At 44.1% G+C, this 142,808-nt stretch overlaps 2 protein-coding genes across 10 annotated transcripts; one reads left to right on the top strand and one right to left on the bottom strand.

Moving 5' to 3' along the window:
- Positions 1-2,681: 2,681 nt before the first annotated feature.
- Positions 2,682-22,202, bottom strand: FAM174B (family with sequence similarity 174 member B). The gene is made up of 3 exons (XM_086757609.1): positions 21,869-22,202; positions 13,349-13,480; positions 2,682-6,606 (listed from the first exon to the last, which is right to left on the bottom strand). Exons 1-3 carry the CDS (start codon positions 22,159-22,161, stop codon positions 6,603-6,605), a joined length of 429 nt encoding a protein of 142 aa, XP_086613735.1. The 5' UTR covers positions 22,162-22,202; the 3' UTR covers positions 2,682-6,602.
- Positions 22,203-59,424: 37,222 nt separating this feature from the next.
- CHD2 (chromodomain helicase DNA binding protein 2) lies at positions 59,425-141,935 on the top strand. Of its 9 annotated transcripts, none has more exons than XM_086757254.1 (43): positions 59,425-59,521; positions 62,988-63,068; positions 71,784-71,855; positions 72,581-72,670; positions 76,882-76,942; positions 85,968-86,101; positions 100,121-100,328; positions 103,081-103,167; positions 109,530-109,591; positions 111,306-111,428; positions 111,764-111,913; positions 112,808-112,941; positions 113,584-113,809; positions 114,534-114,634; positions 115,301-115,345; positions 115,506-115,681; positions 116,335-116,459; positions 117,076-117,292; positions 117,929-118,018; positions 118,937-119,127; positions 119,748-119,936; positions 120,415-120,577; positions 121,246-121,398; positions 121,913-121,984; positions 123,146-123,295; positions 123,914-124,062; positions 124,581-124,677; positions 125,406-125,498; positions 125,979-126,152; positions 126,997-127,172; positions 128,634-128,675; positions 129,648-129,787; positions 130,519-130,657; positions 130,797-130,947; positions 132,269-132,391; positions 132,695-132,823; positions 133,563-133,703; positions 134,877-135,011; positions 136,356-136,534; positions 136,961-137,060; positions 137,581-137,797; positions 138,154-138,403; positions 138,510-141,935. In XM_086757254.1, exons 6-43 carry the CDS (start codon positions 86,040-86,042, stop codon positions 138,841-138,843), a joined length of 5,493 nt encoding a protein of 1,830 aa, XP_086613380.1. In that variant the 5' UTR covers positions 59,425-59,521; positions 62,988-63,068; positions 71,784-71,855; positions 72,581-72,670; positions 76,882-76,942; positions 85,968-86,039; the 3' UTR covers positions 138,844-141,935. The 9 variants fall into 9 exon arrangements, with proteins under 9 accessions (XP_086613380.1, XP_086613381.1, XP_086613382.1 ...); XM_086757256.1 differs by lacking the exons at positions 59,425-59,521; positions 62,988-63,068 and adding exons at positions 68,740-69,126; positions 95,628-95,793; XM_086757255.1 differs by lacking the exons at positions 59,425-59,521; positions 62,988-63,068 and adding an exon at positions 68,666-68,695.
- The last annotated feature ends 873 nt before the right edge of the window (positions 141,936-142,808 follow it).

Here is a 142,808-nt window from a genome sequence, read left to right as displayed (position 1 = left end):
GAAGCAGATACTCAAGCCCCTCAGGACTCACCTTTCCTTGCCTCATCCACCTGCAGCCTACGCAGGTTTTCCCCTTGGAGCTGGGCTCCCCAGTGCTGCTGGTCCCACAATGTGGATGGAAGGGAGTGAACAAGATGGTTTATGAGAAACCAGCAGGAGGGAGCAAAAAGCCTAGAAACCAGCTTTATGCCCTAATAAGCCATCAAGAACTGCATCTGGATTTTTAAGATCCTTTGCTGCTTAGCTTTAGAAGTGATGGCCACCTCTTCCATATTGCTTTCTTGAACTGAAGACTGGGGGGGGGGGGGGTTATGAGATAGAAGTGCTATTTTGAATTATTTTCAGCTCATTTAATGTGCCACGAGCAAGCAGTCACTAAAGAAGCAAGCCAACCGGGAGGTTAGCTGGCTGAGCTCAGAGGAGTAGATGTCTGTTAGAAACCAGAGCTAGAAGGGTTTCTGGTCTCTTAGAAATAGGCAATTGCCAGCTGATAGCGAAATGAACTATCTTCAATTATGTTTTTGCGCAGCCTAGTTACAGACTACTCGGTCTTAAGCAATTAGAGCTATTCCTGATTCATACTCTTAATAGAGCTCATTGTCAGGTGTCATTCAAATCATCTCAGCGTTAAGATAACCTCTCTCTGATAGCACTTGCCAAACATCGCTGACAATTTTGAAGCTATCAGTATCAAGGCATCCAAAGATCGCCAAGAGACACAAGGCAGGCACTCACTCTCTTTTCCAGGGTTATAACTGTGTATTTGATAGATGAGTTCACCTCACACTTGCGCACGGACTTGCTAATAAGAGCAGCAGCTTGTACGAAGGTGTCAACAGCCACGTACGGGAGACTGGGTAAGACTTGTTATACTCTGGCCCATGCAGAACTCTTCTAGATATTGCAGAAATAACCCTTTAATAGGATCCATTAAACAAAAAATATCTGAATAAAAGCCTGAGAAAATCTTTGCTGTGCAAGAACTTAGTTGTAGCTTCAGGCTTCCCCCATGTCAAAATTCAGAAAGGGCTAAACCGAGCTGAGCCTCACCCCTTCTGCCCAGAGCCCCAGCTGCAACCATCTTCACCAAACTCCAGCTTTTCAGCTCTCATTTAGCAAAGAACTTACACCAGATTTTCAGTCATTTGCTCATCTTTGACTTGAGATCTCATCAGGTACACCCAGAGATCACAGGCGCTACATGGCATCTCTGCTTCTGAAGCCCACGCTAAGGGGAGCCTGTCCTACTCGCAGCTCAGCGCTCGCCTTGATGGGTCTTGAACTCCCTACACAAACCAGCTTTGCTGCACAACAGCTGGCTCATGGCTGAGGCCTGATAGCGTTTTGATGCTAGTATTTTGAATTAGGTTGAGCTTTACTTTGCCGACAGGACATAATTTAAAAGGCACCAGCTGGACAGTAACTGCCTTCTGCCTGCAGCACTGAGTTACTCTTAGACTTGTCACGGTTTAGCCCAGCTCAGCTTGTAAAATACCACACAGCCACACACTCACTCCCACCTCACTGCCTGCTCCAATGGGATGGGGAGGAGAATCAGGAAAGAAAATAAGGCAAAACTCCTGGGTTGAGATAAAAACAGCTTAAGAGAGCAACAGAGGAAAAGAAAACAGAAATGGAAGACAAAAACAGTAACAGAAAATACTTAAGCATGTAACTTACAGTACAACAGCTCTCAGAGGCTCCTGATGCCCAGCTCCCTCCTGAGCAGCAAAACCTGTCCCTCAGCCCCATCCCCACTTTATATACTGAGCCTGACATCACATGGGATGGAACAGCCCTTGGGCCAATTTGGGGAAACTATCCCAGTGCTGGCTAATTGGTAACCTATCCCAGCTGTGTCCCCCAGCCACAGCTGCCACCAGCTCCAGCTCCTCTCCCAGCTCAGGTGAAAATGAATTCCATCCTAGCTGGAACCTGGACAGACCACTACTGTAGAGGAGACATCAAGGCAGAAGCAATCACATGGTAGGTGGGAGATGAGAGAGGCAGAGCTGATTCACACATAGGGTACTGGATCAGTCTGTCCTGTAGCTAGTCTGGGGTCTAGGCATGTCTGCAGTTCATGTAAAAATAGCGCAAGAGGAAAACAGTCTCCAAAGTACTGCTAAGATGTGCACAACAAACAAGCAAGCCTTGAATTGCCCTGATCCTTATCTCTAGCACTTCAGCATCTCACCATGCCCTGAAAACCACGAGGCAAAATTGCTTCAGAGACAGGGAACTTGGTCAAGCAAGACTGAAGTGGAAGGAAGTTTGCTTAATGGCTGTGGCACGCCAGGGAGAGGACATGGCTTGCTTCACTCAACTGGGCTTGGAGACTGGGACAACCCATCTGCAGTTTGTGAGCTCCAAGGTACCAAACATGGTTGTTGTTGAAGGTACTGAGATAGCTTCCCTATAGCAGAGTGGTTTCCCTTCCAAATCCAGGCGTAAGCCTAGCTTCTCAGTGGGGACTTCGTATGATGAAGCACATTCCTCTTCCACGCTGCTAAAACCATTTTTTTGCTCCAGTTCAAGATCACAGGACAAAGGGATTTGCACTGCGGGGACTCGCAGCCCTCTAACGAGGGATCATGCGAGGCTCTCAAATTCACCAAACTTCAATGAGCAACAGCCCCTTTCCCATTTGCTCGTGAAACACAACACACAACACAAAGCAGGATTTTGAGAATGTGTTTAATAATGGCAGTTTCTACTGAAACATGAGAAGTCCATTCAAACTACTCTTACCAATTTTTCTTAAAAAGAAGCTTTGGTCACAATGATAAAATCTCTTAAACATTTTTAAACAAAGTTCAAGCAATTGCACAAAACAAAATGCATGGTCCTGGTAACTCCTCACACAAAAACTGCAGCAGCAGAAACTCAGATCTAACAGAAGAAAAAACCCTTAATGAAAACTATAGCCTGCCACCCTGCAGAGATTATACCGCGTACAGTGAACTAGAGGGAACAGTTACGAACAAAACGTTAAAATGCATTAGTGCTTGTGTGTTCAAGTTCCATTAGCGCTCGTAGACTTCTACAAGTCAGTTTGGGCTTAGGACAGCACAAGTTGGTGTGCTAAACAGGCATCTGCAGTCATCTCCACATCTTCCAGAGGAGCAAAACAAAAGGAAAAATAAAAAAAAAAAAGAAAACCACAAAGCTATCTGTGTACTTCTGATTTAATTCTGCAGGCAAGCATGGCACACCAACTTCTGGCTTCTCAAATATAATCTCTGGTGACAGGACTGTGGTTGGAGTAAAGAAGCTGCAATTCTGTGCAGGGTTTTTCCTCCACAGCACAATATGCACAAATAGGAAAGCCTCTACTTCGCTTGCTGTCTTTGACTTGCTACTAGCTGGTAGATTTTGTAAGCAGTGAGCTAGAGCCAGACATCTGTAATAACATTTCTCTTTTCATTTTCTGTAACAAAAAAAAAATATGCCTTTAAAAATGCTCTTGAACAAAGCAAGTTTGACTATGCAACACAAAATAGCAGCAGATACTAAGACACGCTACAGTCACAATCAGGTTAAATCTGCAGTGTAAGATAGACAGAACATTAAAGTAAAACATTCATGTAGTGGTTAATGGCTATTTCTTCTCCAAAGAACTCCTAGAACTACCTGAACCAAACAGTCCAAATTATTAAAACTATGTTTTAAACTAATTCCTACCATTAAAAAAATATTCATATATATACTATTAGATGAGTCACGTCAAGTGCTCTTAAAATCTTAACGAAATATAGCTATAGAATATTTAACCAGACACTTTAAATCACATACAGCAACTTTTGTAGAGGTAAACATTGCCTCACATTTGCAACAGCAATTGAGTGTCAAACAAAGCATTCAGATTATTTTCACGACCATGAGCAACTAGTGAGGTTGGCCTTTTATTTCCACCAAGCAGCTGCTGCTTTCCTGTAAGCGCTTTTTAGCTTATGGCACAGGGTTTGTGACCTCTCCGAGGAGCCAGAGCATCCCTGCAGCAGCTGGGCATCTCCATCTTCAACATCTTAAATACTTGGTCCCCGTCTACCACTGACATTTGGCCGTGTTACAGAAATGGTGTGCTCTTTTGGCCACAAGCAAAGAAAGTGGATGGCCTTTGCCAGTCTAACTCAGCAAGTGAGCTGAAGTGGTGGAAAAACTCCTGATCTCAAGAACTGACTCACCCTTGGAAAGAAGTGTCCTTTATGCACTTTACCTCTCATCTCTCTCTCCTACATAACTTGGTCTCTCCTTTCTTTTGTGCAAAGAGAAGGCTTCATTCCCTCTCCACCACTCTTCCAGAGTGCCTGATGCTCAGCTTAATGAGTTCTGCAGAAGAGTGGACATGAACATGTTGCCATGGCGTCTGCTCAGGGCAGCCACCTCACTCCATCTCCTCCTCCACAAATGCAAACAAAAGCTTTTAACCTCTCTCTCTCTCTCTCTCTCTTCTCACCACTGCCACTTCTCTGACTTCAAAAGGACTCGATCTGCCTAAGAAGTTCAATTCCTGTTCTTCAAAGTACTTTAGTCCTGAAGAAACACAGTATTTCCTTCAGAATCATCCAGCCTAAGTCTGAAACCTGTTTTACTGAGGTGGGGAAAGAGCTCCAGATCTTATCTCAACCCGCAGCATAGCTCAACCTACTGGTCCCTGCGACTCTTACCAGCCAGAACGCAACTTGCTCAGCCTCATCCGCACCTTGCAGCTGACGCACTGCATATTGCTTAGTAACGGTAATACGGAATGACTCAAACTCATTCCATGAATGAAAATAACATAGCATTTTTATATTGCCTTGATGACTGATATTAACGCAACAGTCTGCTGTGGGATTTTTCCATCCAGGCTGAGTGGGCTGTTTGCAAAGCCTTTGCTGAGTCACAGCTAGGGAAAGCAAGCTGTGTTACGGGAGCTTCTTTTATGAAAGCACAATGCTGGTGGAAAGGAAAAAAAAAAATAATTCCCCTTCACCTCCTTTTACTGACTGCAGGGCCCAAGAGAACTGCATAGGACTGTTGTAGGTCATGGTATCATGACAAAGCAGTTCAGTGTTCTCAGCAAGCCTCAAATCCCAATTGGCCTTCAAAAAAAACCCCCCAAACTGGCAGCTTGCTGCAAGGATGGTACTTTGCCAGATATCTGCAGTCTCCTTGAGGGGTTGTAACTGCAGGAGGCTAGCAGAGGGTCAAGCAAGCAGTGGGACAATCCTAAAACAATTGGAAAATGTGCATTCCCCTAGAAAAGCAAGGCTCCAGCCAGCTTAAAAGCTCAAAATAAAAGGTGTTAAGGAGTGCAGGAAACAGAGAACAAACACGTCAAAGAGAAGTCTGAACTGCATCTGTGGTTACTTTAAAGGAAAACCACAAAGTAAAGAAACTAAACCAGTTAGGTTTGCCCTTTCTAACCATGGCCTGGAAAGCGGACATGCTTGCGGTCTCCTAAACCCAATCCATCCAGATAGAGCAATGTAATTCTCATAGTGTCATCCCACAGCTCTGACCTCTGCAGCGCAAAGCACAGCAAGGAGTGATGGTTAAAAATACATCCTTGAGTTAAATGAGATTTGTCAAGCAGGTGGTAGAGAAAAACTTCCAGTTTGATACAGATTACGATCACTTACATGAAGCTTCCATGAAAAATAAGAGGCGCTCTTCCTGCAATCTAATCATTCCACATGCCGACTTATTTTGCTTAGAAAGAAGGTAATATAGATGAATTGTAGACAAGTCACAGTCAGCACAGGACAGTACAAAACACTGTTTTTACTCCCTGCGAAAGGACAGAAAACTAAAAAAATATATCTTCTTTAACCCAAGATTGTTGTAGTTAAGGGCATGCCTGATTTTTCCTATTTCCCTGTGGTCTCATGTATTAAAGTTGGTCTGATCAGAGCTCCTTGGGACAATGAGAACGTCATCATGAAAGCTTAGTGCAATTGTTGTTTTTAAAAAAAAAAAAAAAATATCAGTAGCAAGTCAAGAAAATTTTCTACATGAGTCAACCTCTCACCACCGCCCCCCACCACCAAAATCCTAAACATACAGTGTGGCATTTCAGCATGGCTTATATTTTTACCACCGAAATTCATAAGTCACTTCTGTAAGGCTCAGAAAATACACTTAGGTTTTTTTTAAACACATGATCTGTTTTAACAATGACCAAAGTTTAACAGTGACTGAAGTATTGAATTAGGATTTTAGAAAATAAGTCCTTAGGGCAGTACGGTTCAATCTTCCTTTTCTTGTTCCTTCTGTAAAACTTATTTAGACCATAGTGAGCTGCAAGTCGGTACACAGGGCTGCTTCTTTTCATGCTTTAGTGACCCTGCAGCCCTCCTAAAGCAAGAGAGAGCAGAGTTTGCAAAGAGGAATTCTGGTCATTCCAACAGAGCAGTTTGGAAACCAGGGAACCAAATGGTGACGATTTGGTCAGAAAATCCATAGCCTGCCGTACGAACAGCACCTCGAGGAGGTGAGGCTTGGTTTGGTCGTAACGCTGCAGAGATGAACGGCTCCCCTTTCACAGTTATGGCTTCAGCAGGTCCCTCGACAGCAGAATGACATCTTGCAGGGCACCAGTGCTCCACAGAGCTGCTTTACCTGGAAAGCAGGAAGAATTAGTATAACTGTAGATTTACAATTAAGTAGCTCACAGGTAGAGATGAGAACCCATGTGAAAAAAAAAAACCCAAAAAGTGTCAAAGGAAAAGGCAGCATTGTTCACTGTGATTGCGATCAGTTGCCTCCAGCAGTTGATTTCCATGGTGACACTGGACACTGACGCGATGTTAACACCATGCCAGGAGAAGCTAGACTAAGCAAAGAAAAAAACAGAGTTATATCAGACAAACCCCAGCTGCTGAAATATCCTGTGAACACTAGAGATGGGGTTGTGCACAGAGTGGCTGCTATTTCACCGTACATGAAACAGCATCTTGGACCTCACAGCTTTTTTTGCCACACCAGTGCAGCCCCTTACTAACCAACACACATGGACTGGCCTCCTTGCTATGGATTCTCCTCCTGACACCCTACTGCTGTAACTGCTTCAGGGTTCAAAAGAAAAGAAAAAAAAAAAAAAAAAAAGTCTTAATAGGAACTTGTTATACTCCATGAAGGAGGTGAGAGCCCTCCCGGAGGACTGCAGCACCAGCCTGTAATTGACTGAACGAGCCAGCAGAATGTGGTGTGCTCTGTAACAACTGTTACAGCCGCATGAGGAAAGAACCTGGCCTTCAGAAACAAACAAAAATTGCTTCCTGACCATCTCTTTCCTCCCCTGCTGTGGACTCATGGGAAATCCTTAACAGCAGCTCCAAAGCTTGGGCAATTTGTTGTATTTATAGTAAGGAGCTGACTGTGTTAGCGATTTGCACCCCCTTCAGATGAGGATAAATGATACTCTCCATTTATACACAACTTGTCACCGCTGCCTGCTGGAAAAAAAAAAAATAAATAAATGAAGCTGCTGCAAACCCCAGTGCAATTCACCTAGCACCATCCAGAATGGCCTATGGCTTTCACTGGCAAAAAAATCCATTAGAGCTGCTCCCATGAGACTCAACACCTTGCTCTAACAAGCAGACAATATCGTGGTCTGTTCAGAGCTGCACACACAGTCAGGATCTGGAAAGGACATATTCAAAGAGAAGACACCAATAGCGTAACTCTCATATTTTACAGAGGCTCCCAAAAGACTCAAGCACATCAAAGGCTGAGCCCTTCAACTGTGATGAAGATGTTTCCATGCAGTTCAATGCTATCGGCGCCTGAAAAAGGGATGAATCCAGAATCCAGTCTTTACATGTGGTGCATCTTTCTTCTAAAACATCCTGCAAGCTCTCAAAAGCCCTTTAGTCCCATGGTGGTTGAATAAATTTTACTGTCTCCTTCCCTCTGCCTGCCACAACTCCTTACACATAAATCTTTCTGCTTTCAAGAGCACTTTAGAAGATGCATTCCTAAAATGCTTCTGCGTTTTGCTAGTACTGCCACTGTTAGAAGGAAAAATGACAATCCGTGTGGAAAACAAACTGAGGAATTTCACTTAGATGACAGGAAGGATGTAGGCTTCAATCCACCCCAAGAAAAACTTTCTTTCGGTACTTATTTAGGAGCGTGACATCAGGGCTGGGACAATTCCAGCTCTGGCATTTAAATTCCAAGTTCTTCCTTGACTCTGGACCGTCACGTGGCACGTAGCAACCCAGACTCAAAATGCTCTGTGGGGATGGTTGTGAAATTCACGCAGCTGGGCTCAGCAAGCGTAGCAAGAGCAGAACGCGCTGCCTCCAACAGCTGCAAAGTCAGCCGGGACAGGAGACGCTGCTGCTAGCCCAGATTACTGAAGTGCTTTCAGAGCTTTTCATGTGCAAGGCACCACAGAATTTATTCAGTACTTGTTTTCAGTTTTCTGTTGAAGCTGACAAAAAATCCCCCAATGAGCTACGCTACAGTTAATAAGCTTAATAAGCTAACAATTTTATTTACCTTTTCAGAAACTAGTTCTTTTTGCAGCTGTTTTAATCTCTTTTTTCTTATTACACAAAACATGCAGAGTGCTCTGTGATGAGGGACGGATGCTAACACCAGTTTGTCAGGGACATCTGCCTGTAACCTACTTTGCTTCGCTCCTCTCTTCTTGAGTACCACACAGTGCCAACCGCCTGATGAATCAATGGCCTAGCACCACCAAGCAGAAGATCATGAAACCCATGCAACTTTCCTTTGCCATCTTTACAGAAAGAGCAAAAAGGAGAGGGAAATCTTAAAATCAAGACCTATTGGTGAAATGAGGAAGAGCACACTTGGAGGATGGGATTTAGCTTTCCACTAACTCATTTTCCAAAATGTGCAGGAAGTGTAATCCCATCATAAAACATGAAAAAATATCTGACATCTGGAAAATGACGACCAATAAAGTTCATATGGTCCAAAAAATCAATTGGACAGGGATACTTTTTGGCCTTCAGCAACACAGATTGAACTGGCAATCAAGAAGCAAACACCCTTTCCGTGTTCAGTTTGCTTTCTCTAGAATAATTTCAGAACAATTCCTGAACTTCTGCTTCAAATGCCTCTTTCAATACCAGAGCAAATACATACAGAAAATCATCCTCCCTATTAAAAAAAAAATTTCCATTAAGCTTTTCAAGGAGGTGTTAACGTCTAAGTGATTTGGCATCTTTGCTCTGTGACAATCTTTGATTTACACTTTCAGCCTCTTGTCACACAGAAATTGTGCCTGCAGGATTAGAGGCCATTGACAGCACTGCTTCCCTGCTACTGAAATGAGATCGCAAAGAGGGTATCTAATCTGGCGCGCACACGCTTCTGCATTTGTCAGAGGCAGGCAGTGGGTGGCTTTCGCATCCACAGAAAGGACTGTGTTTGGCTAAGATTTTGAAGTGGTCTCATTAGTCTGCTTTACAGGAGGAAGGTGGTTATTTCTCATTGCTCTGCTGCCCAAGGGAAGTGGGGGGTGGGATTTACCAGGAGCCCAAAACCTTAAAGCGTCCTGAAAAAAAAAAACCTATTAAAAAAAAGTAACAACCTTCATCCAACAGCCCAATTTATACTGTCTGCTGTTCTTTGATGCCTCATGTGAGACTGGAAACAAATACACACAAGGACAAAGCATTAAAGGAAAGAAAATTAACTGCATAAGAACAATTGGAGAGGTGTATGTCGCTTCTCCCCTGTTGCTGCTAGACATCAACTGCCTTTTAATTAGAGTGCTGTTTGCATTACATGGGGGAGACAGCACAGAATCTCAATTACTCCTCCAAACACAGACACAAGTGCCAGTACAATCTTTCAACGATGGGAGGGGACCTCAAACAAACCAGCCTCATCATCCTCAGTGAAGGCTTATATGCTACAAACCCGAAACAGGACTCTATTTGTGACCTGCGTCTCAGTCAGAGTAGGTTAATATGGGGCTAGGCCAGCTCTTCAGATTTTTCCCTACTGCCAAGTTGGTGGTAACCCTACAGATATGAAAGCATAGGATTGTCTTATAGTACATATAAGTAACACTTGAATTGAATAATGCTTGCTGTCCATAACAGCCAACATGTCCCTGATGCGTTGCTCTTTGGAAAATTGGTTTCATTTCCACTTAATTCCCGTGTTTTCTCAGACGCCTGTATTTTAAAAATATTTTTGGTGCCTTTCTATTGGAAAGTACTGAGCAAACGCCATTGCAGATTGTGGCTTTATGGAGAATGGACCATTTTCCCCATAGTTTCACAGCCTTTAAATCAAAAATGAACAGGACAAAAGATTCCAGCTAATTTCATGTGATAGTCAGGAACCATGGAGACTTTGAAACAGGTTTAAACGGCTATGGAAAGTTGGTTTCTGATGTGGATATGACAGCACGTATGTTACAACACTGAACAACGGGCAGCCCAGCCCTAGGTATATCTTTCAGTACCAGCATGTCACAAAGAAATAAAGAATTAAGGAAATTAGAATAATGACTTGTCAGCCATGGCGCTGCACCAGTGGATCATGCTGATCATGCTGCAGCATGGGGCTGCATGAGGTTTAGCCTCTCTGAAAGCAATCTCAGTGACGGTACCGTCACCCAAGCAGCACCTGGTCAAAATCCCCTCTCCAAGACCTGGTAGCACAGATGGGCCAGAAGTCTGTCGTGCCACAAGCCAAGCGAGCGCCACTACTAGGAGGCTGCTTGAATAAACCCGAACAGCTGTCACAACTGATACTGACTGCTGGCAAGGATGTACCTTCGTTTGAATTTTAAAATAAATAGATAAAAGAGAGAGTGTGGAATATTCTAGCCCATGGGTACCTGTCAGGAGACACCTGACACTCCTCTGTCCCTGTCACAACTGCTTCCAGGTTGCTGCAACTCACAGCGTGATGCTTTAGTTGGCTAACAAGCTGAAACAGTATCACCCTATTCCTTATTCATCAGTCCCAGTGACACCTCTGCAAGCTCACCTGATGCATCTGCACGATTTCTAATTATTTTTTTTTTTAGATAACAGAGAAGGGAAATAGTTTTCTTTACTTAGCAATTAACAAAGGCTCTTTTAAAACTGTAGGCACTTGCAGAATATCCAAAACAAACCTTTCTCTCCAGTTATGTAGCTACCATTAACCACAGAGAGGGATAAAGTTACCTTTCCTTACCCTGTCTACCTGGAATCTGCACCCAGCTGGAAAAAACAAAGGAAGCCTTAGATGGCACAAGGCAACTATTTCCTGAATGCTAATTTTGGGGGTTGGGGGATGGATGCTGGGGAAGGAACCCCAACAGAAGACCTGGTAAACAGTAGTTCACTGACTTACTGTGGGCATGTCCAAGATGCCCTTCCTGTAGCTCTAGCCCTCTCTTTCCGTCTGAACACAAACACCTATGAAGAAACTTCCAACCGGTTTAATGGGGATGTCGATGGTCACATTTTGCAAATGTGAATTGCTGAGAAGTGTCTTTAATGGTGACAGGCGATCGGAACTGCTCGGGGATGTAGTCTCCAGGCCGCACCAAGGAACCAGAAAGCCTGATACCTTTTACAGCAAAGGTATCCTCAAAGAAGCTTTCCCAAAATCAGTACTGCTAAGGGGTTGTCTGTAAGATTATCTCCCAATCTAAACTGAGGTAGCTCCATTCAAGTTAGGCAAACGTATGTCTGAAACAGCAAGGACTTCAGAAAATGTGGAATTTAATAGCTATTGCACTGTGGCAGAAAGGAGGAATTCCCATAGCTGAAAAGAGGACTGGTTGGCTAAGAACCAAAAACCCCTACAGCCTCTGAATAGAACATCACACAAAGTGAAGAGCTGTTTGTACTGCTAAGGAACCCACAAAGACTGAGTAACTTCTGTGAAAGCATCAGCCTGTGCTCCAGGGAAGCAATGTCAGATAACATGACCACAGCTCTCATGAGTCAGACTGTTTCCAGCAAATTCTTTTCTTTGTTCATCTAGTATTTTACTATTAGACATCTTATCCTGAAGCACTGCCATGATTGAGAATCTTCTGTTCTCACTCTTTGGAAAATGCCTCTGATCCCACTACCAAAAGTTCACGGAGAAAGTACTCAGTTAAGAGGAAGAGGGGCAGGAGACATGGGTTGTTAAAGCAGGCCATGGCGAGACAGATCTCCGCACTCTGGCTTTAACAAAGCTCGGTCCCAAAGTAAAAACTGCACAAGCTGAAATTATTAGAGCAAACACAGAGCTGCTACACAGAACGGCAACAATCAGGCAAGGACTGACAGGAATCTTCCAATTCAAGAACAAATTATTTACGTATGAAGGCACAACTCACACTCTGCCTTGTTTCATGGCTTCCCACCATTGCCTGACTTTTCTAGAGAAATAACGCAGCTATTTCGAAAACGACCAGCAGAGCATGTGGTGGTGTGTGTTTCAGATGGTGGCACACATGTGCTTAGAGCAAATGTGATGTTCCTCCTTTGCAAAGTTAGGAGATGGGCAACATAAGTAAAGTCTGTAAAATCTCCATTTAGGAGTTGTCAAGATCTGTGTTTTTATAATTAGGAGAGCTTATTTCAGCAAAAGTGAGACAGATTTTAGAGCTGGCCTTATTTGGATGAGAATGCAACTCAAATGCTGTGGATGGCTTGATGCAAATAAAAATAAGAGATGCAGATACCCTGATGCCATAAATCAACGTGCAGCATCTTTATGTGCTGAGTGGTTGCTATAAATTCTCAAGCCCAGAATAGGCACCAAAAGTTTTGGGTTGTCACATCGCTTCTATCTCAAAAAGACAAACACATTTAAGGAAAGTTTGTTGCTAAGGGATAACCGCTAATAACATCAGTGAGGGACCAGAGTTCTCTCCGCCACAGAACAACCTGAGAGCACCCTGGTAGAAACTCAGAGGTTGGTGGAGATTTGACACCATCTCCCTCCCAGGCTCACAGCAATGGCAGTGCCTAGGAAAGCAGCCCTTGACCCACAGCCCTCCATCCGGCGCATGCGTAGGCACTGAGAGCGCACAGGAACAACTGCCAACAGCTGCCCGAGAGGGGAAGTTCAGTCTGTTAAAGCTCGTTAACGATTTGGCGCACATGTGTCCCATTGTGCTGCTCTGCAGAGGAAAGAGGGGGGCAGGCAGCCTGGGGGTAGCAACGCGGTTATTACAAGAGCAGGAGAGTGCAGAGCAATGTGTTCTGAGAACAGGCAGAGGGGCTGTAAAGGAGAGTGATAACGGTTGGGCAAAGTGAAAGGGAGACTGTCACTGCCTCACCTCTGCCAAGCTGGCCCAGAAGAGAAAAAAAGAACTGTCTTCACTAATAAGAGCTCAGAGAGCAAGCCTAACCAGGCAGGTTCGCAGCAGTACCTGTATTTCACATCAAACACCGTTGAGTCTTCATCCTCATCGTCTTCTTCATTCAGAGGAGCCATTTCTACCCGCTCGGCTGGAGTGGTGATTATGTCGTACTTCCTGGTCTTCTTAATCCTCTTGCCAGACCTGAAACACAGAGGTGGGGAGGGAAGCATTGTCTTTACACAGTATTCCTTGGAGACGCTGAAGCTGTTCCCACCAACTGAACCACCACCCTATTTGATTCAGCCCTCCCCAGACGTGAAGGCTGCAGAGCCAGCCTGCATCCCCTCTTGCAGCTTTTCCAAGGCCAGCGTTTGTGCCCATAAGTGTAGAGTACAGTTTCTCTGCAACTGCAATCCAGATCAACGTCAGTCTTTCAGCCGCTGACAAACTAGAGATTCCTTGGCATCCAAGGCAGGCATACGAGTGCAGCAGCCCACTGCGTCCTCCTGCTGCCACGCTCAGTAAGTGAGACGTGGGCTTAATCAGCAGCAGCAGCCAATGGTTTAGTGAACATGTTTAGATGAGAAAGCCCAGGTTAAGCCATGCTGGGACAAGGGAATGTTCTAGGCAGGATTATAAGGAGCAAAGGGGTGGTGATGTTTGGGTACAAACAGCCAGCTCTCTTTTCTTGCTATTAGGCCAAGCTCAGGACTTCTAGAGCAACAACCTTGAGCCGTGTCAGAGAAGTTTCATGCTCTATGATGTGTAAGCGCTATGAAAAATTATCAACTATCATTTGAAGCTAACTGTACCTACCACCTCTCCTCCTATAGACACCAGCCTTGCTTTCCTTTCGAGGTGGAGATGCTCAAGCACCTGCGTGTCCCACGGTTTTTAGAGGCCTATTTTCTAACACTTACTTTTACTTTCAATTAACAAACACTTGGTGCACAGCTTTTTGACTAATTATCTACCTGTAGCCTGAATTGTGCAGGTCTTTTTTACTTCACCTACTCCTTTCATGCATATTAGGAGTGTCACACTGCTCACGCACAAATCCAGTTTTGTGATATACATTAAAGAAGGCGCTGATGTGTACGGCTAGCCTTCAGGGAGAAAAGTGGATGGTTTTGGTTAACAAACTGCAGAATTTTCCCCTTCAGCTTTTATAAAACAAAACTGGCAACTGCCAAGCACGAGAAGGAGCTTATGTAGGCACAAGCAAGCAGCCTCTTAATTTTTGGTAATTGCAACTACTGCTCTGAACAGACAGCAGGTCACGAGTACACTTTCACCATCAAGGAGCCTTGCCCTGGCACGTCATGCAAGGTGTGCCAGATTCAACACTGCCGTTTTTGCATCAAGAACGGATGCCTTTTAAAGAGTTACACAAGCACAAAAAGTTAAAGAGCACGAACTGAGGTGTGAGCATTAGAGAGACTGCAACTCAAGCCCTGTGTTTACATCTCCACTGCAATGGCCCTGTCCAGGCTTACAGTAAAGGAAATTTAAACAGGCGAACAGCTGACGTGGAAGTCTCAGCGCCTCTGCCTACCATTGCGTTTGGGCAGCAGTCCAAGGCTGAACAAACAGGTCCCAGCCCTTGGGATGGAGCAGTTTGCATTTCTTCCCTGTTCTGAAGGCACCAGAAGCGAGAAGAAAGACATCTCCTGTCGTCAAATCTTTGTAGCAATCTGTGCCGCCGTGTCACGTAGAGCACAGGGTGGTTTGTTCTAATACTGCTGTTGTTGAAACAAGCAATTTTATATCCAATACAGTAGAACTCTTAACCCAAACACTTGAAAATCCTTTCGAAAACACTTCTCTATATTATTCTGCTTCTCAGCCAAGACCTAGCAGCAAAGTGATGCTGGGAGGTCTCATCTTACAAGACATGCGCTGCTTTTACAAGAAACATTTCCTCCCGCTGTGAAGCCTAAACATAGACCAAAACTAACCTGTGTCTACCTGTCAGAACAAAGCAAGCACAGCCTTACCATTTCGCCTTACACGTACAGTCTGCAGGTGGTTTCCATAGGTTCACCCATTTAAGACCCTACCTGCGTATCAGGTCCACTTCACCGAGAGACCTCCTCCCTCATTCCCTCCATTAGAAAACATAACTTATTTTACTGAGTTCATCTTACAACAGTTAATATTGGAGTGTTTGAGGCAATTATTGCAGAATAAGTATTTTTAGAAATTGAAAACTAGAACCCTTTAGCCTCCAGCCATAATTAGTCTATTTGGGCTACACTTTAAAGAGGACCTGGAGCAGAACTCGCTGCAGCGTCATCTATTAATCCTTCACAACCCTCACTTAACCACAGTGCTCATTTAGAAAAGGGAGGAAGCTCATTTCGCTGCTGGCTTTTGGCGAAACCACTACAGTCAGCTGTTTGCCACTGGCAGGGCGAAAGGGTCTTTCCTTGCCTCTTCTTCCTCAATTAATTCTACACCAGATTACCTAGCTAATTTTTCATTAATCTGCACTTTTCAGTGGTCTGTTTTCTCATACCTGCTCATTTGAACAACTCCCCTAGGCTTCATAAATACTAGAAGACTTAGCCGAGCTAACTTTAAAGGAAAGCCCTGGGAGTGTCTCTACATGCATGCAAAATAAATCAGGAAACGGTTGCACATTAAAACTACCGAACCTCAGTAGGATTCCTGTAATCATCAGTGACGACAAGGCAGAAGGAAAAGCACTTTATCCAGCCCGGTGGGACCAGGCAGCATCTTTTGTTTGCAGACAGACAGCAGAGTCAGCGGAGCAGCACAGGGCAGGAACTACAGAACACAAATGTTTCATGAACTTTGGAGACCTCCTGGATAGGATCAGGACACATCAGCCCCCACTGGCAAAGAGAGGATCTCCTTTCCAGCCACGTTTGCTTTATGTGGGTTTTTTTAAAGCAAACAAGAAAGAAGTGTGCTGCAAGTTGTGGTCAGAGTATGCCCATCACATAATGACAAGCTGAAATGCTCTCCAAGTGCTTTAGCCAGAGTAGAAGCGGAACTTGTTATTTCAGGGCAGAATACTGTCTTCCACTTAAAAAAAAAAAAAAAAGAAAATCACTTTGCTTCTCCTGTCTGACTTCAGCCACCTCCTGTAATTAGAAGGGGATGCTACAGGTCTTGCACTGAATAATCACGAGGAGGGGGGAAAAAAAAAAAAAAGTGAAGTGCAGCCAGGGATATTAACCTTTCACATTAGACCCAGTGCTGCTCCCACTAAAACCAACTCGCTGGCGTTAACAGAAGGCAGACATAGTGAGTGCAGTGCTTAACTGAGAAAAGACAAAGAATATTCGGCCTGATGTAAGGGCCTGTTTCCAGTTCCTCCTGAGCTGTTCAGCCACAGTGGTGCTCACACACCGGTACTGCCCTTGGGCTCGAATGCCTCTGCCACCACGCACCACACCAGGGTCTGGTCCATCAGAAATCAGATGCACTCCCTTCCTTGCGTCCCGCGGCACGCGGAGGGACAACATACAGAGATGGGCTGGAGCAGAACGCTGACTTTGTGTCTCTGTATTTTGACCGGGGGCTATTTTGATCAAGCACCAGTCACATGCGGCACTTCATCTTCCTTTCTGGGGCATCATGTGGCAGAGTAAATGCCCAACTTAACTCACTAGTTCATTATATTATTTACGCCTCTAATCTATTTTAGCCAACAGCCCTGATATTTAAAGATAATGCTTTTCTTGACCCAGAGAGAGGTCTCTGCATTTCTAAGCTAGCATTAACACTTCCTGCCAAGAGATGCAGAGGCAGGGGACCATCCCCTGGAAAAAAAGAAAAAACAAAAAATCCCCTATCCCTTCTTAGCAGAGTGCTTATTGGAAGTCTAATTAAGCCAGCTATAATCTTCCTCTTAGAACTGCAGCAATGTTATACAGGGAATGGAATTGGGACCAGTTTATTTATTGTTAACAGGCCCCCTTAACAGATTAAAAAAAAAAATGGAAATATAAACCTGGAGAAACTCCAGGCTTATTATCAGCTGATGAATTAGATCAGCGATACTTCATTACTGTTGATCTGTCTGGGTATCTCTGCTCTCTGGATGGTGCTGCATACAACAAAGTTAAACCACAAGCTAAGTCCTCACATGTTTTCTGGATATACATTGCTGTAGCAAACTGAAGGTGCCGTGTTTTCTAAAAATCAAGTCTTTAAGATGGAATACACATGGCAACAAAAAGCAGAAGTGTCCCTGTGTTGAACTGCACTGCTAATAGGAGGGATGGATCAGAAACTGCTACTGGGAAAAACTTCAGGAACACCTAAATGGCATATTGTTGTGGTCCAGCAAAGCAGTGACGCCTGTAAGCAATTAAAATACAGCCACTCTTAACTGGTGGTCAGCACCAGTGCCAGCATGCACTTCCAAACATCACAGCACAATCAGACCAATATTATCTGAGATGTGCTCGAGAAGCATCCTTGTTTTACAGGGGAGAGCTACAGAAACTTTTATGATCTACTCAAACTCTTCAAGGCAGTGAATCCTACAACAAGGAACAGCATTCATCCCCTGCTGCAACTGTTCACAGCAGAGCTGTAAAGATCCCAAGACAGTATTAGCAATCCCCTCTCCCTTCCTTCTGCCAATTTGCTGTCACGCTCACATCAAAACCACCCAGTCGTCCCAAAGACAGGACCTCTGAGACCCAGGACAAGTGTCCCATTTGTCACTCTCTGTGGCCCTCACTAAACTGCACGCAGTTTAAATGAAGCTTTCGTGGGTCACAAATAGATATTTTCAGGGGTTGGTTGTTTTATTGTTTTTTTTTCCCTTCTCCATTTGAGGTCATTTTAATGGTGAGGTTTTTTTTTTCCTGTTCCTGGCAGAGGTCTTGTCTTTGCTGAAGCACTCTAACTGCTTATAATACAATTAATTTTAAATCAGTCAAACTCTCTGGGGTTAAGCCTTGGACGGCCCGGAGCAGTTGTCTAGCTCATAGAACAATGGGTCTTGTATCTTATGATCATATGCTTGAACCTTTCTCCTCAATCTCAGTAATTTATACCAGTTCTGCAATTACTGGAAAACTAAGATTAAAGTAGCATTTCAGGAAGAAATCAAAACTGAACAACATGCAATGTAACAAAGCAATGAGCTACAAAATAAGAAGGTAGTTTCTCTCTAAAAATCTAGATAAAAAGCAGCCTTTTCCAGCCTGGCTTCTGTTTATTCAAGAACAGGTCAAGACATGTAGCAAACACTTAATGCACACAGTTTCCTGCAACTAAAGCTTTGAGTTGCTTTCAGCTGAGCCATCTGAGCAGAAGTAACTTATCCAGTTTCCCTAGAAAGCATATGGTCTACCAGCACAGATAGCCACATCTGAAAAATTACATTTCCTGGGAGCTGATCCCAAGAATTGTATTGCAATTAAACGAACTGAGCTGCGCCACGAGACAGAAATAGGGCAGAATACGGAGGCAGAAAGGCAAAAATAAAAAGCACAGGCAAAAGAGTGAATTTAGCCGCATGAACTGTTCATAAGCTGTTGCAAAACAGTGTTTCTTGGTAATGCAAACTATCCAACTATGCGATTGAGAATAACATTAAATTCGGTTTGTTGTGGAAATGGTTTTGTTTTGGGAGCATGCAGTACCCAAGGGTACAGGGAAAAAAGCAAGCTCAGAACTGAGCTTGCCAAAAAAAAACCCCAACCTACAGCAAATTGAGCCTTGCCACATGCAGACAAGTAGCAGAGTCTTGGCTGGCCTTCCTGATCTCTAGTAGCCACAGAGAGAAAGGAAATTCAGACTACTTTGGGTGATATCACATTCTGAATCACAGCACCATCAGATGGATTCAGAGCACAACATTCCTAAGAGGAATGAAGAGGAATCTCTTGAGTGTTGTCTTAAAAATAAAGCTGGAAAGCTGGAGAAGTATATCTACCCCTTCTTAAACAAAAAAAAACCAAAAAAAGAAAATAATGTATACTTAAAAATACATAGAAATTAGATGTTAAAAAAAAAAAGTGTAAAAAAATAAATCCAATGCCTGTGACAAGTATCTGGCTACTTACTAGTTCATTTCATCTCTGCAACCCATATCTAAAAGGATAATTTACTTCCAGCAACTGAGAACAATTTTGCAGTGAAGGTTTAATCAAAGATTGGATTTCAGCAAAATCTCTTTAATAGGAATCCATGACACTTCAGGAAAAAATAGCAATGCTTTTGACTAAGTATGAACAAAGCTCCTATTCTGGCAGAGAAAAGCTTTACATTTATTGAGGGTAAATCCCTTATCTCTTCTGCAACAGAATCTCCGATCTGTGTAGTACAAGCGTGACACTGTACAAACATACCTGTTGGTATTTTTGTCTCATTTGCAACCGGCATAATTGTTTACAAACACGTGCTCTGACAGATAAAGAAAGAAACGCACTCGGAAGTCGAAAGCTTCACTTTCCATTTTCCTTGCAGGTTTTATGACAGATACAGGAGAGATCTCAGAGGGATTTTTTTTTTTAACCTGTCTTTAATACTGCATTATCTTAAACCAGTTGGATAATGACAACTTTGGCATTGGAGAATTAATCCATCATTCCCAAGGTGACTTTAACCTGAACCTGTTTTTCCTGATTATGGTATAGGGAAAGGTCTTTAAGGGCTATCAGTTTGCTTTCTTTGGCTAGAAATGTTCAGCCTTATGCCAGGTCTCCTTGACACGAAGCTTTGCTTTATACCCAGAAGAAACTGAGGCAGAGGAAATAAACTCTCCAAGATCACAGAGAACTAGGAATAGAAACAAATTTTAATTCTGCACTTAGTTATAGACTTCCTAATCCTAGCTTATATACCTAGTACCAGTTTTGCTGTGTTTGTCCATGACAACTTTATACAGCTGCAAAGTGGTTATATTGATTAAAAAAAAAATTATCATCAATATTTTTCTGGGTTCTCCCAAACCACCTCACTTGAATGAGCACATTTATTTGCATTGTCTTTTGCCAGCTGCTGCAACACGTAAGAAGAATTTAGTTAAATGTCAATTTCTTTAGAAAATATCAGTTCTTAGCATTTTGGTCTTTAAGACCACACTTTATAATACTATTGTTGTGAACACTGCCCTTCCTACATGGATTTAATTCAGAAGCAGAAGAAGCAGAGCATTCAGCTGCAGACATCATGTAAATACAAAGGAGCTGCTTGAAGACAGAACAAGGAAGAATTTGCCAACTCCACTTGTTCAACTACTCCAGTCACTCGAGATGCGGCACACACCCCCTCCCTGCCGCTCTACTCTGCGGGCTCTTTCCTGATGCCCCTACCTAGAAGTCAGATGACTGCTAACTACTGAAAGTTTGCAATCTTCCTGGCAAAGCTGGGCACAAACAAGCAACATTTTTCTATTTGTAGGCTTCGTGAGACCAGGACAGCCTCCAGTGCACTATGGGGACCCTCACCACTACCCTGAGATAAATAAATAACAGTGCCAAAATGGGTTTTAATATTTGCTTTTCCTCTGCTCTGGCAACAAACTGAGAGGAAGAATGGCTTTCTAAAGGGACTAAGTTTAATTTGCTCATGTCCCTTGCAGTGGGAGACGATACGTGAGTTTCAAGGGCTGCCTGCGCCAGCACCAACCCACTTCAGCAGTGTAAAGGGCAGTGAATGAACTGGCCCAGGCCGGTTACGCCACGCTAAACAGATGAGATACAAGCACCAAGCAGACACAAACCTCTGCCCAGCTTCCTGCTGCCCAGCACTTCTCCCGGCTCTGCGAGCAACCTTTTCTTCCCTTCTGTGCTGGGAGCAGGAGCTTGCACCCATCAGCAACCGATGTGACTGAAACATCAGGGAGCTGCGTCATACAGCACTGAGCATGGTTCCAATCAAAGCAGGGCTCTGATCTAAAACAACATCTACTTTTGGTTACACTGGAGCTCCTCAAGCCTATCTGCTTAAGCTTAATTACAAGCTAAAAAAAAAAAACCGTCTTCTATACTTAGCATGAGTTACTACAGCAATGGCAGCCGCGTTACCTCCTGGGTGCACACACCGCACGTGGCGGAGGCTGGTCAGGACCTCTCGACATCAAGCAAGGCCACACAGTTGGGCTTTGAGTATCTCCACAGATGGAGACCCCACAGCCTCCTCGGGCCACCCACTCCAGCAACCCGCCACCCTCACAGCACAAAAACCCACGTACTTTTGTACTTTTCCGTATTTCGCTTTGTGCCCGCTCCCGTCCCAGCCCAGCGCCATGGCCCCACACGCCACACTGGGACCTGTGTACCCCACATCTAAAACCAGCCACTTGAAACCCAACTATTTTTCCACAAAAGCAGAGAAAGATGCAGATTTGTGAAGCCGGCGGTGCCCCTGCAACTCCAAGGGAGTTTCATGAGGCCGTGCTTAAAGCCAGGCTTTAAAAATATCATTAACAGGTGAGGCGCCTGGGCCGCCCGCCTCTCCGGGGAGGCGCCGACAGGGCCCACCCGAGCCCCGGCCTCCCTCCTCCTCCTCGGCCGGCGGCAAGGGGAGCCCCGAGGCCTTGGTCCCTCAGCCGGCACCTGCCGGGGTAGGGCACGGGGTGGCCCGGCCGGGCCCTACCTGAAGACGCGGAGCAGGAGGCAGCCGATGAGGGCGGCCGTGAGGGCGCAGGCCCCGATGACAGCGGCCTTCAGCGCGGAGAGGTCGCGGAGCAGGGCGGGCACGGGGCTGAGCTGGGCCCCGCTGTGGTTGCCGGCCGCGCCGGCCGGTTCGGCGGGCAGGCGGCTGCCGTTCACCGCCGCTACCGGCCCCGCCGCCGGTTCCTGGCTGCCGCGGGCTCCGGGCGCGGCCAGCAGCAGCAGCGGCAGCAGCAGGCAGCCCCAGAGCAGCAGCAGCGGGGCGGCGGAGCGCATCCTGACCGGCTCCGGCCGCCGCCGCGCCGAGCCCCGGAAGGCAGCGCCGGCCTGCCCGGCCCGGCCCGGCCCGCCTCCCCGAGAGGCGCCGCCTCCCGCGGCCGGGGCCCCGCTGCCAGAGCCGGGGCTGAGCGGGCAGGGGGGAGGCCGGTACGGCGGCCTCGGGCGCCTCCGCCCCGCGGTTCCTCCCGCCGGGCCCAGCGCGGTGCTCGGCGCTCCGCCGCCCCCGCTGCCTGCGCCGTTTGCCGGCCGGTGGCGGCTGCTCGGAGTTACAACACGGGGCATCTACCCAGATGCAGGAACGAAGCGATCGGGGAGTTCAGACTGCGATCAGATGTGGTACAGAGCTCCCTGGGCGCCTGGTTCAGCACGGCGTAGCTGCTAATCTCAAGAATTCCGAGATCAGATTTACAATTTTTTTTTTGCTTTTCCACTGGCCTCCTGGGCTTTGCTTCCAGGTTGATTTATTTCACATCTTTAAAATCATAAAAAAAAGATCCGTAGAAATCATGGCCGCAGTTCTGCAAACCACCCCAGGCCTGCTGAGCATGGAACCAGTGCCATCGACTAAGCCAGACAGGGAGAATAAATAGGATTGTGAGGGAGCCTGTGCCTTGATACTGCTAAGATACAATTTCATTTTGCTCTCCATGTTTCGTCTTAGCATGAGCTTCACCGCTGCAAAATAACTGTGTCTGGGGAGAAGGGCGTGTTGCCACCAAAATGAAGTGAAACAGAGAAGGAGGGAAAGAAGAGTGAGCCGATTTCCTCTGTATTAAACTCTTTACTACAGGGTTGGCATGGCAGGGTATAATCTATCGGAACGTGTGACTGAACTGTGAAAAGGATTACAGAGATGTATTCCTGCCTGCAATGTCCCGTAGGAAAGGTGGCAGTGAAATAACGCGGGGTTCATCGACTTTCCCTGCCAATTGGGATGCTCTATCAAATGCCACCCACTCGGTAATAAAAGCAGCCTGTGTGTTTTGCAGGAAGTTCATTGGGATGAGGAAATTTTGACGTGGATGATGTGCAGAGGGCTCCCTAGACAGTCTGAATTGGTCATTGTTCCAGCTTTATTTCATGGCTTCCTTTTGTGTAGTTTCCAACATGGGGCCTCAGTTTACTTCTGTTCAGAAAAAAAAGAAAAAAATCCAGCTGGGCAGGAGGTCAAATTGGTGATGCAGACTCTTTCCCAAACATTGATGTGAGTGCTGCTCACATGATTTATTATTTGTAAACACTGACCCTGATGTTGGCCCTGCCTGTTCTGAGATGTTTGCCAGCTGCTGCTCAGCCTCTATCAGATTTCACTTGGTCATACCCTGCCATTCCTCTTGCCGTGCAGTGCTTCTCCGTAGGGCGAAGCAAGAGGTGTAGGGGCTTCCAAAGTGAGAAGCACCTCTGGCTGGTCACAGAGCTTAGGGTCCAAATCCACATCTACTAGTCACCTTTACTTGTCCATGTGAAATCAGAGCTCCACACTGCGCACATACCTAGTCAAAGACACTCTTCACCCTCAAAAACTAACATTCACAATCATTATGTGGGAATCCTGAGTGTGAATCCACTTGGGATTCTACCTTAAGTGCTCAGCCATTAGACAGGAGTGATAAGCAAACACTGGATGATGTCCCATGCTGATCCTTGTGTCCGGTGTTTGGTGTTCCTTGGACAAGGAGAGATGAACGGCAAAGAATCCCAATAAGCTTACTCAGAGTCAAATACTGCCGGCATTGCCGTGGCGTGATGCGGGATGGGTGGGCAGCACAAAAACCTTCTTGAGCCTGAAAAATGGACGTTGCTGGACCTACAATTTTCCTGTGATCATCTTTGATCTTATCTCCGCATTGCGGCTGTGGTGCTGGGCTGTGGGGCACTGTGGGCTTTGTAAGCCAAGTCATTTTGTTCCACATTCATTTTTTTTTTTAATAGAGCCAGAATTATTCCTGAAATAAATATTCTGCAAATTTGCAACAAGATTTGCTGTATTGTATAAGCGTATCAGTGTAATTTCCTCTGAAATGCACAGCCTGAAACATCTGTTACTTGACTAGCATAAACCGGGCAGTGCTGGATCTGGCACATTTGTTTGACTTTTATTGCTACTTTGGCTTTTTTTGATGTTCCTGTGGCAGATATTTCAATCTACTAAGATTTAGGCTGAAAGCCAGCAGAGGGAATTAATATTTATTGTCACTACAGAGTTCTTCTATTTGACAAGGTGCAATTGTACCAGTATGTGTGGTGTCAAACATATTCCAAACAGTCTAGAAATGATAAAGCTCAGGATCCTGCTGGCTTGTTTCTGATCCCTCTAAGAAGCAGGCTCATGCAGTTGGGATTTTTGGTGCTCAGGTGGGACGCTGCACAGCAGGAGGAAAAAAAGGAAGGCGTTATCCACATGCAAAGTGCAGTTAATTCCATTTGTGCCCTTGCTCTGTCCCCTGCCTTCTAAGGATCTTGTTTATGCCCTCCTCTGCCCTTGGTAATCTGGGTCTGATCACAATTGGGTTTAATGAGCCAGTCTGCAATGGTGGTTAATGATTTGGATGCTTTTTATTGCATTCCTCACATTCAGTTAGTTTCTGATCAGCAATGTCTGGAGACACATGAGGGTAGAGGCTGGATTGTGTTTTGAAATGGAACTTGCAGAGCGGACAGGTCCCATAATTCATACCTCTGTGTACCCCTTGCGTGAACACTGTGTGTCTTTTCCACTGGAAGACGTCAGAGAAATGCAGACGTGACTGAACACAGAGCATTTTAGGAGGCTGGTCCTGAGACGATACGTCAGCGGTGCTTGGAGCCACATCTGAAGCTCTCTGAAAGAAAGAGATATCTTCATCTTGGCTTAGGTGACCCTTCCATCAACCTCTGCATTGCTTTGAGGAGTTGAGCATGTGCCTGGAGGTATCTGTGACCTTCTGTGAGGAGATGGAGCAGAGCTGCTGGCTGGCACTCTGCAGCATTAGTCCTGTGGCTCACCAAGAGAATGTCCCCTTCACATGGACAACGTGAGGTGGGTGTGCAGCACCCAGCAGTTCTGCTGCTCCTTTTGGCAAAGGATTGCCTCCTGTGGCTGCCCTTAAACGTTGTACTTGGAGCCTGGAGGACCTGGATTTATTCCATGATGTCTCCAGTCTGCGGTGCAGTGGGACATTATGTTCCACCACGTTGTGCGGGATGCTGAGGAGCTGCTCAATTACAATTTAATTTGGTTTTGTTCTTTAATTAGGTCAGACTGGGCTTTGTTCCCATCTGTTCAGTAGACGTCTCAAGTGACTGATTCTTAAGAAAATAATATCGAAGCTCTGATCCATTTTTCTCTCAGCTATACAAGGTATTTAGTGTAGTCTCTTCCCCTTCATATGTTAAAAAGGCTGAACCAGTGGAAAATGGCTGAACTTGCTTGAGAATGAGGCATTAAGCCCCAGGAGGTAGTGTATCTCCTGAGGACTTCCCAGCATCTCAGCTAACTTTAGACAATATAAACTGATCCAGCTGTCTTTGCTGTCTTAACTTCCTTTGGAGCCAGAAGAGGGAAAGTTTTTCCTAAGAGTGGAAATATTAAACCAGCGTCAAGAAATGCTATACTGGAAAGGAATCCTAAAACTGTAATGGAGGGGAGAAAGGACCCTCAACTCAACAAAGGTCATGGAGTAAGATCTTCCAGGTTTTTAACCTTGCAATGAACTGCAGCCATTTAAAGACTCAGCTTTCAGAATAACACCGTACTTGCTGTTCATATTAACATTCAAAGAAGTAAATAGGCTGTTGAAGAACAGGAAGCTTGGAAGCTTTTTTGCAGTCCCACCCCCCTAAAAATGCCATTATAGAGGGAAGCAAGATATCCAAAATCTCTGTCAAGTAGCAATATCCAAGGGAAATATTTGCAGATTGTTGCTATATAAATAATCTATAAATATTGCTCCTGAATTTTAAATTAACTTTGCTCCATCTCCTCAAGATATTGAGGACTTTTTGAGTAAATGTATTTGAAGTGAAGAGTCATTAACACAATGGTTTTGGAGAAAGTAATTTGTTTCACAGGGCTTCAGGGTTTTTTTGGTTTGGATTTTTCTTGTGGGTTTATTTTTTTCCCTCATGAATGCTTTACCAATATTTCACATGTCATTTGCCTAATTTGGGAATCATTCCTGGTTCCTGGTCTGGAATGTGAGATTTCGCAACTCTGTTCTTCAACGACATCATGTGGTTTGTTCTGAACAGAGCAGTAATAAATAAGAGCACGGGGAGTTTACGCGCCCTCCTGTAATAAACATTTTATCTGAATAGTCATCTTTTGGGGATCTGAACTAATTTGTGGGGTTTAGATTTTACCTAGTAAGTCACATTTTCCATGTATGTAGGACAAAGAGTCCCACTTGGATAACAAGGAAACTACATCTTGGTTTCATCTCCCCGTAAGCAGTGGTTGATGTGAAAGCCTGCACTCCCAAGAGCTCTGGTAGAAGAACAGAACTTTGAGAAGTCAAGAGGAAATTCACAGTCAGTGAAAAATGCAGAAAGTATTTGGTTTCCTTTCTGATGAGACCTTGCTTTTCCTTCTCCATACAAACATGAACCTCGAGGAGAAGGCTTTGCTGATTGCAGGGGTGGGAGCTGATGTAGTTTTTCTCCCTGCTGAGCTGTTCCTCCAGTTTACACCTGTTCGGTATCATTATCAGTTTGAGCTCACTGGCAATTGCACTTTCTGTAGTAGAGTCTGGTGCTGGCTACATAGAAGGAGCAGGAGTGTTTCTATATGCAATTGCTTCTGGGAATGGCAGATTTCTGTATTTATGGATGCCTGTTACAAAAGCATCCCCATTTGTGGGGAAGGCTCTTCATGCATTGCTTAGCAATGCGTGTGAAGCTCTGGCTGCCCTTTCCTTCGTGCACTCTGATGGCCTCCAGGCAGCACCCAGAGGTATTTTTAGCACTCAGAATAGGGGAGAATTTGCAAGAAATTGTGCAGAGAAGAAATAAGCAAAGGGGTTGAAGCTGGCTCAGTCATTGGATTTAGACAAGGTGGATTTGCGGGAATGAATATGTGTTTCTGTCAGAGAAATGTAATGTATACAAAATGAGGCAAACTACCTTCCCAAGGATTTTCTGCAGAAGTAATACACATTCTGGACAAGGACCAGGCTTCCAATAAGGAAGGAAATAAAGTGTAACATGTAAGGGATCAGCGCTACCGGAGCATAAGCATACCTCTGACGCCTGGAAACTAAACACCCAGGCTACTGGCAGAGATGCAGATTCAAGGAGTGACCAGGTCTGGATCAGAGAGTCTTTGGGCTTGGATGTCAGACCAGAGAGTACATGGTAGTTGCAAGGATGAATCATTCCTTCAGCGGCTATCGATGGATAACCTCCACCAGCAGTGCAGTAAAACTGCAATGCCTCGTCTGTCACAAGCGGTCTGAGGGCTGCTGGGAAGCCCTATGTCCAATTAAAGACCAGTCATCTAGAGCAAGCCGTAGCTTCAGATACACTTGGACAAGTCTGACTCCTTTGCACATTCCTAGTTAGCACATTATATTAGCCTGTTATTCCTATAACCCTGTAAAGCATTTATGGCTTTTTACAGTCACTTAAAAGCCAGTGTTATTGCTGTGAAAGGCTTGCAATTTAAGTCAGTGATAAGCAGAAGATTTAGACAAAGGTTGGTGCAATCATTAAGCTGGGGTGCAGAGATTATCTCTGGAGCAGGTTCTACAATATCACTGATATACACGATGTCGCAGTGTGGCAGTTAATCTGAAAAAAAAAAACAGGGAAAGGAAGGACAGCAGTAAACCACAAATCTTTGTTTAGTTTGGATAACAATAATCAAGGAACACAAAAGCCGATTATGACTTTGCCTCCCACTGCTTCGCTGCCTACTCATGCAGTACGTGCTGCCTGGCCCGCTGAAGTGCAACCTGAAGGAAGCTGACAAATAATTCAAGTATTTTATTTTTTTAAAGACAATTTGCAGATTGTGTCCGTAGACTGTTTTTCTAATTTTTGGTGCATAAAATATAGTCATCAGGTCGGTAGCTGCTAATCTTGCAGCCTCAGATGGCTTTGAAGGTTATTGATGATGTTAAAGTGACTGCCAAGAAGCAGGACTCCATCCAGAATTACAAGTGACCTGGACGTGAAAAAAAACAGAATTGGATTTTAACCCCTCCTTAAACTATCCTGTGGTCCAGCTGACCTATCATTGCCCTCAGACATTGCATTTATTTTGTCATCGCATGAGAGATAAGTAAGATCAATTCAAAGGGGAAATACATGTGCTGTAATAGTATTTCTCATCCATCAGTACCTGCTCACCTATGTCTTAAAAGTCCTACACAGGCATAAGAAGCAGAGAATCCACTTGAGCCCTTGTAGGATGCTGCACTAGCACATCATGGTCATTGCCACTATGAAAGCAACTCTGGGATGTCTGCACACCATTTGTCATGCAGATGTCCTTTTGGAACGTGTAGCTGGTCTCCAGAAAGCCTGAAGCTCGCAGAGTTGCTGTGTGACTTCCCTGTCCATCCCATGGTGGAACATCTCACCTTGGTGGGTGCCTTTGGGAGGTTATGCACTCTCCCTATGCCGCACCGCAGCTGTGGGTTGGGGTGACCCTGCGGATCCTGGGTGCTCTTTTGTAAAGCATGTACCATGTCAAAGTGCTATGGAAGAGCTGGTTATTGAGAGAAAGACACCTTCCCAAACATCTGCCTGCAGTTCGCAGGAATCCTGACACTCGATGGAGCAGGGATGAGGTAAACTGCCTCCCGGCTCTCCTGAAACATTCCCCTTTAAGCAGCAGCAGACTTTAATTCTGGTTTAACGGAGCAGTGCCTGTAACTGTCATCCCAGCACTGGCCTTTCCCCTGGAATGACAGTGATCTTGAGTTGCCTCAACTAACTCTCCAGGTGGAACAGCTCCCCTGCAAGCTGTGAGACTAAACCCTCCTGGCATCTTGTTACAGGAATCGGCGGATAGAGGATTATAGACACACAAGTGGCACCCGCTCTCTGGGGAAGGCAGGGAAACATCTGTTAACATCTGCAGCCAGGCTTCCAAATCCCCAGTATGAACCAGACCTAAGACTTTTTCGTGGCAGGATGGATACCAGGAGGAGGACATCCCGAAAGGTGTACTGGCAGGGGAAAATCCATGAGCTCTTGCGATGGTCTGTGGCTTTTAAAAAGGGCCAAAGGCTGTGGCTCATTATTTTTGTTTGGTTGGTTTTGCTGTGATTTACAGAGAAGGATTTTTCTGTTTTTACTTTAGAAACATGAAGCTTTATCTTTGTTTGGCTGGAGGGTCTCTAAGGATGAGTGGAGAAATAGTAGGATTATGACCTTACTAGCTCAACAGATAAAAGATAAGCAATCAGGAAAGGAAGGATTATTTCTTAAATTGCTAGAAACTCACTGTTGCTTGTTATAATCTATTTAATTCAAATATCAGAAAGACACCTGGGATAAGAATCTAGATGTTCAGAAAATTCAGGTATCTCAACACTTTAAAAAAACCTCACAGCTACTTTCCACTCTGTTTAAAAAGTAAAGCAGAAAGGGAAAATGTCTTGATAGTTCTAAATAACAAAGATTTTTTTCAACTAAATTTTTAAGGCTTCTTTATACACAAAGAGTAGGTGTAAAATATATTTGTTTCCTTTAAGTCAACTATATAAATCTTACTTCCCACTACACAAATTGTCACTTATGCCAGCCTTTGTGAGCTGCAGTTTCTACCCGTCTCTTATTTTTGCTGCCTGAAACACCATTTAAAATATTTTCAGCATCACCCCAAATACGGCTGATGATTTTTGAAACAAGCGCTTCAAATAAGTTTGGCTCTGAAGAATTTGCCTGGCACTAAACATCTGCTGTCAGTGCTGTTATCAGCACAGTGCCACAAACCCTTCCTCACCTGTGGGATGCTAATGGGTTTATTGCAGTTGAGATGAAAGATGTCTAGTCCATAAGCCTATCCTGTTTCTCCCCATTTTCTTTCCCCGATCCAAACACTTGTGAAAGAATGTAATGTTTTTGAAGGCAGGAGTCTAATAACGCTGTTTGGAGCCAAACATAACATACAGTCCTCCCCAGGGAGGCTAATACACCGTGGTCCTGGCTATGAGGATTTGCTAATCTAGCCTCTGCTCCTGCCCCCTGCCAATTTTGCTGTGCCTCTAAATCCTGAGCACCAAGACCCCTACAAGCACTTTCTCCTGAGCCAGACGTACTTACTGTCTTCAGTGTACCATTAACTTAATCTCAAATGAAGCCCCTTGAAATTTCAGTCCTAAACTTTGAGCACAGCTCTACCGAGTGAGTCTTTCCTGCTAGGGTGAACCTTGTTAAAGTGTTAACCCTCCAGGGAACAGCATACCCATTCTCTGGAAGAAGGGCTGATAGAAAAATCAACTAATTTGAATTCAGCTTGGAAAAATTTCCACTTTATGTCTTGCTTCCTGCCAGCAGAATGCAAAGCCTTTTTATCAGACTAAACCTTCTCCAAATCCCTGGGCAGTGGGTAATAATGTCTACTTCTATAGAGTACTTCAAAGCACTTCTTCAAAGCCTTCACTACCTGCACAACACCATAATGACCTTTATTTTACAGAGAGATAGAGCCACGCTCGGGAGCAGCGTAGGCCAATGGAGGAAGGTGCAATGGCACAGTATGGGCTTTGGTTGAGCGACGTGAGCAGTAAACTGGAAAGTGCTTCTAGGTCGCAGAAAAATGAAATCATAGAGACAGTTGCTCCATAGGCTAGTGGAGCTAATGGCTAATGCCAGGCAGGGTGGGGTGGACCTACAGGCAAAGGTCATTCCTCTGCTCCCACTTAATACAAATCCTTTAGCATTAGGTGCTCTGGGGTCACCTAAAGCCATCTGGTGTTGGGTTCTCTTGTCCCAGTTCCCTGGCTGCACTGTTCTGTCCTACCATTCCTCCAGAACACCCTTCCCTGGCTGCTGGCATAGGCTCTTGAAGGGAGGGATGCCACAGCATGGCAAGGAAACCTGCACAGAAGAGCTGCTCTAAACTGGCAAAATTTGCCCAGTTTCCCTGGGGCTTACAGACCAATGATCCATTTGCAGGTGACAGTGTCCCTAGAGGTCCTCCGCCTGCTCCTGGTCCCCTCCTCCTCCAGCCAAGAGGTGCTGGGCGATGGGTTAAGGGAACTGCAGGCTACCTGCATGCCACAGCAGGTTCTGAGTCCTACACCTTGTTCGGGATGTCTAGAATCCCTCCTTACATAGAGGTTGTAAGTTCAAATCCAGCCCCAAAGACCTAAACCAAAGTAGACATTTTCAGTTACGAATTTTCATCCGGCAGCAGAGGAGCGAGTGTAGATTTCAGAGAAATAAGAGAGAGTTAGTTACGCTTCCCTGAATAATCCACTCTTGTCAACAGAGGTTGCTAATAGAGGCTCTGCCTGGGCATTTGGATGGAAATTAATGCATTGAGGAGACAAAGCCTTGTGCAGTGTGCAGACATGACACCAGCTCAGTGAACGGAAATGATACATCGAGTTTTATTATAGAAGATTCTTGGTAGATATGTTTATTAAATGGCTTGCCTGCCAAAAGTGCTAAAGGATTCTTTGTTTTCCTTCTAGCTTGCTGTATCACGTATCTCTAGGGCTTCAGATGCAGCATCTCCCCATACACTGCACTTTTTAGGCTTTTCCCCTCCATGGCATGATCTTAATGAGCATCGGCTTTAAAGCCTACAGGCATCAGCAGATACGAGACTTCCGATCTGCCTGGCTCTGAGATTTGTGGCACTGAGATATTTTCACTCTGAGTTTCTAATCTGTCCAGATTCCTTTGCATTATCTTTCTGGTTTCCCTAGTGTTTGTGATCCCTTTCAATTTCATGTCACTTTTATGAATGCCTGTCATCCTTTCGTTCAGTCCTTCTTTAGAGTCATCAATAAAAATGTCAAAAAAGACCAAAGAGCTGATTTCTGTGATGCTCTAATAAACATAATTCTGTAACACAGTAACTCCCTGTTTAGTATTCCTCTTTGTTTGCAGCCGCTCAGCTGTGATCTGGTCCATGGACTATTGCATTCAGATCATCCAAAGAGCGAAATTTTATTATATGATATCAAATGCTTTACCAAATCCAAACATGCTCACAGATTTTTAAGATCAGAAAGAAGCATGAGAGCATCAAATCTGCTTCTTTCTGTCCTCGGCTGAGCACGCTAACGGGTATCACTAAAGCATCTCTTCCAGAATGTCTGGAGTTGAAGAACCCATGAGATGGGAAATCAAATACCCTGCCTCATTAATCACACATATTGCTTTTTTGTTTTAAAAAACTTATTGTTAAATTTAATCAGACTTTACCTTCTAGACATTGGTTTTGTGTCTTTTTTTTCTCTAGATTAAAGATTCTCTAGTAGCCAGCTATGCTTATTGATGTTTCATGCAGTGATATTTTGGGGTTTTTTTTTCTTTTTCTTGGTAACACTGCTCTTGATTCTGCAAACTCTTTGTGTTGTACGTACCTGTGTGAAGTCAGTTAGTCCCTGTGATGAGGAGGATCTGTTTTCACGGGGCAATTTGTAGACTTGGAACTAGAGTTTCTAATTCTACCCATAAACAGCTATCTGCCAGCTCTGGCAAGGCTGCCTTTCCTGCACATCTTGCTATCACTTCTGGGTTCCCTGATGTACTTTAATTTTCATCTCATCATACATAACTCATTTTCAATCATTTAAAAGCTTAGGTAAGGTTCAAGACTATCTTTAAACAACAGTCCTCATTCCCTTCTCACTCAGATGCAGGCAAATGCAGAGCAACTGCTTTGAAGTCAGCGACGGAAAACAGGTGTAAATGTCAGGAGAGACAGCCACAATCTCTTTTGATATCTCTGGAGCAGGTCATGCAGAAATAGCATCCCAAACAATATCTATGACCAGCTGTTCATCCTGTGCCTCTAGTCGTTCTCCACATACCTCAGATCCCATCTCCCAGCTGACAAGAAAACCAACTAATCCAAAAATGGAATTGCCTAATTTTCTTCCCCATTATCTGAGGCTCATAATAGAAATGTGAAACGACCTGCTGTATTTCAGCAGCGGAACCGAAGATGCTAGTTGACTCTCAGGTCTCAATTCTCACTACATCATATTTCCATTTGCAAAGGTCAGGGTCAAGCCTGATGTGGGTTTTTGTTCAGAAAAAGCTCCCTACAGATTAAATGAGATTCTTTCAGAGTTAAAGAGGGAAGGGGGAAAACAGGAAAGAAGGAGCCACAGGTTTTATTTGATAGAAAAAGTCTAATTCTGAAGTGCTATAATAGAGGGTAGTGCTGCTGACTTACACCAGTTGAAGACTGGGAGCACCCTGTGCCTGTGCTTACCCCATAAATTGTGGCCAGGATGATCTAGGCTTCATTTTGTCCTTTTATTACAGCCAACAAGGGCTGTGTCCTGCCTTTCTCCGTGGGAAGGATAGTGACTCACCTGCCATGATGTGGATTCGGGGATTCCCCAGAGCCATCAGTGGAGGAAGGACAGGCAGCTCTCTCCTCACAGTCGTACCTGTGATGAATAATGATCCCACAGGCTTGGGGATTAGAATAGTAATTGAGAGGAGGGAGAGATATTTAAATATTTTCTTTACTTGCTCAACATCTGAGTCCAAATATATGGGTGTCTAGGTCTGGGCTTCAGCTTGAGTGCTGTAAATAAGGACCCGTGAGCTATCTTAAGCTTGTAAATCTTCCTGTCATCCTGAGAAATCAACTGATGTCATCAGTCGGACCCACCAGAACACACTTCATTATGCTCATTACTCAGGGTCAAACGCAAACTCCAGCGCAGCTCACAGAGCTTGGACTGTGCAGAGCAAACAGAAAGCAGGGCGAGCACAGCACCCGTAAGGACCCCGTGGAGCTGGTGTCACCACCAAGGCCATTCAGCAGAGCTGAGATGCTTTCTCTCCTGGGCTGTAGCGTTAGAGGAATGTGGCCGGCAGCCGGCTGCAATGTGTGTGCAGTTCCCTGGCATCAAGGTTGCCAAGGAAGCAAAGTCGCTGGATCTCTTCCACGACCATCTGCGTTGTCTCATAAGGCATCAAACACGTCAAGGAGGTTTCTCCCCTGGGCCATCATCTAGACACTTGCTGGTGTGTTTGACTTGCATGGTGGTAAAATGTCACAAAGTTAAATGAATTATTCCAAAAGCAGAGAAGGTGAAAAAGCTCCAAAAGCAGCAGGAAATCATTTTGCTCTTGGTTTGGGGCTTCACAGTGTCAGAAAGGACTGCATTTTATATATGAGCACCAGAGCTAGACCTCTACATCCTTATTCGAGTGTCAGCCCCAGGTGATGAATTCAGGCTACATCGTGTGTGCCAGCAAGCCTGCAACAGCTTTTCCTAACGTGGTGCTCTTGGACCAACTTCCCCGGTTGCGTGCCTTCCTGTGCACAGCACCGCTTCACAGGGTTGCAGGTGATGGAGGACCTGCCCGCAGGTCAGCGACGCCAGCAGTAAAAACATCCTTTCTCCCCTGGACATCCTTTTGCAGCAGGGGCTGTAGCAGGACTGTGGAAGTGCAGGTTTCTCCCGGGACAGTGAAACCAGAGGGATGAAAGAGAGCAGCTTCTGTGAAGTGAGGAAGAGAGGGAGTGAGTCAGGCAGGAGCACTGATCCGTGCCCCGCACTAGGAAGCTTCTGTACAGCACATCAGGGGCTTTTTGGAGAGAGAGGCCAAGCCCTGGCTGGCAAGTTACATCCAGACAGTTGCAGTGATGAATGGGATGTGATTCGTGTAGCAAACGTGCTCCTGTGATGGAAATAGCTTTGCTGGAGAATTGATGATGCTCAGCATAGGTCAGTTCATCTCTCCTGGTTCCCTGCCCCTGTGTCCTAGATCTTGCAGGACACAGAGACCGCAGCTCAGCCTCCACCAGCCCCAAGCATCGCTCAGGCTGTAGGAACAACTGAAGGCATCTGCTGGGGGTTGGCTCTATTGGAAGGATGGGTGGTTGTCAGATCCATTTGTGGGCAGCTGAGGGTTGTTCGGGAGCTTGGGCAGCGCGGTGGAAAACAGCTTTGCAGCCCCCACTGAGAAGCTGCCCATGGCTGCAGGGAGGCTGCCGTGACTTTACACTGCTGGCCTAGATAAGCCGGTTGCGAGGGAGCAAAGGGGTCTGGCAGAGGGTGTTTCTTGGTTCAGACTGCAAATAACAGTGGAAGATGCAATAGGGTAAATCTTTGGTGGGAAACAGCAGGAGGAATGAAAGCTGGAGACTTCTGTTCTACCATGTGAAAAGGTGTTTGAGACTCCAGCGATAAAATAGTCCCTGTAAGCTCCTATTTCATTCTACATCAGGGTGCAGTCAAGAAACAATATGAGAACAGTGATAGGACCTGGGGACAGGACTCCAGTTCTCAATGAATAAGAGGTTAAATCCAGGCAATTTCGTATTTTTCTTTTCCCAAGTTCAGGACCGTCTTGCAGAACCTTTGGGGATAACAGAAGGAAATTTTCCTCCTCGTTGGAAGCAATATTGCCGTGCGACGCAGGCAGGCTGGGAAGAACTGCGGGGCTGCGTGTGATGGAAGAACAATGCCAGCCTGCCTTGGAGGTTGGTGTTGCTCCAGTTTTCTCTCCTGCTATATTTCAAGAGGTTTTTAGTAACTCTTGGGTCCTCTTAAAACAGATTGTCTGATTCTTGGCAGTATATTTTGAGCGCCCAATTTGTTTCATGGCACAGAAGCGTTTGTGGACCATGATGTTTCTATGTCAACACGTGCTTGAGGAGGTAATTTTTTCAGCAGAAGTGGCAGGTGTTAGAATCCAGATCAGAGCTTTCTCCACATCATTATTTTTAGTAAAGGACTTTTTTAATAAGACATGTTGGTATGTTTTCTCTATGTGGGATTAAAAGCACTTTAGGCTCATGCACAGAATTTTGCTTTATAAATCTGTGGGAGTGCAGACTTTCTCCACTCTTGTCCACTCTTGTTATATTGCCTTTGTGAAATGGGAATAATAAACCTTGTCTGCCTCCTGAAGGGGCAGAGAATTAACTCTTCCAAGTTTGTAAGACCATATAAATGCCTTGCTATTATTAAAGTTACTACTACTCGAGGCTTTTAAACAGCTGCCACATTTCACTTCAGAAGAGGTTGCCTTGAACTGGTAGGTGAAGCGCACACCGTATATCAGGGTGCTATGCTGAAAAAAAGCTTTGGGATCTGCTAGGTTGAAAGGCATTATATAAATATGAGTTATTTGTAAAAATGGGTTTTGTAACCCTATCATTCTGCTCTGGTGTACCTCTTAATCTAAGGGTTTCAGTATCCTTTATAAACATTTAACAAGACCTATATTAAACCTCAAGTCTCTTCAGTGCACATATTTTACATTTATACTGAGTCAGTGCAGTGGGGACAGATCCACTTCTTTGCCCAGCTCCCACAGCAGGTCAGCAATGGACCTGAGTGGCCTGCTTTGATAATTAGTAATTCATAATGACCCACCGCACAGAAAATGGCAAGAGAAATACAGCAGCTTTAGGAAGAGGTGACGTACCAATGCTGCCATGATTTTGAGAGATTTGCCACCTCTTCCTGTCCTTGCAGCTTTTCTAGGAATAGCTGAAGACCAGTGGGCTCATTGAACAAATGTAGGCTCCTGCTACAAGGGCACAAGGGCCAGGCTCTGAGCCTGCTGTCCATGTTGGATCTGCATACACCTGTTCCCATACCTTTCCCAAATATCAAGACAAGAATGAAAAATGAAAATCTGTAAGTGTCCCAATTAATGGAGTTATGGAGACAGAATGGGGAAACTGAGGCAATGAGCTGATATTTCTGTATTCAGAGTGCCAGACTCTTTTGATTGCTAGAAGATGTAGGAGTTAGGCCCAGATAAGCATTTCTTGAAGGAAGATGCTGAGGACTTCACTGCTCCTAGTGCCTACATTTCTACACTGGGAACCTTTTGAATCTTCTTTGAATCTTTGCCAGTGGAGCAAAAACATTTTTTCTAAACCCTTGATTTAGTATTTCTGCTGCTTGGGGAAAGGTAAGACAAGAGTCATATTCTGATCTGCGATACTTCACCAGTGCAGAATAACGCTGCTGAAAAACAGCTTTCAGACCTCCCAGCCTTGCCTTTATCTTTGTAATATTTTAATACAAGCAAGAATTAGGTTTCCCCTGTGCTTGTCCTTGGCCATACCAGATGGTAAATTTGTCCAGTCTTAACTCCGTTATCTCAACTGCTACGTGCAGGCCAGGAATGAGTATGTGCAAAGGAGACTCTTGTCGTGGGGAACGGACTCTAAACCTTCTTTCTGGGAAAGTGCGAAGCCGGCAGTCAGGAGAGCAGGGGGCTGCCTGCGCAAGGCGGGCTGCCGGTGGGGTTGCAGGCCCTCTCCTCTTCTCTGTCCTGAGTGGGAACATGCTACTGGCTGTGTTTGGATCCCTCATCCATGGCCTGAAGGGACGTTCTCCATGGCCAAGGGGAGGGTTCAGCTAACGGGTCAGTTTAAGCATGGGCAGCTTTTTATTTTGCCTGTGAAATCTCCGCTGGCCGCTAAGTTACACACCAGGCAGCTACAGACTGGCTCACTCCTGAACTGCAGCCGTAGCCACCGGTTCTTACATGATGCTGAGGTCGGGGACAGTGTTTTCACACTGAGTGGCTCTTCATCCTCCAGCTGCTTCCCAGGAGCCCGAGACATTCACTCCTCTCACCTTCTGTTGTGCCTACTAAAACTTTCCCCACTGCGCCGGCTCATGGTTGCTACACACTGCATCCACTGCCTGGAAAGGAGAAACTGCTTGAGGCAGGGAAAAGCGTGAGCTGGCTTGGGCTCCTGGAGTGATCCACCCACCCCTCGCAAGCCCAGACAGCTTCAGGGCATGAACGGTCTAGTGAGCCTCTTCCCTGTCTGGGAGAACTGCTGTGGCTTTCGGATTTATTATCTGAGTAGCAGAAAGCTGCACCAGCACATCCTTTATCCTGCTGCAAGCAGCAGTGGGCACATTGGCAGGGGGGTGCAGGGGTATGTGTGGACACGCGCGCTCTCCCCCGTGGGTCAGGACCAGGACGTGGGTATCCACAGCCCTGTGTGCTTCCACGCTGTCTGGGTCATGTCTTTGCCCAGTATCTGTTGATTACAGGCACACTGAACACAGCCCCTTAAATGCATCTGTTGCTTTATGTCTTCAAAGTACTCAACAAGCAGTAGCTAATTAATCTTTCTAGTGTGGCCTGTAGAATAGGTAAATATTATTCTTACTCTGGAGCCAGGGAATTGAAAACAAGAAGATACAGTGGCTCCACCAAGCTATCACAGAAAATTGTGTTCAGGCCAGTAGTAAAGACTCTTGATAGCAGCCATTACGTGTGCTGCCACGGGCATATGTATTCCTGCATCCTTTTCCAGAGGAATTAATGGTACAGATCTCATTTGTCACCACAGTCATATGCCAAGATGCAGCACAAATTCTGATTTCTACCCCAGTAACCCACGTGGGCTTCATCAAGTACGGAGCTGCCAGAAGGGACAAAACGGAGTGTGGCCCCGTTCTCAGCATCGCTGTGTATTAGATGCTCAGCTCTCTATGCTCAGCTGCATTTACAGGTGCCATGTGAGTTAGAAAATGAAATACTGTGAGGCAGCTTCTTCTTTTGCAGCCACTTCATTTACAGCTGCTGAATAAATTGGATTTTGAAGATGCATCTGAATTTAGGGTGTTTCTTTCTACCAAACCACCGCAATTCCCAGACAGGTGAACTGCAGAGGCGTGAGGGTACCCTGGATGTGAAAAATAAAGCAGCTTCCTATTGCTGTTCTCAGTTTGTGCTAAAATTTCCATATAAAAAATATGTAGCTGCCAACACTGTGGGGGAAGATTATTTGCCTTACTTTTGCATGCTCGCCTTTGGAATAACTTAAGTCTTAATAAGAAAAAAAATACAGCCTAAGAGCTTGACACCATTTTGCCCAGTTTCATGATCAAAAGTGCTTTTGTTCTTTCAGCTGCTCCTGTTGTTTTACACAGAGAAGACTTCCATAAACAGCAGAGGGAGGCTGCCCAGGCAGCGGCAGAGAAGAGGATTAAACTCCAGGAGTGAGGCACAGACGGTACCTGGAGGTGAAGCATTTTTGTACGGAACATTTCATTAGCTCCCCCAAAGCTGTCGAGGTGATGCCTGTTCATTAGCCACATACATCCCAACCCAATTGCCCATGTAGCTCTGCAAGGGATCCCATGGCTTTATCCCAACGGTGCCGCATACAAAGCAGGAAAGCTCTGGATTTGGAGCTAGCCCCCTCAGTAGGAGATATAATGAGGGAGTCTGGCCCATCAGTATTTCACTGCATCTTTGTTCCATGAGGGAACGGGCTGTGGGATGCTTCTCTGTAGCTCATGTTCTTCTCAAACTTATCTCCTTGACGACTCTTTAGTTTAAACAAAGATTATTTTGAAACGGGAGCTGTCGAAAAAAACCCAGCAGCTCCAGGAAGTTTTCTTGTTAAAATACGTTGGCTCGGCAGCACCATCTTCTGTTCTGCCCTTTGAACAGCCCGAGATGTCACACGAAAAACGAGTGCGTGTGCTTTGGTTAGCTCGGGGCAAAAGAACAGTTTGAATAAGATTGAGTTAATGTTTTCCATGCTGGGAGTTGAAGCCATAAAACAGATACAGCACAAGAGACTGGAAGTGTCGGTTCAACTCCAGAGACTGAGGAGGAGGCAGCGGGGACTGGTAAAACCCAGCCCATAGCTGCACCTTGCAACCATGGGCAAACCACTCCAAGCCAAGCGGTTTGTCAGGTGAGGTGCCTTCCCTTCGGTGGCTGTGCTCCTGCTTAGAGGATTTGTCAAGGGCCGTGACCCCGTCATAACTGTGGTGGCTTCAGGGTGGCTTCAATCCACCTTGCACGCTTGCTGAGCCCCGCTTCTCCCGGATTTTTGCTGTTGGGTTTGCTGGGCTTTGATGTGAAGACGTTCCTGCTTGCCCAGAAAAGTTGCTTTGTGGTTGCTCTCTGGTGCTGCGGCATAAATGGCAGCTCCCACTCAGCAGAGCCCAGGGAGATCTGGGGACACGAGAGCAGGCGGGGAGGGGGCTGAGGGAGGAAGGACTCGGAGGGGCCGAGGCAGGCTAGGGAGTTCTCAGACAAAGGCGAAAAATCAGGAATTACAGAATGAGCTGCTCCTTGTCCCACTGCTCCACGGCACATTGGGATTCAGTCAGAGATCTGTGGCATGAAGATTAAATTAGGAGGGCAGCTACAGTAATTTCTCGTGTCTTCTGGCTGGCTGCTGTCTCCTCTCAATGTCCCTCATCCATCCTCTGGGCTGGGAGCTCACCTCCTTTACCTCCAAGCACAGCTCTGCTTCTTCACCCGCCATATAGACAACGTCCCCTGTGTTTCACTATAGTGTGTGTGAGAGACAGAGAAAAAACATCCATATTTACCTTTTACTTCAGAGTATTGTTGCAAGCTCTAAGTAATTAATATCTGAGCAACTCAGATCCTTGTGTGGCAGTCATCACACAAGAGAAAAGTGTTCTTATGAAAAATACAACAAAGCCCTTAAATATAAAACACAGCAGCTTTCTTGTTGGAGACACTCTGTGGTGGGGTTCTGCAACACAGCGCTCAGTCTCGCTTTAATACACAGGCCAGGGTAATGTAAGAAATACTTGGAGAGCAGCCACAGCTTCCACAGCAGCTGCTGCTCCATTTTTGTCAGGATTAAGTTCATTTCAATTATAGAAAGGCTTGTGATCACCTGCTAGGAGGTTTTCAGCAGTTCAGGAGGCCGAGGGTGTGTGTACAGCTATATTTAGCTACCAAATGCATAGCAGACTCCAGCACCATCCCATTTGCAGAGCGCTCTGCAGACATCCCCCAATTAAGTGTTTAAGTATAGATTTCTCCTTCCTTTATGGCCTCATATGAGCGGATTTTTTTAAAGATCCACATAAATCCTGGTTTAATTCAGAGACAATTTAAAGGAACTGAGGAGCCTGAATAACGTGGACATCATGCTGTGCATCCCTTTGTTACTGCTGCATTGCTCAGGCTATGCCAGAAGAGGGCTGAACATTGTATCCTTTGGTGATGCTTCAGCCCTTCGCTTCATACAATGAAATCACAAAATGCTCTGTCCCACTGTGAAGGCACAGATGCCAAGACAAACGTCAAAAATGGAGAATTTTATTTTGCACAGATGATGGACAATGCAGGCAGCAAAAAGGCTGAGAAACTCATGTGGAAATCTGGAGGCCTCCATGCAAACTCAGACAGAGAAGAGGACTGGGGGCTGGGACAGAAAATGATTGTCCAAGAAGTCGTCTATGGTAGGAGGATGCGCAGTTTCACATGGCCCTTCTGCCAGCCACTGGCCCCAAAGGTTTCTTCCATGATGTAGCTGGGCCCAAGCAGCCCAGTTGGCTGCAGTGGAAAAGGGAAGAGGCTTACGGGGATTGCTCAGGGTTTTGAGTGAGTGTTTTGCGCAGTACTGTGCCGTTTCCCTCCCCGCTCCAACCCAGGTATGACGGCAAACACAGACCTGTGGGGCTCCTGGAGTTTAATCGTTAAGACTTTGCCCTTCTGTGCCCTCATCTGTGGGAGCTTTGTAGAATTAGCAGCAGATGCTCCCACAGAAAATACCAGTATCCCTGTTTGACTGCAGGGGAAGGCAGGCACGAAGAGGGGCAGGCATTCACCTCCTGCTTTGCCTCCTGCTCCCCATCGGGTGCCCAAAAGGGATGTCACATCGCAGGGCTGGCCAGCAAGGTCACCACTGATGCTCCTCCTTCCTCCCATGCCTGTCTTGTCATCATCAGAGCCCGCAATCGCTGTGAAGGTGGCAAAAAAGAGACAGAAAACAAAGGAGTCGGAGAACTCTGACAGCTCCGGCAGAAGGGAAACCTTTCAGGGAGACAAAAGCAAGGGGCTGGCAGTTGCATACCTTGGTGAGAAGGTCTGGCAGCTCTTCTCCTGATAGCGATGCTGGCAGGCAAGTCACAGCTATCATTTGACCTGGGAAACGATGTGGTTTGATTGTCCTTTTAAAAATAAATTAGGAAATGGCTAATGCCAGTTTTTAAGAAGTGTCAGAACAACAGAAGCTTCCTAGTACTTTCCAGTGTGCTGCCAGAAGGTTGTTCTCCAAGGAATTAATTTTGTCTAATTAAATATCTCTACAGAGCTCTCCAAGTATCAAACCAAAACATCAACACGCAGCACTTTGCAGACTAATCGGAACCACACTGGAGATTGGCATCGCATGCTGAAGTGTTAACAGATGGAGCGGATGGTCACGATGGAGAAGTGGGAAGACAAACGTCCCTTTCCACCTCTACCCCAAATGACGTGCTTCATCCCCCATCTCAGCTTACCCATCTGTTAAATGTATGGAAAATACTTCCTATAGCATGGATTTACCCAGAGGGCAAGCTAGCTGTGGTCACGGAGCGGTGCGGAAGAGGCTTTGAGGGAGCTGAGAGCTTTGGTTTTTTTGGATGTGGTTCAGATGGGTGAGGGCAGAAGCCCTGGTGGGATTCAGAGGATTAAATCTCACTCTGCACAAGAGCAACACGACTGTCATTGCTTGCAAACCCTGAGCATTCAGGCCTGCTGGAGGCTGACTCCCAAATCTCTCTGTTGCAGAGATGACCAGAGGGTTGAGCTGCATCTTGGATGTAGAGGGCTGCCGCCAAGTCCTGTCCTGGAGCATCTTCTTCTTGGATTGCCAATTCTTACAAAAAATCAAGCATTTTTGCTTTCAGCCTGATTCAATTACTGCCATTGGCTCCTTTTAAATTCCCTAGAAAGTGTAAACCTTGTGTTACAGCCAGCTCTCCTGCTGCCTCGCAGTTATTGTTCTCAACTCCTCCTCTTTATCGAAGAACAGCGTGTTTATATCCACGGCTCTGTTGCGGCAAGCTGGAGAAACTTTTGACACTTGGAAAATAGAGATTTAAAGATATTTCTTACCTCAGCACTTTCCATTTTATAAATCCAGGACTATTCATTACAAATCAGGTTAAATGAAAAGAAGTGGGAAATAGCAAAGTCCTCAAAGAAGTGTAAATAGTATATAATAGTTGAAATTGCCGGTGCAGCTTGGTGCGTTGTATAATACAGCCATTCAGTGCAGGCTCAATTATTGCTCAAAGTAGTCTGAAAAGCCCACTGGCTTGCTACCTATTATGAGCATTTACCCTATTTATAGGATACATTTCTACACAGCGCAAACTCTGGATGAGATGTGACGTGGTGGCCGCCTGATGCTCCTGGAAAGTCCTCCCAGAGTCAGCCGCTGCAGGTCACAATGCAAACCTGGTGCCTTAGCACAGCACGGGATCATCTGCCTGCCAGAGAGGAGCACCTCACCTTCGTAAAAATGTCAGATTACTGATCTCTTGCAGCAGACAATAGAATTATCTGGATGGAAGGGAGGTTGGCTTTTTTAGCGGAGTGACAGACACAGATGAATCGTTTGCATGCTGGATGGTTTCCATTGACAGAGATAATCCTGCTGCAGCGGGGAAAAATATTTAAAAGTGACCTTTTGCTTTGTAAAGCCTCTGCAAACAATAAAGGAGATGAACATAAATTATCAGTGCTATGTTTCTATATCCATCTAAAATTTTCTATTTATAGCCTCTCACGTTGCCGTTGGCCTGATCCACAGAAATGCTTGATAATAGCGAGTCTCCCGAGGGTGGACAGGGGCTAAAGACGATTTTCAACAGGAGGGGGAGCTGTCTCTGCACCAACTGCTGGGGAACCACTGCATGCTCCAGGCAGGAGAAACTCCGGGGAAAAGCCGTGCTCACCATTTTGTTCCTTACACGCTTTCTCTGTGTTTGCAAGAATTTCACAGGCTATTTAACTGCAGTGATTTGGTTTTACATATACAGTAATGCTCCATAAATCTACAGTAAAACAAGCTATGCAACTGGTTAGGTTTTTGGAGAAATAGGGAAGGGAAGGGAAGGGAAGGGAAGGGAAGGGAAGGGAAGGGAAGGGAAGGGAAGGGAAGGGAAGGGAAGGGAAGGGAAGGGAAGGGAAGGGAAGGGAAGGGAAGGGAAGGGAAGGGAAGGGAAGGGAAGGGAAGGGAAGGGAAGGGAAGGGAAGGGAAGGGAAGGGAAGGGAAGGGAAGGGAAGGGAAGGGAAGGGAAGGGAAGGGAAGGGAAGGGAAGGGAAGGGAAGGGAAGGGAAGGGAAGGGAAGGGAAGGGAAGGGAAGGGAAGGGAAGGGAAGGGAAGGGAAGGGAAGGGAAGGGAAGGGAAGGGAAGGGAAGGGAAGGGAAGGGAAGGGAAGGGAAGGGAAGGGAAGGGAAGGGAAGGGAAGGGAAGGGTGATATCTTTGACTCAGTTTTGTGCACTTACAAATACACAAAATCCTTGTTCTCTGAACAGGAGGACTCAAACCACGGGAGGCTGTTTCCTTGTTCAGAACACCTGGCCCAGATCTTGTTGCTTTTTTCAGCAACACACACCATTTCTTGTTCAGGCTGTTCTGGAACCCCCTTATTTCTCACTTTCCGTAATGTTACTTCTTACTTTTTAGTTTCACTCTCTTGCATGTCCTTTAACCGTCTGGAACCACAGCTACAACATATGGACACAGGTTTCAGCCTGGTTCAGCCTCACCAGCGCTGCTACATTGAGCTCAAGTCTGCATGCTCCAGAGAAGCAAAATCCTTTTTTTTTTTTTTTTTTTTTACCCCCTCTGGGAGCGTCTCCATCATTTCCAGGTTGGTTTTTCCCCGTTCCACCACCCCGGGCCGCGAGGTGGCAGCAGCTGCTGCGGCTGCCGCGCTGCCGTCCGGTTCCTCCGCCCGGCAGAGAGATGCTGCTTTTTCCCTACTTCCCCTCAAAATCCCCCGCGGGCGTCCCAGCCGGCTGGGAATGGGCATGGGGAGGTGATTTGGGATCTGGGGATGCCCAAACAGATCTGTGGGAGTTTAGTTGTGTGATCCCGCACATTTTGCGCTTCATTTCCTCCCATCTATTTGAATATCAGATACAGTTTAACTCTCCTGGCTGTTCACACGCCCAGCAAGTGTGGCAGGTTAGCAGCCCCTTCATTTGACTTCCTAATTACTGCCTTTTTTTCCCCCCCTTTGCAATAGGAATGTCTTAACTCACAAGTGAGAATTACTTTCCAATTTACTGCTATGGACAAAGCAGTGCGTGGCGAAGATGCCTTTCCTGTTTGCACGCTGTGTTGGTTTTGGCTGGATTTCAGCTCTGACCTCTCCTTGTATACATGTAGGTAGACATTAGATGTTTGTGCACTGTTGTGGTTGGTGCCAGACAGAAAGCATCACCAGGCAAGCAGATATTCTTTTTTTTCTCTTTTGCAAGGGCTTTATCTATGGCACAGAGCAGGAAGGATTAAAATCTGCTGGTATCAATTTGATTAAGAACACAGAACATTTTTTATTATTTCTTTTTTGTTGTTGTTGTTTCTTCTCTGTTGGGATATTCACAAGCATTAGAAAATTATGCAACCAAGGTGACTGTTTAACTCACAATTGCAACAACTCATAATTGCAACAGCTTTTGGAGTCAGCTTATGCCTGACTGCTTAAATAGTTTTAGTCACAGATAGAATATTTCTGTGTTTAAAGAAGAAAGCCTGTGGTACATACTCTTAAAGCCATGACTTATGCTTCAATCTTACAATCAGGTGGGAAAACCCATAGGGTTTGTTTTGTTTCTTAGCCTAGCAGAGCCATATTCACTTCTCAGCTTCGGTCACAAAATTCCTGGCAGAGTAATGGCATTTCAGGACTGATTGAATCTCTGTTTCTTAGTTACTTCCATGAGGCACACAGGGGACCTCCGCATTTCACAGTGACAACAGGACTGAGATGCGGACCTGCTTGTGCGAATCTCCCTCAGCCAGCAGCAGATAAGGGTTTTGGGGCTAGAGCAGGCCCAGACCCACCTAGAAGAAGGAAATGGGGCCAGTGTACCACCTATTAACCAGTTCCTGGCAAACCCCTCTCGAAGAGGGGTCCACCAGTTTCCAAAGACATGTGCACAAGACCTGCATTTCTGCACCCAGGTGAGGTGTGGCGAGGAGTCACCACACATCTTCTCATCATAGGCCAGGCTCCAAAAGTGTGTTGGGCAGCACCCAGTGACTGCCTTTCACTTTAACAGTAGCTTTAAGAGCAGCCGGAACAGCAGGGATGAAAATTGATGCAACTCTCCAGCAGGTCAGTGGTCTCATTAGGTACATATTTAACAGGAATAAATTCCAGCACGGAGCCAAACCACAGCTTTAGAGGTGAAGTCAGAGTTTCTGCAAAACCCAGTGTCCTCTGAGCACTGCTTTAATCTCTCGCCTACCTTTGGTATTTACATTCATTTCTTCATTAAAGGTTTTTTTGATTACCCAGGGTAATGTGCCATTCTTCCCAGTGGAGCTCAGATTTTAGCCAGATGCAGGTCGCGGCAGTGCTTTTCCAAACGACCTGCTGCACTGCCCTTGATGACACAGGGAAAACTGCAGTTCCTGGGCGGAAGAGGAGAAGCCCTGGTGCCACCACTGCTGGTATTTAGTGGCACAGCCGTGCTAACAGCAGGACACAGGGACAAAGCTGGGATGCTGATGTTTGATGTCCCTGCTGAGGGACCTCCCCATCTTCTAATGGCCTTGTGATGGAGGGCATCAGCCAAAATACTAGTTACCCTTTACAAATGCTCGGGGCGGGGCGGGGGGGTGCTAGACTGGCATTATGTGTGTCCTGCAAAGGAATATGCATCCTCTAGCATATTCCTCCAGATTTACACCATAAAGCAGACAACTGGGACATGATGAGCAGGAAGTAAAGCCTCATTTCCTGCAAATTTGTATCCTATATTACTGCAAAAAAATCCCAGCTCCCTCCCCATGTCTCCCATCACACCCACACCAAGCAGACAGTATGTGCTGTGATGCCATGCAGACTAATTAGCAGGCTAAAACGCACATGCAGCCTGGCCGGGCAGCTGCCGCCGGGCGGGATGGCAGATGGCCGCGCTCACAGCCTTCCTACCCCGAGCTGGAGTGTTTGGAGGTCAAGAGGGGGAAGGGGTTTCCAGGAGACCCATAGAAACTTCTCTTTGGTTCATCTATGCGTCTTTCAAGTGTCGTTGGATTCGGCAACAGAGCTCAAAGTGTTGTAGAAGCTCTGCTGGATCGCACAGCACAATGCTGCCATAGGAAAATGGAATAGCAGGGCTGGGCTGGCTACTATCTCACCTGACTCCACAAAATCTCTACCTTCTGCATCTCCTAAACATCCTCTGGAGTCCTAGATGTCCTCACATCAGAACAAGCTCCTGTTGGCTGGAGCCTGTAGCAGTTTCCAAACTTCACGTTTCCTGGGGTAACACAGAAATACATGCTGGAGTTAGAAAAAGCATCAATATTGAAACCAGAAGTTGGGTAACTTCTTTGTGAGAGAGTTGGTAGGATCCCTCCTATAGTTCCTCTTCCTATAGTTCCTCTATGCCTACCTGCCCCCCTAGATGATCATTTACTCCAGCTTTAAGGCAATGCAGAGTAAGCTATCGGCTCTTTCTCCTCCCCTGCAGATTTTGCACTGCACTCAGTGTGTGCTGGCTTAGGAGAGAGGAACTGGCTGAGTCAAGAGCTGTAACACTATAAGGCTGTTTTGGGGTCAACACGCACCAACCCAAGTCCTTGGTGTTGCTGGCAGGAGGCATCTCGCACTCCTCTGTACCAGTCCCCTATTCTCACCCCGTCTGTGTGCTGGCCCATGTACTCGGGGAACTGACCCAGCTGAAAAGCAGAGAAAAAAGGAAAAAGATGGAGTTTGAGTCTGAATTAATTCATCGGTCTGGCTGACAGCATGACCACTCGATAGCAAGCCTCTCAAGAGAAGGAGTTGCTTTCTCTTTGAGTAGCAGCTGATATAGAAGCCAGTTACTAAAAAAACAGCCTGAAGCTGTAGCTAGACGAACGTCTTCCGGTGCCAAGTGCGGTCCTGCTTTCCTCCAGCCCAGCCGCTGTTTCCCAACACCGCAGTGCCTCTGCCTCACGCTGACGGGTGGTTTCAGGCAGATCTGAGCTGGCTGGAAGCTCCTGGTTAGTTGTCAGCTAAATTAGTTCCTTGACCCAGCACCCTGGGTGGCTGCATGTGGCTGAGGGCAGTGAGGACATTCGTCTCTCCCGTTCAACACTACCGTGAATTTGTGCCCAATTAAGATGCCTATTAACTGTGGCCTTCATTAGTAGGATTGACAATGGCAACTTTTAATCATGCGTTTGGCTTGCGGAAGAGGTGGAGGAGGGTAGGGATCACTTCTCCATTTACCACAGATATGTTTAAAACAAAACAAAAAAAAAAACACTAAAAAAAATTCCCTGTGAGTAATATCAGTGTGATAGAGCTAGATTTTAGAATTCAGCATTTAGGCGTGGGAGGGATAAAATGTATTTTAAATCCCCACTTTTTCTTCCTAGCCAGATGAATTTTAGCAAAGCTCAGGTTAAGGTGGTGACTGTTTTCCCTGTTGGTTGTTGAATGCTTCTGCCAGAACCAGATTTTTATGTCCCATTTATAATGGGGCTGGAGCAGGGAAAAGGTGCTGTAATGGAAGCGCTGACGCCATTTCATGGCACGGCAATCCTCTAACGATGCCCGTGGAGCTGGAGGAGCTGACTTGGCAGCTTATATCGGGCTAAGCCTGACAGAAAGGTTCTTTGAAAATAACTTACTGCTCTAAAAATAAACACAGAAAGGCTAAAGTTCTTTGCACTGAATGGGCAGCAAAATTGCCCTCAGCTTTATCAGTCCCAGGACGTTGTCCGAGGCTTCCCCAGCCAGCTCTGCCACAGGATGGGGTTAATTGCTTGAGGTGTGGTGGGAATCCTTGGGTGTAATTTATTAACATTCTTTGTCTGATACAGGAGGTACCTGAAGAGGAAAAACTAGCTAAGCTGGAATAGCCCTGGCCTTGCTGAGGGTGGAGGCAAAGCAGTGCACAAGGCTGAAGGTGTTTTATCTATGTCACATCCTTCTGTCCCTGTGGAACTGCAAGAGAAGAGCCGCTGGCCACCAAGTGTCCTCCCAGCCCCACACCCCTGGGCTTCCTCACCCATTTTTCATGACCACCATCCCTTTCGCTTGTATGGAGTAGAAACCTGTTCTCAGAGAAGAGGAACAAAGGCTGGGAGCTTTAAGCCACTATGCCGTGGTCTTCAGGGAGTTTCTGATGGTGTCCTTGGAGGAGCCACCTTTCTCTTTTCTCCCGTTGATATGCACGTTGTGCCACAAACCACAGGGCGAACAGTCAGCAGAGCAAACCGACTGCAGGTGTAGGAAGCAACCGCTCTGCTCGGTGCAGGGCACGCAGAAAGCTGGTACTGCAGGAAAGAAGTTGCTACTTAAGACCATGTGAAAGCGCTTCAACTGGAGACACCACCATTTATCTTGATTTTTCAAGAAACCAAGTCTAAGGCTGAGTTTTGAGCACAGCTGAACTCAAGGTTTGTGGCGGGGAGAACTGTGCACAAATCAGGAAGTTCTGAGGCTTGCTGGAGCAGAAACGCTCATTCAAACCGCAAAATCTAAAGGGAAATTTAAGGGAGCCTGGGGCTTTTAAAAATAAATTGTTCTTTTCACATAATGAGAGCTTCTCATAGCAATGCACCAGTATTTCAGAATGAATTCAAAATGTGTATTTCAAGTGGACTTCTACACAGCTCGGAAAAGTCTAAGGGTTACTTGAAAAGCAGGGTATGAACAGGTGTTTTAAATTCAAAACACATTAAGGTGAAAAACCCCAACACAGCCATGCTCAGCGAGGCCCCGGCACAGCACGGCACATCTCCTGCTGCAACACACTGCCTCACTTCAGAAAATGTATTTCTTTAGCGGCAGCCAGTGGCTGTGTTCACCCATTCCCTGTGACAACAGTGTCCACTGTGCGGAAACCTAGCTCTCATTAGTAAAGCTAGAAAGCTAACAAAGCTGAGACGCCTTTGCATTCACTCCCCTGAGCATGTTTACTAAGCTCAAACTCTTTTGCTTTCTTTGTCTCAGATCACAGCCTTGGAAACGCAGCAGAAAATTCCAGCAGTTCCCTCCAGCCGAACAGAGGCTGCCACGTGGGCAGGTCCCCACACAGCCACCGGTCCTCTCCACCACTGGACGTCTTCGTGTCACTCCAAACACAGACCCGGATTAGCTTTCACCCAGAATGCACGTTCGCAGTTCTTCCAGGCGGTCTCTGCAGGAAGCCTTGTGTGCTGTTGAAGGGTTTAATTTCATTTGTCTGTACAGCTTGTAAAAGGCTTCTTGGAAACCAGATCTTTGCATTTTACTTGAGTTCGCTTATCTGCCAAAAGCTGTTTCAAGTTACTCTTTCCAAGCCACGTTAAACGAATCCTTAGGTAAGAAGGAGGTAGCAACAGCAAGTACTGTATACCTTTGCTGAGAAGTCACTGCTTCTAATTACGTTCCCTCCTTATAAGCTTTAATATCGAGGACTTCAAAATTAGGTCAACCTCTATTAAATGTAATGACTTTCCCTGCAGAGCTTGCAATGAAAGCAGCTTCACAACAAAGGTTTCTATTTAAGGGGGGGAGTTTCTGTTACAAAGAAGTCCCCTAACTCGGTGCAAGGGCTTCATTTTCATTTGCTGGCTACAATAAAATGAAAAGATTTGAGTTGAGACTTTAACCAGTGCTTATCTGAGAAAGCCAGATAGGAAAAGATGAATTAAATCATGAAGATGGGGAAGAGCAAAAGCCATCTTGCTGCAGGAGCTGACCTAGAACCAGTGTGGCAAGCAACACCTTAAATTGCAGGCAGCTCCAGAGAGGGCAGAAAGCACAGCTGCACCTTGAACCAAACCAGGGCCATCACGAGCCACAGCTGCACCCTTGAACCAAACCAGGGTCATCACGAGCCACAGCTGCACCCTTGAACCAAACCAGGGCCATCACGAGCCACAGCTGCACCCTTGAACCGAACCAGGGCCATCACGAGCCACAGCTGCACCCTTGAACCAAACCAGGGCCATCACGAGCCACAGCTGCACGCCTGAGCAAAAAGAGGTTATAGCAAGGGGAGCAGGTTTGCCTCTTTCTTTTTGCTGTGAGCTGGATGCTGTTGGTTCCTTGCAGGTGCCCCAAGGAATAGGCAGTGTGGTTGGCTCCTTGAGGAGACAAAATGAAACTTGTGATGGATACAGGAGCTAATTTTGCAGCCTGCAAAGAGCGCTGTTTGTGCAGCAGTGCTGTGACCCTCTGGCTGGGCAGCTCTTATGGCCGCGTGCTGGCCAGGGAGGTGTTGCCTGGTCCAACCAGTAAGTCTGCAAATCTCTGATTTTCACATGGTAAGAGTGCAGTAGCTTGAATGTTTGGTGCTACTGTAGCTATTTTTGTGGCTCTTTAGTTTGTTTTTTTAAACTAGGCAGGCACAATGCTGTCTGAAGAAATAAGTTCTCTTTTACACTAGAAACTGGAGGTAAACATGGCCATAACTTTTAAAAATTGCTGTTTCCCCAATAATAGTCTAACTGCTGGCAAAGTAAGCTTGCTCTTTCTTTAAAGGCGTTTTTTCCTTCCTGCAGCTTTACAGGCAGAAGTTTGCCAGGCAGTTGTTAAAACGTAGCGCCTGCCAAGCACAAGAGGATTATTTTGGCATCAGGTCTCAGCTAATATTAACTGTGCTGCGTTCAGGTCGCCATGTTTGAGGCTGTGGCGAAAGCAGTTTTAGAAAGGCAGCTGCCGGCTTGTTCAACTCCTGCTTCTGGCTGCTCAGCTCTTCCCCCCCCCCCCACCCCTACTGCTCAGCTCTCTGCTTTATTTATTTATTTATTTATTTTTATCACTGCAGTCAGTTGAAATCTCATGCAAATGCTATCCGCCTTTATTAATGCCCCAGCGTGCTAGTGACGCACTGCAGCCCTTCTTGCAGGAAACAAAAAAAAATTACCCTGGGGCACGCTGAGAAGCGGGATGCGGACCAACCTTCTCCGCCAATGGAGATTCTCGCCCTTTAAGAAAAAGCCTGCAGTAATTTTCCATTACCCTGCACGGTCTTGTCTACGTGGCAAGAATTGTTTGTGGAGACTGGAGCATCACGGGTGAGGCGCAAGCCCCGATCCGGCTGCCGTTGCTTGGCTACGCGCTCGGCATGCCGGCAGCGCGCCAGGCTCCTGGGAAGCACCTTTGTTCCCGAGAAGGGATTTGAGTTGTGTTTTCATACCGAAGGCAGGGGACAAACGCTGCCTTTCTCGAGCAGCCTGGTAGAAGAGAGGTTTCCAAATAGCATGAGCCAACCAAAATACCGAGTAATAATGTGCTCAGGGTCCATCTCCTGCGATGGTTTCTCTGCCCTTGCACAAGGAAATGTCTTATAACGAGCTCATGTTGTTTGTTTGCCGTTGCACTGATAGTAACAGTCACTTAATCAAGGCAGTGTGTTGAATCGGGGAGAAATAACATCAGCAAAATCTCCCCTTGCTTTTGTTGTTTCCACCTAATAAACTAGACAGATAGTTGTTGTTCTGCAGTTTGATAAACAGATTATTATTTTCAGGTAAGCTCTGGAGTCCCAATGGGCGAGTCTCTGCTCCAGTCTGCAGAGCTGTCTGAAGTGCCTGAAATATTTCAAATGCCACCAGCAAAATCTGCAGCAGCAGCGTTGGGGCAACAGGCACTTCCATGATGTCTCGGGCATGGCTTCAGCCCCGGGATAGCTTATTTTATTTGTGTGAGGCTTGATACTCCCATTAATAACACAGATTTGTGTTCCTCTGCTAGCAGCCTGCGCTGTCAAGGACTCTCCCTCCGCCAGCAGCCAAACCTCCACTGATAGCTGTTAAGCAAACAAGCCCTCCCCGTTAGGTAATTGCTGCTGTTTGCTTTCTGCAGCAGCTCCAGGTGCTCTCATGAGCTGGCTCCTAGGAGGAATGAATGCACATGTCATTTTGGGGTGTCCGGCTGCCACTGGAAACCTGAGAATTGGTTGGTATAGGTGGAACGCACTGAGTGTCAGCTTTCATTTTGCTTCATGGAATATGAAGCCAGAGGGGAATGTTACACTCATAATCTGGCACCCTTCACTGCACAGATGAATGAACCTCACCCAGCAGAGGCCTGGCACAGCTACAGAGAGGACCACCTACCCAGCCCTGCTCCTTGGGGGGCTCCAGATGAATCCTGGCTTTGAGGCATCTCTCCCTGGCACTAGCACAGCCCTACCTGCAGCCCGCCCCGTCACCCCGCAGTGTTTGTCTCCTAACCACAACCTCTCTGAGGTTTATCATTTAAAGATGTGACTTCCTGGAGTTTCTCTTGAAAATTAGCAATACTCTCTGTTTTCTGTGCTCCCTTTCAGTCCTGTTTCCTCACATCCAGCCTTTCTACCACCTCCTTCTCCTCCCTGCTGCCACTGGCTCTGTTGCGGGTGCCCCTGCCATCTGGGGACCTGCACAGCATCCCTGTGTCCCAGGGATCCGCGCAGGAAGGGTGGAGCTGGGCATGTTTAGCAGCTTGGCTGTGTGCTGTCTCTTCACCGGGAACATCCCTGTCCTTCATCAGTGAAGTCTGCTTCTATGTTGGGAATGAGGGAGCAGATGCTTAGGACTGTGAGTTTCCATATCCCTAGGTCAAATTTTCCCATATGGATACCTCATGGTTAGAAACAGCCCCTTATCCACCTTACACGCTGCTTGGTGCTCTGTTCAGTTAACTTTTTGACTTGTCTTAGCTGTCCTTGGATTGTTTGGGTTTTTTTTTTTTTAAAAAAAAAAACAAGTCAAGTATTGCCTCTTAGCAATTTTATAAAACCTTGGTATCTAAGAAAAGATGAGTTTGGCTCTTAAAAAGCAATTGTCAGTAGCAGCCCTTTTTTTTTCATTGTGTTTTCAGATGCGAAAAGCAGAACTTTTGAAGGTTTAGATTTTTTTCAAGCTGGCAAGCTAGTACAGAGGCTTGCAAGGGAGGATCCCTTGCGCGTTTGGCCCTGTGCTGTCTGCTACACTGTGCCACCACCAGCCTTTGCTTGGGACTCGCCTCGCACAATAAACGGCGGAGGATCCGGTTTGCCAGGAGGGTTTGCCTCCCCTGTTTGAGCAGTGAGGAATGTAGGTGAGTCACTGCCTGGTTTGAGGAATGAAAACTTCAATCCCAGTTTTTTATGCCTTTGTTTGCTTTTAAAACTGCGGTGGTGTTGAAGGCAACTCACGCTCCTGTGGCTCAGTCTTCACATCTGGTTCCACGTTTTGTCTTTCCTTAAAAGCACATGGATGAGACTACATCTTCCTACGTGCGCTCAGAAATCCATAGGATCCAGCACACCTTGTGAGATCAGAGCAAGCAAAACCACTTCTGTCCCCAGTGCGCAAGGCTCGTTTTCACTATAACCGGTGCAGCAGGGTGTAGTTCTTCTACAGCAATGTTGCTAATTAAAATAGCGGCAATTTCCAAATACAAAATTAGACCAGTCTTTGAGCACAATTTGTTTCAAGAAGGCAAGAAAAGCAGAGAAGCACAGAATGTGTAGGAAAGACACAGAAAAACCGGCACAATTTTCTAACTTTTCTAGCTTTACACCATCTGATGAAGCTTAGGGACCTGTGTAAGGCCATTTTGAGAATGAATTATCTGTTTCAAAGGTTTTAAATACCTCAAATGGTATTACTACCTTTGAAAATAAGGTCCTTACTTTACAGGGATGCTTAAGTAAGAGTTTAGGTTCGTTCTTTTATGCTTTGCAGATTGAAAAAAGGAGATATTGAAGGACTCTTAATACATACATTGTGATATTTTTCCTTTACTGCAATTTGACATCTAAACCTGATCTTTTTTTCCTTCTATAAGAGATAGCTTTCGTTCTTGGGGTTTATTTTACATTTTGATTTAACTCTGCCACTTATTCCCAAAAGCTCTATATTTGTATTTATTCCACAGCAAGCATGTGACTAGTGCGACTGCGTAATTTTATCAAAATGAATTTGGGTTCCTTTTGTTGCAAAATGTTCTAGGGCTACAGATATGATTTGAATGCATGATAAGCTCTGAGTATTGAGATTACAACAAAAACTATCTGCAAAATCCTACGGATTAAGGTCATGCATGAGATATTTAATTCTCCCTCCTGTGAGGTTCGATTGCAAGATATAGTCTGCTCCCACTGACTTCTTAAAATGAGAAAGCTTGAAAAAATTGACCAGATTCTGTCAAATTTGCTTTGCTGCTAGAGGAGCTGGAGGTGTTGAAGAAACAGGGAACTGTGAGGAAAGGGAGAAGCAGGGAGCAGGAGGGTCAAAATCCCTGCTGGCTCACAGCTTGAAAGTGAGGAAAGCCAGTAAGATAACTTTTTTTTTTCCTGCCAGAATTGGATCTACTGTAGCATTCACTATATCAGAGGGGGCAGTTGTTCCTCTTTGTTGCTGTGATTGTAGCAGTGTTTCAAGGCTGCGGTTGGGACCAAGGCTCCATTGTGCCGGGCCAAAGAATCTGCGTCCTTGCACGTAAAAGATGCAAGCTGAGGGCAGGAGAAATGTGGAGAGCAGAATGGAGTTGATGGGGGAAGCACCTTGGCCCTACAGAAATTTAGTCATAGGGTTTTTCCCCCCAAGAGGCAGATATATGATCAGACAATATGCTACAGCCAAAAGCCTTGACTTGATGGCAGGTAAAATTGGGATTGCTCTCAGTTGGCCAGCCAGTCCCTGAGGTGCTGCTCACCTCTAAATCTGCCAGGAGCCAAATTTTTTTTTTTCTTTATAGAGGTGACCATTCTTCTGCTTGATTTTACTCTGAGATCACCAGTTCTTTTTTTTCTATAAGCTACTGAAAATCATCTGATGGGAATAACTTCCAGTAACTGATTCTGACATACAAATGGGGTGTATCATTACTGTTTTTAACAATTAAATATCAATCAGCTGCATCCACTCCCTCTCAGAATAACCTGTGGATGTAACAGTTTTACCCTGTCGCAGACATGATTAAGCCTCTTCTGTCCTTCATGATGCCTGTAACTAGGACATTGCTGCTGCCTGCCTGCATGTCCCAAGGGAGCCTGGTGATGTTTGTGCAAACCTGATTGGGCTGGGAAAGGGGTGGAGAAATGCAGTTCTCTGCCCAGGATATATTTAGTGAATGCAGCTGTGGGAGGCAAGAGGAACAAGAGAGCTCTTGTATTGCCAGGGCTCTGACAGCTCACATACCTAAGTAAGCTCCTATTTTCTTAGCCATACATTCCCGCCCCCCCCCCCCCATGTTTTTAATTTGAATGTAAAGTTATACTTTAATGTAGCCAGAATTCTTCCTGGAGCTTAAAAGTGAGATGCCTTAGGGTGCCAGCCTTGCTATAGCCTTTCCAGAGGAGCAACAGGAACCTTCCACATGGAGTGGACCTTCTCCATGGCAAGGATGGAGATCTGACTTCATTTTTATCCCTCAAGACAGGCTAGTGGTGTAGGAATATGCCTTTCATGTACGCTGCAGCACTTGCTCAGACTGGCAGCAGCCCTGCAGCATTAGTACAGCCCCTGCCAAGCAAATAAACTGTTGTTTTTTTTTTTTTTTTGCTGGGGCTGATGAGCTGGAGTGGAGATCCTGTTTTCGGTATGTCAGAGCACTTCATGCTGTGCTGGTCTTCCTGGCATCCTTGGGAGTCTGATCCAATATCCTCTGGTACATCATGGATTATAAGAAGAGCACAAAACCAGGTTTACTGACCCACTGGGTCAAGTAGGAGCATGTTACTGTTGCTCTGCATTAGGACTAATTTGTCTGAACTCCCTGGCCATGTTCAGGCTTGCCCCTGGAGAAAAAGACTGAAGCTGGGAATTCCCCACGCACCTTCCTCCCTGGCTTGTTCAGCAGCGCACAGCAAGCTATGAGCTAGTCTGCCTCAGGCATTAAAAGTTTATGACAAATTAAATAGCAAAATATATATTAAAAAAACCTAATTTTTTTTTGTCTTGTTCTAATACAGTTAAAGAGTTAGAAAAACAAGGCTGGTGCAGGGAGGTACAAAGTATGTCTTTCTCTCTGGGTACAGCCCAGGGATGCTGGAGATGTGTACATTTAGACCGAGACAGACTATGCCATGGCTTTCTCGGAGCTTGCCCCACCTTAGGCTGTTTTTCCACCCGCAGCAGCGGTGCTGGGAGAGGCTGCAGTGACACAGCCGGGTTTCCTCTGCCAGGGCAGCACCCTGACCCTTCCCACCCCACCACGGGCTGTGCGGCTTCGCTGTTCCCCTAGCAGGGGCTTGTACCCACCCAAAATCCAGATCAGAAATGCTGCTCCTGTGGGTGGCTTTCATGGTTTCCACCACAGGCTGGCACAGATCCTGAAAAAAATCAGCTTTTATTGGAATTGTGCTGTGTGGGAGTTCTGCATATAGCTGTCCCACCTTTACACATTATGACCTGAGAGTTTTGATTGTCAGCTTGTTTATCAAAAAATGTATATTAAAGTGTGGAAAAATGCATCCTGAACAAATCTGCACTGGGTTCGATGTCCTGGGTACCCATGTAGTCTTTTCTGTCCCTAACCTTACTGAGTCTGTGCCGGAGAGTTGAGTTTTTTTCAGCAGTTAAATGGTTAACTTCAGGACTAATTGGCTCTGAGCCTCCACAGTCCTTTGCAACAGATTATTGGCATGCTGGTAAGAGCAGCTCCCTTCCTTCCCTTCCCCCATCATTATAAAAACATGTACTGTAGCGAGAAACCAAATACCACATGGCGCCCTACACGGAGCCCATCAGCGCTCCGGCTCGGTATTTAGCACAAAAGTCTCTTTATATTTGGGAAGCGGAGGGAGAAAATTCTGGAAACGCAAGATTGTGGTGATACCGGCTGAATCAGCAGATTTATTTGCACTGTACAGGGTGCTGGAGTCCAGACCCCCGCGTACCAGCCCAGGCTGCAGGCACCCACTTGCCCCACGCTAGTGTGGGGAAGAGTCCCGGGTGTTTTCCAAAAGCTGAAGGCAGATGGGAAAGGCTGGTCCCTGCACAAGGATGGCTCTGTGTGCTCCCCGTTGCTTCTCTGTTTGTCAGATTACAGCTTTGCGGAGGGCTCTTGGGAGTCCTGGAGGGACAGAATGTAAAGACAAGAAAAATGAAAGCTTTAGAGGGGGAGGAAAAAAAAACAAAAGTGCTTTTCTGGTTTCCTACAGGGATGCGTGCGTTTTTAGGCAGCTGTTGACAGAGGCAGTCGCCATTTTGTGAAGCAGCATTAATGCAGCAGGAGGAGACATGTTGTGTTCATGGGAGTTTGTCGTTTAAGGTTTTCTTGGTTTTAATCAAGAGGCTTATTCACACCGCCTTCACCTTCTTTCAGTCCAAAGGCTTTCATTTTGAAACTTTGGGCAAAAAAAGAAATGACAACAAATAAGAAAAAAAACCAGGAAAGCAGGCAGAGTTCTCCCAGGGGGACCACAGTGTACAACCGCTCTCCAGGAGACTTCAAAAATTTTAGAGGTGTAATGTAGTTCCAGAAATGTCACCAAGCCTGTAGCAAGGATAACCAGGATAGTGCGGCTCGCACCCAGCATCATCGAGGCATAGCTGAGATGTTCAGGGAAAATGTAGTAGAGTAGGTGTGTTTTAAATAGAGTATTTGGCTCTAGTATAAAAAGATGTCTGGCTGGTCTGTGCACACACAATACCTGCTCTTTTTGAATTCCATGGGCTGATGTGACTGATGGTATTGAGATATTTTTGATCTAAAAATCTCAGGCTGCTGCTAGTGCTGCAGAACCACTCATTTGATCAAAAGAGGGGAAAAAAAAAAACCTGTTTGTGGCAGGGGTGAGGTCAGACTGAATCCCCTTGAGTGCCAAACTCTTGGAGCCAGTAACAGCATTTTTATTAAGGGTCTTCAGTGATGGAGTTTACTTTCTCCACTCCTGGATCTTCACTGGTGAAGTTCGTTATAAGGCTCATTTGTTTAACAAGTCTCTGGGAGATGGGAAAGGGAGCATTAAAGCTGGTGTTTGGGAATACAAGCGATATTGTTGCATTTGATTTTGGTTTCGTGTCATTATTTTCTGGTTTCAGAATCAGGAAAAGCTGCTCATTTATTTTTCATGTAGCTGTATTTTTATCCTGGCTTCTTAAGGAGGCAGGGCTTATGAAATTGTGCTGTTGGAGGCCTTGAGCTTTTGATCTGTTGTTCAGTTTCAACAAATTTCAGTTCTAGAGTTTCTGCGCTTTGGGGGAGGCTGTGGGTTGTCGAGACAAATTTGTGCTTCCGATGAAGAAAGAACTATGAGTGTGAAGGCTATCTTTTCTGCGTTCCTTGCTGACCTAGCAACCAGCATCTATGTGCCAGTGCCAGCTGACCGGTCAGTAACGTATCGCTCAGAAATATCGCAGCCTCCGCCTGAACATGGCGCAGGAGTGGGGATGGTGCAGCAGCGCAGGGTTGGGTACGTGGGCTGTCAGCTAATGTGAAAGCAGGCCTCGTTATTTCAGCAGCTCGCAAAACACTTGCTAACTTCTAACTAGGATATTCAAATCCAAACTAGGATTTAAAAAAAGTATTAGTCATATTTAAAATCAAAATTAAGTCAGATTCCTCCATGTTGGCTGCAGTTGAATTTTGCAAGGTCTTTGATCTCCTCGCTCTGGGTCTAAAAGTGTCTCATTTTCAAGCCTGTTACCTGCAAAGATTTCCCTGAGATAGGGATTCCTTCATTACAGAAAAGCAATGTAAATAAACCTTTTTGCCACCTCAAGATAATTATTTTCTTGATTGTCCATTTGTACTCTGCTAGGGTTAATCTGCAGGTCGAATGTAACTTGAATGGAGTGTGCACCGATTACCATCGATGGATACGGTGCAGAGCTCTAGTATGAAGTTCATGCATATCTTTAGTTTGTTCATGTAAGACTGTGCAGTATAATGATAATATAAAGACTAAAATTATTTTTGTATATAAAAATTACTTTTCCAGCATATACTAATGTGCCTTTCCGAACCTTTTAATTAGGTTATATTTTCTCCTATACTTAATTCTATTTGCTTAACATCACTTGAGTAGACTTCATTTTTGGTTCCAATTTTCATTATCTTTAGAGTGTATGTATGTGTATATATTTAAAAAAAAGATAATCCTATATTAATCTTTTGAACAGAACTATTTTTGTTCATGCAGCAAAAGCACTGTCCCTGAATATTCATTATCAGTGCCTGATATGCTAGCCAGAAGCACAATATCTTAATAATTGGAGTTTAAGAAAAAAAAAAATCAGTTATTAAAGTCTAAGTGTTTCATTTTTGTTCATATTATGACTCTAAATTATTCAAGCATTTGATTTTATCTCCTTCATACACAAACTCAAGTTCCCCATACTCCAAAGTATTCTGTGGTCTCCTGTATCATAGACATTAGGTGAAAGTGTCCAAATATACTGTTTAATACCAGTAACATATGTGGCTTGTTACAATAAAATTTTACGTAGTTTCCCAATTAAATGACTTTTATTTTGTCCTGTTTGCTCCTACATAAGTCTAACATTTGGTCTCTTGATAATCAATATTATATTTTATGGAAAGGTTTTAAAGGTATATTGAAGCAATTGAGTAAGATGTGAAGTACCTAGCACAATTTAATTTTATATAATTTCTTTTGCCATTATTAATAAAAATAGGCAAGAAAAGTAAATGTTGGGGAAAATACAAAGAATAATGATACAGTTATACCTGCATGTGCAAAACTACATGCTTGCTCTTACTTTTGAAATTTAGACTTCTGCTTTATGGCTTTATGTTCTCTTTCCCTTCTGTGGACTGGGTTAGTTCATGGTAGTTACATTTTCCAAGTACTGACATACATGTTCATTCCTAAATTCACTTCATATGCTTCCAAATCCTTAGGACAACATTCCGTTTAGACACACCAAGAAAAACCTGGAGTGATTCCACTGACCTAAAAGTAATTACTCAGCGCTGAGTTAAAGGCACAGGCACATAACTGAAAACCTATGTGTTTAGTGTAACAAGAGCTCAGAATCTTAGCTTTTGTTATTAAATTAAGTGTTTCTATACCTTAAAACAAGAAACATTTACAGAGAGAGGTATTATCTTCATGTTAAATCCACTGTTAAATCTTGAAGAAAGTAAATAATCTTTTGGGCACGTAAAACCTTGTTTGTGTCTTCTGCTGGGTGAAATTGCAGTCAGATTTTTCAGACAGCGATCAAGCGCTGTGGATGTCTCACTCAAGATGTCTTGCGTTCCCTCTGCTACTTTAATTGTACAAAAAGCCATTGCCTTCATTTTGCAAGAGGGCTGTAGTGACAGTGTTTTCTTGGGCTGCTTACATTTTCTCACCAGCTCACCTTCCAATACTAATCTTTGACTAAATATAAAAGAAATACGCTGTGAATGATTTCAAGCTGAGACAAGATCATCACCATTGATGGCTTGGTCAAAGAGAAAGTGTTTGTTTCAGCACGCATATCTGTTGCCTGCAAGAGTTAAAGCTGCTAATTCTGGAGTTTAGATGGAGGACATGCCTGACATGCACAAAACTGCTCTATTCCCTAGGCTGATGAGCGCTCGTAGCTGGGTAAAGGTCTGGCAGGAGCCAGTTTATAGTGAATAGACTCTAAGAAGAAAATATAAAAGCTCATGGGAGACATCAGTGTGACACAGAAGCTATTTCTGTTCAGGTGACGTTCTAATCCAAGTGTGTCCCTGATATAGTGTCGCTACATCCAAAATTGATTGGACTCCACATCTAGCAAGTGTTGACAAATACAAAGAAGTTTGTTTTGAGCTACAAATGTAAGATGTCTTCTCTTTTGTGTATATGATACATTAAACCAGGGTGATTCAGTGTCTCCTCCGACTGTCTATAAAATAAAAAAGTATATGCTTGTAAGATTTCAGAAAAAAAGGCACAGCTTCTTTTCACTGCAGGTGGCAATTTGCTGAATAATGCATCATTTTGTCAACTATTATAGAGCAATCAATAAAATGCCGTACAGCGCTACATGCACACAAGAGACAAGAATGAAGATTGTTATGGAAACAAGCTTGAAACTTGCTTGAAATAAAAATTCCAGTCTTATACTTGCATTTTTGGAGGCCTGGGTTTTTTTTTTTCTTTTCATTCTAGAGTAGCTGTAATTAATCTTGTTTAATTTGAGTGAAATTCATCATGTTTGCAAGGCTGGTATGAAGCCCTGTGTGCCTCCAAGGAGATTTACCAAGAAAGTATAGTTGTTGTTATGCTCGTCATCTAAACTTTCCAAAGTCTCCACTAGAACTCAAATGGAGAGTTAATAGAAAATAAGAAAAAAAAATAGAGCTTATAGTTGGGATTGGTTTTGTCCTTGATTTTGATGTGTAAACGCATATTTGTGCAAAGTCTGTTTTCCCTTTTGTGATCATATTCCTCAGATACTTAAGCAATCAAGCTTTACTGGCTCATATTTGCAGTGAATAAATTTCAAGGATAGACAGATGAATGCCTTTGGAAAATTAAGTTTAAATCTGCACAAGGAAGTAATCAGGCTAGAATTTCAAATTTTCTGAGTTAAAAAAAAAACAACCAAACTATCAAAATTATTATTAATTCCATTGTCTGGATCTTGTAAGAATGTATTTTTTTCAGCTACACTTGAAATTCAAATATTCTGAAGATTTTGCTTAAAAGTTATAAAATGTTCTCTTCTAACTCTTTACGTATCAATTGTGTGATATATTGGAAAATGAGAGAACAAATATTTTGAAACATGAGATTGAGTATGGCTCTCTTAATCTTGCCAATGCTTTTTTTTTTTTTTTTTTTTTTTTTACAGACTCTTGATAAAACGATGACCATCTCCCAGCTCAGCAGAACATTCCTATGACTCTGCAGACCACGTTTACAGACTGTTACGGTAAGATAAAGATGACTGTTGGCAGCTTGTACTTTTTAAACAGATTTAAAACCCTACCAGTATGTCTAATCCTTGCATGTTTCCAGTCCTACAAGTTTCCAAACAGCAAACTTCATCAGTACAGAGAAGTTAAAGTGTGTAAGTGAAGTCACAGAACCTGCCTTTGCATGCTGTAGCTGTATGTATTAAAGTTCCTGGGAAGCTGCACATTAGTTTCTTCCTTGCTTTCGAAGGTGATTTAAGTAATAAGCAAAGTTGCATCATTCTTTGTCATGTAAGAAGACATGTAATACCTTGTTAGCACTTACAGAAATTCTAATATATAAGTAGGTACAGGCAAAATGGTCAATCAGTATTTTTCTTTTACCATGTCCCAGTCGACTTAGAAAAGTTTGTCAAGCCAAGCAGAATAGTTTGTTACCTAACGGCTCACCTTGAAAAAAACAGATTAATTCACAGAAGTAGCAGGGGTTAAAAGAAGGGGTAGAGAAACAGATTTGTTGTCGCAAGCTCCAGTGGCTTACTTTAAGACGCAATTAAACATATTGTTAAAAAATCACCCAAATTCTTTAAGTTCGAAACAGTCTAGAGTTTTTAACTGTCATAAGATTTCATCAAAATAGGGGTTATTTATCTTTCCCACTTTTCTTATACCTCTAAGACTGACATTTAAGGCAATCACTGTGTGTTAAATGTTGGCCAAATACAGCATAAGTGCCATGACTGAGATGGTTACTGTTTCTTACAGTTGAGAAGGCAACAAGCAATAATTTGAAGACGATTTGTAATAATAACAAAGAACTTAAAGTTTCAAACCTCCTTAGAAAAGCGGGCTTGATTTCTCAAGAAAAATATATGTATATTCCTAAGTCAAGCTAGTATAAAGCACAACAATTAATTCTCTAACTAGACAACCATTACTGGTCTTTTATTTGCCTTATTGTATACAGGAACTCATGCAAAACTGAAATAGCGAGGTGGGTAGGAGCTCTTAGATCTAAAATTTGAACTCAGGCCATGAGATCACATGCACAGAAACAACACTGGTTCTTTGATGCATTGTGACAAACAAGTTAAAATTTTGCTTAGGAAAGACAGTTAAATCCCGCAAAATATATTGGTTCCATTTCTCATTTCCATTACGTCCTTATATTTTTTATTGATAAGTTATTTTGCTTTGAAAACAGGAATAAAAAGAGCTGAATCTTGATTAAAATTGCTTCATTTTGAATAAATTGAAAAAGCACTGGAGTTTGGCTTAGCAGACTGAAAGATATTTTTCTTTACTGTATGTTTATGATACTGAAAAGAATTTGTTTCTAATTATTCTTGGTAAGAAATCTTTTTCTTGCTCCACACAAGGTTCATCGTTCTAAACATGAACACCATAAAAGTGCTAGCAAAACCACCATACTAACGTAATCTTAGTTTTCAGTGTTAAATCCTAGAAACAAAAAGGGTGTGTATAAAAGTTCTCTCTGTGTGTGTAGATATGTTTGCAATTATTCATTACAGGCTGGAACAAAAGTCTGGATTTTAATTCCAGTTCCAGACCCAGAGGAGAATGAATAGCATGAGCTGATTGCTAGAACTGGGTTTTATACTCGCTGCTGCTGTTATTGCTTGTCTTGTGAGAGTAGCAAAAAGCTTTACCAGGATCAATATTCCATAATCATCATCACCAGTGACAAGGGGAAGTTGGTTCCGTGCTTAGAACTTTGTCTTTATTTACATTTCTGTCTGATGTTACTCTGTGTCACTGCTGTGAGAAGTCCACAGCTGACAGCAGCACAGGCAGAGCCATACTCTTACAGCGTTTTTGTGCACGCTGCTCCAAAATTCCAGGTTTTCGGAAGTGTGATAGAAGGTAATTTCCCTGTACAATTACTGTGGTTTTAATATTGAATTAGTGAAGAAGGAGAGAAGTCAAAAAAAGCAGATTGCTTGTTTTAGCAACATATGACAGGTTACATACAAAAATGGAAAACAGGACTATACTTCATTCAGGACAACGTGACAATTTCTGTGAACTCTCAGTTTGCAGGAAGTTAAATGCCTACCACAAAACAGCTTGCTGTGTTCAAAGGGCATTTGATATCCTGTTTGCATATTCTCTATCAAAATAATCCAAACTGCTACGTTTGGCTTAGGGCCTAGAAAATTGTTATTGATTTCACCTGAAAAGTGACAGATTTTTGGTTGAAGAAAAGTTTTGTAAGGTTGCACAACTCTGTCTTGTTTAGACTCCTGTTTTCCACCGCAAAAGGCAGACACGGTGCTTAACTGTTTTGTCAAATATTGGTGTCAGATCTCTGGCCTTTCCATTATATTTGTGTTTCTGAAGAGCCGTGTGCTGCGCTTGAACCTCATGTATCGCAAAGAACAAGCTTCTTCACCAGTCTTTTGGTGTCCTCTGGTACAGAGGGCACGTTAGGGCAGGCAGGGAAGGGACACTGTGAAATTACAGTGTGCTTTTGCATGTTGTCCCTAGGGGTAATAACAATCTGCATGAGACCTGAGGGGAAGGAAGAATGGTTGTAGAAGAAAATAGTTTGAGTGAGCACCAGAATTTGAGGCTGTGTGCCTCTATCTGGAATTCTCACCGCAGATGCAGTTTCAGAAAATAGTTCCCAAATTAGTAATGGAAACATTAAGTTGTCTCATTATTATCAGACTTGTGGTTCATAAAACATAGCTGAAGTATTTGGTCTAATGATACACAAAGCATGAAAGCATGTCATCTAAAAGTGCAGAAATAAACTGTATGCGGGAATTTGCAGTTGTGTAGAAAAGCTGAATTTAGAAGAAAAAAAATGGCGTAACCACAGAGGCAGTGGGAATGAGAGTTTTGCATTTGTACAGAGCTGACCATGGAAGATAAAAATATGAAAAAGGAGATGAGCACTGTTCTACTGTTTCATTAGGAAAAGAAGAATGTGAACAGATAGACTATTACTGGTACGCAAACAGCAAAGTTGTCTGACGAGTGCCGCAGCTCTGGATAGAGCGACTGTACTTAGGTTCACATACATACAACTCACTCGAAGCCAAGTGAGAAGAGGTAATGGATACTTGTGTAAGCTTTTTTGGAGCTGCTTTAGGCCTTGGTGGCCAGGAAATAAAAGAACGGCACTGAATATAATGAGGATATTAGGCTTCCAGTAATTTTTTGGTTACATGTAGTAGGAATACTGTAAGTGACTTTCAAAAACATTTTTGTCTGTAAATGTACACCTTTTTTTTTTTTTTTTTTAAGAAGAATAGTCTATTATACTAGACAGTCTGGTGTAGTTAGAGAAAATCAGGTAACAGTTTGAGCATACAGGTTAGGTCTTGTTCAGTTACAATCTTAAACTCTTCTGGCTGGAATCACGCTATTCTTACAAAGTGCAATTATGTCTTTAATGCCTGATCTCTTTTCTCCCTTTTATGTAGTTATTGCAAGTGATCATACTTTATATATTTTTTCTAGAAATGTACCTGTATTCTGGGAAGAAACAATGTTAAGGCTGGAAATTGTACACTGAACTTCTCATCTTGATCCTTGCTGTGAACTCATACCTTGCAGTGTGGGCTGAAAATGCTGACATAAGTAGAAGTGCTTTTGTTGTACCCTACTTTTATCTAGTTCCTGCCTTATCCTTGGTTGCCTTTCCTCTTTCTTCACTGTTGGTAGCTTTCCAAGGAGAAAAGCATCTGGGTTCTGTCCATGTAAACACCTTTACATAGTTATATCTAAGTAGTTGCACTGAGAGTAAGAGGATTAGCCTTTGCAAGAATCTGAATGAGAAGTTGCAGAACAGGCTTTCTGCTCTCTATAGTTTCCGTAGACTAGAACTTCAATTCTTTTTTTTTCTTATGGAGGTCAAAAAAAAAAAAAAGAGCTTTTGCCGTCTTCCAGTGAGCAGCAGTATCTGCTATTTCACTCCACCATTGATTCCTTGGCTGGAGGGTCCTATGCTGTGGTACCTTTATGCAGGCCACCCACCTTATCACCACTGTTTACAAGCCAGTAGATTTGTGTGTTCCTCCTCTGCTATCCTGTATAGGGAGGTCAGCTTTTCTGTATTTTTAAATTATCTGTTCAAAATTGTTTCTCCTCAGGGACCTTAGCGAGTGATTCTTTTCAGCTGACCAAGTACTTCTGGCTTTTCCAGGACCCAGCTCAGGAGGTCACTGCTAAAGTCCACCTGCATGATTTCAAATGCCAGAATAGCTCCTGAGACCTTCCATAATAATTTTAAGCATTTTTGGTTTAACTGCTGCCATAACTGTTCACATTATTAGTATAAAAAAAAGAAGAATGTGACACCTTTCTCTCTGCTTTTAATGGAGTAAGCTGTGCAAATAAAAGGAGAAAGGCGAGCATATCATTCAAAGTCACTGCTGAAGTATGTAAATATTAATTATGTTGTTCTCTCATGTTTGCTGGGTGTGCCTGTTGCATTGGAACATCATAACTGCCTGGTTGGGGACAGGCACCAAGTGTGACCAAGATTTGGTCTTGAGAATGACCAAGAACATGGCGGGTGCCCCTATATCATGCTGATATCTGAAATGGTTTCCATGGCAGTAGTCAAAATAAGAGAGAGTGTCCTGGTGAGGTTGGCATACGAGACAGTTTCTATGGTGTTGGCTAAAAAAAAAGCAGCATACCTAGTTTTATTTGGGTGCCTGTGGTGGTTTTGAGAGGTTCTGAGGGCTGGGATTAATGCTGCAGACAGGCAGGTGACGTGGTCACTCTGGCTCTTTCCACCACCAGGCCTTAGGAGCGAGTGGAGGGTATGCAGCGCAGAGGAGGCCCGGGACAGTTGGCTGTACTCGGGTCAAGAGAGCAAAGACTTTTGTGGCATCGCTTTCTGTGGTGAGGTGGAGCCGGTGCCCAGGCCAGGCTGCTGCCTATCCGGGGGGGGGGGAGGGTGTGTGTGTGTGTATGATATGACAAGAGATGCTTCCCGCGGGAGTGGCAGTGTAGGGTCCTACGGCAAACTGGGCCGTTAGGTGAGGGGTTCTTGCAGGGCTTGAACCTGACCGCAGGCTGGCGAGGGGCGCCTTGGGCAGGCAGAGGTTCGAAGAGATTTCCGAAGCCTGTGCTAGAAGCGAAGGCGGTGCTCAGACCAAGCCAGGTCGCGGCTGAGATGAGTCGGGGTGCAGCCGGGGGCGCCCCGGCCAGGTGGGGCTGGGGAGGGGGGTGCGGCAGGGCCGGGGGCCGAGCTCCCCGCGGCCCTCCTCCCCCCGAGGGGAGGCTTCTGCGGACGGGGCGCGAGCCCGCGGCGGGCGGGGCGGGGCGAGGGCGCGAGGAGGCGGGCAGGGGCCAATGGGGAGCGGCCGGCGCCGCTCGCCAATACTCGGCGGCGGCCTCTGAGGCGGGGGAGCGCGGCCAATGGGAGGGCGGCGGCCGCCGTGCGCGCGGGGCCCGGGGTGGGGAGGTCGAAGGAGGGCGCGTGCGCGGCCAATGGAAGCCGTGCGCGCCCTCGGGCCTGGCGGGGAGGGCGCGGCGCGGCCAATGGGGAGCGGCGCGCGGCGCGCGCGCAGCCGTGGGCGGGGCGGAGAAAGAGCCGGGGGGGGGCGTTGCTGCGCGCCGTCGGTAGGGGGCAGGGGCGCGGGCCCGCCCCTTCCTCGCCGCAGTGAGTAGTGAGCGGGCGGCCATGTTGTGCGGGGGGGAGGGGAGGAAGGAGTTGAGAGGAGACGGGAGAGACTCTCTCACACACACGGCACAAGATGGCCGGGGAAGCAGCCGCAGCTGCCGCCGGGCTCCCGAGCGCTTGCCCCGCTGCTCGGAGCGGGGAGGCCCGGCCGGCGCCCCGGGTGCCGGTCTTAGGGGCCAGGTCGGGCCCGGCACTTTGGGGGTTCCGGGGCGACGGAGGGCGGCCAGCCGGGCTGCCGAGCGAGGCTGCCGACGGGCGGAGGGCAATGGCGCCGGGCTCCGGGGCTCTGCCCGCGCCTCTCCTTCGCCGGGCGGGCGCGGGGCCGTCCTCCGCCGCGGGCAGGGCGAGGAGGGGAGCAGCGCCCCGTTCTCAGGGCCCCCGTTGCCCACCGACGGGCTGCTCTTCGCCGGGTAAGTGCCTGAGTCTCCTCGCTTCTCATTGTCCTTTGTCCTTGGGAGGAAAAACAAAATGTCCTTGGAGCCGGGAGGGGGAGGGGGCGCCTGCCTCTCCCTGCCCCCCTCCCTCGCCGCTCCCTGAGGAGGAACCTTGGGGACCCTCGTTCGTCTCCTTGGCCCTTTTTGGGTGAGGGGGGAACCGCGCATTTTGGGGTGGGAGCGGCGGGAGAAGGGGTGCCGCAGAGGAAGCCCGGCTCGGCGACCGCCTCGGTGACACTCGGCGGCTGCCGGGCTGCAGAGCGCTCCCCCTCCCCCTTGCTCATGCAGCACCGAGGGGGCTCCGCACGCCCCGTCCCCCAATGCAGCACGGAGGATGGGGGGCAGCTGCAGGCGGGTTCCCCAATGCAGCAGTGAGGAGCGGGGGGGCTGCAGACCTGTTCCCCTCCAGTGCAGCATGGAAGGGGGGCATCTGCAAACCAGCTTATAACTCCAATGCAGCACTAAAGGGAGGGGGGAGAGGTGAAGACTCCACTACATCATCAGTTAAATGTTTAGCCCCGAGCCCCTATCTCTTTAAAGAGCATTTGTTGCCCATTGCTGCTCAGATGGGGATATGCTTTCGTAGTTTGTAAGAACAAAGACGCCATGTCCTTTTCTCTTAAAAATAAAACTTGGTGGTTTTTTTTTTTGTGGGGTGTTGGCTTTTAACTCTTTCTAAACCAGTAAGAAAAAAAAAAAGGCTGCGGATGAGACAGCTTAGTACTTTACTGAAACAATAGATAGAAATTTACTTCACTTGAAAAACAGTAGTTCAGGTGCAGAACTTTAAAGAAAACTCTTTAAGAATTACGTGCAATACGTTTTCACAATTAAAACGGCAATACAAAAACTTACAAGCTTGGAAAAAACAAAGCTCAGTCATGCCAAGTCTACAGTTTAAAGTTGGCAAAATACTACAGTTGTGATTTAGACGACGCTACAAGAATAAAAGGTAGTTACTTAAATATGAATTACAGGATATAGAAACGAATGGGTTTGTGTGCGACATTAAAAGCTTTTAAAAGCATTTATTTGGTGTCGATTTTGTTTTTAGTATTAAGTTTATGCATTTTTCAGGGAGCTTGCAGTAATTTCTGTTTACGTAGCGTTTTTATCGTTGTTTTCGATAGTTAATAATTTAGAAGTTGTACAACACCTATTGCAAGACTTTCTAAAAATGCAAGTTTAAATGGAATGCCTGATGTTTGTTTTGCGTTGACTCGCATTCAGCAATTGCCAATTTAAGGGTAAAATTGTAGTTCCAAATTATAAAAAGCCACTGTAGTAGAGCAAGAGGTAAATATTAAGAACTTCAGTTTTAATTGGAGATTGTGTGTAGCCATATTTGTTGGATTTATCTGCTGTACACTTGTACAGGATTATAAAACTCTGTGCAGGTTTTAAATATTGCAGTTGGAGGTAAATCTACATTTTTCGGTGCTTCCTCTGGAAATGCAAATCCATCATTACAACAATGAAAGTTGGCTTTTTTTTGAAATATGAATACAAGTTTCAGCAACCATTGGACTTCTATCATCTTGATACAGAGTGTTAAATATCTTTAGATTTAGATTATGGTGATTTTATAACCCCAGCAACAGTTCTGCAATGTAGAACAGGTTCTAACATATACATTTTGCTGAAAAGAAAGTTCTAGCTTTAGGTGGGTGTCTGCTGTATTTTTTTTTTTTTTTAATATATTGGGGATATTTTTTTCCAACGGCTTTGACTTGTTTCTTTCAGCTACTGAAAATAAAATAGCAGCTAAGTGTCTCTGAGAAGAAATTGCTCTTAATTCTTAACGTATTTTATTTAATGGTTCTGCCTTTTTGCATATATAAGCTGTAGGAATTTTAATTTCTATTTAGATATCTTTTAATGTAACATTAAAATATTTTTAAAATTATGTATTTAGAGAATTATTACAGATGTATTCTAGAGTATGAAGTAGTGGTGATACATATAACTGCTTCAAAATAAAATGTTAAGCCTTTTCGTAAAAGGCGAGAAAAGTTGGCTAGAGGTAGTGCAAATATGGTGCTCCTTGTGTTAAAGGGCATAGTTTGGGATGTGACTAAAGGTTAAAGAACCTGAAGGTTTTAAAACTGTGTCCTGAAGGTCAAAAAAGATATCTTTTTGGGGGAGATTAGTAACTTATGACTTGAAATTCAGAGAAACTGATGACAGAAGCCATTTTAAAATTACTTTGCTATCACTAGAGGTTTTATTTGATTTTACATAGCCTTTTTCTAAAGGATTTAATGTGGAGAAAAAAAGTACAAGGACTGAGAGGTATTGTGTGATAAATTACTAATAGGAAAAAAGAAATCTTAAATTGGCTAGACATTTTATCTTTAAGTCACAGAACAGCAGATTGCAGTTATTCATGCAAAAATGTAGATCATGCATGTTGTATGTCAGTCACTCTTCATCTCCAGTATTTTTCTTCAGCCAAGTATGTACAGCCACCTGTACTTTTATTTTTAGAGTTGAGTTCTAAAGATACAGTTACTGCTATCATAAGTTTTTCCTAACTTCAAAAATTACCTAAAGATCAATAAATTTCAAGCATCTGACTTGTTCTGCTTTTCTAGAGCAAAATGCTGAAAATTTCCATACTTTCCTTTTTCTAGGTAGAATTCCATGAACAATACTTTATTTCCTGACTGGCTTCCAGAAGAATCGTTCATACTTTATTTTTGGAGGTAAGAGTGGTTATAACTTGTGACAGTGTGTTAATTTCCTTGTTATTTTTTTAATCTCGGTATTTGCCTTTTTGCTACTGTGCAGACAGGAAGAAAAAAATGTAATTTTTAAATTGGAGGGGACGCAGTTTATAAATTATCTGGACTTTTTAAAAGCCCTTTTTTCAGATATGAGTAGACTGTCTTAAAATAATGTGATGCTTCTGCTGCTACTTCTGTATAAATTGTAGTTTACTAAGGCTATTTAGTGAGTGAGTTGTTTTTTAATATATATGTATTCACATACATTTGCATTGTATTTGGTGGGAAATGATAGTGTTTTCACATAAACCCAGAAGTTCTGTATGTCCCATTTCAACAGTGAAAACATGCATTGAACTTTAAAATTGTTTGGTTTTTGTACTTAATGAGTTTGTAGCATTAACACTTAGAGAATTTGTATATAATAGTAATAACCCTAGACTTCAGGTATTCATACAGGAGGAGATTTTTAGCCTGTTTCTCATTTTTGTAGACCTGAATGCTAATGCTTGGGAAGGACAGAATATTGCATTTTTGTACTGTAGGTAAAACATTTATTAATCGTAAGACATCTTATGTGTGTTGAAAAAGTTTATAGCAGTTAGGAACATTAGAACTCTAGGTAAAATCTGTATGTACTTTTGTTTTCAGACAAATTTGGTTTTGTTTTGTTTTGTGGTGTTTTTTTTTTTTTCTCTTTAAAGGCTATTACTGGATATTATTCTTGCTTCCAAAGAATCAGATGGCTGGTTGGGAAAAAGACCTTGAGCAAAATTCTGTACTGTGCATACCAGGTATGTTATATTGTTAGTGTCACTTACTTACTTATTTATTATCCTGGAAGTAATTTAAAAAAAAAAAATTGAAGCAAAATAAACATTGAACATTTAAGCTACAATGTCTTACCTTGTTGAATTTTCTTTCAAGTTTCGGTGCATTTGAAAACTGTTAGTCTGTACTAAATACAGTGATGTTAATGTCTCCTTACATGTCTTTAGTATTTTTATGGTCAGTCATAACTAAGACTTTTCTTGAGAATCTGAAATGACCAGGTCAACACGTTGTAAAATAAAGCTGTGCTTACAGGGATTGCCATTTCTACTAAGGACATTCAGTCTAATCAAACTTTAGAAATGCATTTCCGTCAATTCAAAGTATTCGTTCATTAGCCAGTGACTCTCATAAGCTTTTCCTTTTCAATATGTTGTTTTTGTGTAATAAACTTAGAAATTCTCTTTTCAGTGTAAATTTTACTTTAAAAGCCTAAACCTGCACCAAGTTGTTAGGAAGCTTCTTGCTGTCCTTCTTGTAGTATAAACAAATAAACTTTCCAATGTTTGATTTTTTTGTTTTGTTTTGTTTTTGTTTTTTTTTTTACACTTTAAGACTCTGCATTTAGAGACAGAATAACATGCTACATTTGAGTCATGCTTTCACCACTGTGTACTTAAAAGTTGGGGATCTTGTTTGCCTGTCTTTAACTGGTTACTTTTCACAGCTTACTATGCTAATGTACTTCAATACATATTCAGGACCTCAAAGCGTAAGGTGTCTTCATGAAGACGTGTATCGGGATTCTCAAAAATACTCTTGATAATTTGCTTTTAAAAATTAAATTATTTACCATGATAACTTAGGAATACAGATCTTGTGAACCGCTGCGTGAGTGTAGCTGTTCTTTGGCTTGGATCAAGGCTTCAGCCTGTTCACATAAGAGAAGTCGTATACCAATTTTGCATAAGCTTTTAAAATATGTTTCTCTAGGTTGTAATAAACCTTTGTCTGCAGTAAGTCACTGCTAATATGCAAGACAGAATTCAGATAATGTTTATAGATAAGACATGTGCCATACACTATGGATGTCCTGCAACAAAAAACACGGCTAACAAACAAGGTTGTTAGGTCTGTTCTAGAACTTAATTGTCTGACTGTCTGATGTGAAGTTTGAGAGTTAGAAGTTTGTGTTAGAAATTATGTCATACCTTGAGAAGAACAGCAGAACGTATTTTAAAACCCACGTGAATTTTCAATTTAGAGGATCAAAATCAGATACTGCACAGTCTATTACGATAAAGGCAAGACTAGCCTGATTCACATAAGTCTTACAGTAATGATGAAATGGAATTTGTCAAACTCTGGACTTGTGTTCCTGATGTTAAATCCTTAAATGTCTAAAGCTGCAACTTTTAGTTGCTCTGCCCTTTTAAAAAAAAAAAAAAAAAAATGCTCAAGAGCAGAATCTTGACTGACATGAGTGGTCTTACGTATTTCCTATATTGTCATGATACTGATTGTGTTGAATAGATATTCAATAAAAACAGTTTAAAATATCCCTTGTTACTTCTGTGAGCTCTTTGGAGCTGCCTTTTCTTGTAAGAACAATGTGTTTTCATCTAGAAAATGGCAGCTCGATCATTAGGTTAGGTAGACCTCAGTAGGTTAGAAGCACATTACTGGGGACTTGAGGAAATTAAGTTCATGATTCCCCTACAGCATACTAATGAAGATTGATGAGGTCAGAAGAATGCGCTCTGGTCAAGTCTTAATAACTTTTTAGTTAGAGGAATCTGTTCCTATGCGGTGATATAAAGCCATGTTATGTATTCTCATAGAATTAATTTGTAGCATTAACAACTTACATGGAAAAACATTGGTCTGGTGATATATTTCATTGTTGCTGAAATACTTTATTAATTTATCCTGAGAAAGAATCTGGTTTCAGGTAAACAGCTTTAAAGCATCTGGCCTCACCTCATTCTGTAAAAGGAGATATACTTTCCTCATTCTTAGAGCTAGCAGTGCCAATCTTTTAGTGAAGGAATCAAGGACCTATGATGCAAGGCGTGTTTTATGTGGCGTAGGCCATACTGTGCTTATGACATCTCATTCTATAATTAAAAAAATAAATGTAAGCCACAACTATACAACTACCTAAAAAAAAAAGTGGATCCATGTGTTTATTTTTAAATTTGGGATGGATTTTTTTTAATCACACAAAGGCTATAACAGTCACTATGAGTAGTCTAATTAAAAGATTTGTAGTTTGACGTTTATTAAATAAATTGAATGTTAAATAGGAAATACAGGTGTTAATCTGAAAGGCTTAGTTTTTTCATCTGAAAATGTATTTACTAGCTTTGTAGTTTATAGCTCTTAGCATAAGCCTTCAGCTTTTGTGATGCATTCTGTGTTTCAGGAGTGAATGTCTTTCAGGCATTAAAATGTGAAAACTCAAAATACAGTGCTGTGTTTTATGAAGGAAAAGGGATCACTTTTGTGATCATATGAATGAAATGTAATACGTTATTAACATCTTGGTGCTATTTTTACAAAACTCCTTGTTTGGTTCATCTATTCACTTCAGAGTAGAGAAGTCTTATGACTGCTAAGTGATACCACCCTAACAAATACTAGATTCTTATTGCAAAACTTTGCTGAGGTCAGAAGAATGCATTCTGATCCAGTCTTAGGTTTCTCTACTGAAAATGTTACTGTTCCTCTGTGGTAATATAAAGCCATATGAAGTATCCTCATTAAAGTTTCTGTGAAATTACCGTAACTGGATTCTAACTCTGGAATTAAAGAAAAAATGAACCAACTTGAATGTAGATTATATATGTTTAGCTGTGCTGTAAATTTGTAAAAATGACTGAGAGCTCTAAGTTGAAAATCTTTCAGTCATCAACTTTACCTAGTCTTTGTACATTAAATCGTAATTTCTAAGTGGCTTTTTTTCTTTGAGTGAAACGGTACATATAGGATAGGACATTTAAAAGGGCGTAAGTAAACCTCTTTGCCTAGTTCATGTCTTACACTGTGTGACTGATAGGTGCCTCTCGGATGATCAAAGTCCAGCAACCATGTTGTGTTTCTTCTACAAAGCAGCCGTCCACCATTTTAGAAATGCTTCAGTTTTGTGCTTCCATTTAATGGCAGCTGTTGGATCACATTTTAAATACATGTTTTCAACATCTAAATTTCATGTTCATTTGGATATTCTACATGTTCATGGCAATTTACTACAAGTTTTTTGTCATTTTTCCTTTCTAAAGGGGTCTTTTTCATGTTAATCATTTTGAGTAAATCACATCAGCAAAAAGATTACAATTCTGTTCATCACAGCTTGCTTTCTTCACATCTGAGTAGCTATCAATTTGAATAGGAGAATTTAGAAGACTACAGGAAATTATGCACAGTATGGTATCACTGAATAGATTCATTAATTTTTATGTATTTGAGGCTATATTCCAATATAAGTAGATTCTGAGAGATCATGAGAGAAGCAGCTTGCTTGTACATGTTAAGTGGATAACTTGCATGTGGATAGCTTGCTTGTACATGTTAAGTGGATGACTTAATGCAGTTGAAATTTACAGTAAGAAGGGGAGTTCATGAGCTATTTTAGAATTACAGGTCTTATTTTGATCTTACTACCTCTACTTAAGGTGACTTTTAATCAAAAGTTTATTGATATGGATTGCCAATAAGAATTTTCAAAGTTAAATTTTCAAATTTGGGCCTTGCGCATATACAGATAACTTTGAGATATAGAGGAGATGTTTCATATCAGTGGGTTAAATAATGCCACTGCATCTAGCTGATACCACCTCTTAGTAAAATTAGTATTTTAATTACTTTTCCGTGAAGAGCAAATAAGTTAGTTTCAGCATACTTCCACTTGATGTCCGATTAATCCTTTTCAAAAATTAAAAAAAAAAACTTTTTGGTTGCTTTTTCTCAAGGGATTTGTGTACAGGAATGAGTCTGGATTTCTTGGATGATTTGCACAGGTTCTTTGATAACCGGTTGCCTAGTGATACTTCAGGTTTTTTATAAAAATGTCTTTTGTACCATATGCTGTGATCTGCTGGGAATGTTTGTTTGGGGTTTTTTTTGTTTTGTTTGAGGATAGGGCTTTTGTAATAGTATAAGGCTAGTGCTCTGTTATCTTTTTTTTTTTAATTTTCTTTTAATATGAGTGTTTAATATGTAATTTTCCCTACAGATGTGTTGAGGAATTGATTTACTCACTGTAAGCAAAATAACTGCTCTTGGTTGAAGCACTGGTAAGTTGTTATTCCTAATAACATTTACTTTTTAGCTTTAAAAAACCTAATGAGCACACATGGCTGTAATGTTTAACTTGATGAAGTGTTTAGCTGAATACATCCTGAAGTTCCTTAAAATGTGTCTGTGTGTGCATGTGTGTTTCTAGAAGACTTGTTTAGAAGGACCACAGGAGTGTTCTTTCTGGCCTCTTAGGAAATGAAGCTGTACTTGGAGAGTACTCAGAACCTGTCTCACTGGAGAACAGCTTTCTCATCTAATTGTAGTTTTTTGGTCTTCTGCTTCTGTGATTTGACTCCATATTTCATTAATAACTATTAAATCATAGATTTGCTTACTCAGAAGGGTTTGGCACAAATGTCTGTCTCTATGGAGAATTACTACACACAATTTGGATAACAAATGTTGTGGAAAGTATCATAGCAGGAAGAACTTACCTTACAAGCATCTTGGGTTGTCCTTTTATGCTTCTGTCAGGATCAGTGAGGGTCTTTGAGCAGATAGTAACTGTCTTCTAGGACTGTTCTGTTTCTGTTCTTCATAAATGTTCACCTTTGCAGAAGATGGCCTGAAATGCTGATACAGTTTCCTGTATTAAGCTGCTGTCTGATAGACTTCATTTAGAAACCATTCCCCATATAGTCAAAATGCAAAATTGCCAGACTTGAGTAAAAAAGTTCACTCAGTTCTACCTTGGATGAATATGGAAATAGGATTTTCTCCAGTTTCCTTTACTAAAAGGAATTTGATCTTGATGACCTTTTGTTGTCTCTAGCACATTCTAGGAGTCTCTTGAGAGTTGTCTCTGGAAAGACCCAAGTCCTTTTGTCTTCCTGTCTACTTAAAATTCAGACTCCTTGATCCTACATGTTTGATTAGAGCTTCATTGCATTTTGTGTGCATGAATTAACTTTTTTTTTAGTGGGAAACTCTATTCATGTAGAACTCCGCTTTGGAATATATGCTTTTCTTTCTCCAAGAAACTGTCTCTTTTTACAGTTCTTTCAGCATGACATGCTACCTGATTGAGTAATGCCTTCCTTCAACTACAGACAGCTTGAGAAAATGTTATTCCAAGATAAAAATATTCTCTTGTTTCAGAGGATAGATGATAGTGATTTTTAACTGTTTGATAGCCATGTCTGTTAGCAGAGACCTTCAGCAGCCATGCTTACTATGTACAAACTGCCATCTGTGCTGCCTCAAGTGCTAAAAAAGCAGCTACTCCCTGTTAGTACTCCAGAGTCCCATGCTTGCTTCTGATCTATGCATGTAACGTGGAGACTAACATAGGGCCCTTTTGAAAAGAAAAGGGAGTGTGTGAGGGTAAGGTGCAAACCTCGCTAGACCATGTTATTGTGGCCTTGTGCTGCTTTCTGGTACATTTTATTTTGAACCAATTTTATCACTGAGTTTTCGGTCCTGAGGCAAAACAGAATTCATGAACCTTGAGGAATTAAGTTCTTGTTCTTTGTACATGTGCTCAGTTTTTGATGGTCTTTGATTAGTGTTTCATCTCTTCTGCTGCTGTATTCTGTAAGTTTTATTACTTCGTTCTTTCAGAAGTCTTAAACTATTTTTCAAACTGCAGGTATGTATAGAACAACATATTTCCTGCTATGTTAGAAGTAAGTGTTACTGCTTCCAGCTGTTCCTCAAAACTCTTCCTATGCTGTCCACTCTTGCTTTATTTCCCCGATCACCTGCTCTAAACACGTGAGTCGTGTTCCGTATCCGTTTCCTGCATCTTCCTGTGTCCTTTTTTTGTGTTTTCTCTCCTTGGATTGTAAGTTAGCTGTTGTCTGATCTGGTTTCTTGAGCAGGGATTTGACTTTTCAGTTATACACTGAGTAATTCTTCCATACTTTTCTGTTTTATAATCTTTACCTAAAGGAAGGGCTGAATGTGAAACTATTAACTGACTTAGAAACAGTTGTCTTGAAAAGAAGTTGCTTCAAAATGTGTTTGTGAAAACATCCAAATGTATGGATCTTGGAAGATTTAGTATTACCCTCTGGTTAATTTAGATAATGTTTTGTTGAAGCACTGATTTTTATTTTTTTTTTTTTAGTAGAAGGGGGAAACACTAGGAGCTTTATTGAAACTGGCATACTTTGCTTAATGCAATAAAATTTATTATTTTAAAATAATACCCAGAAAAGAGTGCATCTATGAATAAAGTCTGAATAAAGGTACATCTTGCCTGAAATTAATCTCTAAATCTGAGAAACCTGTCAAACAGCCTTTCTTAGCTAAAAGTACTTGATCCTATGTAAGTTGTGCTTTTACTGCTGTGCTTACTGAACATCTAATAGTAGTAAAAGTGGACTTAGGACTGTCTAGTGTACTTAGTCACTTTTAAAGATTGGATGGAACATCATTATGGACTTTAGATGTCAATAAAGGACACATCTGCTTTTTCCTCTACTGTAAGAGTTCCCAGAGATGTGTCTTTGTGAATAAAATCTTAGTTTAATGAACTTTGAAGTGTAGAACTTCAGGTTCAATTTGCTCAGAACCTCATTCTGTCCATTCAACTCCCTCTTTTGTAGTGAAGTGAATTCCCTTTACTAGCAGTATGTCTCCTTGGTTTTTAAGTTTAAGCCTCACGAGTGTGAGAGATTTCACTCTGGAAAACTTTGTAAATATATTGGTGTCTTATGCGCTTGAGCTGATGCATGGATGTTCTACATGTTGTTACTGGCCTTCAGTCTGATACTTAAGAAACATAAGGTTTCAATAGACATGAAATTACTGAGGCCATGGTTTTTACCATAAGAGGTGTTGTCTGTTGCTGTGGTCTTTAAATAGGTAGAGCAAAAAATAAGGAATTCCAAAAAAACTAAAGAGAGAAACTTTGTAAGCTCGTATATTTTGAAACTGTGGCCTTAAACCTTTGACATCGGTGGGAATGGTTTCTGTCTGATACAGAGTGTCAATATGTTACCAGTGATTTGAAGGAAACATTGACAGTATTACATGATTACACAGGTGCCTTATTTATCACAACCAAAATCCTGTGTTTGGAAACAAAAACAGTATAAAGTGAATAATAAAGCTTGAAAACTGGGATAATGCTTAACTGATGTTACAGAAGGAATTAACTATTCGTGTCACCTAGCAAAAAAATTGGACTATTTAATGGCTACCCTAAGTGTAGGGTTACCATATGTGTCTTCGAGAAGGAGTACATTTTTTCAACATTATTGAAACTTCTTAGCAAAATGTGCCTTAATTAATAAGTAAACAAATATTGTGAAGTCTTTTAAAGCAAATGCAGATTTCACATGAAAAAGTGTACAGATTGCTATTAATGTTTTGGCCATTACTCTGGCATCTTTTTGATGTATGAATAACTTCTAGAACAAGCCTTGTTGTAGCATGTTCTTAATTGTAATACATCCCCAATTCTGTTTACTGCTAATTATTTTACAAGGTCAAGAGAAGAGTTTAAAATTAATGTAGTGGGGTTACTTGCAAAGTTTTTGGTACAACCAAATGTAGGTGAACCTAGTAGGGAAATTTGCCTTTAAATTGGTTTTGGCAGATTTCCTTAGTGTCTAAGTCAGCAGACCAACCCAACTGAAAAGGGCCTTTCAAGGGTGACGAATATGTAACTAAATTACATTTTTGAGAGGTGGAAGAAGTTGATGCCAGTAATTAAATTTACTTACATTAATTTTTTTACAATAGCTATAAAAATTATTGTAAAGGTCTTATTTATGAGATTTCCACTGCATTCGTGTTAGTGCTTCTGAATATTTGATTATGACAATAATGGACAACTTCGTGGTGGGTTTTTTTGATGTTTTAGTACCTCAGTAAAGGCATTAGCATAAAAAATATTTAAGATTTTAATTTATCTTCAAATGCCTACATGAATTTGGAATTAGGCTAATATACCGATAAGAGCTAAAAAAACCAACCAAACCAAAAACCCCAAAAAGCAAAACAAACCCCCAAAACTGATTGTTTGGTTTAGTGTGTGGAAAAAAAATTATTGTAAAATATTTAATTTTTATCTTAACTGAGGATGAGTTGAATGCTTGAAATGAAGAATTTCTGCAAACTTGAATGTTCAATTTCTGGTTCTGAAAATGTGGAGATCCTATGATTGAATACTATTAGAACTATGCACGTTGCAAAGCAAAGTGAATTGCCAGATTCTGCATTCCACTTCTACGTGCTATACTGCTTTTCCATTGTGTTTAAAACAAGGAAGTCTGTAGAGGAATATAAAACAGCGCATATGGGCAGTTGTGAAAGTCAGACTGAGGCTTGTTGCACTGGTTCCATTTCTGTTTGCTATAACTGGTTAATTTGAAATGAGAATGGGGGAACTGGAATGATGAGGCAGAGACCACTAGATGGCTCCACTGATTTTTGCTGTACTGTGGGCAATTTCTACACCACTTGTGAGAACCTGCCCAGGATTATCAGAGAAACAACCAAGTAGTGGAGTTGCCTTTCAGACTAAAATAAGGTTAAAGCTGTGTACACATTCAAAAGCATAAATTGACATTGGAGTGCAGATAGTCAAAATCATGAAGCCATTTGAAAACCTTTTTTGTATGTCAGTCTCTTCTCCAGTTAGCATTGGTTTAAAATTACGTTCTTAACTCTCAGTAACTTCCTGTACTTGATTTTTGCATGTTAGGAGGAGGAGTTTTTTTAAGTACATGAGCTTATTTTTCTTGGTAGAAAATGTAAAGATGGGAACGTTTGGTTTGTATTTACCCACGTGGAAGTCAGTTTGAGTTGTCACTGACCTGTGGGCTTGGTTGCTGTTACATGAAGAGTAAAGTTGGAATGTGGATCAGGAGTAGTATGGTGGCCTTGCTAAAGGCAGCTAGTGGAACTTGTTACCATTTTCATCTGACTTCCGACATGTCCTTTTCCACGAGTAACTAAACCAGTCATTCTGTTTGTTTGTAACTGTGTGTTTGCTGTTCATCTTTCATGATCTGGAAAACTGGGTTAAGATGGTGAAATGTCTTGTTTCCAGTCACCATCTGTGTACAGGAAACCAGTTTTCATGCATATTGCATTGCTTTTGATGGACCTATGTCTTTGAAGAAAGGAGCATGGACAGTAGTTGAAAAATTTGGCTTATTATAGTAAACTTGGCTTTCCACTAGGCAGTATCAGCTTTAGTAGATGGGTTAGTCCAGTAAAGATGGTTGCCAGAGCAAATATCCCAGATTTCCCACTATTGATTTCTCTAGTGTTTTAACACTATGGAGACATTTCAAATGGAATTTATGGAGCCTGAAAGGGTTCTTGAACTTCTAATCATTCCTTCTCTACTTCTTTATAGTTTTGGTTAAAGTTTATATTTTTGACTCTTGAACTGATGATTTGACATTTGTTTGTTCATTATAAAAATAGATGTTCTGGAATGTGTAATAGGGAATGAAGCATCAGTTATATGTTTAAACTATCTTCAAGGTACGGTAGTTGAATGTCTTAGTTTAAAAATATGATCTGTATTCCAACAGCATTTTTCTTTTAATTTTTCATAAAGAATCCAATCAGATGAAGAGAGTCAAAAGGAGTCTACGAATGAGACACCAAGATGGCAGTTCCACTGTTGATTGAGAGGTTGAGGAAATGGACTAATGCATGAGTGCTGTGATATGTCTGTCCAGGAAAAGGATGTTAAAACGTGGACTCTGATGTTATTAAACCAGAGAAGATCTGGGTTGTGATCATCCTATCAAAATGGACTTTGCACTTGAATTAATCAGGGGACTGAATCAGTGACTGTCCAGTGATGGATCTGTTTGAGGTGGCAAAATTTTACTTTTGGGTTGTGTATGGATAAGAGGCAAATTCATTTGGTAAGAGATCTGTTGCTACCCCTTTGGAGAAAATGTAATGTTTTAAGTGACTTAATAAAAGGTTTTGGTTTCTATCACGCTTTGTGTTTGTCCTTTCTGGCTGAATATTTTTTTTTTTATTGTATTGATATTGAAGTGGGTTGTGTTTTTGGTTGCTATTAAAGTGGGAAGTACTTTAGCTGCTACACACTAAAGGCAAGGTAAAATTTTATGCTATATTTAATTTAAAATGTGGTTTTCGTTTGCAAATCGTCTTCACTTTGCCATGACTTCCAATGAATTTTTATTCACTGGTTTGTTCATTCAGGTGCTTAATGTTAGGGGTTTTTCAGTACTTGGCCTATTGTCAGGGTGTTTCTGCTGAACTTTCTGAAGTTATTTTAAGATGGAATTGATATCAGTTAAAGACTGGGCAAATAGGACAATAAAGGAGTACTTGAATGTTATGTGTAACATTTTTAGGTGTGCTTCTTCGGTTGTATATGGGTACAGAAACTTTTCAGCAGATTTTCTGGACAACATACTTCCTAAATAGTCTATTTTGTCTTAAAAGTGTTCTGTACAGGTGTCCAATCTGCTTCCCTGCTATTTAATGTAGGCTTAGCTGCGTGATATTGTACCATGTATTTGATGAGAAAAAATTGAGTTACTTTTTGTATTGCTACAGATGATGTGTTAACCTCTGCAAATGAATTTTATAATGGTTCTAATGTTCAAAAACCAATTTCCTTCCAAGTTTCTTGTGCATCAAGTAGTTAACCTGTAGCCACCTTCCTTTGTATGTTTCACCTCGAATTCCTAGTTGCCTTTGTTTTATGCTGCAGGGCCAAGATGACAAACCTGGTGCTGAGATAACATAGGTGTTTTCTTTTAAAAACAAATACAAACAAAACCCCATTGTGTGTTTAATGATTTGACTTGCTCAGACTTCTTTGTAAATATCCATTTTTACCATGAGGAAATGTTCATGCCTATTTTGATGATTCATACTTGCTTGCTCAGATTTGGTTTTGCCATGTGTTCTGTGGTGGAGTTGGATACTGGGACCAGCTTAAAGGGATCCCTGTTCAGATTTCCTGTTGTCCAAAATTGCTTGGAATGGTCTTGCATTGTGTTTCTTAGTTCTTGTGGTTTAGGTACAAGAGGTCTTCTGTGAATAATCGGTAAACTGAAATTCTTTAAAATGGGCTGTGGCAACAGAGTGTATCTACTCAAACCTCTTGATGTGGAAAGGTGATGGGTTGTTGGAGGATGTGAATGGCAAGTGTGTGGAGAAGTTGATGGGGGACTATCCTGGTTCTACTGGTAGAAGCCAGTGTTTTCAGGCTGTTGGCATGCTGTGCCATGGATGTCCCTGTAGAAGCCCAAACTAGCCCATTACCCCCTTCCCCACCAGCAGTCCCCCAGTGTTTGATTTCTCTGTCTTCCTGCAATGCTTACGAATATGCAAGATGTCCTTGTGCTTTAAGGAGTCTTGTTGCTTTTGGGAAGGCAACTGGTAGTCGGAATGCAAGAGGTTAGGGGATGCTTGGATCTCCTCAATTTCCTCTGTGATACAACGTCCTAGTATTGAGAGGATGCATTTGAGATGTTGCTTGATTTCCAGTTCTACTGCTTGGCTGTTATATGGCTTTAAAATTAATTTGTTGTGTTAAAATCTGTTAATGAACACTCATGGGTTAAGAATGGGAGTTCAAAATAACCCTTTTAATGGTGTCAGACTTATTTTATGGCGTTGCCTTTGCCTAACTGATGGAAATTGTGTAGCTGTTGGATTTTTGTTGCTGGGGGAGACCACTAGGGAGGCGCTGTCGAGCTGGAGGGGCTGCCCAGCAACGCGGGGCTCTCCTAGGAGCACGTCATGCTCTTGTCCCAGGCTTCAAGTGCAAGTGTTGGGTGACAAATGGAGGAGCTATTGTGTGGGGTTACCCCCACTGAATTGAAAAAAAGCTACCCCTTGGGTGGGGTGAGCCCCAAGGTGGGGTATTGCTGGCTGCATGGCTGTTAGCTCCACTTCCATTCTTTCAAAATGGCTTGTAAGAGCACCACTTCCTGTCCAGGGAGGAAGTAATTTTAGCCCAGGCACTGAAATATTTAGCAAATCTTTAAAACAAAAGGCACAAATTCCATTTCTTTCTGGTTTCAAAAGGGTGCCTGAGCCACATGGGGTTAAGGTGCCCCTTCAGCTGGGGTAGATGGAAGGAGCCAGGGCTGTGGGGGTAGCAGGCACCCTTTAGGTGGAGGCTATCTCTTTTTTTGGTAGAAATGAAGGGGTGGGTCTATGGTACATCACCTGAGTTGTGGGGTAAATGTAGAGAGTGTCAATCAAAGGCAGAGCTCAGAGCTGGGAAGGAGCTCTAGATGGCGGCTGTGCCTTAGAGAGAGCGCGCTCAGCTCCGTGCCTTCCCCGACACTTTACGCAACTTTCCCTAACTTTCGGGCAGCCTCAGGGGGCCCCCACAGCCCCTTGCCTCTCCTAGGCACTGATCGGGGGCCGAGCGGACCTTTTTCGGGCAGAAAAGCAGCTTTTGAGGGCTCCTTTTTCGTGCCTTGCTGGAAAGAAGAAGCCGTGGAGAGAGCCCAGGTCGTTGTTTTTCCAGCTTAGAAGCCATGGCGTACCTCCATTTTTGTGCGCTCTCCTAATGAGCTTTTTCCCCCGGACATTTTTGTACTAATTATCGCTTCTTTTGCTTTATCGGCAGCATATTTTTGGGATTAGAATATATATATTTTTTTTCATTCTCTGAAATTTGTATTTTATCATTCTAACTCTAAATATTTTGGATCTAATGTTTTTCCACTACCCGAAACTAATATCGACTTGGTCCTGGCGGCAGTGCATGGATCAGGTAGGTGAGCAATTATTATTAATAATTTTTGGATTTCTACCGTTTTCAGTACTTTGATTTTCGACCGATTTGAGCTGTATCGGGATGACGCAATAAGATACAGAGATTATTTGCATTCAGTGTTAGTTTGGGAAAGTTTGCTGGATGCTCCTCTGCTGTGTTTATTCTCTGATTTTTCTTCTAAAAACGATTATTTGTTTTAAATCTTCATTTTGCCGTGTTGATCAGTGTTGTGTATTGTTATAACAATATCATTGCAGCGTCAGGACTTTGTTCCTGATAATGAAAGCCAGTGAAACGAACTGGGACCTTACCTTTCTTTCAACTTTTGACAGTAAATACCTGGGCACAGGACTTCAAAGCAAACAGACACCCCTGACCCCCTCTTAATATTTAAGAATAAAAAGATGATGAGAAATAAGGACAAAAGCCAAGGAGAGGAGGGTTCAGTCCACAGCAATGCATCGAGGTATGATCTATCAACTTTCTTTTTTTTTTTTTTTTTTTTTTTTTGTAAAACCTGTGAATACCCTGTTTACTTTGACAGCCTTGGATTACTGTCAGTGCTTAATACAAAACATTTTACTGATTTTGCTTCCATTTTAAGGAATGACCTTGAGATTGTTAGCATGCCACACCCTAATTTTTTTTTTTGGTAGCAATTTCTGAAAGTTGTGTTGTGACTTAAGGGCCCATGTCATAGTCAAAAGGTACTGTACCTTTATTCAGGGGAGCCCTTTCCTCTGTATTATGTTTTTCCAGCTTTTGAATTTCAATTTTTAGGTTTTTTGTGCTGTGAAAAATGACCTTGTCGGTTTAGCCATTGCTGCATTGCACCATTTTACATACAAGGCAAATTTTTCTTTGAAGAATCTCAGAAGTCTAAACTTTAACTGAGGGCCATACAGAAGCCTGATGTAGTAGTAAATTATAGTAAATAGACACAAGAAAAAGTTACATGAATGAAAAAAAGCTCATTTTAAAATATAAACTGGAAAGTGCCTGTTAGTCTGATACCCCTTACTTCAAATTTTATTTAAGCTTGTAGAACTTTGATAATGTTTAGGTATTTTATAATATTTTTATACAATTTAACCAGACTTTCTCCTGCTGATGTTAGCATTTCATGTTATAAAATATACACTGGGACTGTTAACAAGAGGCTCCAAATGCTTTGCTTGTTTAATGTATTTTTTTTCTCAGAGTGTTTTTATTTACTTTTGTCAAGTAATGAGATTTCGTACAGATTTTTATAAACTGAACCTTCATGTGGAAAAAGCATGAAATACTGGAAATGTTTGTTTGTTAGGAATGCAGAAGTATAATTACTGAATTGCTCATTTTGTATTTAAAGGGTCGGATTTTTTGAAAATTGGAAATTAAAACTAAATGCATTTTTGTTTTCTACTTTGTAAATACATTTGGGTTTTGCATTTTGTTGATTTTAATTGAATCATGGCCTGTTTATTTTTCTCTGATGTTCTCTTCAGTGATTTTTAACCAACATTAATAAAAGAATTCTGAACTGTCTGTTGTATCACATGTGCTCTATGTGATGTTTGTAGGTGTTTGAATAGCATTCTTGATGTCCAATATTTAGCCTTACTTAAACACACAAACTTGAAATACTCTGTGAATAGATATATTACCAAATTACTGTAACCTAGTGTAAACTTGGATGGTATTCTGGGTGGATTAAAATTGCAGTCAAATTTTAAATCCTAAAATGGATATGGGTAAGTTTGTTTAATTTGAAATAGACTAAATTAGCCTCAGGGACTGTTGAAGCATTACATATAGCACCTATACAGTGCTTTTAAAATAATGCAGTTTAAAAACACATTAGGCTTTCAAACCGTGCTGTCTTTATACTACTGTAAATACTGCACACAAAATATTGCTTAAAAAGTTGATTATAAAAAAAATACTTGTGATTCAGCTTATTTAGATCTTTGTGATTTTTTTTAATTGTGCAGATTATCAGCAAGAACAATAATAAGTATAGTTAGTTTAGGAAATCTAAATTATTTTATCGATGGTAAAAATATTACGCAAAATAGGAGATGAAATTGGAGACATCTAGCAGTAGTTCCACAAAAAGAAGACCTCTGGGTTTTTTTGTCCTTAGGGGTATTGTATTTGCATAGTGTGTCATGTGTGCTCTTGGTGTGTTCATTGAAAGGTTATTTATCATAATTGATCGATTTACATGTAACATCTGTTGTGTGAGGTTACCCTTCCCCTTCACAATTTTTTCTCGAAATAAACTTGCTGTGGGTAACATCCACTCACCTGAAGTGTGGGAACAATTGAGCACAGGATATTTGTAAGTGAGCCCTGTCGAGCTTATTTCTGAGCTGTGAGTCAGCTGGATGTCGTAAAATGGGCTTTACTTCCTGAGGTTGACTTGAAGTTGTAGGGGAAATGATTTCTAGGAAGTAAAGCCACCGCTCTGCTTTACTGTAGCTCAGAAATGCACTGATGTCTGCACTTCACGTGGTGCTGGCCAGCTTTCTCTCCAGTTGTGAGACCAGCTTGGTGTCTTGTGGAAATACATGAAGTCCTGTTACATAAACTCTAGTGGGAGTCCTGGGTGATGGAGATGGGTGGAAAAGGTAGATATGGCCAGTGCCATTCACCTGGCCTGGAGAAGCAAAAATGCAGGACTAGAGAAAGGTGTTAAAGGAGAAGAAAACACAATTCCTGTTTATACCACCTTAGTGTCCTAACTGAAGAATGTTTGGAATGGACTCTTACCTTTCCAGTCCTAAGAAAGTGCAAAGCATATGCTGAATAAACAAAAATACCTGAGAATTGTCCCAAAACAGATGATTATTCTTGGGAAGGGAAATAGTGTTAACTCTTTACAGTTTGTAAACTGAGGGGTGTACCTGGTGCTTTTCTAGATGAACAGCAACACCTGTCCTTTGTATATTGACAGTAAATCTTTCCAAACTTGAAGCTGGTTGATTTCATGCAACTTTCTCCACCTAGGATAACAGTTGGGATGCTGCAGTTGCTAATAACCACCACCTGTGTATCTGGGACCTACATTAAATAATTGAACAAAACCCTGCTGTGTTTTCTAGCATCTTCTGTGCTGCATTTCTGAAAGGCAGGTGGTGTGAGAGGGTACATCCATGGTGCAACCCTAATGTGAACTTCAGAGGTGAGAGGCAGGCTGGCCTCTGCGGAAGTCCAGGGATGATTTTTGTAGGGGATAGTAAGTAACATGAGGTGGATACATTGTTCCACTCATTTTCCCCGGCCTGCATCTGTTGCAGTTGCTCTTGCACCTCCTAAATACCCTGGTGTGGGAATGATTTCTGCTACAGAAGCTGCAGGGCTGAAGAAACCCTGGCATCTGTATCCAGCTCTTGGCTTCTCTAGCACTAAACATCCTTTTTAGGGGAAAAAAAAAGGCTTGCAGTGGGTTAGATCTCAACCTATTTTCTGTTCAGAGAGCTGGAAGTCTGAGGTCTGTAATGGCAGGTTTTCTGGTCAGTGGCTGCCTTACAGAGGCAGAGAGCTCTGCAGTGTGTCCTGCAGCCTTTGCAGAGCAGAACACTCTCGTTTTACGTGGCAGCCATTTTATGAAGATGTAGTTACATACGAAAGAGGATTTGGTGGGGGGGGCAGGAGTGAAATGAAGACTTTAAACAAAAATTGCCCTCCCTGGCTGCTGCTAAAAGCAGAGGGCATCCCTTTCTTGTTTCGGCAGCGCTCAGGAAGCCCCGATTCCCTGTGAAAGGAGAGGGGAAGGCTGCAGTGCCTGGCATTTTGGTGCGAGTCCAGTTCAGTCACAAAATGGCTGTTCCTTTGTGCCGCATAGCTGACAGACATACTGCATTGCACTGTGTGTACTCTAAAAACAGCAGGAAGTTGCTGGTGGGGAGTTCAAAGGCCATCTTGTGCTCGCTGGGGACGGCGATTGGCTGCGCTCGCTTGGTAACAGGCGGATGGCGGCGGCGGCTGGTGCGGAGGCAGAGCCATGCCTGCGCGTGATGGCTGCGCACACCACACAGCCTCTCCCGCGCCAGCCCCAGCACGCCAGCCCTGGACTATACTGGGCTGGACTGGACTGTACTGGGAGCGTGGCTGTGGAACGTGCAGCCGCTGCTGCCTTCCCTCGCTTCCTCTCATCTGGCGGGCACGGGCTTTTATTTTTTTATTTTCGTTAATAGTGCAAGCTATTTTGAGAAGCAAGGGGGTGACTTGAAAAGAAGTAAAGCTATTTTTGCTGTGGCTTTTTTCTTTTTCTTTTTTTTTTTTTTTAAGGAAAACTTCGAAAGGAATTGCAGAACAACATTGTATTCCTGGAACATCTGGCCTTTTTTATAGCATTATGGCTTTCAGCATCCTTAAATCACTAAAACTCTTTTGCTTTCAACGTGCATTTTGCAACTGATTTTCTTTGAGCTGAGTTGAAATGTTAAGCACATTTATTAAACACTTATTAAAATGCCTCTAACTATGAGTTGCAGCTTTTCATCTGGGCTGATGAGTTATTTTTTTAGCTGTTGTGGCCATCGTGTATGTACGGAGTGTTTCGGTTTCATTTGTACTGCTGAATTCTTTAACAAGGATTTTTTTTTTTTCCTTCTTAAACTTTAACCCTTTATGAAACGAGGCTTTTTTTTTGAAAAGGGAAAATGCTTGATTGGTGCAGGACACAAGGAATAATGTGCAAGGAATTTGTATGAATAATGATGTAATCTGTGTGCAGCACAAAGGAGATTGTTCTTGTTTTGTTGTGTTACTTCTGTTTTGCATTACCCTCTCGAAGGAAATGTCTCATCTAATTACGAAGGCACAATTCTGAGACTTTCAACTTCTCTGTTTCCTGTTTTGTGATTGCTGCCAGGAATGGATACAAATATACAGTGCTATAAAAAAAAAAGGCTCACCAGCTGCGAGAAGCTACATTTAGCTGAAATTTAATCTCTTCTGGCTTATTCTTTTTATTCTTTTTAGTTAAATGTCTTAAGATAATTAGTCAAATTTTGCATGTTCTCTAAATACATGACTATTCTACTGAATAAAAATGGAAAAAATAGGAATAAAGAGCTCACCTGGGTGATTCGGTAGCCCTGCAAAAATGTTTGTGGCACACACACAGCACAGGCTGCTGCTGGGGCACTGCTATACTTGTGTACACGTGCATGCACTGTGCTCCCAGACCACTCCTGCCTGAATTTATTGGTGCCTTCAGCCAAGAGAAGTTGACGTGGCTGAGATAGTAGATTAGAGCCTGTTCCGCTTTCTGTTGGGTTGATGTTTCATCTGCTGTACTTTGAGGGCAACAGTTTCCCTTATCTGCACCTTCCCCTATTTCCTACATGAGCTGAAGCCAAACTCTCCCACGGCTCAGGGAGAAATAATGTTGTGTTGTGGTGCCGCAGGGTCATACCCCAACCGTTTGTAGGAGATGGTGCTGTGAGAACACAGGATCTCACGTGTGCGTCTTGGGCGCAGCGTGGCTGTCTGCTTTTGGACTAGGATAACCACACTTGCATTTGCATTAAAACAAACATTTCCACTGTTAACTATGTGTTTGAGCTTTGAGAGGGCTCAGAGGGAGGGCCAGGAAGGCAGTGATGTTTAATTTAATCTCTCCAACTCGATACGGGGAGAAACCAGTTCCCATCTTTGTTTTTCTGCTTCACCCCTCATCTCAAAAAAGCTGTTCAGATGATTAGGAGGTTACTGAGTTGCTAAACCTGTCTGAGGAGTTTTTACACTGGCAGGTCTCTGTTCAGGCTTATCACTGGTAGTTTTAAGGAGCAGATGAGGGTACCAGTAGCAGATGCAGTGAGACAAGACACGTGGTTAAGTACCTGGGGCAGTGAGCAGGCATGTAGGCACTGAACTGAAGCTTCTGATGCTGTGGCCTTGCTTCTTTTGGACTCGAGACAGCCACAGTAAACCTACTTCGGGTGTGTTTGGCACCTTATGCTGAAATTGCATCTCCTGATACATAACCTGGAGGTGTGTATAGCCACCGTATCTTGTTTCGTCTTGCGGACAACAGTTCCAGCAGGAATTGCAATGTTAACTTAGACTGATAAGTTCTGAAGATGGAGAAGCGCTTCTAAATCTCCCATTGCCCCCAGCTGAAATCCAGCTCAGGAAGGTGATGATAATAGATGGAAAAAGATTTTGTTTTGCATTATCTCTCCTCTCCTTCAAGGAAAATAAATACAAACAGAAGAGCACTGGGGGAGGGGATGGCCCGGATTACCATAATTAGATATAAGCAGCCTTCTAGCAAAGAATGTACTGTTCTACTGACATGATGTCTTACATAAATCTTTCTGGTGTATTTTTTTATTAAAATATGTGTACTGAAATGCCATTTGAAGATGCTCTTTCAAAAGGTGGTGGTGTGCTTTAGAAGTTTGCCTTTCTATCCTGTAAAGGATCCTTGAAATGAAAGTAAATAAGACTAGATGAAAAATTCACATCTAGTGACTTGCAGTGAAGCTTTTGTAAGTTTATCCCACTGTTAATGCCTCCTTTTCTTGCAGCAGGGAGTGTCTTTTGTATATAAGAAGCAGCAAAATGTTGATGAGTCTTTCCAAATGTGCAGGAGCTCTGATTACATCCCTGCTTGTGCAGCACTGCTGCTAAATTATAATTTTCAATATTGCTTTATATTTACCTGTGGGCTGAGATAATCTACACTGTAGTATATGTGCATTTCTGGCCTTGACTTCTAAGGCTAAAAAAAAATAAAAGATTTGAAACAGTGGTCTTGGATTCCCTTCTGGTATTGTGCTGGTAATGCTTGCATGGTGTTTCGTCTTGGCAGGGCTTCTGTGAAGTGTGTTTGCCAGGCACCGGGTGCTTTGCAGATGGGATGCTGAACACTTCATTGCTCATGAAACTTTACCCCGGCTATGAACAAGTGTGTCGCAATGTCAAGAATCCTCTGATCCAGAACACCTGGCTCCTTAGGAAAAAGTTGTGTTTCTTGCAAGTTTTTTTTTGCTGGGTATAGATGACTTAATAGAATTGCTAATATATTAATTATAGGGGTTATTTGCGTCTCTTTCATGGGGAGGACCCTCTGCTCTTAACTACGAGTTGTCACTAGTTGAGAGCTTTGAATGCCATGTGCTGTCTGTAAAAGGGAGGCTTTATGATGAGCCTTAAATCTCTTGGTTAAAAACAGCTTTTAACAGTCACTTGGACTAAAACCCTCGGGCCGGGTCAGACCCCCCTCTTCGGAACTGCAGGTCGTCTGAACCAGAAAGGAATTTTTGTGCACCTTCGTGTTCTTGTTAATTATTTTGGGTCCTGAATTTCCTATTATTGCATTTTTTTAACCTGTTAGGAAGTTTGCAAATGTTAAAGGGAGAAAAAACCACCACTCTTTCTGTACTGATTTAAACCAAAGCTGTGTGTGCACGCTCCAGTACCCCACTATGCATCTACAGGTCCTTCACAAAAAGTCGGATGCTGCCTGTGTGCAGAGTTCCCTTTGTGCTGCCGTTGAGCTTTAGCCTGGCTGTCCCCTGCTGTGACAAAGCTGAAGCTGCGGCTGGAATGGCAGAGGGGCTCAGCGAGTTAACCCCTGCCTACCCCCTCGGCCTCAGGGGAAGGTTTATGGCCCTGGGCTCCTTTCATTTCATGGGTGTGAGGAGGTTCTCGGCTGTGGGTGCTGCCAGGAGCCACCCTGGGTCCTCCCGCGGATGGTGGATGTGGAGCGCTGAAACGCTCTGACACCTTCCCGGGGTGGGGGGATAGATGGGCCCTTTCCAAAACCTCGAGAGCTGCAGTTGTCCTTCCCTTTCTGCGCAGGAAGGGGAAGGATGCTGCCTTTGGAGATTCTTAATGGTGCTCCTTAATCAAGCAGACAGGTTTTGTCTCCTTTTGTCTCTGTGCTGTTTTTTTTTTTTTTTTTTTTTTTTTTTCCTTTTCCCACTAAACATCTCTAGCGTTTTCAGCCTCTGGCTGAAAGATCTGAGAGTGAGAGCCAGCTCTCCCAGTCATGAATGAACTGCTCATTTTGCTTGCTTATGCAAGTATAATGTGTTGTCTTTGTAGTGGAGGAAAAAAAAAACCCCGCACTTTTGGAAAATATGTGCTTTAAAGGGAGCTGCAGCAGAGCAGCGAGGATTATATTTAGCTCGCTGTGTGCTCAGGATTGCTTTGCCTTTGGCATTTGCGAGTCCTGTGCTGGGGCAAGTAGCGGTGTCCAGAATGTATGTGAAGACTTCCCTCTGTCTCCTCCCCTTCCCCTCTTTTGAGCCAGGCTGGAAACCCAGCACAACCCAGTTCAGGTGGTGATTTAGATAGGATAGCTGCTGAGTGTATAATCCCTCCGTTGTTACAGTAACACCGTGGCCCTGTTGTGCCTTGTGCTGTGTAAATGTAATTAACACCCATCTTCTGCAAGCAGGGTTTGCAGTCACATGTGGAAAATTAATATATTCTCTATGGTAACTCTTCTCACTTGCCTATTCAAGAAAAAAAATAGTTGCTGGTCACAAAAGCAGGTTGGGGCAATATTTTTTTGTTTTGTTTTCTGAAGGGCATGCTTGTTATTTGGCAGCAGCAACCCTGTAACCTTGGGAGCGTTTGTTGTGCCCCTTGAAAGCCTGTTGGAGTTGACCAAATTATAGTGTGAGTATTCAAAGATGTTTGAGACTCCCTTCCAAACAATATGGAGAGCCTGGCTGTGTTTAGTATATTCCAGTTTAAGTTCCTGCTTTGAGACCGTTCACTGTCAGAAATACATAGTGCGCATGGGTACAGATAGTAGAGTAGCAGGAATATTTTTTTCTTCCCTCCCTTCTCCCCTTTGCCTGCAGGAAATAAGCTGGGAAAAGCTCTTGCATTGACTGACCAGTCTCAACTCTTATCACTCAAAGTCTTTGCTTTGGGAGACAGACGAGCACCAATCAGTCTTTTTAATAGAATCTCAGAATAAAATAAAGGGAACTCAAAGCTGGGAATGCATTTATCTTCGTAGTACAATCTGGGTGTCATTCACTTAGCTCTCTTGGGAGCTCTGTGTACTGTCTGGATGGCCTTGGCTATGCTTACTGGAGCATTTGCTTGTATTTTTTTCCCAAGGCAAGGGATAGATCTTCTCAGTCCTCTGTGGTCCACGTGTTATCCCATCTTTATCAAATGTTGTCCTCTATTCATCAAATAATCTGTGCCAGAATCAGTCTTGTGTTTTTATCCCTGACTTGTTTAGCCTAGAGGTGAAAGTCAATGTGGTTTGGTGCTTTTTTACAGCTACTGTGTGACCTGGGTGCAAGCATCAACATTAACTGGTGGTGCGTGTTTTTATTTGCAATATATGTAGGCATTTCATATGTTTACATGTAATAACAGGGGATGTCACATTTATAGATCAGATATTCAAAGGAAATGTTAAGCAGCATCACGGTGTCCAACTGGGTTGGTGTCTTAGCGTCTTCTGTGTTTTGTCACTGTCCCTTTGTGTGTAGAACAGTTTGTGTGTAGGTCACTTTAGCAAGGCGCATCTGTTTAAATAGTTTTAAATTGGTGGCCTGCGCTGACTTTGATCTGTGTTTTGGAATAAATCTAGAGTCGGTGCCACGGGTAGACTGGTGAAGCTGGCAGCCCTTGCTGAAGAGCTGCGGGGGCTGAGAAGCTTCTTTTACTGGTAGAGCTGAATTTGACAGATATGCCTGGTTTGCAGGAGACATCCTGCTCACTTCAGAGAGTCAAAACTTGACTGCCCACTGTTGTGCCGTGGGTCGGTAGTGCCATATGGCAGCAGGTCTGATAGGCTGCCCTGTGGTTCCGGCCCATGATTCCATGCTTACAGGCTGCCATGGATTCGGAATGTTTGAGGTGTTCACAGGCAGTTGGCTTGGCTCTGCCAGAGAGGGATGTTGAGGACCCAGGAGTGGTGACCATACTGAGTGGCTCTCTTGCCACTGGCTTGGTGCTGCCCTGGAATTGGGGTCTTAATTGCCTCTTTTCTCCTCTGCAACTCGTCTGTGCTACCAAAGGTAGTATACTTCCACTGTTCCCGGTTCCTGTGAAGGCTTGGTCCTGATCTCGCTTGTAAAGCTGGCAGAGACCTGTTCAGCTGTTTCTCTGGGCTAGTCTTCTGATCAAGGTCAAGCCGCTCATGGAGGTGTCCAGCAGCCCAGTCGATGCTGACATAAGAACAAGGTGAGTACAGGGAACGTGCGCTGTAGAGTGAGGATGAGCGTGGGAAGGGAGGGAAGGGGAGGTGTCTTCCACCTACCTGCCTTTGGCCTTTCAGCGGCAGCGAGCTGAGATGTGGATGGACACCTGGGTGTCAGTTATCCACTGGACACGTGAAGCTGTGTCCCAACAACGCATAAGGGTTAAGTATATGTTTGCTGGAGGGCAACAATAAACTTGATTTCTGATATTATCCAGCCCTGGGAGTTTGTGCCAAGGGCCTTCTTGAGCCTGCACGGGGTGGTTTCGCTGGTGCTGAGTCCCTGCTGAGCTTGCAAAGCCCAGTGGAACGCTGCTGTTTGGATTCAAACTTGTTTAGATTCAAAATGTTCACAACAATTCTTAAAGTTAGGAGAAGCTTGGCTTGTGGGAGGGTCTTGGGTCATTAATCCTCCTTTATCGCCCTGTCTGAATTCAAGTTCTGTCCATCAAAAGCCAAATTTTAAAGTCTGGGGCAGAATGGTCCCTGTTAAGAGCCATTCTCTTGTCAGCTCTTGGTTCCAGAAGTGTGTATTGGGTCATTTTTTCAGCTTGTCTTGCACCTTCTGGAAGCATATCTACTGTTTGTACTTGTTGAGAGCTTATAAAATATTTTGTTACTGTTAGCGAAAATGAGCCCCTATAAAATGAAGTCATATGTGAAATATTAAATGCTAAGGCTGGAGGCTTCAGGCACGCTGTAATTACCTTGTAAACCGAGATGCCTGATTGTAAAGGGCCTTATCGCTGCCGTTCAGCTACTTATTTCTTGGAAGGAACGTGTCCTTCTTTGTAAGGGATGATTTGGTTTTCTCCCCCTCAAGTCAGGAGCAGGCTCTTAATTAAAACAGAATTATAGCCTGAAGAATTTCTTAGAAACCAGGGGAACATACTTGACTGAGTCTTAGCAGATCTCAGTTTTTATAGGAGTTTCTCACTTGAAGGGAGTTAGCAACGGTCCAACTGCAGCTTTCTTGATGTTCATGGGTGTTTCTGCATTTGGAGGAGGGTGGACTGATTGAATCATGATTTTCAGACAATTGTAGCTTATCTCTCACTTAACAGTTTAATTGAATTCAAGTAGATCTTGTTTGGATGTTAACTGAGGAACATTAAAGCAGGGCATATTCCAATAACAGTGTCTGAAAAGAGGACTTGTATCTCCAGTTATGTCCAGTGTAAAGCCTGACTTGACATACAGTGTTGCTGATCGTTTATACTTTGTTGGCAGGTAGAAATGCCTCCTGATTGTCTCGGTGATAGAAAGGATTTTTTTATGGAATTAGCCTTTTCATTTCTCTTTTTATTCTATCAATGTAGAAATCAAGACAAATACATATTCTTTTGCCTTGATAAGAGGTTGTTTATTAAAATAAATATTTGCAACAGTCTTTAAAAGGACATACCACTTCTCATCTGCATTACTTTCCTCAGTAGGGCAAGCGTGTGCATACCTAGACATGCAGATGTGTATGTCATTTGTCTCTGTCACTACAGAAGTCGCCCTCTTTTCAGATGACACAGTTCACATCTTGTAAAAAAAAGAATGACAGCGTCCAGATAATGTGGATAAAGCACATCAATTATGGCTATTGATGTGTAAGAAAGGCTCTGTGTCTTTGAAATAAAGCTTAGGACCTTGAGAAACAGAAGGGCTCCAGAGTGGGAGGAGGCCAACAATTAGTGTTCTGTCTTTAAACAAATCCTGCCAAAGTTGTCTGGCCTCAGTCAAGCCTGGGTTGTTATAATTTCTTCCAGCTATTGCTAATAAAGCTGATATAAGTGCCTTCCTCCTTCATGTGTCCCCGTGGAACACGAGATGCCAGCTTGACTCAACCAGAGCCTGATGTTACCACTTTGCGTCGTGACAGTAAAGGCTGGGATGCCTCCAGATCCCATTCTTTCGCGGAGGTCGAGTCCCTGTCCCCACAGGAGGCTCTGTGGGACGGTGTCCTGCCAAGCCCTGCCTGTGGAAACCGGCTATCCCCAGAGCTGCTGGAGCGTTGTTTCCTTGAGTGGTGCAGCAGTATTTCCTAATAAAATCCCTTGGTTTTCTTGAAAAAACCCTGAAACTCTGAAAGTTCTCCAATGGAGGAGTTTCATCACTTGCTTTAAGTAGACTTGGTTGCAAAGCGATGTGATTGAGCAGGACGTTGGGAGCAAATGTCAGCACATCTGTGAACGTGCTCAATGAGAAACTGAGTGGAGAGCTGCAGGGCAGCAGGCGAGCAGGGAGAGCTGCGGTGGGTGGTGCTGGCAATAGGCCGCAGCAGGAGAGCACAGCGATGGAAGGCCGTGGTGGAGAAGAGGGGACTAGAAGTTCCAGAAAACATACGAGGAGGGGGCAGGTGATGGCAGGGTGTGAGACAACTGTGCATGGGCCTGTGCCTTTGCTTGTCATGGACAGGAGTGGGACAGGCAGGAGCAACCAGGTGGCCTCGAAGGGCCGTAGTTCAACTCGACTTTCCAGCCCTGTGAGGATGAAGCCACGCGATACCCCTGACTCCTTCAAAACCAAGGTGGGACGATGAAACCAGCAACCATCAGTGACGACTCACCCGGCGCTCCTTGCTGAAAAGGCTCCATTTCTGTTACTCCAGCCTTAGATATTCTTGCTCACCGCGGTTTCTTTTTTCCCTGTGCATGCTACACCCTTCCATTTTAGGACTTGCGAGCAGATCGAGAGCAGCAGCGGCCACCGTAACGAAATCGCAAGATGGTGGAAGAGGGATGGCTGTGAAATGGCGGCAGGGAGCCTGGCTGTGCGCCCTGTGCCGAGGGATTTCTGGAGCAGGTTCCCGCAGTGCTCGGCTGCTGCCCTCTGCCCGCTCCCTGCGAGACGGCAGCTGGGAGCTGAGCAGCTGCGCTGGAGGCAGGAGCAGCTCTGTGATGCACAGGCTGCCGGGGGCCAGCCCCCTCAGATTTCATAGATATTTTAAGAATTTGTATCTGAAAATGGGAAGCTTATTGCCATGGTGTAAACTAGCCCTGTTTGTGTGTGGATATACCGCTGTAGGGCAGCTGATGCTAATGATCCCATCTCTATCGCGTCCCTTGATTTCTGTAGAGTTGTGTGTAATCGTACCTGTGCGTCTGCTTTTTGGTATTATTTCTTTCTTGACTTGCGAAATCTGAGCAGAGCCTTCCATGTATCTTTTTACTTTTGTGGTTTTGCACAAAAGGAGAAAAAAAAACAAACCTGGTTTCCTTCTGCAAAGTTTCCCTGACTCTTCTTTTCATGATGTTATAGCTGCAATTTGCCCTTAAATATTACAAAAGCATCTGGCTGCAGATCAGGGGCTGACTTGGAAAGAGATGCTTCTTGTTCAAAAAGTTTGTGGTATCATTACTGCTGCACTGCATTTTGGTTTGTGGCAGAGTGGCACTTGTAATGCTGCCTTACTAGCATGTATGTTGTATGTTGTAATGAGTTTTCTATTTTCTTTAATTGGATTTTAAATGAAAAATAAATGTTAGAGTGATTAAACAGAGGTATTTGAGTATTTTGGCCATCTAAAATAGTTTGATCTCCCTTTGTTTTGATGAGGAGCGTCCATTTAAGTGACTATTCTGTATATTAATCCGTTTGACTGTAAAGGGAAAAAAAAAAAAGATAAATACACCTATTTGATGTTCTGTCCCCCTGTTATTGGATACTTGAGAAATGCAGTCTGCACAGCACCGGTGTAATCCTTTAAACAGGAACTGCCCCAGCCACGTGCCTGTATAAGCTCCTTTCTGCTGCTCTGTTGCTTAATTTTTTCTTTTTTTTTTCTTTTTCTTTTTTTTTTTTTTTTGCAAGAAACATGCTATTTACTATTATATATAGTATTATGCATACAATATTTGGATGTCAGATTTTTGAACCACCAGCTGTACCAGGGTGTAGTGGAGAGCCGTGCTGGAGCAACTGTTTATCTTTAATCTAGCAGGATGCTCTCTGAACACTCCAGCTCCCAATGTACCTTGCTTTTGTGCTCTCTAAGCAAAGCCAGATCCTCCCTGGAGGCCCTGTGCTGGTGGTATTAATGCTTCTCTTCATGTTACCACTGTTCTTTTTGTTCTGGCTGATGTGCAGGAGATAGTGTACAGTGATTTGGAGCCTGCAGGCTTGCCCATGTGTTCTGTGCCTGTCCTGGGAAGGAATTGCGTCTGCTTCAACGTGCCCGTTTGGGAGCACACGCTTCACGCTTGCATTTAGGCTATTCCAAGCCTTTCGTTGTAGCTTAGACATGGCTCGGGTTTGCTCGCTGCATATTTGAAAGCTGTGACAGCGTAGTTAAAATGTAATCTCTTCTTTCTCTACCATCAGTCACTCGGCATCCGAAGAAGCCTCTGGCTCTGACTCTGCAAGCCAGTCTGAAAGCGAGCAGGGCAGCGAGTCAAACAGCAGCTCGGAGTCCTCTGAAAGTCAGTCTGAATCCGAAAGTGAATCAACGGGTTCAAAATCCCAGCAGACCCCTCCTGAAACCAAAGAAAAACCGGCCTCTAAGAAGGAAAGGATAGCAGATGTTAAAAAGGTATTGCCCTTGCTGCTCTGCGTAGCCATGCCACCCCTGTACCCACCATGGAAGGGCAGACAAAAGGACCTTAACAAAACTGTCTTCAACTTCTCTGCCACTTGCATGTTGACCACGTGGCCTCTGACCTCTGGTGTCCCCGAGTCAGTCGTTGACTGTTTGGTTTGTGTGCTTGTGCCCTGTGTCATCCTTGCGAGCAGGAGCTTGTGTTTGATGGGACAACCCTTTGGGCACTGGATAGGTAGCGATGGGGCTGTTGCGAATGAGGGCAGGCGCCTGTCATCAATGCATGACTGTCATTTCATCCTCTCCCTCCACCTTTCCACTCCTCTCTCCTGGCTCTCCCTCAGAAGCAGTAAAGCTTCCCTATGTGATTTATAATCAGGAGAATGCTTGTCTAGAATTTAGGGCACTTAAAGAAAAAAAAAAAAAGGAGGAAGAAAAAAGCTATTTAACTTTTATTGTTTATTATATCCAGAACAGTGGTTCTTTGTTGATTTTTTTTTTTTTTTTTAATTTTTTTTTTTTTATTGTGGCTTCCCAGCTACCCTGTAGCAGTTCCCCCTCAAATAGCCAGTTTTGACCTCTGGCTGCTGCTGCATGGGAGGAAAAGGGATTGCAGGTGTCTCATGCAGATGACTGGTGTTCCATTGGTTGCCACGGCACCTGCCCGGTGCAGAAGCTGTGCCTTGGACACCTGCTTTACCCAAGGGATGGAGGCACCTGAGTGACACAGTTTAGTGTGGGGTGAGAAAGAGGAGCCCAAATACCCATTTGGAGACAGGAACTCAGTGAACTGTTTACTTGGTAGCGGAAAATCAGGTTAGCCCAGTTTGGGAATTTGTTTGTTTGTTTGTGGTGTGTAACTATCCTGTTCTTAGCTGTGCTTTGCACAGCTTGCTCATGTGAGTGAGTTTCGTGGAGAAAGTTGCTATGCATGTGAAGAATGAGGAGGACAGCCTGCCTTCCCCACCTGTACCTGCAAGGGAGAAGTGAAGGATTTTGTTAGCAGCTTCTCCCTCTCACAAATCTCTAGGCTGCTGGCTCAGATCATGGCTACATCTCCTGTGTTCAGCCTGGCAAGGAAGGATGTGTTTGTAAGGCAGTTGTGGTAACATAATGTTCAAATTTTTGTTTTATTGTTGATAAGTGGGGACTGAAGGAAGTTTTCTCTTCCTCTGTGGGCTTCTAAGAGCATGTCCCTCTCAATAAACATTGAAATTATCCTATGAGGGAGCGCATCCATATGCACAGTGATAATTATCATGGATGAAACATGAAAAGGTTAGGGCACCCTCTAATAAGAAAGCCTCTCCCTTCCTTAATTTCTCTGTTAATGGGTGTTTTCCTTAGCTGGATCTAACCTAGGCATGTTGATACCTGTTCCCCTTGAAAAACCAATGCAATTAATTATTATATAATTGTTTATTTTGTATGTTTATCTAGATACACCCATGAAGATGAGGTTAATTTGTGTTAGGTGCTATTCAGATTTGTCATGAGTCAATCCCTCATCCAAAAACTGTACTGTTTAAAGATGAAAAAACAAGTTCTTCAGATATTTTGGGGAGTATTTTGAGCTTTTCTTTCATGTGAATTTATCTCTGTACTCACATGCCCAGCAGATAGACACCTTTGCAATCTGTCCATTGCAGTGTTATTCCCATTATTCCTTTAACAGTAGCAGAAAAGCTGCTGGGCTTCAGCCGTGTATTCACCACACTCAATCCCAAGTCACTGCTGCATCTGGCAGTGTATTTTGATTTCCTTTTCCTGCCAACGGCTTGCAGAGACATTTGAGAACTGCAGGGAGAGAGGAGCAGAAGGAGAATGAATAAGTTTAGAAAACTGTAAGAGGATAAGCTGTGCTGAGGGAAAGGGGGATTGTTGGTGTAGGTGTTTGAAAGGCATGTTGATGGTTTGTACCTGCCCTGTAAATCTTCTGGTGTCCTGTGTCACCAACACAGCTCTGCATTCATACCCCTCAGGGCATCAGTTCTTGTCTCCCCCTTCTTCTCTTGTCCTTCTCCTCTTGTTCATCCAGCAAGAAGAAATGCATGCTGTTACACAGAGGATATTAAATGTTTAGGGCCTTGTTACAGCAAACAGAGCAGAGCCACTCCCACAAGTCAGCTCCGCACACCCGTGTGTCCTGCGTTCCAAACCGCATTTGCATCAGTGCGTTCAGGAGAGAACCGCCTTGCCTTGCCAAATGACAAGGTCCCCCAGTCCATTTGCCACCCAGGCTGTGCCACAGAATTAACTTTTGAAGTTGCTGCTGGCGATGTCTTGTCACCAGGCTCGTGGCTGGTGGGGTTTTTCCTAGAGAAAGGAATTGTGATAGAAGCTGTTAGTGACAGTGGGTTGTCCTTTTGAGTTGGTGGGTCCATTCATTCCCTGTGCAAGGTGTTGCCTCCTTACCTTCAGCACCGCTGCTTGCAGAGGGCTGTCTATCTCAGCGCTCTGTCCTTCAACCTGAACGAGCTGGAGAGTAATTTGTGCCCTGGTGGAAAGACGGACCACTGTAAAGATAATGCTGAGGTAAAACATGCTGCTTTAGAGTGTTAGCAAACGCCCCAAATTAGTTGTAATCCTTTTCAGCCAGTTTTTTAAAGTGTACGTCTACTGGTTGCTAATTCCCTAATGGTTTTATGTTGCATTTTTTTGAGAAAACATTCACCATCAAACTTCTCTAACATGTCAGAAATAATTGGGGTGAAGCAGGCCTTCTGATGGTCTGTTTATTTTGCAGATGTGGGAAGAGTATCCTGATGTTTATGGGGTTAGGAGGTCAAACCGAAGCAGACAAGAACCATCACGATTTAATATAAAAGATGAGGTAAGAAAATTAAAAAAAAAAAAAGAGGAATTACTGAACATATAAAACCAATCAAACTCAAATGGCAAAGACAGGTCTCATCTGCATTGCCTTGTAAACACTGAGTCCTAACTTGGTGCGTGGATTTTGGAGCTCACAGTTAAGGTCTCAGTCCTGCGGTTGGATCCGCTTGGCCTGAGGCCTCGGGAGTCAGCGGGACACTGCGTGGGCTGGGATCTGCATGCCCTGGTCTGATTGCTGGAATGAGATGTAATGCAAGTTGCACTCTGCTGTAGAAACATCCTGGAGAGAATGAGACTGTGTAAAAACCAAAACCAAAACCAAACACAACACAAAACTAACTGGGAATAAAGGAAACTTCCCAGAAACACTAGACCAACAGAACACTCATTGTTGCCCATCCTAGAATGGATCACGCTGTTAAATGTTCAACTTTATGAACCATCACTTTTCTGTGGTTGAATATTGGGGAGTTTTTTTATGCTTCAGTTGGAGTTGACAGTGGTCAGAGCCTGTCAGACAGACCTTCTGATTGTTCAGAATATTGTTGGGTTTTTTTTTTTTTCTGAAGATGTAGGAATTAGCTGCTGCCTTCACTTACATCTAACGGGCTTTCTGCATAGAGCTTCTCATCTGCAGGTCTTCAGGAGGATTGATAGTTACAGAGGAGAAGAAAGAAAACCAGGGAGAGGCTTAGACCAAAAGTAAAGCTTGCGGCTTAGAGCAACCCACAAAAACATGCAGTTGGGAATCTGAAAAGAAGTAGCCAGATTTTCAGCAGAGCAGGAGTCCGGTGGTGCTCTCTGGCGATCAGGCTGTTTGTGCTTTGCCACCAAAGTGTGCATTTGGATGCCTGAGAGGTCTGAGTCGTGCAGCAAACACAGGTCTCTGGCTCCTTGCTCTGGTGCGTTACTGTTGAGGCTTTTGGCACCCCCAGTGCCCCCACCCACCCCTCTAGACTCCTGTGCTGGAGGTCCCACATAGCAGCAGGTTAGGAGGGGGCTTGGGGCACGTCATTGACTTAGCTTTTTATTTTCCTTTTCAAGTTCGGCAAAGCCCAGGCTCACTGGGCGCCTCTCTGTGCGATGCCCTGGCATGCACTGTGCTGGCGATGTCACACCCACCACAGACCTCCGCTGCAGACCCGAGTGCCCTCTTAGGGGCTCAGGTAAGTCCCAGCTTTTTTTGTTTTACAATATTACGTGGTTTTGCAAATGTTGTTTTCTTTTTCGATATCTTTATTTCCTACTACTTAAGGTACGATAAAGTTAAAAAAAATAAAATCTGAGATGTAAAAACTTTGCTATACCACAAAATATTGTAAAAAACAAAAAAAAAAAGTCCTCCAAATGACCCCACTGCCAGCTTTGTGAAACAGAAAGCCAAAATTAACAAAATTGGACCATGCCCTTCCCCTCTCTCTCCCCAAAGCAACACTGGTCCCCATAGGGCAACTCCCATCTGCAGCAGAGTCTGATGGAGGGTGTGACGTGTCAGGAACACAGTGCTGGGGCCTTGTGAAGAGCAAGAGGAGATGGAAAGTCTTGCTTTCGGAAGACCTAAACGCCGAGAGGAAGGAAATAGCATAGCTCAAGCCTGCATGGTGCTGAGCACTCCTTGCTGCTGCTGGAGCTGGCAGAAACCCAAGGCGCTTGACACCTCTTAAGATTGCTTTTTACCTTTACAGGGTTAAGCCTGTCGCCAGTGACCTGCTCTTGTTGCTCGCTGCTTGGGACTTCCAGCACAGTGTCTAGGAGCTTTTAATTGCCTTCTTCCCTAACGCTTCTCTGCAGTGTTAGCAAAAAGCATCGCCCAGGCAGCGTGGCAGGCTCAGAGCACAGAACAAGAATCAGCCATCACACCTCCCTGCGTGCTGCCCCGTGACTCACCCTGGTCGGGGGAGGTGGCGCGTAGGTGCCGGTGGTTCAGTTTTTGGGGCGCTGTTCAATCACTAGTCTGTCCTCTGAGACCAGCAGTTTGGGCAGGGTTATTTCTGTGTTAGACATGATTGCCTTCTGGGAACTGCCTAGAGGCCACCAAGCGCACTGTGTAGGTCTCAGCTGCCATCAGAGAGGGTGATAACTTGCGATCAATACCGAGGCGTGGGCTTGAAAGACCAGGAAGCAGTTTTGCATAGAGGTGCAGAGCTGCTCAGAGGACTAGAGCTGTCTCCAGGAATAAAAGCACATGTGAGTTTTTTAGTAAAAACAGTACTTGCCCATGCATTTTCCTTGCAGTTAATAAATCAGTTTCAGGTTTCAGCCAGGGGAAGTGAGACACGCAGAGCCAGCTGCCTTTCAGAATGTTCTGGGGCAGTCAAGAAATAAGTGTGCCTAAAACAGACACAATCTTTTTGCTATAAAAAGGGTGGTTTGAGACTGGAGTTAGTAATAAATGGCACAGGGCATCTCTTCTGTGAGAGAGAGGCCACGAGTCATGCACCAGAAGCGTTCCCGAAATACAGTTGGCTTTATTACTGAAAAAAATATTCTGCTCATTTGCATTTTCATTAATGCTCTGCCTCATGTCTTTACTGAAAGTTCAAATGCTGCCAGTATTGCTGGGAGAGAGAAGTTCAGCAGACATAAGAAAACTAACCTGGCGAGCTGAGATTCTCCAGCTTTTCTGGAGCACTAGACCTTGGCCTCTGTTAAGCCTGAAACAAGCAAATCCTTACTTTGACTTCAGTCTGAAATATTTCTTGCCTCTGTTGAAGCAAGTCTGCCTCTCTCCTAGTAGGCAGCATGAGCTCAAGAGGCTCACCTGGACCGTGCCAATGTCCTTGAGTCTCCACTTCTCCAGCCCTGGGCTGGCGGCGAGGACACTCATGGACAATCTGTAGGACCAGAACTTTAAAGCTGCTGCTGCGTTGCCCTGCTTGGTGCTATGTACACAGCATCGTTGCGTTGCGTTGGTACTGCACTGCTCCACAGCAAAATACAGCGTAATTAATCTAGTAAAAGTGTGCACTCTTTAAGTGCTGGGAGAGAGAAAGAATAAATTAGATGGGAGGCACCAGAAAGGCACGGAGAGGGAAGGCTGATCCCTTCAGCTGGAGGCAGGGAATGCGAATTGTAAGAGGCCAGGTCTTAGTCCAGTTGGAAGCAGAGGTGCAGGAATAAGGTGGGCGTGTTTATAGGGTTTGGTAGGGGAAGGGGGAACTAGAGAAGGCAAGTAAGTTATCTTTCATCTTGGTCACAGCAGCAGCACCCCAGAGGGGCAGCCTGAGCCCAGCAGGGTTTTGCCAAGTGCTGATACTCAGTCTGTGAGAGCGAGCAGTGTGCTGCCGGCCTATCCTGCTGGGCTGACAAAAACCCTGATGGGGACTGAAGGCAAATTTTGTCACCTTAGCTTGCGTCATTCAGGGAGGTGACGTTGTTAAAATTGAAGTTGCATGCGATTTCCCAACTGGTCTGCTTCTTGATGAGTGGGTGGCAGACTAGACTGCAGACAGGACCTCAGGTGCACACTCAGGACCTGGCATGCTCCCAAATCTTTGATTATCATCTGCAGTTCCTTAGCTGAGGAATTTACTACCAACCAGAGTCTGTGGGTTGATGTTGTTGGTAATGGAGTGTTACAAGCACACTTCTGTTTGGGGTGCAGAGCCCAGGGCAGACTCACCCTTGGGCTGATTTGGGCAATTTGAGCAATTCAGTGTAGAATTTTGCAGCTGGGTCCTGAAATGTGGATTTAAGCAGAATTAAGAGGTTGCTAAAATGTGTTTATGTTTTTTTTAAAAAAACAATTTATTATTATTTCTTTATAAAATGGTAGAAAGCAGCTTTCAGCCAGGGGCTGGAGCCTGCCTTACCAGGGTCAGGATACCAGGAGGAGCTGGTGAGAAGGAGACTTGGATCGGTGGTAGACGAGGGAGCGGGGAGGAGAGGCTGAGTCACCGGTGGCTGCGCGCGTCCCGGCACTCGAGCAGGGAGGATGTGGGAGCGCAAGGCAGGCAGATGACTCAGGCTGGGGACTGGCTGTGTCAGAGGAGATAGAGCTGGGCTTGACACGCATCCAAAAAAGACAATGGTGTCTTTGAAAAACGTAACTGAAGGCGGCTGAATTGCAGTCACAAGTTAAATTTTTCAAGGCAGAAAGAGGTGAGGAAAAAATTTGTCATTAAGAGATGAGCATCAGCTTTGTAGAGACAGTGACAAAGTAGGGGAACAGTAGAGGGGTTAGGAAAATGGACACTAAAAACTTGAAAAACAAGATTTTGGCAAAGAAGTGGAGTTAGTTTCAAAGAGCCAAAGGTTATATTTGGTTTTCTCCAAATCTGATCATCTCTGATGCAGAGCAAAAGAATAATCCACCTCTCTTTACTTGTGGTTTGCCAAAAAACAGCAAAAAGCAAATGTGCGTTGAGGGACAGCTCTTGAAAAACGTGCCAAAATTGGAATGGCAAAGCTGCACGCTTCAGAAAGCGGATAAGAGATTAAAAGAGAAAAAGAAAATTGAGGACTTTTAAACTTTGCTATGTCGAAACTGAAATCTGTGGAATGCTTGGCTTATGTTGCAAGGGTAGGCAGGGCTCTCCGTGATGTTTGCCAGGCACTTGTTTCCTGGATGCTTGGTCCATGAGACAGGGATTTCATGCAGGGCTGTGAAGCAGATGGACAAACACATTGTTTGTAGTAAGATAGGTGCAGATGTTGTTATTGTGTCACATGGCAATCTGACAGAAAACCACAGTGAAATTCAGGAAAGCTCTTGGTCTAAACTGGCATCCGATATTTCAGTACATTTTAACGGAAACACTGATGCAAGCGAGAAGGAACTTTCTGTTGGTGAAAGGGAAGCTGGAAAATGGAAATAAAGGATGCGGAAGGAAAGCAGAGGTGTGGGCCATGGCTCTCTAGAGCCTCAGCTTTTTCATTTTACAGCTTCACACCATGTCATGAAATTCTTGTGCAAACAGCTCTTAGTTGTAAGCTTTGCTAGCCGTATTCAGGAGGGTGGTGGATGCACCAGGAGATGCAAACTGAGGTACCCATGGTGATGGACAGACGTTACCTAGAGCTAAAGCTGAATACTGCAGCAAAAAGTAGTATGAAGCGGAAAATTTCCAGTAAGTGTGTAGGGCAAGTGGTCTTGGAGGCTACTTCAACCATTTTAATATTCCTTTAGAAATCTTACATTGGTTTCTTTAGTTTTCTCCCTGCTGATTTGTGTTTTCTGGGGCAAGTGTATGAGGTGAAGTCATGTGTTAGTAGAGACGTGTTATCTGTGTGGTAATCTGTTTTTATGGTTGACTGGTTTTTACAAAAATGGAGTTGTGTGTACACCCACCTAAAGATTTTATTTTTTTTTTTAGCTATCTTGGTCTGTAGGAGTTAATGACGCCCATGTTTAAAATAGTACATCAAGTAGTTAGAATATCTCTAGATATATTTAGCCAGAGAGATTTCACTGGTGGAGACTAGAGGATAAGGAGGAAGGAAAGCAGCAGGGCATGTGCTGACCCAGTCAGGTCCTCAGCGACTCAGGAAAGCAAGGACATTTGCAATGAGAATATTGTCTTTTTTATAAGAATTTCCTTCCTTATAGGAAGTTTCTCTACTGAAAGCAGAGATCATAATGCATTTGTGTGGCTGCGAAAATTTCTGCAATCACAGAAACTAAGCCTGAATGCCCCCAAATACTGCAGGATTCCTGCGGAAATGGCAAGTATGGGCACTCATGAAATTACGTTCAACCACTGCGCTTCCAGTTAAAAGCCTTGTAAACCAGCTGAGCCTTAGCGCTGTGGCAGGCCCTGACAGTGCTGTCCAGAAAGCACAAAGTCACACTGCTGCCTGATTCTCGAGCATCAGGCGGGAGCGATGCTCACCTTGCGCCACGGGCAGAGGTAGCAGCAGCTGAGCTGCTCTCTCTCTCTGTGGGGTACGTTTTGCCTCCAGCGCCGGGCAGTGCAAGGTTTGGTGAGTTAAATTCACCCCGTGGTTTTGTAATCCGTGGGATATTGCACACACTGCAGGTCTGCCTGACCGCTGCCGCTGCTGAGACGGCATCTGCCAGGCATTGGAGGTTGATGCTGAGGGGTTGGTGGGTCGCAGCCTTGCGCATCCCAAGCTCAGGGACTCCAGAACAGATGTAGTGGAGCTCTTCAGCCTTTCTGCAGAGTTACCTTCTTCATGCTGAGAGCACAGCGATATTAACCCTGCAGCCGAGGGATCGGTGCCAGGGAACTGGCTGCTCTTTTGCAGCCCCGTCGCACCAAAGCATCCTTCCAGCGCTGCAGCGAAAGAGCAGTCAGGCTGTGCCTGAGCTCGGACTACGTGCATGCATTTCAGTTGTGTCCTTGAGGAGACAGTCCGGAGTGAAGCCTACAACCTGATTTTCTTTCTTTTCACTTAAAGGCAAGTAGTGAATCTGAAAATGAGAGCCCAAAAAGAAGAGGCCAGAAGCAAATGAAAAAACCGTAAGTTTCCAGGGAAAGGGTTTTGAATGGTGGTAGTTTGTCTTGTTTTATTTTTCAGGGCAGTAGTACTGGATTGTTTGAGGGTGTTGTGAACATTCAAAGATTGTAAAATAAATTATTTACTATTTCCAGTAATAATACTTTGGATGACTAAAATTGAAGTATGAATACAGATCTACAGATGGATTCAGTTTCCTAACTTTTCTCTCTCCCCTTTTTGATTAATAAAGAATAAAATGCCAAATTATCCTCCTTATCTTTCATAACCCTCTGCTACAACAGATAACCTTCCCTAGAGGATACTTTGGATGTCCGATCGCCATAACCGAGTTTACATACAGTCACATTTTACTGCCTTTTTCCATCTAATAAGTACCTTCTGGTTTTTCCAAATACTAGAGTGAATTGAGTGAATTCTCTCTCTGCTGGAGAGAACCTAAAAACAGCCACATGATCCAGCTCTCTTTCTCCTGTTTCATGTCTTTTAGTTCTTGATTCAGTTGTACGCACCAGTGCAGAACAGGAGGGAAGGTAATAAAGCGCAGGGAGGACTGTGGTAGTGTGGATCTCTCCTGGGCCAGGGGAATAATCTCTGTAGGCTCTCCATGTACCCCTTGGAGAGAGAGGAGAGGCTCCTTCGAAGGGTGTTTTGGAGCTGCAGCTTTGCTCTGAATTGCCCACAGAGAACCTGCTTCCTTCCAGTAGTGGTACAGTGTGATTTGGCTTCACACATGGAAACTTTAATTGCCTGAATTTAGATGGTAGGAGACTTATTTTTCCATTTTCTGGGCAACAAGGAGATCATGTAACTGTGCATGCTTGTACTCCGTAAGTGAGCACTTCTCTTAAGATTTTTCCAGCTCATTTCAGAAATGGAGAAGTGGAAATGAAAAATAAACAAATTGAAGCACTTGCCCACTCAGTTGTAAGACATACAGCTCTGCCACAAGCACTGCTGTAGTATGTGTTAAGAGCCACTCTTACTCAAGATATACTGACCCTACATGAACTAAAACCTAGGTGACTCAGACCTCTTTCTAAAAGCAGAGAGCCATGCCACAACATCCCCCGTGCGTTGCACTGAACAACCAAGAGTGCAGTTTTGAAATTTTCTCATAATTATGGCCTGCTAGTATTAACCTAGATGTCTGGAGCCCCTAATATAAGAAGGATGTGGACCTGTTGGAGCAAGTCCAGACAAGGGTCACAAAGATGATCAAGGGCTGGAGCACCTCTCCTGTGAGGACAGGCTGAGAGAACTGGAGCTCTTCAGCCTGGAGAAGAGAAGGCTCCAGGGAGACCTCATAGTGGTCTTTCAGTACCTAAAGGCTGATAAGAAAGAGAGAAACTCTTTAGCAGGGCCTGTTTTGATAGGATGAGGAGTAATGGTTTTAAAATAGGGGGAGGTAGATTCAGACTTGATAAAAAGAAAAAATTTTTTACACTGAGAGTGGTGGAGCACTGGCACAGGTTGCCCAGAGAGGTGGTGGATGCCCCATCCCTGGAAACATTCAAGGCCAGTTTGAACTGGGCTCTGAGCAACCTGATCTGGTTGGGGATGTCCCTGTTCCTTGCAGGGGGGTTGGACTTGGATGACTTTTAAATGTCCATTCCAACCCAAACCATTCTATGATTCTATGACTTGGATGTCTGCTTAGCCAAATATTTGAGTGGAAATACAATTGCCCTTCATGACCTACATTTCTGACCATAGAAATAAATGGAAAAGAGAGATCTCTGGTGAAGAAGAGGATGAAGATGGAGGGGAGCAAGGCACCAGTGGAGAGAGTGAGCCCGAACCGAAGAAAGTTAAAGCAAGAAGGCCTGCTCAAAGGAGGTAAGGAGTGGTTGGTTCGGTCTGTCTCTTTTTCTGTCTGTGTCATTTCTGCCTGTGCTAGGTGGAGAGGTAATCTCTATCTGTTGCTGAAGAATGTGGGTTTTTTTTTTCAGCAAGATTACCCTTGTTTATCGCCTAGTAAACCTAGAACCTAGTTACTGTCTCATCTACCCATTTCATGCTCTGGTGAGTGATGCAGTGGTTTCCATGGTAGTTAGAGCAGACTAAATCCCTAGGAGTCTAATATGTGAGATTCATACTTTCTTAATACTTACAAAAATGGATGTTTATGTAAAACATGCTGTATTATGGCTTTCTATTAATTCTTATTTTAGAACAGTGACCAAAACCAGTGTTAAAAAGCCTCACAAACCCCAGCGTGGGAAGAAGAGAAAGAGACCAGACTCATCTGAAGATGATGATGATGATGAAGATGATGAGACCCCCAAGAGACAAACTCGACGAAGAGCAGCGAAAAATGTCAGGTATCAAAAAGTGTGGGGTTGCTTGACAACGAGAGCTGGCTGGCTGGGGAAGAGGGGGCACCAGAGGGCTCTGAATCCCTCTGCGATCCTGCAGATATCTGTTGGCTGAGATGTGGTTTGTTTGACACGTTCGTGCTGCGAACATCTGACTTCTCTTTACCTTGTTTTGCCATCTGTAAAAGAGGGAATATTTACCAGTCCCTCTTAGAGAAATGTGCGGAGGTTTGCATGATGTTTCTAAAGCACTCTCAGAAGAGATAAAGAATTGCAAATAATAGGTTAAAATGAGTAAAATGAGCTGTGCTAGACTGGACTAATTGTCTGACAGTGGCTGATAGGTAATGCCTCGGGACAGAGCCTTGAGACATGGTGGAGGTAAAGCAATATGTCTTCTCACCTTTTCGCAATCCTAATAATGGACTTGCAAAGAGCCACATGAAGAATATTTTTTGGCTGTTAAATGTTCATCAGAGATGAGAAGTGTAGTTCTATGGCAGTGTAGGCACACATGCAACCTTTCGATGCTCTGCAGCCTCCGTTATTCAACATAAAATGATCTTTCACCAGACAGAGGAGATTTTCTCTGTTGATAGTCTTGCTTCAGCTACAGGGATTGTTCCACCTCCTTATTGAAGCATCTGGTGTTGGCCATCGTCAGAAAAGCTATATGGACAAGATAGAGTATTAGTCTGATAAAATGTAGCTATCTGAGTATCTCAGGGAAAAATACTGAATGGCTAACTTAAGAAATGCATGTGCTGAACATGTACTGAGCCCCAGGATAAATGCTGAAGAAGTCTTGCTCCAGTCCATGTCTTTTTTTTTTTTTTTTTTGTGTTTCTGAACTGGGAAGAGTCAAGGGCTTTTTATCAGTTTGGTTTTAATCTTGTTCAGTTACAAAGAAGATGATGATTTTGAGACGGATTCTGACGACCTGATAGAAATGACTGGGGAAGGAGCTGACGAACAACAAGATAACAGTGAAACTATTGAGAAAGTCTTGGACCTCAGGCTTGGAAAAAAAGGAGGTGCGTAGATCTGGAAAAAGCCTTTATTTCTGATGTCAATGATGCACTTATGGTTCCTCTTGAGCTCTTGCATCTTTAAAGTGGGGCCAAGGGTTGTTTCAGTGCCCTTTCCTCTATGCCTCTTATTTATGTCTTCTAGCAGCTTTTGTTAAATTTAGTATTAAAAACCCTAAAATGTCAAGTTTATGTACTTGTCAGCTTTTGTTTAGTGTGCACGCATTTTAAAGATGCAGTAATTGTTCTACAATTCTTGCTTTTCTCTTCTCTGAAATATAAAATAGACCTTCCAGTAAAGTCAGTTTGCACAGCTCCATTGACAAAGCCACAATGAAAACAAAGCTGATGTTTTGTACTCATAGCCTTACAAAAGTGTTTTTGTAAAACTGAATGATCATGAACATTTTCAAGAGACCTTTGAGTTATACTCAAAGAAAAAGCATTTATGATAGTTTAAAAAAAATCTTTCAAAAGATTCTGTTCTATGGAAAACTTTAGTGTGCCTCTTACTGGGTTGCAGAATCTGCAGAATATTCTTTGTGCTGTCACAAAAGATGAATCAGAAGAACAACTTTCTGCTCTAATGCAATTCATGCCTTGTGCTTGATAACAAAGGTACTGACTGCAGCCTGATTTCTTTTGCAGCCACTGGTGCTTCCACCACAGTGTATGCAACTGAAGCCAACGGCAACCCAAGCGCTGACTTTGATCCTGAAAAGGATGAGGGAGAGGTTCAGTACCTGATCAAATGGAAAGGCTGGTCATACATCCATAGCACATGGGAGAGTGAAGAATCCCTGCAGCAGCAGAAAGTGAAGGGCCTGAAAAAGCTAGAAAACTTCAAGAAAAAAGAGGAGGAGATCAAGCAATGGTATGTTTTACTTCAACCAGTGATTTGGCCTTGGGCAAATCTTTTTTTAGCCAGAGGTTTACAGAGTCATGACTGAAAACATTTGATTTCTTCTTGTAGAGCATGTTTCATTCAAAACAACTGGTTTTGGTGTACAACACTCATGTCTCTGCCTACTGATGAACATCCACCCTCATAGAAATGATGTCTGTGGCCATGGTGTTGAAAGAGAGAGGAAGAGGCATAAAATCCACAATATTGCCACTTCCCAGGCTTAAGAATTGGGGTAGCTGACAGCAAATAAATGGTGCACAGATTCACCTGGCCCAGGAGGTGACATGAGGGCTTGCAGCCTTATTAACCCTCGTTAAATATGGGCTTGTCTGTATGCAAGTTTTTGCATCAGTTTGTGTCCGACCTCCCCAGGAACTATAAGGGGAGCCATGATTTGTTTCCAGAGTGATAAAGCTTGAGTAGCAGCTTCCATCTCTGATTCTGGCGTTGAGACTGGTTCTTGCAGCAGAATAAGGCAATTTAACAGAGAGAATATTTGAACATCTATGATGTTTGCTTCTCAGTAATGATTTATAATTATAGGAAGCCTTAAGAAACATGCCATATAAGCAGTAGTCTGCTTCTGAACGACAGAACCCTATAGAAAAGTAGAATTTCTATATGTGGCCTCCATGAGCATTGTGACAGAAGCATTACAGTGTTTTTTGGTTTGGATTTTTTTTGCATCTAGGCTGGGCAAGGTGTCGCCTGAAGATGTAGAATATTTCAACTGCCAACAAGAGCTAGCTTCAGAGCTGAACAAACAGTATCAAATAGTGGAGAGAGTAATTGGTAAGTGAACCCAACGCTTTTGTAAAGGGGTGAAGTGAGATGTGGGAACTTTAATTTCTAGCAACAGCAGAATGAGTGTACAGCGCTCTCTTCTTCCTTGTCCTCCAGTATCTCTGGAGAAGAAAGCCTACTGTTAAATGTATTTCAGCGTATGAAATTCAGGGATTTGAACAGCAGAAATTGAGGTTTACAGATTTGTATTTACAAGCAATACAAATCAATTTCTCTCCGTGCCTGGAGTATGGGATGATACACTAGTTTCCAAGGGAAGGCTGAAGTTGCTGCTGCTGAAGTTCTTTGACTTCAGCCCTTTGGATGCAAGGTGTTTGTATCCAAAGCAGCAGTACAGGCCTGGCTTTTGTGAGGACTGCTTTGTGACGTGGTTGAGGATGTGGTTAGGCTGCAAGGCAGCTTGGTGGTTAGATTTTCATGATTACTTATTAAAAATAGCACTAACTGAGCACTTCAGTAATATCACAGTAATGTCAGTCAGAGGTCCTGGCATGCAGTTGCTTTGGGAATTGGCTTGGAAAGCTGTTGAACCTATTTCCATACAATTCCTGTAAAAGCCCATGGGGTGTGTGGCAGTGGCAGCTCGCCTGCCCTGCTCCCTCTGCTGGCTGCCTGCGCTCCAAACCCTTCCTTCCCTTCTGTCTCCAAACACAGCTGTGAAGACCAGCAAGTCTGCCACGGGACATTCCGATTTCCCAGGTAAAGGAGCATTTTTTAACCCCTTTAAACTTTTCCTACTCGCCAAGATCTGTCTGGTGGTTGCACAGCTGGTTCAGACTGCCCCTGTGAACCACGCTTGTGGTTCAGCCACACAACCGCAGTTGCTGAGGTTTGGGCTTTTTTTTTGCATGTTTTGCAGCAAACAGTCGCAAAACGTCCTCGAATGAACCCGAATACCTGTGTAAGTGGATGGGGCTGCCTTACGCCGAGTGCAGCTGGGAAGATGAGGCTCTGATAAGCAAGAAATTTCAGCACTGCATTGACAGCTTCAACAATCGTAACAACTCCAAAACGATTCCTACCCGGGACTGCAAGGTTTGCTTGCTTCTCTTCTCTCCTGTTGCTGAGTTTCTCCAGGCGGGGTGATGACACAAACAGTGGGAATGTGAAGTTTTGTCAGGATAAATGTCAGAGAACATTTTCCTATCCTCCCACCAGCGTCTGAACAGTTGTTTGCTGTTCTTATATCATACTTCAGGCAGAGATGTGAACCCCCTTTTGATTTCATTTACTCTGTGCACAGTGAGAACGTTATGTCCTCCTGGGGAGTGGGAGGCTTAATTAATCCTTGCAAAGTTCTTCCTCCTCAGAAGGAGCTGCTGCAGATATGCTAACTTTTAATATCAGTTGGATGAAAAAAGAGCACACCTGGGAAAAGAGATACCTGCAAGATGCTGGTATAGTGGAGGAGAGGGACAGATAATGGGAGAAAAAATAAGAGGATGAAAAAGAAAGTGGAGCTTGTTCCATCTAGTGGGGATTATGTATAACTTACTGCACGCTTGGGGGGACTCTCAGCCCTCGTCATCAGAAGCAGAGGACGACAGGCAAAACTGAACTGCAGACATAAGCACTGGCTAGGAACATGTGGATGGACTTCAACCAATGAACAGATATACATTCATTGCTGAATTTTCAACCTTGCATTGTTTTTTTCTTCAGTGGGCTTACAGCATGATCTTTTCCAGGTATTGAAGCAGAGACCGAGGTTCGTTGCCTTGAAAAAACAGCCTTCTTACATTGGCAGTGAGAACCTGGAGCTGCGAGATTACCAGCTGGAGGGCCTCAACTGGCTTGCTCACTCATGGTGCAAGTACGTACGGATGCTATGTGATGTTCGTTTTGTCTCCTGATTTTTGTCCCAGCAGAATCTGGCTCTCTTGTTTACAAGTGAGGTCTTTACCCATCATGCTTCTGCAGCTTGAAGGATTTCAAATGTTCTTACGCCCAGCTGCATTGCAGATACTGCAAACAAGAACTGTCTAGAGCATGAACTTAAGAAACCTTGTGCGAAAACAAAAAGTATTTTCTTTGTCTGGGCCTGTTCACGTGCTGGACTTGGCTGCTATGTGAGCCTAGTGCATATCAGCCCTAACTTTCTATTGCCCTAACTGAAAAAAAGGTTTCTGGCTTGGCATGCTTACACAGTTGTTGAAGTATTTGAGAAATGTCCTTCTAAAATTAGACCACTGAGTCTCCTCTCCCTTTGCCTTTGTCCTTGCTTGCCATTTTGGACTGATCATAGTCTATTCCTTTTTGCAAGTTATTGTACCATGTATGGTCCCTGGGATCCACTTGGAAGTGTTCAGATAAATGTTTTTGCACTGCCCCCTTTCTGTCCCTGTCACGAATTTGTGCTGGTGCACAGTAATCAGTAGTGATGAAAACAAGCTCTCACACAGGATTATGTTTGTTCACTTCCTTTTCAGGAACAACAGCGTGATCCTGGCTGATGAAATGGGCCTGGGCAAGACGATTCAGACAATATCGTTCCTGTCATACCTCTTCCATCAGCACCAGCTGTATGGCCCTTTCCTGGTGGTGGTGCCCTTGTCCACTCTCACCTCATGGCAGAGAGAGTTTGAAGTGTGGGCACCTGAAATAAATGTGGTGGTTTACATCGGAGACCTCATGAGCAGGAACATGGTGTGTAATGAGAGAACAAAGGGCGTGAGGTTGGGTTGAGATGCTGGGTGCAAAGCAACAACTTCTGTGTAACGTGATGCGTTCTGCTGGAGAGGCTGACAGGTAGTACTGCACTACTGCAGGCACCTAGAGCTGACGTAGCTGAGCACTTGGGTGTAATTCACTGCTGTGGGGACTTTTCTACCTTATTTCCCCTCTTAGAGTGGGCACAGGAGTACTGGCTTCTCTCAGGGTCTGGAAACCACTACTGCACTGGGCTGAAACATGCTGTAGTAAGGAGTATAGCACTGTAAAAGAGCTTGCCACCTATGTTTTGAATTATTCAGACAATGAAGCACACGAATGTTGTGAGTCTAGTGGTATCAGTAGTGAGACGATGCATTCAGTTGGCAGATGAGGGTAATGCTACAACAGCAAGTTGCTTGACCTTATTTTGTTACCTGTACAAGGGCAGTTGTACCACGCGTGCACTAAAACAAGCTGCTCCTTGGACTTCCTGAGATTATCAAATGGCACCTTGAACAACAAGGTTTTGGACTTGGTTGGGAGTCTCTGGCTATACTACACGAAAATAACGATTGTTAACTCTTTCCTTTTGATAACATTTGTTGAGTTAACATTTATCTCCTCTCACAGATACGTGAATATGAGTGGATCCACTCTCAGTCGAAAAGGTTGAAATTCAATGCACTTATCACAACATACGAGATCCTTCTCAAGGATAAGGTGAGTCATGGTCTAAGGATATTTTTATTTAGACTTTCTCTTGCTTGCAAAGAGGGAAGCCAGCCCCCAGCTAGTGGGTTTCACTTCTTTCCTCTGTGGTGATGGAAAACGTATAGCTACTATTTGCTTTTGCTTGCCAGCAATGCAGAGGGAATGTGGGACACCCATTATAGTGTCTTCACTCTTGTACTGCACAGTTGTGTTATTCTCTTTACTTGTAAGACACCCAGGTGGGGCAGTAGCTGAATTTTACCTGGTTTAATTTAGGCTAGTTAAGAGAACAAATCATTACACTGAACCGCTGGCCACAATGTTAACAATATCTGGATTTTTACAGTTAGGAGAAATCTGTCTGCTTAGGAAATGCTCATCAGCCCTGTTAGTGCATCACTGAGTCCTAGCAGCAAACAAGAAACTTAATACTAATAAAAAAAAAAATAAAACTCTCAGGTTACCTTAACTTTACAGGCTTGTTAGTCTGCTCTCCTGCTGCTGCTCCAGTGGGGCTAGTGCTACAGCAGGGCCCCATGGCCATGGAGAAAGGGAGAATAGGGGGTTGGGGGAGGACTGTGCTTTCTGCGTAAAGCAAAGGTGGATTAAAATAGGTATCCTTGCCGAAAGAGACTTCAGATATGGCAGGAACACTGTGCAGGGTGGCTAATTTTCAACTTCCCTTTCTGAGGAGGCAAAACTAGCATAAGCATCTTGGTCCCAATAATTTGTTAACAAGTCACTCTTGTGAGCCCAGCTCCTTTGGTGGTGGGTCCAACACTGGAACTGGGGCAGGACATCCCGGAAAGCACATACTGCAGTGCTTTCTGGCCATGGAGAGAGAGGCATGTGCAAGGTGGTGGGGCTTGTCTGACCCAGCATCTCCTTGGGGCCTTTTTTTTTTTTTTTCTTCTTGTTTTCCTCCAGGCTGTTTTAGGAAGTATTAACTGGGCCTTTCTAGGCGTGGATGAAGCCCATCGGTTGAAAAATGATGACTCTCTACTGTACAAAACGTTGATTGATTTCAAGTCCAACCACAGACTCCTGATCACTGGCACCCCACTTCAAAATTCACTCAAAGAGCTCTGGTCCCTGCTGCATTTCATCATGCCAGAGAAGTAAGTCTCCTTTTGGGTCTTCAATAAAATACCTCTATGTCCATTCTTGTCCGTTAAATACATTTGAGGGAGTGCAGAATGGCAGAAATCCGTGAATTAAACTCAGTGGAGTTAGAGCAATGAAAGGAGAACAAACATTGGTGGGGGAAATTAGAGGTTAAATGACTAACACAAGGAGTATTTCTGGCAGCAAACTGAATGGGGAAACCTAATACATGTCTTTCAAATCTGTCTGCTGTCTTAGAGCCATCTCTAAAAAGCTAAACTTTTTTTAAGCAATCATCTCAACCATTTCTGAGGCTTCCAGTACATTGTGGTTCAGTCACCCTCACCAACAATTTTATGGCAGTCTCTGGGAGTATTGCTCAAGGATGGTGCTGTCTAGCTGATTGTTCGTGTGTCTGCATTAAAACAAATGTTTTCTTTAAAAAAAAAAATGGACTAAGACAAGCAAGCCCCAAAACTGCCTAAAATTATGTTTGACTGCAAAAGGAACTGTCCCCCAAATTCTTCTTATTGGATCATAAGAAGAGTGAAGGAAGTTTGGTATCTGATAGATGCTGTTTAGTGCGTAAGATGAGGTATTCTGACCCCTCTCTGCTCCTTCTTTCTGTTGCTAGGTTTGAGTTCTGGGAGGATTTTGAAGAGGATCACGGGAAAGGTAGAGAGAATGGCTACCAGAGCCTTCACAAAGTCCTGGAGCCATTTCTCCTACGCAGAGTGAAGAAGGATGTGGAGAAATCTTTGCCGGCCAAAGTGGAGCAGATCCTGCGGGTGGAAATGTCTGCTTTGCAGAAGCAGTATTACAAGTGAGTCATATATTAAGTGATTGGGAATGCCAGTAGAAACGGGAACATCTTTCTGTGTGTCCTTCACAATGCAATGTGACAGCCATCACCTGTAGTACCGGGACCTTCACAGTAAGAATCTGGGGAAGGGTTGTGTGGCATCTAAAAAAGCACCTCCAGACTACTGGAAATGTTTTTTTAGTGATGCAATTCAAGTGGTCAGCTTTGCAGGACAGGGGCTATGTCTGTTTTGTGGGAGTAAAGCTCCTCATAAAATTGTGGTGCTGTTTAATGTTCAACTGTAATAATATCAAGAGGAAAGCAAGATCAGCATTTCTAGTGAGGAAACAGCAGTATCCTGTAGAAGTGGAGAGAGATGGAGGAAGGAGAGTAGACTGGTGCCTGAACAAGATGTCCCATACAGTTTTGTTTCCCTAGGCTCCTATGTGCCCAGTCTGCACTGTGAAACGATCTGAACTTTTTATTTTCCTGCCTGCAGGTGGATTTTGACAAGGAACTACAAAGCTCTTTCAAAGGGAACGAGGGGGAGCACATCTGGTTTCCTGAACATTGTGATGGAGTTGAAAAAGTGCTGCAACCACTGCTACCTTATCAAACCTCCTGAAGAAAATGAGAAGGAGAATGGCATTGAGACCCTACAGGTGGGCAGTACCTTTGGTTACCACTGTTTTTCTTTAACTTTTCTATTTCTCTTGTCCTCCCACCAAGATAAGATCTGAAGTTAAAGTTTCTGCTGCTTCTCCAATAGAAATAGTCCTTACAGCTGATCCACTGAATCTCTTGCCCTCCCCTTCCACTGTAGACAACGTTTTGTGGCCATCTAGAGTGGGAGGTGCATACAATATAAGATCTGTCTTGGATGATTCATTTTGTGTGTAGCCTCTGCTCTGTAGAATCATAGAATCATAGAATGGTTAGGGTTGGAAGGGACCTTCAAAGGTCATCTAGTCCAACCCCCCTGCAAGGAGCAGGGACATCTCCAACTAGATCAGGTTGCTCAGAGCCTCATCCAGCCTGGCCTTGAACGTTTCCAGGGATGGGGCTTCCACGACCTCTCTGGGCAACCTGGGACAGTGTTCCACCACCCTCATTGTAAAAAATATTTTCCTAATATCTAATCTAAATCTACCCCCCTCTATTTTAAAACCATTACTCCTTGTCCTATCGCAACAGGCCCATCTGTAAATCCAGGTGATTTGATTAGAGGTGTACAGGAGTAGCTGTAAAGAACCAGCTCTCTGCACGTCTGAGTAGTGTACATAAGGGTAAGGTTGGAAAGCATCAGCTGGAATGACGGTTACTTCTTCAGTCTCTGATCAGGAGCAGTGGAAAGCTAATTCTCTTGGACAAGCTGCTGACCAGGCTGCGGGAGAGAGGCAACAGAGTGCTGATCTTCTCCCAGATGGTGAGGATGCTGGACATCTTGGCAGAGTACCTGACTATCAAACACTACCCATTTCAGGTGAGAAACATCAGCATGGAAAACAGTGGGGTTCATTGAAAAGTCAAGAAAATGCGAAGGGAGCCTGGGCAATGGGAGTCACTGAGTTTCCTAGAGGTTGTTGGCTGGAATTATAGGTTGCACTTACGGAAATACACTGGAGGGAACTGGAAAGTCCCTTCATTTCAGTGTGGCCCCATTTCTGCAAAACACCTCCTCTGACAGGCCCCCTGCTTTGGCCTTTGTCCTGTGGTAAACCCTGAGGAGAGGATAGCAAATGCAGAGATCCTGGCTGGGAGCCTGTAATGAGAGCTGTGGTGTCACCCGCTGTGTGACTTGTGCCTGAGCCTACCCCCCTTCTGCCCTCGCGACACAGCGGGCTAAGACAGTGCAGTTATTTTTAATTGGCGGTTATTTTTAATGATTAAATGTTGCAGGCAGGGAAGGGAGCTGTAGGGCTCCCAGAACTTGAGTGCAGCAGTTTCTCAGGGCTCCTTTACCGTCTTTCTTTTATCATTATTGTTGATTTTTCCAGCGCTTGGACGGCTCGATCAAAGGCGAGATCCGAAAGCAGGCGCTGGACCACTTCAACGCTGACGGCTCTGAGGTACCGCAGCTGGGGCTGTCCTGCCTCAGGAGGGTCTGGGTGGGCTGCCGAGCAGCGAGAATTTATGGCTGAGTTGCAGGTTGTGACTGCCAAGAAGGGGATTAGTTCAGTTCATTTCTTTTTACAGGACCCTAGATGCTTTTAAAGACACAGATATAGCAGGTTTTGCAACTAGCCTTATTGCTTATTTTAAATCTCCCACATCTGAAGAACAGGGCTGCACGTCACATCTCCACAAAGTCCCGAAGAGACTGGGAAGAGCCAGAATTTAACAATTCTCTCCCCATGGTTTGAGGAATGATATGGTTGCTAAATGATTCCTCCAGTCTGAAACTGGTTTTGGATATGAAATGGCAGATGCCAAAGGGGAACTTTAAGTGTTGGCAGGCAGTGGAGTCTGAAGTTGGAGGTGAAAGTCTCCAGCGTAATAGGAGAGGGCATCTCAAGCCTCTTATCTCGGCTTGCTGACTCACAGTGACTGGTGCAAGGCACTTGTTTTGTGCCACAGGCAGCCCAGCTGTGAGAAATGCCTTTCCTCACTTCAGAAGCTTGGACTGGAGGGGGATTCTCATCTGACACAGGAGATCCAGCTAGGTGCTTCATGATCATGGGAAAGTTAACAAATAAAAGTGAGGAGGAGACAGCAGCGCGGGTAGGAAAGGAGCAGGAATGCCCATAGAAAGCTGCCTTTTCCCCTCTCCTGGGGGCATCCACTGAGGGTTCAGGCATCCTGACTCTAACCTGGCACCCTGTGCCCTTGGGCAGTGACTCAAACAGTCTGTGTTAGTTGCTGCTCTCACTCCCAGCAGGCTTCAGGCAACAAAAATTGTGTGCCTGCTGCCTTTGTAGGAGTCTGGTGGGCAGTGTGATCTGACTTTCAAAAGAAACTCCAAGGTGCCCTTGCCCTGAGCTGTTTGCGTTGCTCTCCCAAACAGTGTGTGCTGAGCCCTTCCTGCAATAGCACACCTTTCGTCCCTGCCAGCACCGCCTCACCTTGTGCCTGGTCTTAAGTGCGTGCAATGGAAATCCTTATTCTGCTTTAAGAGGCATGATTGCAACAGAGCTCTCCCTCCGTTTCCTTGCCTAGCTTTGAAGTTATTACTATTTTACGTCCACAGTTACAGGCTGGCTAACTGGTGGATGCTTTTCTTCCCCCCTCAGGACTTCTGTTTCTTATTGTCAACACGAGCTGGAGGGCTGGGAATTAATTTGGCCTCTGCTGATACTGTTGTTATCTTTGACTCGGACTGGAACCCCCAAAATGATCTTCAGGCTCAGGCTCGGGCTCACCGGATTGGACAAAAGAAGCAGGTTGGAAGAGTTACCTGGGTCATTTTCTCTGTGGCTTCAGTGTGTGCATTTAAATCAGCTCCTACCTCACCAGAGCTTCTGAAAACAGTCTTTTTGCCCCTAGTTTTGACTCCAGAGAGTACTGCCAACCCAAGGGAAGCTCACTTAAAAGCAAAGAGACAAAAAATCAGCCCAAATTTGCCAGATGCCAGATTTTTCTGTTGGCTTTGGGTGCTGGGATGGTTCAAAACCAAGAACCCAACCAGTGGCATTGCAGTTCTCAGCCTTGTGAACTCTGTTCTTTCTTGCCCTGAAAAACTCAGAAAGTAGCACATCCACCTTTACTAGAGTTTGATTAGATATGTGAAAAGGTTGATGATAGTTTAGATTTGGAGTGACTGCTTCAGAAGATTTTTACTCTGTGTTTAGGCACACTACAAGATCTGTGTTAACCAACTTAATTTTAACTGATTCCCCTGAGATACAAAAAGAATGTGCTTGTTTTTAATCTAAAAACTCACATATTTATATGAAGAGACAATGTCCAGCCTCCTGCAAAACAATTGAGTGATGCAATGCTGTGTCAGCAGAGCATGTTCGGGTCCAGGAAATAGCTCTGTTCTTTTTTTTGCCCTTCAGGTGAATATTTACCGCCTGGTCACAAAGGGTACAGTAGAGGAGGAGATCATCGAGAGAGCCAAAAAGAAAATGGTACTGGATCATTTGGTGATCCAGCGTATGGACACCACTGGCCGAACTGTTCTGGACAACAACTCTGGGCGATCCAAGTAAGTTGATTGTGTCAGGAGGCAGGGATGTCTGGTACAGCGTGTAGCATAACCAGCTTTACCTGCTGGTACTTCCCGATATTTATTTGATAGGGGACAGGGCAGAAGGCTAATAAATAATGGCAACTTCCACTGATCTGGCTTATGCAACCATTAATTTGGACACATAGGATAAAGATGATCAGAAATAAAAAAATAATTTTAAGGCATTACCTGTTTTTCTTTGTCTTCCTCCCGGAGATCATTCTGGTTTGAAGGAACCTGGTTGTAGTGGTGGAACAGCTGCAGTTTGACCTCAGACTCTCCCCATTTCCCCCAAGTAGACAGAGGTTGCTCCCTTTACAGCAGTTGTCTGTGGTAGAGCAGGAAAGAAGATGAATAAAAAAAGGTTTTTATAGTGCTGGGTACAAAACTTACTTCTTGCTTTAATTAGGAAAAACTTTGGTATGGTTTTGTGCTGTAGCAGTGCTGTGACTTAACAGCTCAAAGCATATTTTCCTTCTCATTTCTTCTTGCAGCTCAAATCCTTTCAACAAAGAGGAGCTGACAGCTATTCTGAAGTTTGGAGCTGAAGATCTCTTCAAGGAGCTTGAAGGGGAAGAGTCAGAGCCTCAGGTAGTTTGAAATTGAAATCACACGGTTGTTTGTAGTCCTCTGCAGGTCTGCATGGGGGATTGTGTGTGTTTGCTGCCTCTTTGTACTTGCCCTGTACATGAGAGCAGGTCAGTGAAGAGGGCACATGTGAATCCAGAGAAGCTGAAGGAAGAGCGCTCTGTTGTTGGAGGATCAGGCGTTAAATAGTAATGGTTACCAAGAGAGTCCCTTGGCTCTTGAGGATTCATTAGCTAGTTCTAGCACAACCTGCTGAAAGGTCCTTTCCCTCTGTGCTCCTTTCTGAGCACTTCTTCAGCCTCCTTTTTTGGTTGTTCTCACAGAGAGGCAGGAGTCAGCACAGTGAAGGCGAATAGGTCACTCTCCTGCCTCCGGGCGGCATTGCTTGACAGTTTAGTATTGACTGCTTGGACCCATTCTTTTAATGGGCGAGTAGCAGAGCTTCCCCCGAGGGAAACAGTCCACAGTTAATACATTTCACTGCCTGCAAATTTTTCCTGCTGCTCAGCCTTGATGTTTCTTTTCTTCTGTCCCTTATTTATACTTCTTTGTGCCACTTGAGATAGTTCATCCCTGCCCTCGGTGATGACACCCTGCAGATATTTGCACTTTATTTAGCTCAGCACAGTGCGTGTTCAGCTATTGCACCCCACGAGTCTTTTCTCAAAGCCTCTTATTTCCTGCTGTGCTCAGCACCCTCCGCTTTATCGCTCTTTCTTCCTGACTGGTAGGAGATGGACATTGATGAGATTTTGCGTCTGGCTGAAACACGAGAGAATGAAGTGTCCACCAGTGCCACTGATGAGCTCCTCTCCCAGTTTAAGGTACGGACCCCCATGCTCTGTAGTGGGGTGCAGGAATGTGGCTCCCCACATCTTGTCACGGTGATAAGGTCAGTAACAGACAGGATAAATCAGACCTGGTGAGAGGTGACCTGTACAAAGCAGTTTGCTGAGGGATTGTCTGGGTTTGTTAGCTGAGGAGATAGGTAGGTATTAATTTCATTGCAAGTAAGTAGTTTTGAAGGCTGTGAATAAAATAAAGAATTTACCAAATTTGGAATAAAACCCAATAACTTACAGAGGCTCAGCAGTACTTCTTAAACTGCACGTACTTCCTCAGAAGTTGTTAGCCCAAAGACATGGCAAGGAACCAGGAATGTAGTGACATAGGGATCAATTATAAAGCAGTTATGGAAATGCTGGCAAAATTCCTATAGGGAAGGAGTTGAGGCTTAACAGACAGCTCTGGGGTATTCCTGCCAAGGGAGAGAATTTCTAAAAGTGTTCCTTTGCTTATAAAAGGTGGCCAACTTTGCAACCATGGAGGAGGAAGAGACAGAGTTGGATGAGCGGTCCCAGAAGGACTGGGACGATATAATTCCAGAGGAGCAGAGGAAAAAGGTGGAGGAGGAAGAAAGGCAGAAAGAATTGGAGGAAATCTACATGCTGCCTCGAATCCGGAGCTCAACTAAAAAGGTACAGCACATCTCGAGGAGCTGAGGGGCAGGAGGCGAGAGCTGGCAAAGGCAACACTCAAGGGGGATGCCTTCTTGCCATCTGAGTGCTTCTTTCCCTCCTCCAAAGTTGGTCAGGAGTAAAGCACAGAGGTAGCACACTGACCTCTTGTTGGATTGTGCACTGGGCCCATGGATTGTAGTGCAGTGTGAGGGCTCATACTGGATTTGGTATGGCTCATCCTGCTTTAGTGGACAAAACAAAGAGAACCTATAGTGAGCACAGGGCAAAATTTCCAACTGTATAATGCAGATTTTACTGCAGTTTATGCCATTTTCTGGCTGTTTCTTTTCTTTAGGCTCTCTAGCTCCTTGGACTGCTCTTGCCTGAATGTGGCTCTTGCAGGCAAAAGAGAAGGCATCTTCCCAAGTTGTTTTTTAGGTGATGGGATCTACTTCAATCCAACAGAAAGCAGACTGTGCAAGGAAACTCTTCTGGGATATGGGACTTTTAAGGGGTTATCAACTGTTCTCTGGGATGAGCTGGGGAAAAATGTTAAAATGAAAACTAGGGAGAAGGATAATTCATATTGGATTATTCCAGATTAATTTCTGAGGTGTCTTGATTTTCAGCTGCTGGCTAGAAGGCTCTAAACGGAGAGTGACCTCCAGAGCCTTAGCTAGCTGGAAACTGCAAGGGTGTGCAGCCTCTCTGGGTTGATTACATGGTCTTCTGCATCTTCAGGAAGAGATGTGGAGGTGTTTTACACTCTGAACTTGAAATAGTGCTAGTGCACAGGAGGGATGGAAAAAGTTGGCAGATTAGCCAACTGTTAACTGTACTGCTGTTTTTCTGGTACATACAGGCTCAGACAAATGACAGTGAATCAGATGCAGAAACTAAGAGAAGGCTTCAGAGATCATCTGGATCTGAAAGTGAGACTGACGATACCGATGATGAGAAGAGACCAAAGCGCAGGGGGCGTCCTCGGAGTGTTAGAAAAGATACTGTGGAAGGATTTACTGATGCTGAAATCAGGAGGTCAGTGCTGAGCACAAAAGACAGTTCAGAAAACAAATATAGAAATCCTATGCAAGTGGAGAGTACCCCAGATTAATCCAGGAGGTGTTCAGCTGTAAGCATGACAGTGGTTCAGGTGGAGCTGGTTCACTGGGCCAGCTTGTGCACGCTTTTATAATTCAGTTTGCTCCCAGCTGCTGAACTTAACATTCAGGTCTGTGCAAAATGGACTGGCTTGTCTTCAGTCAGGCTGCAGTGAAACTGGTATTTTCCTAAAATTAATCCATGTTGTAACTGCTCTTCCTGGGACAGGTGGATTGAGCTAATTCCGTATTACACCTGAGGTCTTAACTACCATGAGCTGGAAAAGCCAAGGACTCTGGCTTTCCTGGCATGTTTCTGGCAGTAGTCCTGCTGACTGAAGCTTAAGTGAAAAGCAGGCTCTAGCAAAATAACCCCATGAGAAGTGCTGGTCCAGCTGATCCCAGCAGTTGTGTATCCTTTTCTGCACTGTGTCCCTGAAGTCAGCTGGCGGCTGAATTCCAGAGCATTATTTTCCTCATATTTTCTAAATCTTGAGCCTTTCCTGAAGGTCTTTGTCTTATGACTCTGCCCAGATGTTCAGCCAAGGATGGAAAAGAGGGGCTTGTGATTTTTCCTTGACTCTCTGTCTCTGAGTTGATATATTTTTAAACAGGAGATAGCCAGACTTTTTGGATTGTGGTAGCTGCCCCATATCTAGCCTGAAACCATAGAGAAGACAGGAGATGTTATGATGTGAACTATAGCAGCCGTTTAGGTTGTTATGATGTAGCAGAAAGAGGCTTAAAGAGCACAAGATGAAAAAAGAAGGGAAAAAATTAACTAATTTTAAAAACAATCTGTAGTTGAAGCACAGCACGCTGTTCAGTGTGCTGAATGGTGTCTGACTCTTGCCTTAAAGTTGTGTGTTAGCTATGGCAGTGATTCTCACAATAAAAATAAGACATAAAAATAAATAGCAATCCTTGTCTGCAAACCTCTGTGGTGGATTGCACCACATTTGGCTCTTCTGTGATGGGTTGTTACACTTATAGCCTGAGTGTTAAAATTACTAATGACATTGATTTAATGCCTCTTTTTTCCTTGGAAAAAAAGAAGTTAATAATTACCAACATGGTGTGAGCCAATGCTTTCAAATTTTTTTTTTTTTACACACTCTTTACACAGTTATGACTCTCCTCGTTTTTGTCTCATCTGTCAAACATCCAACATTCTCAATAATTTTGTGGTGTTCTCCAGCCAAGGTCACTAAACTCTGTGGGGGCTAATGGATTAGACTTCCCATGCTGAGCGATGCTTAGCTAATGAGTGTGGAATGCAGGGTTGATAAGGTGGCAGGTTGTAATTAATACATTCAAGTGTATTTGTGATATTGGACCCACTTCTTTACAGCAGTTGCTTTAGTTTCTATTTTTTTTTTCTTTTTTTTTTTTTGCTTAGGTTTATCAAGGCTTACAAGAAGTTTGGACTGCCTCTTGAACGGTAGGTCCCAACCTGGGTTGTCATGGGAGGACGTTGTGTTTCTAAGCACGGCCATACGCACATTGCTCTGGGTGTTTGATACAACCTCCACGGACAGCACAAACCCTCGCTGTCGTGTGATCAGTTACCCAGGCGCTGCCATACGGTCCCTCGTGGCTCAGTTGATGGGCACTGCTGAATGCTGGCCAAAAAGCAGCTAGAGCAGCAGTGGCACCGGGCTGTACACAGCATCTTGCTGGCAGACTCTGGCCCTTGGGGCGTTTCCACTCTGCCTAGAAAGGAGCAGCTGCCTGAACAGCAAATGCTACCCAAAACGCTTGCCAAGCTTCTTCTGAAGGGGTGTGGGGGGAGGCACACCATCCTCGAGTGTGGGTCTGCAGAGCCCTGCACAAGTGCTATGCCCCAGCATGAGAGGGGGAGATGGACACATGTTCTGGGTCTGGAAAGCTGTAGCCCTTGCTGAGGTCCCAGAGCTGAGGCAAAGATCCCTGCATATGTTATCTGAGAAATGACTGTGTTTTTTCAGCTGGTTGTACTCTTCTGTTGTGAAACAAGGCTTGTGTATGGGCCTTGACATTCTTAACTTCAGCCAGACAAAAGGGACAGCAGATGGCAGCTTTTGACCATCAAGTGAAGTTAATATGGAACTGGGAAGGCATGAAGGAACACTGGACAGTCACAGGGCTGCCTGTTTTGCCCAAGATAGACAGTTCTCACCTTTGCTTTAATACTAAAAAATCCAAAAGATTGGATCAGTTATACTACATTAGCACTGCACTGCAGGTGTTAGACCTAAAAAAAAGACTACAACTGTGTTGTTACCTGCATGAACTCCAGTTGTTAAGGTTTTGTACATTCATACATATACAACATTGACTACTAGAAGCTATGAAACAATTGCTCAGGAAGCAACTGGGAGCAGATATGCTGTATCAAATACAAAACTTGCAATTCTTTTTTCCCATTTCCCAGGCTGGAGTGTATTGCCCGGGATGCTGAGCTGGTGGATAAGTCTGTGGCTGATCTGAAACGGTTAGGGGAACTCATCCACAACAGCTGTGTGTCAGCAATGCAAGAATACGAGGAGCAGCTAAAAGAAAATCCAAGTGAAGGTAAGCATGAGGGTTGTGTGCTGCTGTTATAATATTTTTGGGAGTGTTCCATGGGGCTGGAGAGAAAACCATTCCCTTGCTGGATGGGAAAGCATGCCACATTGCAACTTAAAAGCAAAGAACAAGCACACACTTAGACCATCCCATCTCTGCCAGGCAGCTCCCACCAACAGAGGGAAACTCCTGACTCCTCTGCTCAGACTGGAAAGTGCCGTTTGGGTCTGTTGGCTTCTGCTGAACGACTTTTCCTGGGGAGAGGCTGAAGTCATCAGCTTATTTGATGCTGGGCTACAAGGCAAAGCAGATGGCATTTTAACTGGTGCTGTGTACTCCATGATAAAGCTGGATCCACAATGAGCACTTCCCGGAGCTGCCATCATCAGCCACTCTCTGTATGGCTGTTCTGTGCTGTTGGTTTGGAGATACAGCAGGCCAGGCTGAACTTCCCGCTGGGTCTCTGCCTGTTGCGGCTGAACAAAACTGCTGAAGCAACAGCTCCAGTGTACTTAGATGTATTTTAAAGACAATTATACTAGGAGGTGTTCAGATTGCAGTTCTAAGTGACTTAGTGGAAGATAACTTATTCTGGGGGCCTGCCTTACCAGACAACTTTCTGTTTAAATAAGAGGTTGCGTGCAAGGTCTTGGCCTCTATGTGTCTAGAGGTTTTTTTTACAGAGGCACTTCTTTCTATAAGAGTTCTCTTAGTTGCTGTGTTTTATTGCTGAGCAGGGAAAGGACCTGGAAAAAGAAGAGGTCCTACTATCAAGATTTCTGGTGTTCAAGTCAACGTGAAATCCATCATTCAGCATGAAGAGGAGTTTGAAATGCTGCATAAATCCATTCCTGCAGACCCAGAGGAAAGGAAGAAGTGAGTTTGGCTAAGGAGGCGATGCAGAAAAGAGGCTCAGGGAATTTGCATTTTGTGGTAGAACGAGAATAGCCTAGAAATGTGGGTTTGCTTTGCCCCTCACAGCATTAAAAGTAGCTCATGTTTGAAATGCCTTCAGGTACCGCCTGACGTGCCGTGTCAAAGCTGCCCATTTTGATGTAGACTGGGGAGTGGAGGAGGATTCTCGCTTGTTAGTGGGAATTTACGAGCATGGTTATGGAAACTGGGAGCTAATTAAAACAGATCCGGAATTGAAGTTATCTGATAAGGTAGGTTGCTTTGCTTGTTGCTTGCATTGGGTCCATCGCAGTGTTCATGGAGAACATGTTTGATTTACTCCAGAAACAGATGTTTATGTTTGTAACCACTCCAAAAATAATAGTAAATAATAATGAGGAAAGCAGTGACCTCCATGGAGCGTTGCATGCTTGATGGAAAGCAGAGTTGTGTTATTTGATTGGCAGTAAATTTTCTCTGAACAGTACCATATGAACCACACTGAAATGATGCAGGAAGAAAATGGTGGTGCTGACATGTGTGGTTACATGCACAGTATAAAGGTTGCATTGCATAATCGTGACTTGATATTTCCTTGAACATCTCATAACAAGCTGAGTCTGAATTTCTGTGTGGAAATAATTTTTCACAAATTTGACAGTGCTTATGTCAAGACTGGTCTGTGTTAGCTTTGAGGGTATAGTTACATGACTGGTATGGCAGCAAAGCCAGCTGGAAAGCCTCCATCTAGTTCCTCTGTTCCTCAGTCATTCCCATAAGAAGTGTTTATAGGGGCCATGTTGAGATGATCCAGGTTAAAAATAAGCTGCCATCCATTGTGTCAGCACAGTGGAAGGAGAGCAAGCTGCAACATAGGGCTGAGGGACATCGAGAATCTCTACACCAGCTTTGCTGCCAATATGCTACATTCCCATGACATCCTCACTGGTGTTTTTAGCAAAGATCAGTCTGTGGCTGAGTGCCCTCCTACATGAAGTTCAGAAAGGTGTTTTACAATGGAAACAATTGCCTGAGACACGCCATCCAATTTCCAATGAAATATGAAGGAACCTAGTTGGCAAGCTGAGATACTGCCTCCACAGAGCGGCACCTTGCAGCCCTATTTTCCGCTAAAAATTCTGCATCTGTATCATTGCTGTAGCAACGTCTCAGGTTACCAGAGGGGACTAGCCTGCTGTGACAAGGCTATCACAAACAATTCTGATGCATCAAGGAGAGCGGACTGAGTTTTGCAACTCAAGGTCACAAACACAGTTTGCAAAGTTTTTTTTTTTTTTCTTCTTTTTGCACACTTATAAGAAAGATTACAGAGAATCTAGAGAGTTGCCTTGGGGTCCTTTCACTTCTGCAAAAGGCCAAGGGCAGAGATGCTTGCTAGGAGCTTTGCTTTTGGCTAGACAGAGAGTCTGTGTGGGAGCTAGAAGAAATGCTTGAACCTTCTTGTTTTCCCAGAAGGTGCAGCTTCTCCAACCCTTTGCTGGGCCTGGAAGGACTGCTGCTAGCGTGTATCTCTCTTCTCAAGGTTTGATAGGTGCATGTGGGTGTATTTTTTCTTTTTCTTCTTTATCAAAGATCCTACCTGTTGAGACAGATAAGAAACCTCAGGGAAAACAGCTCCAGACCCGAGTTGATTACCTACTGAAACTGCTGAAGAAAGATCTGGACAAGAAAGAAAACATGAAAGATGGGGAAGAGGTGAGATGTGGCTGCTTGATTCTGGGAGTTTCAGGATGAGTGGTTGGATGATGGTGGGAGACAGCCTGTGTTCCTAGGTCACTGAAAGAATATGGACTTGTGTGTTGTCTGATTGCATTGAAATGATAACTACTAAGGGACAAGTAATTAATTATTACATGTACTGAAGGACTCAGGCTCATCAGGCTTCCTGCCACCTTGCAAGACCTGTGGCTGTTAACGAGATGTTCAGGAGATGGGTTATATCCCCAGGAAGCAGCTGTAGCTATCTTCTTGCCCTAACTTGTCCTGTGTTTTCACCAGGGCAAGCTAAAGAAGAGGAAACCACGAGTAAAGAAAGAGAACAAGGCTCCCAAAGTCAAAGATGAGCATGGTAATGAACTGTCCTCTCCTCGGCACTCAGACAACCAGTCAGAAGAAGGTGAAGTCAAGGTGAGTAAACTTGGTGGATAGCAGCTTTTCTGGGTTTCCTTGAGCTATGTTGTTACCACAGAAACTCACCTTGTGAAGCACCCCTAGCAAACACCCTGTGGAGTCAGGGGTGTGCATTCCCACAGAGGCTGGCAAACACAAGAACATATGTACAGCTGTCGGGGTGAAAGGAGGACCTTTCCCACCCACTGTTTTCTGTTAGTGCTTTAAGTGTTTGGTGGATCCTAGAATGGCCACACACATCCACACATTGAATTGGAGGAAAAGTTGTCTCAGGACAGAGCCTGTTGCTCTTATAAAGGAGAGAAAGAAGAATTGTTTCCCTCTCCTTTTCAGTACGTCAGCCAGTGGTGAAGCTGGGGTTTACCAAGGTCAATTCTGTTGCTTAGAAAATCTTCTGTCTTTGCGCGGTTTGGCTTGTAGTCTAAGGCTTTTTGTTCATGTGCTGATCAGTATCTACCTTAGGGGCTGAGCGTTCTTGAGCGCAGTTGGCATAGGAAAGCAGTGCTTATCTAGTTTGCCAGCTAGTTACAGATTGGGACTCGTCTGGTTTTTATACCTTTTTGTTAAGGGTTGGGTGGGTTGCAGCAAGGGGCTTGCTCTCTGGTTAAAGAGGTGTGAGGCCACATTTGGATGGAGGTCAAAAATTGCCTGTGTTTCAAGGATGTGAGTTTTATGGAAGAAAGTGTACTTGAGGTGAGGGGCTCCAACTATGACTGTGCTGTGATTGATTTTCTAGGAGGATGGCTTGGAAAAGAGCCCAGTGAAAAAGAAACAGAAGAAAAAAGAGAACAAAGAGAACAAGGAAAAACACACAACCACTAAGAAAGAAAAGGAAAGCGATAAAGAGAAAAAGAAGACAAAAGACAAGAAAGAGAAGGTACGTGGTACTCGGGAGCAGTTTAAGAGATAGGAACGTCTCTGAGCAGAAAGGCAAGCTCTGAGACTTGTGATTCATTAAAGGCCTTCTGTGAAGAGACATCAATGAAGGACTGTGTGGTGAGGTGTTGTCCTTTTTTCAGCCCTCCTGAATTCTTATTGTGAAGAATTGCAATCAAAAGTAGAAAAGGCAATAGAACCTAAAGCTTGATGGAATCTGAGCAAAAAGGAAGAGATTTTTGTCAGCCTGCCTTTAAAGTACAGCGTCCCTGTGGCAGCGATATGGCCAAAATAGCTGATGTTAAGGAAGAAAGGGGGAAAGAGCCTGAAGCACTCAGATCAAAGTTCTATTCAAGTGTGATTTATCACAGGGTTGGCAGCTCCTTGTCTGTATTCCCCTCTAATTTAAACTCACCCCAAATAACCCAACTGTCCACACCATCAAGACTGTAAGTTGTCTTTGTCACTGTTCAGGACTCACCAGAGTGAGTGTTTCAACATCAATGGTATGTTGTGAACTAAGATGTCCTTTGAATTTTGGGTACAACTGCCCTGAGGCTGGATTCAAACTGGAAGGGGGGTAAAAGCTTCTCTAATAGTGACCTGAAGTACCTGTCCAAGGAACAAGTATGTACTGCATGGCCAGTGTGTTTTGACACTGAGGTCATAAGTGCAAACTTATGCTTTGTTGCATATGTAGGGGAAAGCTTGCTTTCCAGTGATTCTTGGTATGACTTTGACTCTGAAGGGCTTTGACTGCACATAAGTCGTATAAGTCAAAATTTACATTAACAGGCTTTCCAGAGAGTCTGAGGACTGGTTGCAGATCCTCGTAGACATGACACTACTCTAATCACTGTCCTTTGCAAGGGACATATTCTTTAGCTTAACCTCTCTTCCAAGTCTTCAATGTTGGTTTTCTCTGCATGAGTATGAATATCATATTCCTATCCAAAAATGTTGACTCTGACTTCTCTCTACTCCCTCAGGAATGACGTAAAGCTAAAGAGAGACACTGCAGCTAAACAGTTTGAGATCTTGGGAGGAAAGTTGTAGGAGCGGTGCCTGGGGTTTAGTGACTGCCAGTAACAACAGTGTGGAGGTGGTTAGTTGGATCACTTGGGATCCTGCAGTCTGGCTCATCATGTGATGTATGTCATTTGTCCTTATAAAGCCTAAAGGTGGTGAAGCCAAATCTGGAAGTAAAGGGAAGAGATCGCAAGGTCCTGTCCACATTACCGCAGGGAGTGAACCGATCCCCATCGGAGAAGACGAGGATGATGATTTGGACCAAGAAACATTCAGCATAGTGAGTATTTCCCTTGGTAGATGGGAGGGCAGTGACAGAGTCCAGCAAGGCAGTCAGGGTTTGCATGCATGTTATCCAAGGTCATGTTTTAGGTGTCAGGGGGTGAGCCCCCTCCTAGTACGCCACAATGATTTCCTCTGGCCAGTCTGAGTGTGGCAGAACAGCCCTGTGTGAGACCTGTCCATCAGCTGCCTCTGTGCCTACCAGCTGGCTGCTGTAAATGGCACTTCAGCTAGAAGAAACCTCGGAGCTCTTTCAGCTCCCAGTTCTCACCAAGCAATTGCACTGTTAAAAGGCTCAGATAACTCTCTTCAAAATTCTGCTTTGCATGAGTGCCAGAGATGCCAGCCAGGGCAGAGGAGGGCAGCGTGTCAACACAGCATGCAGAAGGGCTGTCTTCTTCAGCTGATAAGTTCCCACCACTCATTTGACAGCCCTGAGCTACAGAAGACCCTGCAGCCTTATGTGGCAGTCTCTCTCCTGTAGAAGCCAAGGAGCCATGGGGGCTGTTCCAGGCGGGGAAATACAGGAGAGTTTTGAGGGTGACCTTGTATGGCTGTAGGAGGTGCGGAGTTGTCTGAGCTGTTAGCGCTTTCCTAGCTGTGTAAAAGCTCTGGCAAAAAAAGAGCCTGCAAAGCTCATTGTAAAAATAGCCTTTTAGTAAAAGTTGTCATGGCAGACCCTCCTTAGCCTGACTTGCACAGTGAAATGCTGAAATACTTTTTAAAAACAGTTCTCTAAATTCAAATCTGTGTATTCCCTGCAGGTTATTCCTGATGTTATTTTTGTCAGATTTTTTCTTTTACTTTCCCTCTGTGGTGCATGAAAGGTCCAGTCAGGCAGTAGAAACCTGTCTGATTTACTGTCCGGGCGCAGTGTTGATGTGCATAGCTGAAAATGGTGCTGCTTTTATCTCATGTCTTCCAGTTTGGGTAAAAGTGATAGATTAAAGCGTCCACAGATGGGGATGGACAGGGAGGCTATCGAGCGAGCACTCCTTCAGCTGGGGCTGTTGCTTCAGCATGTCGGTGCATGGTTACGCTTCCCTACCTGCTGTGGGATCACTGCAAGAGCTGACCGTGTGCAGTTACAGTTTGCAAAGCAAATCATTCCCCTCTAAAAGGGGGGCAGTGGAGGTGGGGAGACTCTCATATTTTCCTGATTATTTTCTGCAGCATTTCTAACAAATTGCTATTTTCATAGCTGATTTCTCATTTCCTAATGGTCAGATAAAGCTAGTATCTCATGCTTATGAACTTCTTACAGCTCTGTCTGATTAACACGGGAACACTGTAGAGATTTGTGCCAAATGAATCACATTCTGCTCTCTATTGCTTTTTCAAGTGCAAGGAAAGGATGAGACCAGTGAAAAAAGCACTGAAGCAACTCGATAAGCCTGATAAGGGACTGACGGTTCAGGAACAGCTGGAGCACACACGCAACTGCCTCCTAAAAATTGGAGACCGCATTTCTGAGTGCCTTAAAGCCTACACTGACCAGGATCATATCAAGCTATGGAGAAGGTGAGGGATCATTTTGGGTTTTTTTTTGGCTGGTTTGTGATATTTAAAAATGGTGGTCAGAGGCTGATAGGTTTTGTGTGAATGCCTCTTTTTTTTGTGTGTGTTTTTGCCTCTTACTTAACTTCCTTTTGAAAGAGAAATCTTGCATTCTCTAGCCCATTCAGTCCATGACCAGTCTCAGAGAGTTTTGTCTGCAAGTTGTGCTGGTTTTGTTTAAATTGATTTCAGAGCTACTTCAGATAAACCAGTGCAAACCCCTTTATTTTGCTTTGAAGACCATCATTCCAGCTCTCCTGATCGTCCTGTCCTGAGCTGGATTGGGACTGTTTTCCAGAGAAAGAAGACCTGATTTTATGTTGGTTTGAAAGGAGATGGCAGTTAAACTGGTAATGTAGCAATTAACAGAAAATGTTCGTCTCCTTCTAGGAACCTATGGATATTTGTGTCAAAATTCACAGAATTTGATGCCAGAAAACTGCACAGACTCTACAAGATGGCTCATAAGAAGAGATCACAGGAAGAGGAGGTGAGATCTGAAGTGCCTTCCCTCTGGTTGCTTTGTTTAAAACTTGTTGTACTTGAAGTATCAATACTTTCTGTCTCTTACAATGGGCGTTCTTTATTGTTGACATTTTCTTAGCATCTAAGCAGTCCTGGTTGTGTTTGCCTCCTCTTTGATGTGGAATTTCTCCTAACAACACTGGTCACCTTGTCGTGGCTGTTCTGACCACTGCTTGGTGTGGCACGCTGTGTTGAGTTGATTTTTTGAGTGAAAAGCCTGGGAATGCTGTCCTGTAGAGACGGCATGTAGAAGCAGAGCTGTGTGGGGTAGAACTGCTCCTGTCTTCCACCACACTTGTTCTGTTGCCATTCGTACCACACTTGAGCGCGGTTGATTCACAAAGCCCTCACGAAGAGATGGGTGGTCTGCAGCGTGAGAAGTCTCCAGACAAATCCAGAGCCTGACAGACGAGGCCATTGCGCACACAGTCTGAATCTTTTAGTGGAAGAGCAGTTGAGCTGTAACCCTCTCTTGCACCTTGCAGGAGCAGAAGAAGAAGGAGGATGTGTCCAGCATGAAGAAGCCGTTCCGCCCAGAGCCTTCAGGCTCCAGCCGCGATTCTGTGATGTCCCAGTCTCACGTGCCTCACAATCCTCATTCCCAGAAGATCCACCTGCCCTCATCCCACGTTCAGCAGCAGATGCATGGGCACCCGCGTGACAACTACGGCCATCCAAACAAGAGACATTTCAGCAACACAGGTGAGCTCTGGCAAGCCAAGAGATACTATCCCTTCTAACTTAATGGCTGTTTGTAGGACACAAATCCTTCTGGGGCTTGTGGCTGGTCAGGTTTAAAGGTGATAGGATGGAACATATATTATCACTGAACTTATTGCTGGACTAGAAAACATGATATAGTGATGAAAAGAGTGTAAGAACAGGACAGAATAAGATTTGCTAGAATAATGATAAAGAAATTCAAGGAATAAAATTGGGCCCACATAGTTTAGAGAGGAGAACGTTAATGGGGCACAGCAATTTCTTTGAGAACTCAGCAACGTAATGCTCTTAAACTAAAGTATGAAAGACACTTACTGGTGCTTTCCTCATTGCAGACCGAGGAGAATGGCAGAGGGATCGAAAGTTCAACTATGGTGGCAACAGCAACCAGATGTGGGGTGGGGAGCGGCATCACCAGTATGAGCAGCACTGGTACAAGGACCACCACTACGGGGATAGGCGACCTCGTGGAGAGCCCCACCGGAGCTCTGGGAACTACAGACCAAATAACCTCTCCCGCAAGAGGCCATACGAACAGTACAACAGTGACCGAGACCACAGAGGCCACCGAGATTATTACGACAGGTAATTCCCTTTCATCTCAGAAAGGCTGTGAGAAGTTTGCAGTGATGCACCCAACCGTGGCTTTCCTTGGGGAACTGATCTCCATCCATTCGTTTTCTCTCTGCAGGCACCACCACGATTCCAAGCGTCGACGATCCGATGAGTTCAGGCCTCAGAACTACCACCAGCAGGATTTCCGACGGATGTCTGATCACAGGCCACCCATGGGATACCATGGCCAAGGACCTTCGGACCACTACCGGTCCTTCCACACAGACAAATCGGGAGATTACAAACAGCCTCTCCCTCCACCTCACCCTGCAGTGTCGGACCCTCGCTCCCCCCCCTCTCAGAAATCCCCCCACGATTCCAAGTCACCTCTCGATCACAGGTCACCTCTGGATAGGTCATTAGAACAGAAAAACAATCCAGATTATAACTGGAACATTCGGAAAACATAAAGTGACTGAGAGGGGGAAGCACACATCTGAAATATTTGGTTTGATGCAACAGCTGCTGGTTTTTCCAAGCCAGCAACCAGAAACTCTGAACATGCTGCTATCATCTTGCTGAGTCAAGGAGGATTTTGGGGGAGTAGATGGAGGAAGATTTTCCCTAGTTCTTGGTTCTTGTTTGGATTCCCATTTCCTTTCCCCTCTTCTACCATTGAACGCTGGAACCAACCTTGCTGCCTCGTTCTTTGTTTTGTTTTTTTGTTTTCCCCAGTGCAATGGACCCAAGGGAATTTTCCCCAGCCAGTGTTTCCCTAAACCTAGGAGGAGGATCACTGCTGCTTAGGATTGTGCAGAAGGCGGTGTGCCTGCTCTGACTTGATGTTACGTGACAGATGCTGCTTTGAGACTGGGGATAAACTGGTTGGGCTGGGCTTTGTGTGTAACCAGCATAGGGCAATGGGAGGGCGTATTCAAGGAGGGACAAGAGAGTCCCCTCAGCAGCCAAGCTTGGTTGAAAGAGTGACTCCAAAGGGGTTGGAGCCCTGCTGGTGACAGTGCATTGCTTTCCTGGCCATATTATCATTTCCATGTCTTTATCCATTTCAAGAAGCTGGCTCTGCTTTGATTGCTGTTGTGTCCCCTGCAACAGAAGAGGTGTGGGGGGTCTTCCTCCCATCTCCAGGGCTGGAACTGGCAAAATCTTGACTCCAGGGGGCTTTGGGATATATGAAAAAGGAAAAAAAAAAAGAAAAAAGAAAGAAAAAAAAAAAAAAAAAAAGGCAGATTTCTTTAGCAAAAGGTTTAGTTCATTTCTAACCAGTAGGAAAGAAATTGGGGTGAGAACAGTATTTCCCAGTGGGCAGGGCTCAGGAATTAATAACGAAACTCCTCTTCTCTTCTGACATGGGCAGCTTGGATGGTCCAGGAACTAACAGATGCTAGCTGGGAGCCACAAGGTCAAAAGATGGCTCTGGGCATCTGGGGATCCTGAAGCTCCTACTCTCCCTGCCACTGAAGTGCAGTGAATCCAGCGAGCTGATCGTTCAGTGACCAGTCACCTTCCTGCCACCGTTCCAGCAGTCAGCAGTAACTCTGATGAAAGTACCTGCCCTGAAAGACCTCCTGTCTGTTGGACAGAAATTGGAAATGTCCTGAGGGCTTAGCACTTAAGTGAGCAGGGACAGAATGAGGAATTTGGGACTGGTTCCTTAAAAATCCTTGGAGCAAATGTCTTAGGAGCCCGGCATGGCAGAGAGAAAAGAGGAGTCTGCAGCCCAGCTCAGTGGACTTTAGAGCAAACACTCCAAGTATTTGAGCCACAGCGCACGATGCAGAACAGTGTCCAGCCGGGACACGGGTGTGGTGAGAGGGGTTGCATGCAGATTGCAGGCCAGAAGTAGCTTGGGTGATTATTTTTCAGATCCTAGGTCTTTGTTTGTAGAGTCACATCCCTGAAGACCACAAAGCTCTCCCAACAGCTGGGCTGCCCAGGGCATGGTGTCTGTGGAACGCGTCATTTCCCAGAGCTCAGTATTAAAGACCAGGCTGTTCCAGGCTCCTCTTGGTGGGGGGCAGAAGCTGGGCCTCCTATTGAGGTGCCAGTGTCTGACCCTAATAAGCTGTGATGTCCTTTCCCTGAAAGACTGAGGGGAGATGGATGTTCAGGGCCAGCTTCCCAACTCCAGCCAGTGCCTTGGAAGGCACAAACAAACCGACACTAATAGCCCCACATCCCCCCTCCCCTTTTGTTTTTATTTGGCAAAATTTCCACCAAACGCAGGGCAGTTTTTCTTCCTTAGGGGCACCCGTACTGCCCTGAGAACGTGTTACGCTTGTGTTTACCTATGCAGGAGGAGGTGAAGACAAGTCTTCCACAGTCCCCCTTGGAGCTGCTGGGGGGTGGAGGTGTTGAGATAGCATGTTTCCGCGGCGTTTCTCGCTAAGCTGTGATTGCAGGCGCGCTTGCTGTGGTACTCAACAAAGAGGTCCTTTCTTTTCAGAGGTATTAGCTTTTAATGTGAAAATGGAAGAAACCTCGGAGGGGCAAAGAGAATTGCTCTTTTTGTTCACCAAGCAGTGCTACCATGATGGAAATTTCGTGCCATACACTTGTAGCTAAACGCAATACTGGCCAGACCAGTGTTAAGTTGGTGCAGGAAAACTTTGAACCCCAGCAAGAGGCATTTTCTGTGTCCAGACGTGGGGGTTTCTGCTCGTCCCGGGTTCCAGGTATAAGGGTGGTTGGGATTTCCTTCTTGTGCAGCAGCCAAAGCTTTACCCATATCCACCAAAGAGCTGTCCCTGCTGTCACGTTAGCCTGATACTGAAGTCACGTAATTTTGTTCACTCGTGGTGGGTGGGATTTTGCTGGGTTTGGCTTTCATGAAGCTGCAGAACTGGATTTGGGAGAAAGTCTTCCCTAAGTGCGCACACACACGTGTGCATTTTATGTCCCCCAACACAGGGACCATAACCAGACACAGTCACTTGGGTGTGAGCAGGATTGGAGGGGACAGGTCCACAGCCATAAACTTCACTGCGGTGTTTGTGTCAGCATCTGGTACAGCTCTTCCTTCCGAACCAGCTGCGGGACTCCCTCTAGCCTCTTTGCAGGAAAAAAGTAGCAACTTGCTGGGTTTTTATTTTTTAAAAAAAAAGAGTTTTTCAGCCTGACCCCTTTAGAAATGGTGTAGAGTTGTGAATTCATATGATGGAAGTCCTGCAGACCAAACCCTGCTGTGGACAGGCGATGCGGTGCCCAACCAAAGTGGATCCTTAACAGCTCTCTGAAGTCCTTAAGTGAACACTTTAAGAGATCCACACAAAAATACTATTCTGCTTTCACCCATTTCCTCCTGACCTCCGCCTCCCCTCCGGGGAGAGAAGGACTCTTACTGTAAAAATGTGGACTTTTAAACCTGTTGACTAAAAACAGTAATTAATATTAATTTATATTTGTGAAAAAAAAAATGCCACTGTCCTAGTGATTTCTGATGTAAATATGTTGTTTATATAGTATGTATTAAATTTTCCTACATTGTAAAACTGCTGTACTTTTGATTCTTGTATATTAAAAAGTGTTACTGAGATTTTCAGAACCGTGCCAGCGTGGTGTGTTGGAGGGGGTCCCGCAGCCCCCAGGTATGGAGGGGGTCCTGCAACCCCCGGGTACGGCGCGGGTCTGGTAGAAGCACAGGGCGAGCACCTAAAACCGGGGCTGTTGCGGGATCACGGGGCCCTTTCCTGCAAGGCACGGGCACGCCGGGATGGGTATTTTCACTGTGCAGGAATAAGCATGTTCTTCTCAGCTGTTTCACATATTTTCACAGTCTGTGGTGATAGAGACTTGGAAACCCCTTGGGATGGGAATTTCCACCCGATCAGGAGAAGCTGTGCATTTCCTCACCCATTTCCACCGGGATTTCGCTGGGATGCTACCGATGTTTATGTGTTCATCCAACCTCTGTCTTTTCTGGATCTCTGGGGTTGTGTAAACTTCTTTTTGACCATTTCTGGGGACAACTCCCATTTCTCTAGAAGTGCTGCTCCTGTTGCATTGGTGGAGTTCCCTGCTCTGTCCGCAGCCCCCCCTGGGCAGGACATACCTTTCTGCAGCCAGGATGCGATGGCATCCTGCGGGCTGCTTTGATTTGCTCTTTCCCCTCCACCCTTCACACCGAGGCCCACACGGTGAGAGCGGCGCAGGGTTTGAAGCCATTTCTCCCAGGTTACAAGAGCTCATTGTATAAAGGGCTTTTCACACCTGTAGCCGTTAAGCCCAGCCCTTCCCAGCTTCTCTGCTGCTGAGCCAAGTTTCAGCCAGGAGTGAAATTTCACAGCTGAGTTATATGCCCCTGAAAAATGGAAATCCTCATGGAAACAGTGACGGGCTGTTGGCTGTGGCAGGGAGAGGGTGCATGGGGGGCCATGGGGAGCTGGCCTGGGTTCCCCACCCAGAGCATGGAGGTGTG

This window comes from Chlamydotis macqueenii, chromosome 12 (genome assembly GCF_036417535.1).
Source record: "Chlamydotis macqueenii isolate bChlMac1 chromosome 12, bChlMac1.mat, whole genome shotgun sequence".
Lineage (NCBI taxonomy): Eukaryota > Metazoa > Chordata > Aves > Otidiformes > Otididae > Chlamydotis > Chlamydotis macqueenii.
This window is presented reverse-complemented; position numbering and strand designations above follow the sequence as displayed.

Coding starts and splice junctions, on each gene's coding strand:
- FAM174B (XM_086757609.1), bottom strand. CDS start 22,161: ATGCGCTCCGCCGCCCCGCTGCTGCTGCTCTGGGGCTGCCTGCTGCTG. Junction 13,481..21,868: donor CTCCTGCTCCGCGTCTTCAG/GTAGGGCCCGGC, acceptor TCTGTGTTTCAG/GTCTGGCAAGAGGATTAAGA.
- CHD2 (XM_086757254.1), top strand. CDS start 86,040: ATGATGAGAAATAAGGACAAAAGCCAAGGAGAGGAGGGTTCAGTCCAC. Junction 115,682..116,334: donor TTCCTACCCGGGACTGCAAG/GTTTGCTTGCTT, acceptor GATCTTTTCCAG/GTATTGAAGCAGAGACCGAG. Junction 126,153..126,996: donor TCCGGAGCTCAACTAAAAAG/GTACAGCACATC, acceptor TGGTACATACAG/GCTCAGACAAATGACAGTGA.